A 112,665-nucleotide genomic window follows, 5' to 3' on the forward strand; every position below is an offset into this window, starting at 1 on the left:
CCTCCAGAAAAACGCGATTATGCGATCGCTTGATTTAATGCATAATCAGCCAAAGGCCGCATATTTATGCGGGGTCGCATTTTTTCAAACATGCCGCTCTTTTGCCGCATAATAGATAATCCCTAAATTTTTCAGTGACAGCCCACTTCAGGGCAAGGAACTCCAATTTCACTGAGTGAAGGTGATACTTCTTTTCTGCGACTGTCAGGGTTCGGGACCCATAAGCGATAACTCTAAGCTTTCCCCCTTGCTTTTGACATAGAACTGCTCCAAGACCCTGATTCGATGCATCAGTATGAAGTATGAACGGCTGTGAGAAGTCCGGGAATGCAAGTACTAGTGGTTCAACTAGACAATCAATCAGTCCCTCCATTATCTCTTGGTGCTTGTCCGTCCACACATATTGGCCTGTAAGATGGCACTCCCCTTTTCTTTCCTTTAACCTGTCGATAACGTATCTCCTTGGATTCTTCCTTCTCTTTCTCGGTTTCTTTCAACAGGTCGTACAGCGGACTCGCAATTCTAGAGAAATCTTTTTTATATTGCCGATAGTAGCAACAGACCCATGACTGCTCTCAACTGTCCAACAGTGCTTGGTCTTTTATCTTTCAGACTTCTCACGGCAACTGTATCAGCCGGGTCCATCTTACTCCCTTCCGCCGAGACAATCCTTCCAAGGTATTGCACCTCAGGTTTAAATAGTTCACATTTGCCAGGTTTAAGTTTGATTCCATACTGTCTCAATCTTCGCAGGACTTTCCTTACATCATCCACGTGGTCTTCAAAGGTTTTACTGAACACTAATGTGTCGTCCAGATAAGGAACACAGATGTTGTCTCTTAGCTCATCCAGACACTCCTCCATGCAGCGTTGAAAAGCTGAAGGAGCATTCATAAGGTCGAAAGGTATCCTAATCCACTCATACAAACCCCATGGTGTCACAAAGGCTGTTAAAGGTCTGCTCTCCTTGGCCATGAAGCCCTGGTGATATGCTTTACCTTGATCCAGCAGTGAAAATCAGGAGTTCCCCCCCAAACTGTCCATTATGTCTTGTACACGGGGTATGGGCTGTCTGTCCTGATGCGTTTTCCGGTTCAGCTCTCTGAAATCGATACACAGGCGTAAACTGCCATCTTTTTTTCGTACACATACGACAGGAGAGGCATATGATGAATTTGATTTCTGCACCCATCCTTGCGCAATGAGATCATGCAAGTAGTTTTTTATCTCTTTGTAGAGGGGTTTAAGCACTGAACGGTAAGTGCGAGCAACAGGATTAGTGTCTTTCAGTGAAATGGCAAGTTGCAGTTTCTCGATGCAACCTATGTCATTGTCAGATTGAGAAAATGAAGCTGCTTCCTCTTTTAACATTTGTTGAACTATTGGTTTTTCAGACTCACTGAGATGGCTCAAATTGACTGGCGGAACTCATGTGACATCGGAAGTATTGCTGGTTTCATTCCTGATTTGACTGACCATCACCGAAGTTAAACCAGGTTCCTCAAAAGCTGAAGTTGGATAAACGGCCTGCACGGGTTGCGCTGTGCCTATAACCATCTTGCCTGATAACAGCAAGTCATGATCTGTAGGGTTCTGAACGCTGACAACTATGTGTGTTGTATGTCGCCGCAAGGTTATGATTGTCTCACAGAACTCCAACCCCTCTGCCCACTGTGGGTTAACATCAGGCTCAAAAATGAGCACACTCTCTTCCTTTGGTCTGCATGTCTGCACTCTACATTCCACTTGTACCGATGTATGTTTGGGCACATGAACATTTTTCTTTGTTGTTGTGATGGTGTATTCACATGGCGTTTCAGCATGGATTTTTTTTATGAAAGCTTGAACCGTTCCGGCACTAGGACAGGCTGTTCTCTGGAATTCACTTGTGATTGGCTGCGTTATTCTCTCTGTGTTCACTATTTGCTTGATCACATTATATCCGACGATGGGATGACGAAGCTGACTACCCCTCATCACCAACACAGGTATTAGAAGTTCATCCGTTTCCACTTCATTTAATGCCAAACCAAAACTTACTTCCATCCACCCAATGTAAGGTATTTCCTGTCCGTTTGCCGCCACTAGACGAAGTTCCTCAGGTGCATCAATTACCTCATTTCTCAATCTGATGTTTGGTAAATGTTCACTTTTCCACTGTTCATCCACTATACAAACTTGAGATCCTGTATCCCACAATGCATCAACAAGAAGCCCTTGAAGGTAACACGGCACTAGACACTGTTTTCCTACAAAGGCTGCATGTGTAGACTTGTCAGCTTCACATTTCTTTCTGTGTATAGCAGAATTTGTGTGTACTCCTGCTGTCTGATTACATTGTTTTACATGGACTGTCCAGTGATTAACTTGACATGCTTTAGAGCAATAAAATGTTTGTGTATACCTTTCAACTAATAGTGATCCTGACTATTGCTGTAAAATCAACCACCAAGCATCTAAGTGCATAAGCACATTACATCATGTCCCATTTTCAAGCACTCATAAAAATCTTTGCTTTATAGGTTTGCTCGTTCTTTCAGATTATTTCTGTTTACAGTCAATCTGACCATTACTGTATTAAGTTTCAAATATTTCTACTATATAGTTTTGGAGAAAACTAAAACCAAATTCACCCCAAGCATCTGAGTACATAAACACTTATCAAGTTTTCAAGCACTAATAAAAATCTTTGCTTTATAGGTTTGCTCGTTTTTTTCAGTTTATTTCTGTTTACAGTCAATCTGACCATTACTGTATTATTTTTTTAATAATTCTACTGTATAGTTTTGGAGAAAACTAAAGCCAAATTCACCCCAAGAATCTAAATGCATAAGCACTTTTACATCATGTCCCATTTTCAAGCACTCATAAAAATCTTTTCTTTATAGGTTTGCTTGTTCTTTCAGTTTATTTCTGTTAACAGTCAATCTGACCATTACTGTATTAAGTTTCAAATATTTCTACTGTATAGTTATGGAGAAAACTAAAGACAAACTCAACCACCAAGCATCTAAGTGCATAAGCACTTTACATCATGTCTCATTTTCAAGCACTCATAAAAATCTTTGCTTTATAGGTTTGCTCGTTCTTTCAGTTTATTTCTGTTTACAGTCAATCTGACCATTACTGTATTAAGTTTCAAATATTTCTACTGTATAGTTTTGGAGAAAACTAATATAAACAACTACATCATTATGTTGATATGCTATATTTTTACAATAAAACTTATGACAAACATGTCTTCTAATATCCTCAGTTGTTACGTATACCGAGCTGCAACGAACACATTTGTACATTGTTTTCCTTGAAGCCATTGTGCGAGTTCACTTTAATTCCGCGTGCTTTATATACATGTTGCTGCTGATTGGACTGCAGTTCTGACACACCCACCAAACAAGAGAAAAAACTCATCTCAAACCCCGTTGCACACCGTTTCCAGGAAACATGACGTTCAACCCGGAAACCGTAGCAAAACGTTGCGCACCGTTTTGAACTTGAACATGCCCCTGGTCTAACCCCAATCAAACACACCTGCACAAGCTAATCAAGACATTTCAGATTACTAGAAAGCTACAGGCAGGTGAGTTTGATCAGGGTTGGAACTGAACTGTTTTCCTTGGATCTTTAAAACCCCATTTTACAGAGGTTGATTTTGCAGCAACACTTATTCGTTTTAGTTTTGTGCGCTTTGCTGTCTGTTTATCCTGACGCATCAATTCAGTGCATTTTCCAGCAGAGATCGCAGGCTGGGACGATGACGGCTCGAGTGTGTTTCTCGTTGACTGCTGTTTTTTTGTGTCTGTTCGGATACTTGAGCATAACTCATGCTATTCAAAGACGAACCACAGGTGAAAAGATGTTAATTTCATTACAGAACCTGAAAAAATGCAGAAATTAGTGACCCTCAGACTTTGAAAGTAATCAACGGTTTATGAATGAGTAGTAGGATTTAAAACCCTTTTGATTTGAAGCAGACAAATATGTATAATGTTTGTATTTTGGTTTGAGACCCATTGCGCAAACCCCAGATTTACAAATCCTGAAACCGCACTCCCTGGCCTCCCCTAATGATCCTTTTGAATTCTCTAGTGGACGGTTTCTGTCCGGCGAGGCTGACGGTCGTGCCGTCCCATCGAGGGTGTTCCTCTGATGAAGACTGCCCTGGAGGGCACAAATGCTGTCGATTTGACTGTGGGCCTGTTTGCGTGCTGCCCGTTTTCAGTGAGTTTCAGTTAATAATGCATGTTAAGGCTAAAAAAAACCCCACATACACGTAACGCACTGAATTCAATGTAAGTTCTAAGCAGAGACTTTGCCTTTTTGTTGTCGTCCCCTAAAGTCAGCTTGAATTCATCCCTTAGGATGGTTTTAAGGACAGGATGGCTTTACAAAATAAAGAATACTTCGAACAGTGGTTCCAGTCCTGGGGACCCCCTGTCCTGCACACTTTGCATGTCCAACCCCCCCTATTTAAAATGCCTGATTGTGATCATCAGCTTGTCAGGAGTGCGATCCATGAACTTGACTAACAAGTTGATGATCTCAATCAGGTGTGTTAAATAAGGGAGACATGCAAAATGTGCAGAGCAAAGGGCTAGAATTGAGAACCACTGTCTTGGAATATATTCATTCTGTAGGTAAAATTGCTATTCATGCTTTGAAGGTTTTGTTGTATGATTTGAGGATCCCTGGTCCATAAGCACAAACTAAAGCTGACTATCTGTGTTCACGCAGTGAAGCCGGGTCAGTGTCCCATACCGGAAATGATTCCACTGTGTGCTAAAAGCTGTTTCCATGATGGCCAGTGTCCTGACACACAGAAATGTTGCCCAACCACCGGTGGCTTTGCATGCAGTGAACCACGTGGTCAGGAAAGAGGTCAGGCAAGTTGTCAAGGAAGCGGCTCTGGTCAGGGCGCCGGACAGGGAAGCGGTTATGGCCAGGGCGCCGGAGCGGGACAGGGAAGCGGTTATGGCCAGGGCGCCGGAGCGGGACAGGGTAGCGGCATTGGTTCGGGACAGGGAAGCGGTTATGGCCAGGGAAGTGGCCAGGGAAGCGGTTATGGCCAGGGTGCAGGAGCGGGACAGGGAAGCGGTTATGGCCAGGGAAGCGGTTATAGCCAGGGCGCCGGAGCGGGACAGGGAAGCGGTTATGGCCAGGGCGCCGGAGCGGGACAGGGTAGCGGCATTGGTTTGGGACAGGGAAGCGGTTATGGCCAGGGAAGTGGCCAGGGAAGCGGTTATGGCCAGGGCGCCGGAGCGGGACAGGGAAGCGGCATTGGTTCGGGACAGGGAAGCGGTTATGGCCAGGGCGCCGGAGCGGGACAGGGAAGCGGTTATGGCCAGGGCGCCGGAGCGGGACAGGGAAGCGGTTATGGCCAGGGAAGTGGCCAGGGAAGCGGTTATGGCCAGGGTGCAGGAGCGGGACAGGGAAGCGGTTATGGCCAGGGCGCCGGAGCGGGACAGGGAAGCGGAGCTGGTCAGGGAAGTGGCCAGGGAAGCGGTTATGGCCAGGGCGCCGGAGCGGGACAGGGAAGCGGAGCTGGACAGGGAAGTGGACAGGGAAGCGGAGCTGGACAGGGAAGTGGCCAGGACGCTGGAGCTGGTCAGGGAAGCGGGGCTGGTCAGGGCGCTGGAGCTGGTCAGGGAAGCGGGGCTGGTCAGGGCGCTGGAGCTGGTCAGGGAAGCGGAGCTGGACAGGGTGCTGGAGCTGGTCATGGAGCTGGACAGGGAAGTGGAGCTGGACAGGGAAGCGGTCAGGGCGCTGGAGCTGGACAGGGAAGCGGTCAGGGCGCCGGAGCGGGACAGGGAAGCGGAGCTGGTCAGGGAAGTGGCCAGGGAAGCGGTTATGGCCAGGGCGCCGGAGCGGGACAGGGAAGCGGAGCTGGACAGGGAAGTGGACAGGGAAGCGGAGCTGGAAAGGGAAGTGGCCAGGACGCTGGAGCTGGTCAGGGAAGCGGGGCTGGTCAGGGCGCTGGAGCTGGTCAGGGAAGCGGGGCTGGTCAGGGCGCTGGAGCTGGTCAGGGAAGCGGAGCTGGACAGGGTGCTGGAGCTGGTCATGGAGCTGGACAGGGAAGTGGAGCTGGACAGGGAAGCGGTCAGGGCGCTGGAGCTGGACAGGGAAGCGGTCAGGGCGCTGGAGCTGGACAGGGAAGCGGTCAGGGCGCTGGAGCTGGACAGGGAAGCGGAGCTGGACAGGGAAGCGGAGCTGGACAGGGAAGTGGTCAGGGCGCTGGAGCTGGACAGGGAAGCGGAGCTGGACAGGGAAGTGGTCAGGGCGCTGGAGCTGGACAGGGAAGTGGTCAGGGCGCTGGAGCTGGACAGGGAAGCGGGGCTGGTCAGGGCGCTGGAGCTGGACAGGGAAGCGGGGCTGGTCAGGGCGCTGGAGCTGGTCAGGGAAGCGGAGCTGGACAGGGCGCTGGACAGGGAAGTGGAGCTGGTCATGGAGCTGGACAGGGAAGTGGAGCTGGACAGGGAAGCGGTCAGGGCGCTGGAGCTGGACAGGGAAGCGGTCAGGGCGCTGGAGCTGGACAGGGAAGCGGCCAGGCAAGCGGAGCTGGACAGGGAGCTGGACAGGGAAGCGGAGCTGGACAGGGAAGTGGCCAGGGCGCTGGAGCTGGTCAGGGAAGCGGGGCTAGTCAGGGCGCTGGAGCTGGTCAGGGCGCTGGAGCTGGTCAGGGAAGCGGGGCTGGACAGGGAAGCGGTCAGGGCGCTGGAGCTGGACAGGGAAGCGGAGCTGGACAGGGAAGCGGAGCTGGACAGGGAAGTGGTCAGGGCGCTGGAGCTGGACAGGGAAGCGGAGCTGGACAGGGAAGTGGTCAGGGCGCTGGAGCTGGACAGGGAAGTGGTCAGGGCGCTGGAGCTGGACAGGGAAGTGGTCAGGGCGCTGGAGCTGGACAGGGAAGCGGGGCTGGTCAGGGCGCTGGAGCTGGTCAGGGAAGCGGGGCTGGTCAGGGCGCTGGAGCTGGTCAGGGAAGCGGAGCTGGACAGGGCGCTGGAGCTGGTCATGGAGCTGGACAGGGAAGTGGAGCTGGACAGGGAAGCGGTCAGGGCGCTGGAGCTGGACAGGGAAGCGGTCAGGGCGCTGGAGCTGGACAGGAAAGCGGAGCTGGACAGGGAAGCGGAGCTGGACAGGGAAGTGGTCAGGGCGCTGGAGCTGGACAGGGAAGCGGAGCTGGACAGGGAAGTGGTCAGGGCGCTGGAGCTGGAAAGGGAAGTGGTCAGGGCGCTGGAGCTGGACAGGGAAGTGGTCAGGGCGCTGGAGCTGGACAGGGAAGCGGGGCTGGTCAGGGCGCTGGAGCTGGTCAGGGAAGCGGGGCTGGTCAGGGCGCTGGAGCTGGTCAGGGAAGCGGAGCTGGACAGGGCGCTGGAGCTGGTCATGGAGCTGGACAGGGAAGTGGAGCTGGACAGGGAAGCGGTCAGGGCGCTGGAGCTGGACAGGGAAGCGGTCAGGGCGCTGGAGCTGGACAGGGAAGCGGCCAGGCAAGCGGAGCTGGACAGGGAGCTGGACAGGGAAGCGGAGCTGGACAGGGAAGTGGCCAGGGCGCTGGAGCTGGTCAGGGAAGCGGGGCTGGTCAGGGCGCTGGAGCTGGTCAGGGAAGCGGGGCTGGTCAGGGCGCTGGAGCTGGTCAGGGAAGCGGGGCTGGACAGGGAAGCGGTCAGGGCGCTGGAGCTGGACAGGGAAGCGGAGCTGGACAGGGAAGCGGAGCTGGACAGGGAAGCGGCCAGGGCGCTGGAGCTGGACAGGGAAGCGGAGCAGGTCAGGGCGCTGGAGCTGGCCAGGGAAGCGGAGCTGGTCAGGGCGCTGGAGCTGGTCAGGGAAGTGGACAGGGAAGCGGAGCTGGACAGGGAAGTGGCCAGGGCGCTGGAGCTGGTCAGGGAAGCGGGGCTGGTCAGGGCGCTGGAGCTGGTCAGGGAAGCGGGGCTGGTCAGGGAAGCGGAGCTGGTCAGGGAAGCGGAGCTGGACAGGGCGCTGGAGCTGGTCATGGAGCTGGACAGGGAAGTGGAGCTGGACAGGGAAGTGGTCAGGGCGCTGGAGCTGGACAGGGAAGCGGTCGGGGCGCTGGAGCTGGACAGGGAAGCGGAGCTGGACAGGGAAGCGGTCAGGGCGCTGGAGCTGGACAGGGAAGCGGAGCTGGACAGGGAAGCGGCCATGGAAGCGGAGCTGGACAGGGAAGCGGCCATGGAAGCGGAGCTGGACAGGGAAGCGGCCATGGAAGAGGAGCTGGACAGGGAAGCGGCCATGGAAGAGGAGCTGGACAGGGAAGCGGCCATGGAAGAGGAGCTGGTCAAGGCGCAGGAGCTGGTGAGGGCGCTGCTCAGGGAAGCGGCCAGGGCGCAGGACATGGCAGCGGTGCTGGACAGGGATGCGGCCGAGGGAATTGTCATGGATGTGGCCAAGGTCAATGTTGTGGTCAGGGACATGTTAATGGTAATTTAGCATAATATTTTCTGGAGATCTTTTCCACTCCTTCATTCAAATGGCATGTTTTCCCTTTTTGCTCATGTGGTTTAGAATTTCTGTCTCTACCACCTCAAATTAAAAAAAAAATAAAATTGCTTGATTTGAAAAGTTTGTTTGGTGTCATTTGCCTGTTTTCTCATAACCGCTTTCTGGCATCAGTGCTGTAAGTTCCTCTCCCTGAGTACTGGACAATTAGGTTTCATTTTTTTGACTCCAATTTAAACTTTTTGTATTAAACTTTATTCTTGGCAAAGCTGAATAGTCTGTAGCCATTACTCCAGTCAGAATTCATTATATTATGCCGATATGGTGCTCTAGAAACATTTCATGAATGCTGAAAACTGTTTGGGTGCAAGCAATACTTCCATAAGCTCTTGTGATTCTTCTAAGGCAATATGTTAAAGACAGCATGTTTCTAAGGCTACGTCCACATGAAACCGGAAAGATGGCGTGTTCAGCTTTATCCACTCTGGGATCCGCTTTCAAAAAATTGTGGTTTCACCTTCCGAAAACACTGGATCTGTGTGGATGACATTCCTATCCGATAAAAAAAAAAAATTGTGCCTCTTCACAGAAACGTGTGGACGGGGCCTAAGAGACGTTGATTCTTAAACCATTGTTTTTGTATAGGAATAGCTTAACAGGTGTTACAGGTCAAAAACTTATTGTGGACCTGTGGATTTCAAATCGGAATAAAGCCTGGCGTATTTGTGAAAATATACTGTTTAAACAAAGTAAAAGAGGCTCTATTTAAAATGTTTCATGGTAGGGGTGTCGCGATATAACTGTGATATTCAAAGTAACGATTATTGATAGTGTTAATTTAGTGTGTGACAATATACCGGTATTGGCAAAAACCCCAATATTTAAAATGAACCGTTCTCTTATGATAACCCCACATGTAAATACTCCAGCGCCACAACCTGGTTGAGCTCCCAGGCGGCAGTATTGTGCCTTAACGCTGACACCTGTCACACAAGAAGACGACGCAGCCACTCTGAGGAGAGTCGAGTTCATCAGAGTAAATTGCCCTTATTTTGCTAGTCCTAGACTGGGAAATGTTATATTAACCTGTTAACAGCGGTTTTCTGTGTTCATACATTTAAGTAAAGGGTGATTATTTAATCAGTACCATATTTTCGTTACTCGTTTTTGTATTTGTAATCATGTGCGTAGTCACACTTTATTTCGTTGTTCAAAACTATTAACAGTTACTTGATTAAAACTGATCTTGAAAAACTGAGCAAACACATTACTACATTAAACTTGTAAAATGTTGAGTTGATCGCAGTGCCATGCACTTAATGCCTCATATGCAGTCATTCTTCAATAAGGTTCATTAGTTAACATTAGTTAATTACATTAGTTAACATATATAAATAACATAATATTGAACAATATTTCCACCGCATTTATTAATCTTAGTTCATGTTAATCTCAGCATTATGCATTATTAAAATCTCAAGTTGTGTTTGTAAACATTAAAGTACTGTGAACTAACATGAATGACTCTATATTTATTAACTTTAACAAAGATTAATAAATTGAGTAATGTATTGTTCACCGTTCATTCGTGTTAGTTAATACGTTAATGTTAACAAAACATCTTATTGTAAAGTGTTACCATTAATATTTATTCATCATACTGTTGAACTTGGCAGTATTTTCTCTCTTATTTCATAGGAGCTTCAAAGATGATGGAGAAAGTCAGTCTTGTGTCCTGCATTTATCCTTGTTCGTTGGGTGAAAAAGAAAAACTCAATAAACAAAGTAAAAAAAATGTGACTATCTTTTTCCCCCCACAAAGTTTCTATAGATATCACAGTATTGAGGCCACAATAATCGTGATATAAAAAAAAAAAAATATCTTGACAGCCCTATTTCATGGTACATGTGGCTAAAGTGTGTTAGAGATCTGGATCTTGATTATCCCTGCGATTCGTTTGCTCAATGGAAAAGGAGTATATATTACCCATGTATATTGTAATTTTTTTGTAATTGTATGCAATTTAATTTTTTTTTTTTTTTGGGGTGGATGTGCAAAATGTAATGAAAAAGAAAACGTATTACATTCAAGTTAAAGAATTTTGATACGAATGTGTTGAAATGAATGTGATAACTTTTCTTGTACATTTTTATTATTTTGGAAAAATTTTACATATAAGGTCAGGATCCAATCCAAATTTCATACATTTTCTTCAGGAGACTTTAGGACTAATGCACCAGTTTGGTGAACATTAATAAAAAAGCATACAAGGCTTGTAATGCATTTTTTTTTTTTTTTTTTGGAGTATACAGTTGTTGATTACTGAATAAATGGTCTGCATACTTTTGTGCATTACTGTTGTAAATTTTGTTCTGGACAATTTTAAGAAAAGAAGAAGAATTCTCGGTCTGCGCAGCGCTGCATGAAGTTGAGCACACCTATTCATTTTGCAGTTGATAGTGTCGCCATAGAAATGCACAATCCTCTCGTAATTAGGCTAGCTTAATTTATGACATGTCTAGAACGCAGCATTCAGCTGGGCTGCGTTCAGCCCCAACAAAACGTTGCACAAGGTTTTTTTTTTTAAAACAGAAACGGTGATGCGTTGAACACACTGTTCTGATGACGCAAGAGTTGCAACTATGGCAGCTGAGAAGGCCATTATTTGTGTTCTTTGTGAAGAATTTTCGGAGCCATCTATTTAGCCTCACATACTGACTTTATTTGTAGTTCATACGGTTTTAATACCCTGTATTTTCTTTCTCATTTTTAGGAAAAGCATAATTACCATTGTTTATTTCTATACCAAATGTCATTCACTTGCAATGAAGCTAAAAATATAAACAACTACATCATTATGTTGATATGCTATATTTTTACAATAAAACTTATGACAAACATGTCTTCTAATATCCTCATTTGTTACGTATACCGAGCTGCAACGAACACATTTGTACATTATTTTCCTTGAAGCCATTGTGCGAGTTCACTTTAATTCCGCGTGCTTTGTATACATGTTGCTGCTGATTGGACTGCAGTTCTGACACACCCACCAAACAAGAGAAAAAACTCATCTCAAACCCCGTTGCACACCGTTTCCAGGAAACATGACGTTCAACCCGGAAACCGTAGCAAAACGTTGCGCACCGTTTTGAACTTGAACATGCCCCTGGTCTAACCCCAATCAAACACACCTGCACAAGCTAATCAAGACATTTCAGATTACTAGAAAGCTACAGGCAGGTGAGTTTGATCAGGGTTGGAACTGAACTGTTTTCCTTGGATCTTTAAAACCCCATTTTACAGAGGTTGATTTTGCAGCAACACTTATTCGTTTTAGTTTTGTGCGCTTTGCTGTCTGTTTATCCTGACGCATCAATTCAGTGCATTTTCCAGCAGAGATCGCAGGCTGGGACGATGACGGCTCGAGTGTGTTTCTCGTTGACTGCTGTTTTTTTGTGTCTGTTCGGATACTTGAGCAGAACTCATGCTATTCAAAGACGAACCACAGGTGAAAAGATGTTAATTTCATTACAGAACCTGAAAAAATGCAGAAATTAGTGACCCTCAGACTTTGAAAGTAATCAACGGTTTATGAATGAGTAGTAGGATTTAAAACCCTTTTGATTTGAAGCAGACAAATATGTATAATGTTTGTATTTTGGTTTGAGACCCATTGCGCAAACCCCAGATTTACAAATCCTGAAACCGCACTCCCTGGCCTCCCCTAATGATCCTTTTGAATTCTCTAGTGGACGGTTTCTGTCCGGCGAGGCTGACGGTCGTGCCGTCCCATCGAGGGTGTTCCTCTGATGAAGACTGCCCTGGAGGGCACAAATGCTGTCGATTTGACTGTGGGCCTGTTTGCGTGCTGCCCGTTTTCAGTGAGTTTCAGTTAATAATGCATGTTAAGGCTAAAAAAACCCCCACATACACGTAACGCACTGAATTCAATGTAAGTTCTAAGCAGAGACTTTGCCTTTTTGTTGTCGTCCCCTAAAGTCAGCTTGAATTCATCCCTTAGGATGGTTTTAAGGACAGGATGGCTTTACAAAATAAAGAATACTTCGAACAGTGGTTCCAGTCCTGGGGACCCCCTGTCCTGCACACGTTGCATGTCCAACCCCCCCTATTTAAAATGCCTGATTGTGATCATCAGCTTGTCAGGAGTGCGATCCATGAACTTGACTAACAAGTTGATGATCTCGATCAGGTGTGTTAAATAAGGGAGACATGCAAAATGTGCAGAGCAAAGGGCTAGAATTGAGAACCACTGTCTTGGAATATATTCATTCTGTAGGTAAAATTGCTATTCATGCTTTGAAGGTTTTGTTGTATGATTTGAGGATCCCTGGTCCATAAGCACAAACTAAAGCTGACTATCTGTGTTCACGCAGTGAAGCCGGGTCAGTGTCCCATACCGGAAATGATTCCACTGTGTGCTAAAAGCTGTTTCCATGATGGCCAGTGTCCTGACACACAGAAATGTTGCCCAACCACCGGTGGCTTTGCATGCAGTGAACCACGTGGTCAGGAAAGAGGTCAGGCAAGTTGTCAAGGAAGCGGCTCTGGTCAGGGCGCCGGACAGGGAAGCGGTTATGGCCAGGGCGCCGGACAGGGAAGCGGTTATGGCCAGGGAAGTGGCCAGGGAAGCGGTTATGGCCAGGGAAGTGGCCAGGGAAGCGGTTATGGCCAGGGTGCAGGAGCGGGACAGGGAAGCGGCATTGGTTCGGGACAGGGAAGCGGTTATGGCCAGGGAAGTGGCCAGGGAAGCGGTTATGGCCAGGGTGCAGGAGCGGGACAGGGAAGCGGTTATGGCCAGGGAAGCGGTTATGGCCAGGGCGCCGGAGCGGGACAGGGTAGCGGCATTGGTTTGGGACAGGGAAGCGGTTATGGCCAGGGAAGTGGCCAGGGAAGCGGTTATGGCCAGTGCGCCGGAGCGGGACAGGGAAGCGGCATTGGTTTGGGACAGGGAAGCGGTTATGGCCAGGGCGCCGGAGCGGGACAGGGAAGCGGCATTGGTTTGGGACAGGGAAGCGGTTATGGCCAGGGAAGTGGCCAGGGAAGCGGTTATGGCCAGGGAAGTGGCCAGGGAAGCGGTTATGGCCAGGGTGCAGGAGCGGGACAGGGAAGCGGCATTGGTTCGGGACAGGGAAGCGGTTATGGCCAGGGAAGTGGCCAGGGAAGCGGTTATGGCCAGGGTGCAGGAGCGGGACAGGGAAGCGGTTATGGCCAGGGAAGCGGTTATGGCCAGGGCGCCGGAGCGGGACAGGGTAGCGGCATTGGTTTGGGACAGGGAAGCGGTTATGGCCAGGGAAGTGGCCAGGGAAGCGGTTATGGCCAGGGCGCCGGAGCGGGACAGGGAAGCGGCATTGGTTTGGGACAGGGAAGCGGTTATGGCCAGGGCGCCGGAGCGGGACAGGGAAGCGGTTATGGCCAGGGCGCCGGAGCGGGACAGGGAAGCGGTTATGGCCAGGGCGCCGGAGCGGGACAGGGAAGCGGTTATGGCCAGGGCGCCGGAGCGGGACAGGGAAGCGGTTATGGCCAGGGCGCCGGAGCGGGACAGGGAAGCGGTTATGGCCAGGGAAGTGGCCAGGGAAGCGGTTATGGCCAGGGTGCAGGAGCGGGACAGGGAAGCGGTTATGGCCAGGGCGCCGGAGCGGGACAGGGAAGCGGAGCTGGTCAGGGAAGTGGCCAGGGAAGCGGTTATGGCCAGGGCGCCGGAGCGGGACAGGGAAGCGGTTATGGCCAGGGAAGTGGCCAGGGAAGCGGTTATGGCCAGGGTGCAGGAGCGGGACAGGGAAGCGGTTATGGTCAGGCCGCCGGAGCGGGACAGGGAAGCGGTTATGGCCAGGGCGCCGGAGCGGGACAGGGAAGTGGAGCTGGTCAGGGAAGTGGCCAGGGAAGCGGTTATGGCCAGGGCGCCGGAGCGGGACAGGGAAGCGGTTATGGCCAGGGCGCCGGAGCGGGACAGGGAAGTGGCGCTGGACAGGGAAGTGGCGCTGGACAGGGAAGTGGCGCTGGACAGGGAAGTGGCGCTGGACAGGGAAGTGGCCAGGGCGCTGGAGCTGGTCAGGGAAGCGGGGCTGGTCAGGGCGCTGGAGCTGGTCAGGGAAGCGGGGCTGGTCAGGGCGCTGGAGCTGGTCAGGGAAGCGGGGCTGGACAGGGCGCTGGAGCTGGTCTTGGAGCTGGACAGGGAAGCGGAGCTGGACAGGGAAGCGGTCAGGGCGCTGGAGCTGGACAGGGAAGCGGTCAGGGCGCTGGAGCTGGACAGGGAAGCGGAGCTGGACAGGGAAGTGGTCAGGGCTCTGGAGCTGGACAGGGAAGCGGAGCTGGACAGGGAAGTGGTCAGGGCGCTGGAGCTGGACAGGGAAGCGGAGCTGGACAGGGAAGTGGTCAGGGCGCTGGAGCTGGTCAGGGAAGCGGAGCTGGACAGGGAAGTGGCCAGGCAAGCGGAGCTGGACAGGGAAGCGGAGCTGGTCAGGGAAGTGGCCAGGGCGCTGGAGCTGGTCAGGGAAGTGGCCAGGGCGCTGGAGCTGGTCAGGGAAGCGGGGCTGGTCAGGGCGCTGGAGCTGGTCAGGGAAGCGGGGCTGGTCAGGGCGCTGGAGCTGGTCAGGGCGCTGGAGCTGGTCAGGGAAGCGGGGCTGGTCAGGGCGCTGGAGCTGGTCAGGGAAGCGGGGCTGGACAGGGAAGCGGTCAGGGCGCTGGAGCTGGACAGGGAAGCGGAGCTGGACAGGGAAGTGGAGCTGGACAGGGAAGCGGCCAGGGCGCTGGAGCTGGACAGGGAAGCGGCCAGGGCGCTGGAGCTGGACAGGGAAGCGGCCAGGGCGCTGGAGCTGGACAGGGAAGCGGAGCTGGACAGGGCGCTGGAGCTGGTCAGGGCGCTGGAACTGGTCAGGGAAGTGGACAGGGAAGCGGAGCAGGTCAGGGCGCTGGAGCTGGCCAGGGAAGCGGAGCTGGTCAGGGCGCTGGAGCTGGTCAGGGAAGTGGACAGGGAAGCGGAGCTGGACAGGGAAGTGGCCAGGGCGCTGGAGCTGGTCAGGGAAGCGGGGCTGGTCAGGGCGCTGGAGCTGGTCAGGGCGCTGGGGCTGGTCAGGGAAGCGGAGCTGGACAGGGCGCTGGAGCTGGTCATGGAGCTGGACAGGGCGCTGGAGCTGGTCATGGAGCTGGACAGGGCGCTGGAGCTGGACAGGGAAGCGGTCAGGGCGCTGGAGCTGGACAGGGAAGCGGTCAGGGCGCTGGAGCTGGACAGGGAAGCGGTCAGGGCGCTGGAGCTGGACAGGGAAGCGGAGCTGGACAGGGAAGTGGTCAGGGCGCTGGAGTTGGACAGGGAAGCGGAGCTGGACAGGGAAGTGGTCAGGGTACTGGAGCTGGACAGGGAAGCGGTCAGGGTACTGGAGCTGGTCAGGGAAGCGGAGCTGGACAGGGAAGTGGCCACGGCGCTGGAGCTGGTCAGGGAAGCGGGGCTGGTCAGGGCGCTGGAGCTGGTCAGGGAAGCGGGGCTGGACAGGGAAGCGGTCAGGGCGCTGGAGCTGGACAGGGAAGCGGAGCTGGACAGGGAAGCGGCCAGGGCGCTGGAGCTGGACAGGGAAGCGGAGCTGGACAGGGAAGCGGCCAGGGCGCTGGAGCTGGACAGGGAAGCGGAGCTGGACAGGGAAGCGGTCAGGGTGCTGGAGCTGGACAGGGAAGCGGAGCTGGACAGGGAAGCGGTCAGGGCGCTGGAGCTGGACAGGGAAGCGGTCAGGGCGCTGGAGCTGGACAGGGAAGCGGTCAGGGCGCTGGAGCTGGACAGGGAAGCGGTCAGGGCGCTGGAGCTGGACAGGGAAGCGGAGCTGGACAGGGAAGCGGCCATGGAAGCGGAGCTGGACAGGGAAGCGGTCAGGGCGCTGGAGCTGGACAGGGAAGCGGTCAGGGCGCTGGAGCTGGACAGGGAAGCGGTCAGGGCGCTGGAGCTGGACAGGGAAGCGGTCAGGGCGCTGGAGCTGGACAGGGAAGCGGAGCTGGACAGGGAAGCGGCCATGGAAGCGGAGCTGGACAGGGAAGCGGCCATGGAAGCGGAGCTGGACAGGGAAGCGGCCATGGAAGAGGAGCTGGTCAAGGCGCAGGAGCTGGTGAGGGCGCTGCTCAGGGAAGCGGCCAGGGCGCAGGACATGGCAGCGGTGCTGGACAGGGATGCGGCCGAGGGAATTGTCATGGATGTGGCCAAGGTCAATGTTGTGGTCAGGGACATGTTAATGGTAATTTAGCATAATATTTTCTGGAGATCTTTTCCACTCCTTCATTCAAATGGCATGTTTTCCCTTTTTGCTCATGTGGTTTAGAATTTCTGTCTCTACCACCTCAAATTAAAAAAAAAATAAAATTGCTTGATTTGAAAAGTTTGTTTGGTGTCATTTGCCTGTTTTCTCATAACCGCTTTCTGGCATCAGTGCTGTAAGTTCCTCTCCCTGAGTACTGGACAATTAGGTTTTATTTTTTTGACTCCAATTTAAACTTTTTGTATTAAACTTTATTCTTGGCAAAGCTGAATAGTCTGTAGCCATTACTCCAGTCAGAATTCATTATATTATGCCGATTTGGTGCTCTAGAAACATTTCATGAATGCTGAAAACTGTTTGGGTGCAAGCAATACTTCCATAAGCTCTTGTGATTCTTCTAAGGCAATATGTTAAAGACAGCATGTTTCTAAGGCTACGTCCACATGAAACCGGAAAGATGGCGTGTTCAGCTTTATCCACTCTGGGATCCGCTTTCAAAAAATTGTGGTTTCACCTTCCGAAAACACTGGATCTGTGTGGATGACATTCCTATCCGATAAAAAAAAAAAAATTGTGCCTCTTCACAGAAACGTGTGGACGGGGCCTAAGAGACGTTGATTCTTAAACCATTGTTTTTGTATAGGAATAGCTTAACAGGTGTTACAGGTCAAAAACTTATTGTGGACCTGTGGATTTCAAATCGGAATAAAGCCTGGCGTATTTGTGAAAATATACTGTTTAAACAAAGTAAAAGAGGCTCTATTTAAAATGTTTCATGGTAGGGGTGTCGTGATATAACTGTGATATTCAAAGTAACGATTATTGATAGTGTTAATTTAGTGTGTGACAATATACCGGTATTGGCAACAACCCCAATATTTAAAATGAACCGTTCTCTTATGATAACCCCACATGTAAATACTCCAGCGCCACAACCTGGTTGAGCTCCCAGGCGGCAGTATTGTGCCTTAACGCTGACACCTGTCACACAAGAAGACGACGCAGCCACTCTGAGGAGAGTCGAGTTCATCAGAGTAAATTGCCCTTATTTTGCTAGTCCTAGACTGGGAAATGTTATATTAACCTGTTAACAGCGGTTTTCTGTGTTCATACATTTAAGTAAAGGGTGATTATTTAATCAGTACCACATTTTCGTTACTCGTTTTTGTATTTGTAATCATGTGCGTAGTCACACTTTATTTCGTTGTTCAAAACTATTAACAGTTACTTGATTAAAACTGATCTTGAAAAACTGAGCAAACACATTACTACATTAAACTTGTAAAATGTTAAGTTGATCGCAGTGCCATGCACTTAATGCCTCATATGCAGTCATTCTTCAATAAGGTTCATTAGTTAACATATATAAATAACATAATATTGAACAATATTTCCACCGCATTTATTAATCTTAGTTCATGTTCATCTCAGCATTATGCATTATTAAAATCTCAAGTTGTGTTTGTAAACATTAAAGTACTGTGAACTAACATGAATGACTCTATATTTATTAACTTTAACAAAGATTAATAAATTGAGTAATGTATTGTTCACCGTTCATTCGTGTTAGTTAATACGTTAATGTTAACAAAACATCTTATTGTAAAGTGTTACCATTAATATTTATTCATCATACTGTTGAACTTGGCAGTATTTTCTCTCTTATTTCATAGGAGCTTCAAAGATGATGGAGAAAGTCAGTCTTGTGTCCTGCATTTATCCTTGTTCGTTGGGTGAAAAAGAAAAACTCAATAAACAAAGTAAAAAAAATGTGACTATCTTTTTCCCCCCACAAGGTTTCTATAGATATCACAGTATCGAGGCCACAATAATCGTGATATAAAAAAAAAAAAAATATCTTGACAGCCCTATTTCATGGTACATGTGGCTAAAGTGTGTTAGAGATCTGGATCTTGATTATCCCTGCGATTCGTTTGCTCAATGGAAAAGGAGTATATATTACCCATGTATATTGTAATTTTTTTGTAATTGTATGCAATTTAATTTTTTTTTTTTTTTGGGTGGATGTGCAAAATGTAATGAAAAAGAAAACGTATTACATTCAAGTTAAAGAATTTTGATACGAATGTGTTGAAATGAATGTGATAACTTTTCTTGTACATTTTTATTATTTTGGAAAAATTTTACATATAAGGTCAGGATCCAATCCAAATTTCATACATTTTCTTCAGGAGACTTTAGGACTAATGCACCAGTTTGGTGAACATTAATAAAAAAGCATACAAGGCTTGTAATGCATTTTTTTTTTGTTTTTTTGGAGTATACAGTTGTTGATTACTGAATAAATGGTCTGCATACTTTTGTGCATTACTGTTGTAAATTTTGTTCTGGACAATTTTAAGAAAAGAAGAAGAATTCTCGGTCTGCGCAGCGCTGCATGAAGTTGAGCACACCTATTCATTTTGCAGTTGATAGTGTCGCCATAGAAATGCACAATCCTCTCGTAATTAGGCTAGCTTAATTTATGACATGTCTAGAACGCAGCATTCAGCTGGGCTGCGTTCAGCCCCAACAAAACGTTGCACAAGGTTTTTTAAACAGAAACGGTGATGCGTTGAACACACTGTTCTGATGACGCAAGAGTTGCAACTATGGCAGCTGAGAAGGCCATTATTTGTGTTCTTTGTGAAGAATTTTCGGAGCCATCTATTTAGCCTCACATACTGACTTTATTTGTAGTTCATACGGTTTTAATACCCTGTATTTTCTTTCTCATTTTTAGGAAAAGCATAATTACCATTGTTTATTTCTATACCAAATGTCATTCACTTGCAATGAAGCTAAAAATATAAACAACTACATCATTATGTTGATATGCTATATTTTTACAATAAAACTTATGACAAACATGTCTTCTAATATCCTCAGTTGTTACGTATACCGAGCTGCAACGAACACATTTGTACATTATTTTCCTTGAAGCCATTGTGCGAGTTCACTTTAATTCCGCGTGCTTTGTATACATGTTGCTGCTGATTGGACTGCAGTTCTGACACACCCACCAAACAAGAGAAAAAACTCATCTCAAACCCCGTTGCACACCGTTTCCAGGAAACATGACGTTCAACCCGGAAACCGTAGCAAAACGTTGCGCACCGTTTTGAACTTGAACATGCCCCTGGTCTAACCCCAATCAAACACACCTGCACAAGCTAATCAAGACATTTCAGATTACTAGAAAGCTACAGGCAGGTGAGTTTGATCAGGGTTGGAACTGAACTGTTTTCCTTGGATCTTTAAAACCCCATTTTACAGAGGTTGATTTTGCAGCAACACTTATTCGTTTTAGTTTTGTGCGCTTTGCTGTCTGTTTATCCTGACGCATCAATTCAGTGCATTTTCCAGCAGAGATCGCAGGCTGGGACGATGACGGCTCGAGTGTGTTTCTCGTTGACTGCTGTTTTTTTGTGTCTGTTCGGATACTTGAGCATAACTCATGCTATTCAAAGACGAACCACAGGTGAAAAGATGTTAATTTCATTACAGAACCTGAAAAAATGCAGAAATTAGTGACCCTCAGACTTTGAAAGTAATCAACGGTTTATGAATGAGTAGTAGGATTTAAAACCCTTTTGATTTGAAGCAGACAAATATGTATAATGTTTGTATTTTGGTTTGAGACCCATTGCGCAAACCCCAGATTTACAAATCCTGAAACCGCACTCCCTGGCCTCCCCTAATGATCCTTTTGAATTCTCTAGTGGACGGTTTCTGTCCGGCGAGGCTGACGGTCGTGCCGTCCCATCGAGGGTGTTCCTCTGATGAAGACTGCCCTGGAGGGCACAAATGCTGTCGATTTGACTGTGGGCCTGTTTGCGTGCTGCCCGTTTTCAGTGAGTTTCAGTTAATAATGCATGTTAAGGCTAAAAAAAAACCCACATACACGTAACGCACTGAATTCAATGTAAGTTCTAAGCAGAGACTTTGCCTTTTTGTTGTCGTCCCCTAAAGTCAGCTTGAATTCATCCCTTAGGATGGTTTTAAGGACAGGATGGCTTTACAAAATAAAGAATACTTCGAACAGTGGTTCCAGTCCTGGGGACCCCCTGTCCTGCACACTTTGCATGTCCAACCCCCCCTATTTAAAATGCTTGATTGTGATCATCAGCTTGTCAGGAGTGCGATCCATGAACTTGACTAACAAGTTGATGATCTCGATCAGGTGTGTTAAATAAGGGAGACATGCAAAATGTGCAGAGCAAAGGGCTAGAATTGAGAACCACTGTCTTGGAATATATTCATTCTGTAGGTAAAATTGCTATTCATGCTTTGAAGGTTTTGTTGTATGATTTGAGGATCCCTGGTCCATAAGCACAAACTAAAGCTGACTATCTGTGTTCACGCAGTGAAGCCGGGTCAGTGTCCCATACCGGAAATGATTCCACTGTGTGCTAAAAGCTGTTTCCATGATGGCCAGTGTCCTGACAAACAGAAATGTTGCCCAACCACCGGTGGCTTTGCATGCAGTGAACCACGTGGTCAGGAAAGAGGTCAGGCAAGTTGTCAAGGAAGCGGCTCTGGTCAGGGCGCCGGACAGGGAAGCGGTTATGGCCAGGGCGCCGGAGCGGGACAGGGAAGCGGTTATGGCCAGGGCGCCGGAGCGGGACAGGGTAGCGGCATTGGTTTGGGACAGGGAAGCGGTTATGGCCAGGGAAGTGGCCAGGGAAGCGGTTATGGCCAGGGTGCAGGAGCGGGACAGGGAAGCGGCATTGGTTCGGGACAGGGAAGCGGTTATGGCCAGGGAAGTGGCCAGGGAAGCGGTTATGGCCAGGGTGCAGGAGCGGGACAGGGAAGCGGTTATGGCCAGGGAAGCGGTTATGGCCAGGGAAGCGGTTATGGCCAGGGCGCCGGAGCGGGACAGGGTAGCGGCATTGGTTTGGGACAGGGAAGCGGTTATGGCCAGGGAAGTGGCCAGGGAAGCGGTTATGGCCAGGGCGCCGGAGCGGGACAGGGAAGCGGCATTGGTTCGGGACAGGGAAGCGGTTATGGCCAGGGCGCCGGAGCGGGACAGGGAAGCGGTTATGGCCAGGGCGCCGGAGCGGGACAGGGAAGCGGTTATGGCCAGGGCGCCGGAGCGGGACAGGGAAGCGGTTATGGCCAGGGAAGTGGCCAGGGAAGCGGTTATGGCCAGGGTGCAGGAGCGGGACAGGGAAGCGGTTATGGCCAGGGTGCAGGAGCGGGACAGGGAAGCGGTTATGGTCAGGGCGCCGGAGCGGGACAGGGAAGCGGTTATGGCCAGGGCGCCGGAGCGGGACAGGGAAGCGGCGCTGGACAGGGAAGTGGAGCTGGACAGGGAAGTGGCCAGGGCGCTGGAGCTGGTCAGGGAAGCGGGGCTGGTCAGGGCGCTGGAGCTGGTCAGGGCGCTGGAGCTGGACAGGGAAGCGGTCAGGGCGCTGGAGCTGGACAGGGAAGCGGTCAGGGCGCTGGAGCTGGACAGGGAAGCGGTCAGGGCGCTGGAGCTGGACAGGGAAGCGGAGCTGGACAGGGAAGTGGTTAGGGCGCTGGAGCTGGACAGGGAAGCGGAGCTGGACAGGGAAGTGGTCAGGGCGCTGGAGCTGGACAGGGAAGCGGAGCTGGACAGGGAAGTGGTCAGGGCGCTGGAGCTGGACAGGGAAGCGGAGCTGGACAGGGAAGTGGTCAGGGCGCTGGAGCTGGACAGGGAAGCGGTCAGGGCGCTGGAGCTGGACAGGGAAGCGGTCAGGGCGCTGGAGCTGGACAGGGAAGCGGTCAGGGCGCTGGAGCTGGACAGGGAAGCGGAGCTGGACAGGGAAGTGGTCAGGGCGCTGGAGCTGGACAGGGAAGCGGAGCTGGACAGGGAAGTGGTCAGGGCGCTGGAGCTGGACAGGGAAGCGGAGCTGGACAGGGAAGTGGTCAGGGCGCTGGAGCTGGACAGGGAAGCGGAGCTGGACAGGGAAGTGGTCAGGGCGCTGGAGCTGGTCAGGGAAGCGGAGCTGGACAGGGAAGTGGCCAGGCAAGCGGAGCTGGACAGGGAAGCGGAGCTGGACAGGGAAGTGGCCAGGGCGCTGGAGCTGGTCAGGGAAGCGGGGCTGGTCAGGGCGCTGGAGCTGGTCAGGGAAGCGGGGCTGGTCAGGGCGCTGGAGCTAGTCAGGGAAGCGGGGCTGGACAGGGAAGCAGTCAGGGCGCTGGAGCTGGACAGGGAAGCGGAGCTGGACAGGGAAGTGGAGCTGGACAGGGAAGCGGCCAGGGCGCTGGAGCTGGACAGGGAAGCGGAGCTGGACAGGGCGCTGGAGCTGGTCAGGGCGCTGGAACTGGTCAGGGAAGTGGACAGGGAAGCGGAGCAGGTCAGGGCGCTGGAGCTGGCCAGGGAAGCGGAGCTGGTCAGGGCGCTGGAGCTGGTCAGGGAAGTGGACAGGGAAGCGGCGCTGGACAGGGAAGTGGCCAGGGCGCTGGAGCTGGTCAGGGAAGCGGGGCTGGTCAGGGCGCTGGAGCTGGTCATGGAGCTGGACAGGGCGCTGGAGCTGGTCATGGAGCTGGACAGGGCGCTGGAGCTGGTCATGGAGCTGGACAGGGCGCTGGAGCTGGTCATGGAGCTGGACAGGGCGCTGGAGCTGGTCATGGAGCTGGACAGGGCGCTGGAGCTGGACAGGGAAGTGGTCAGGGTGCTGGAGCTGGACAGGGAAGCGGTCAGGGTGCTGGAGCTGGACAGGGAAGCGGTCAGGGCGCTGGAGCTGGACAGGGAAGCGGAGCTGGACAGGGAAGTGGTCAGGGCGCTGGAGCTGGACAGGGTACTGGAGCTGGACAGGGAAGTGGTCAGGGTACTGGAGCTGGACAGGGAAGTGGTCAGGGTACTGGAGCTGGTCAGGGAAGCGGAGCTGGACAGGGAAGTGGCCAGGCAAGCGGAGCTGGACAGGGAAGTGGCCACGGCGCTGGAGCTGGTCAGGGAAGCGGGGCTGGTCAGGGCGCTGGAGCTGGTCAGGGAAGCGGGGCTGGTCAGGGCGCTGGAGCTGGTCAGGGAAGCGGGGCTGGACAGGGAAGCGGGGCTGGACAGGGAAGCGGCCAGGGCGCTGGAGCTGGACAGGGAAGCGGAGCTGGACAGGGAAGCGGTCAGGGCGCTGGAGCTGGACAGGGAAGCGGAGCTGGACAGGGAAGCGGTCAGGGCGCTGGAGCTGGACAGGGAAGCGGAGCTGGACAGGGAAGCGGTCAGGGCGCTGGAGCTGGACAGGGAAGCGGAGCTGGACAGGGAAGCGGTCAGGGCGCTGGAGCTGGACAGGGAAGCGGAGCTGGACAGGGAAGTGGTCAGGGCGCTGGAGCTGGACAGGGAAGCGGAGCTGGACAGGGAAGTGGTCAGGGCGCTGGAGCTGGTCAGGGAAGCGGAGCTGGACAGGGAAGCGGTCAGGGCGCTGGAGCTGGACAGGGAAGCGGTCAGGGCGCTGGAGCTGGACAGGGAAGTGGTCAGGGCGCTGGAGCTGGACAGGGAAGCGGTCAGGGCGCTGGAGCTGGACAGGGAAGCGGAGCTGGACAGGGAAGCGGTCAGGGCGCTGGAGCTGGACAGGGAAGCGGAGCTGGACAGGGAAGCGGTCAGGGCGCTGGAGCTGGACAGGGAAGCGGAGCTGGACAGGGAAGTGGTCAGGGCGCTGGAGCTGGACAGGGAAGCGGAGCTGGACAGGGAAGTGGTCAGGGCGCTGGAGCTGGACAGGGAAGCGGTCAGGGCGCTGGAGCTGGACAGGGAAGCGGTCAGGGCGCTGGAGCTGGACAGGGAAGCGGTCAGGGCGCTGGAGCTGGACAGGGAAGCGGAGCTGGACAGGGAAGTGGTCAGGGCGCTGGAGCTGGACAGGGAAGCGGAGCTGGACAGGGAAGTGGTCAGGGCGCTGGAGCTGGACAGGGAAGCGGAGCTGGACAGGGAAGTGGTCAGGGCGCTGGAGCTGGACAGGGAAGCGGAGCTGGACAGGGAAGTGGTCAGGGCGCTGGAGCTGGACAGGGAAGCGGAGCTGGACAGGGAAGTGGTCAGGGCGCTGGAGCTGGTCAGGGAAGCGGAGCTGGACAGGGAAGTGGCCAGGCAAGCGGAGCTGGACAGGGAAGCGGAGCTGGACAGGGAAGTGGCCAGGGCGCTGGAGCTGGTCAGGGAAGCGGGGCTGGTCAGGGCGCTGGAGCTGGTCAGGGAAGCGGGGCTGGACAGGGAAGCAGTCAGGGCGCTGGAGCTGGACAGGGAAGCGGAGCTGGACAGGGAAGTGGAGCTGGACAGGGAAGCGGCCAGGGCGCTGGAGCTGGACAGGGAAGCGGAGCTGGACAGGGCGCTGGAGCTGGTCAGGGCGCTGGAACTGGTCAGGGAAGTGGACAGGGAAGCAGAGCAGGTCAGGGCGCTGGAGCTGGCCAGGGAAGCGGAGCTGGTCAGGGCGCTGGAGCTGGTCAGGGAAGTGGACAGGGAAGCGGAGCTGGACAGGGAAGTGGCCAGGGCGCTGGAGCTGGTCAGGGAAGCGGGGCTGGTCAGGGCGCTGGAGCTGGTCATGGAGCTGGACAGGGCGCTGGAGCTGGTCATGGAGCTGGACAGGGCGCTGGAGCTGGTCATGGAGCTGGACAGGGCGCTGGAGCTGGACAGGGAAGTGGTCAGGGTGCTGGAGCTGGACAGGGAAGCGGTCAGGGTGCTGGAGCTGGACAGGGAAGCGGTCAGGGCGCTGGAGCTGGACAGGGAAGCGGAGCTGGACAGGGAAGTGGTCAGGGCGCTGGAGCTGGACAGGGAAGCGGAGCTGGACAGGGAAGTGGTCAGGGTACTGGAGCTGGACAGGGAAGTGGTCAGGGTACTGGAGCTGGTCAGGGAAGCGGAGCTGGACAGGGAAGTGGCCAGGCAAGCGGAGCTGGACAGGGAAGTGGCCACGGCGCTGGAGCTGGTCAGGGAAGCGGGGCTGGTCAGGGCGCTGGAGCTGGTCAGGGAAGCGGGGCTGGTCAGGGCGCTGGAGCTGGTCAGGGAAGCGGGGCTGGACAGGGAAGCGGCCAGGGCGCTGGAGCTGGACAGGGAAGCGGGGCTGGTCAGGGCGCTGGAGCTGGTCAGGGAAGCGGGGCTGGTCAGGGCGCTGGAGCTGGTCAGGGAAGCGGGGCTGGACAGGGAAGTGGCCACGGCGCTGGAGCTGGTCAGGGAAGCGGGGCTGGTCAGGGCGCTGGAGCTGGTCAGGGAAGCGGGGCTGGTCAGGGCGCTGGAGCTGGTCAGGGAAGCGGGGCTGGACAGGGAAGCGGCCAGGGCGCTGGAGCTGGACAGGGAAGCGGGGCTGGACAGGGAAGCGGCCAGGACGCTGGAGCTGGACAGGGAAGCGGAGCTGGACAGGGAAGCGGTCAGGGCGCTGGAGCTGGACAGGGAAGCGGAGCTGGACAGGGAAGCGGTCAGGGCGCTGGAGCTGGACAGGGAAGCGGAGCTGGACAGGGAAGCGGTCAGGGCGCTGGAGCTGGACAGGGAAGCGGAGCTGGACAGGGAAGCGGTCAGGGCGCTGGAGCTGGACAGGGAAGCGGAGCTGGACAGGGAAGCGGTCAGGGCGCTGGAGCTGGACAGGGAAGCGGAGCTGGACAGGGAAGCGGTCAGGGCGCTGGAGCTGGTCAGGGAAGCGGAGCTGGACAGGGAAGCGGTCAGGGCGCTGGAGCTGGACAGGGAAGCGGTCAGGGCGCTGGAGCTGGACAGGGAAGCGGAGCTGGACAGGGAAGTGGTTAGGGCGCTGGAGCTGGACAGGGAAGCGGAGCTGGACAGGGAAGTGGTCAGGGCGCTGGAGCTGGACAGGGAAGCGGAGCTGGACAGGGAAGTGGTCAGGGCGCTGGAGCTGGACAGGGAAGCGGAGCTGGACAGGGAAGTGGTCAGGGCGCTGGAGCTGGACAGGGAAGCGGTCAGGGCGCTGGAGCTGGACAGGGAAGCGGAGCTGGACAGGGAAGTGGTCAGGGCGCTGGAGCTGGACAGGGAAGCGGAGCTGGACAGGGAAGTGGTCAGGGCGCTGGAGCTGGACAGGGAAGCGGAGCTGGACAGGGAAGTGGTCAGGGCGCTGGAGCTGGTCAGGGAAGCGGAGCTGGACAGGGAAGTGGCCAGGCAAGCGGAGCTGGACAGGGAAGCGGAGCTGGACAGGGAAGTGGCCAGGGCGCTGGAGCTGGTCAGGGAAGCGGGGCTGGTCAGGGCGCTGGAGCTGGTCAGGGAAGCGGGGCTGGTCAGGGCGCTGGAGCTAGTCAGGGAAGCGGGGCTGGACAGGGAAGCAGTCAGGGCGCTGGAGCTGGACAGGGAAGCGGAGCTGGACAGGGAAGTGGAGCTGGACAGGGAAGCGGCCAGGGCGCTGGAGCTGGACAGGGAAGCGGAGCTGGACAGGGCGCTGGAGCTGGTCAGGGCGCTGGAACTGGTCAGGGAAGTGGACAGGGAAGCGGAGCAGGTCAGGGCGCTGGAGCTGGCCAGGGAAGCGGAGCTGGTCAGGGCGCTGGAGCTGGTCAGGGAAGTGGACAGGGAAGCGGAGCTGGACAGGGAAGTGGCCAGGGCGCTGGAGCTGGTCAGGGAAGCGGGGCTGGTCAGGGCGCTGGAGCTGGTCATGGAGCTGGACAGGGCGCTGGAGCTGGTCATGGAGCTGGACAGGGCGCTGGAGCTGGACAGGGAAGTGGTCAGGGCGCTGGAGCTGGACAGGGAAGCGGTCAGGGCGCTGGAGCTGGACAGGGAAGCGGTCAGGGCGCTGGAGCTGGACAGGGAAGCGGAGCTGGACAGGGAAGTGGTCAGGGCGCTGGAGCTGGACAGGGAAGCGGAGCTGGACAGGGAAGTGGTCAGGGTACTGGAGCTGGACAGGGAAGTGGTCAGGGTACTGGAGCTGGTCAGGGAAGCGGAGCTGGACAGGGAAGTGGCCAGGCAAGCGGAGCTGGACAGGGAAGTGGCCACGGCGCTGGAGCTGGTCAGGGAAGCGGGGCTGGTCAGGGCGCTGGAGCTGGTCAGGGAAGCGGGGCTGGTCAGGGCGCTGGAGCTGGTCAGGGAAGCGGGGCTGGACAGGGAAGCGGCCAGGGCGCTGGAGCTGGACAGGGAAGCGGGGCTGGACAGGGAAGCGGCCAGGGCGCTGGAGCTGGACAGGGAAGCGGAGCTGGACAGGGAAGCGGTCAGGGCGCTGGAGCTGGACAGGGAAGCGGAGCTGGACAGGGAAGCGGTCAGGGCGCTGGAGCTGGACAGGGAAGCGGAGCTGGACAGGGAAGCGGTCAGGGCGCTGGAGCTGGACAGGGAAGCGGAGCTGGACAGGGAAGCGGTCAGGGCGCTGGAGCTGGACAGGGAAGCGGAGCTGGACAGGGAAGCGGTCAGGGCGCTGGAGCTGGACAGGGAAGCGGTCAGGGCGCTGGAGCTGGACAGGGAAGCGGAGCTGGACAGGGAAGCGGCCATGGAAGCGGAGCTGGACAGGGAAGCGGCCATGGAAGAGGAGCTGGTCAAGGCGCAGGAGCTGGTGAGGGCGCTGCTCAGGGAAGCGGCCAGGGCGCAGGACATGGCAGCGGTGCTGGACAGGGATGCGGCCGAGGGAATTGTCATGGATGTGGCCAAGGTCAATGTTGTGGTCAGGGACATGTTAATGGTAATTTAGCATAATATTTTCTGGAGATCTTTTCCACTCCTTCATTCAAATGGCATGTTTTCCCTTTTTGCTCATGTGGTTTAGAATTTCTGTCTCTACCACCTCAAATTAAAAAATAAATAAAATTGCTTGATTTGAAAAGTTTGTTTGGTGTCATTTGCCTGTTTTCTCATAACCGCTTTCTGGCATCAGTGCTGTAAGTTCCTCTCCCTGAGTACTGGACAATTAGGTTTTATTTTTTTGACTCCAATTTAAACTTTTTGTATTAAACTTTATTCTTGGCAAAGCTGAATAGTCTGTAGCCATTACTCCAGTCAGAATTCATTATATTATGCCGATTTGGTGCTCTAGAAACATTTCATGAATGCTGAAAACTGTTTGGGTGCAAGCAATACTTCCATAAGCTCTTGTGATTCTTCTAAGGCAATATGTTAAAGACAGCATGTTTCTAAGGCTACGTCCACATGAAACCGGAAAGATGGCGTGTTCAGCTTTATCCACTCTGGGATCCGCTTTCAAAAAATTGTGGTTTCACCTTCCGAAAACACTGGATCTGTGTGGATGACATTCCTATCCGATAAAAAAAAAAAAATTGTGCCTCTTCACAGAAACGTGTGGACGGGGCCTAAGAGACGTTGATTCTTAAACCATTGTTTTTGTATAGGAATAGCTTAACAGGTGTTACAGGTCAAAAACTTATTGTGGACCTGTGGATTTCAAATCGGAATAAAGCCTGGCGTATTTGTGAAAATATACTGTTTAAACAAAGTAAAAGAGGCTCTATTTAAAATGTTTCATGGTAGGGGTGTCGTGATATAACTGTGATATTCAAAGTAACGATTATTGATAGTGTTAATTTAGTGTGTGACAATATACCGGTATTGGCAACAACCCCAATATTTAAAATGAACCGTTCTCTTATGATAACCCCACATGTAAATACTCCAGCGCCACAACCTGGTTGAGCTCCCAGGCGGCAGTATTGTGCCTTAACGCTGACACCTGTCACACAAGAAGACGACGCAGCCACTCTGAGGAGAGTCGAGTTCATCAGAGTAAATTGCCCTTATTTTGCTAGTCCTAGACTGGGAAATGTTATATTAACCTGTTAACAGCGGTTTTCTGTGTTCATACATTTAAGTAAAGGGTGATTATTTAATCAGTACCACATTTTCGTTACTCGTTTTTGTATTTGTAATCATGTGCGTAGTCACACTTTATTTCGTTGTTCAAAACTATTAACAGTTACTTGATTAAAACTGATCTTGAAAAACTGAGCAAACACATTACTACATTAAACTTGTAAAATGTTAAGTTGATCGCAGTGCCATGCACTTAATGCCTCATATGCAGTCATTCTTCAATAAGGTTCATTAGTTAACATATATAAATAACATAATATTGAACAATATTTCCACCGCATTTATTAATCTTAGTTCATGTTCATCTCAGCATTATGCATTATTAAAATCTCAAGTTGTGTTTGTAAACATTAAAGTACTGTGAACTAACATGAATGACTCTATATTTATTAACTTTAACAAAGATTAATAAATTGAGTAATGTATTGTTCACCGTTCATTCGTGTTAGTTAATACGTTAATGTTAACAAAACATCTTATTGTAAAGTGTTACCATTAATATTTATTCATCATACTGTTGAACTTGGCAGTATTTTCTCTCTTATTTCATAGGAGCTTCAAAGATGATGGAGAAAGTCAGTCTTGTGTCCTGCATTTATCCTTGTTCGTTGGGTGAAAAAGAAAAACTCAATAAACAAAGTAAAAAAAATGTGACTATCTTTTTCCCCCCACAAGGTTTCTATAGATATCACAGTATCGAGGCCACAATAATCGTGATATAAAAAAAAAAAAAATATCTTGACAGCCCTATTTCATGGTACATGTGGCTAAAGTGTGTTAGAGATCTGGATCTTGATTATCCCTGCGATTCGTTTGCTCAATGGAAAAGGAGTATATATTACCCATGTATATTGTAATTTTTTTGTAATTGTATGCAATTTAATTTTTTTTTTTTTTTTGGGGTGGATGTGCAAAATGTAATGAAAAAGAAAACGTATTACATTCAAGTTAAAGAATTTTGATACGAATGTGTTGAAATGAATGTGATAACTTTTCTTGTACATTTTTATTATTTTGGAAAAATTTTACATATAAGGTCAGGATCCAATCCAAATTTCATACATTTTCTTCAGGAGACTTTAGGACTAATGCACCAGTTTGGTGAACATTAATAAAAAAGCATACAAGGCTTGTAATGCATTTTTTTTTTGTTTTTTTTGGAGTATACAGTTGTTGATTACTGAATAAATGGTCTGCATACTTTTGTGCATTACTGTTGTAAATTTTGTTCTGGACAATTTTAAGAAAAGAAGAAGAATTCTCGGTCTGCGCAGCGCTGCATGAAGTTGAGCACACCTATTCATTTTGCAGTTGATAGTGTCGCCATAGAAATGCACAATCCTCTCGTAATTAGGCTAGCTTAATTTATGACATGTCTAGAACGCAGCATTCAGCTGGGCTGCGTTCAGCCCCAACAAAACGTTGCACAAGGTTTTTTAAACAGAAACGGTGATGCGTTGAACACACTGTTCTGATGACGCAAGAGTTGCAACTATGGCAGCTGAGAAGGCCATTATTTGTGTTCTTTGTGAAGAATTTTCGGAGCCATCTATTTAGCCTCACATACTGACTTTATTTGTAGTTCATACGGTTTTAATACCCTGTATTTTCTTTCTCATTTTTAGGAAAAGCATAATTACCATTGTTTATTTCTATACCAAATGTCATTCACTTGCAATGAAGCTAAAAATATAAACAACTACATCATTATGTTGATATGCTATATTTTTACAATAAAACTTATGACAAACATGTCTTCTAATATCCTCAGTTGTTACGTATACCGAGCTGCAACGAACACATTTGTACATTATTTTCCTTGAAGCCATTGTGCGAGTTCACTTTAATTCCGCGTGCTTTGTATACATGTTGCTGCTGATTGGACTGCAGTTCTGACACACCCACCAAACAAGAGAAAAAACTCATCTCAAACCCCGTTGCACACCGTTTCCAGGAAACATGACGTTCAACCCGGAAACCGTAGCAAAACGTTGCGCACCGTTTTGAACTTGAACATGCCCCTGGTCTAACCCCAATCAAACACACCTGCACAAGCTAATCAAGACATTTCAGATTACTAGAAAGCTACAGGCAGGTGAGTTTGATCAGGGTTGGAACTGAACTGTTTTCCTTGGATCTTTAAAACCCCATTTTACAGAGGTTGATTTTGCAGCAACACTTATTCGTTTTAGTTTTGTGCGCTTTGCTGTCTGTTTATCCTGACGCATCAATTCAGTGCATTTTCCAGCAGAGATCGCAGGCTGGGACGATGACGGCTCGAGTGTGTTTCTCGTTGACTGCTGTTTTTTTGTGTCTGTTCGGATACTTGAGCATAACTCATGCTATTCAAAGACGAACCACAGGTGAAAAGATGTTAATTTCATTACAGAACCTGAAAAAATGCAGAAATTAGTGACCCTCAGACTTTGAAAGTAATCAACGGTTTATGAATGAGTAGTAGGATTTAAAACCCTTTTGATTTGAAGCAGACAAATATGTATAATGTTTGTATTTTGGTTTGAGACCCATTGCGCAAACCCCAGATTTACAAATCCTGAAACCGCACTCCCTGGCCTCCCCTAATGATCCTTTTGAATTCTCTAGTGGACGGTTTCTGTCCGGTGAGGCTGACGGTCGTGCCGTCCCATCGAGGGTGTTCCTCTGATGAAGACTGCCCTGGAGGGCACAAATGCTGTCGATTTGACTGTGGGCCTGTTTGCGTGCTGCCCGTTTTCAGTGAGTTTCAGTTAATAATGCATGTTAAGGCTAAAAAAAACCCCACATACACGTAACGCACTGAATTCAATGTAAGTTCTAAGCAGAGACTTTGCCTTTTTGTTGTCGTCCCCTAAAGTCAGCTTGAATTCATCCCTTAGGATGGTTTTAAGGACAGGATGGCTTTACAAAATAAAGAATACTTCGAACAGTGGTTCCAGTCCTGGGGACCCCCTGTCCTGCACACTTTGCATGTCCAACCCCCCCTATTTAAAATGCCTGATTGTGATCATCAGCTTGTCAGGAGTGCGATCCATGAACTTGACTAACAAGTTGATGATCTCGATCAGGTGTGTTAAATAAGGGAGACATGCAAAATGTGCAGAGCAAAGGGCTAGAATTGAGAACCACTGTCTTGGAATATATTCATTCTGTAGGTAAAATTGCTATTCATGCTTTGACGGTTTTGTTGTATGATTTGAGGATCCCTGGTCCATAAGCACAAACTAAAGCTGACTATCTGTGTTCACGCAGTGAAGCCGGGTCAGTGTCCCATACCGGAAATGATTCCACTGTGTGCTAAAAGCTGTTTCCATGATGGCCAGTGTCCTGACACACAGAAATGTTGCCCAACCACCGGTGGCTTTGCATGCAGTGAACCACGTGGTCAGGAAAGAGGTCAGGCAAGTTGTCAAGGAAGCGGCTCTGGTCAGGGCGCCGGACAGGGAAGCGGTTATGGCCAGGGCGCCGGACAGGGAAGCGGTTATGGCCAGGGCGCCGGAGCGGGACAGGGTAGCGGCATTGGTTTGGGACAGGGAAGCGGTTATGGCCAGGGAAGTGGCCAGGGAAGCGGTTATGGCCAGGGAAGTGGCCAGGGAAGCGGTTATGGCCAGGGTGCAGGAGCGGGACAGGGAAGCGGCATTGGTTCGGGACAGGGAAGCGGTTATGGCCAGGGAAGTGGCCAGGGAAGCGGTTATGGCCAGGGTGCAGGAGCGGGACAGGGAAGCGGTTATGGCCAGGGAAGCGGTTATGGCCAGGGCGCCGGAGCGGGACAGGGTAGCGGCATTGGTTTGGGACAGGGAAGCGGTTATGGCCAGGGAAGTGGCCAGGGAAGCGGTTATGGCCAGGGCGCCGGAGCGGGACAGGGAAGCGGCATTGGTTTGGGACAGGGAAGCAGTTATGGCCAGGGCGCCGGAGCGGGACAGGGAAGCGGTTATGGCCAGGGCGCCGGAGCGGGACAGGGAAGCGGTTATGGCCAGGGCGCCGGAGCGGGACAGGGAAGCGGTTATGGCCAGGGCGCCGGAGCGGGACAGGGAAGCGGTTATGGCCAGGGCGCCGGAGCGGGACAGGGAAGCGGTTCTGGCCAGGGCGCCGGAGCGGGACAGGGAAGCGGTTATGGCCAGGGCGCCGGAGCAGGACAGGGAAGCGGTTATGGCCAGGGAAGTGGCCAGGGAAGCGGTTATGGCCAGGGTGCAGGAGCGGGACAGGGAAGCGGTTATGGCCAGGGCGCCGGAGCGGGACAGGGAAGCGGAGCTGGTCAGGGAAGTGGCCAGGGAAGCGGTTATGGCCAGGGCGCCGGAGCGGGACAGGGAAGCGGTTATGGCCAGGGAAGTGGCCAGGGAAGCGGTTATGGCCAGGGTGCAGGAGCGGGACAGGGAAGCGGTTATGGTCAGGCCGCCGGAGCGGGACAGGGAAGCGGTTATGGCCAGGGAAGTGGCGCTGGACAGGGAAGTGGCGCTGGACAGGGAAGTGGCCAGGGCGCTGGAGCTGGTCAGGGAAGCGGGGCTGGTCAGGGCGCTGGAGCTGGTCAGGGAAGCGGGGCTGGTCAGGGCGCTGGAGCTGGTCAGGGAAGCGGGGCTGGACAGGGCGCTGGAGCTGGTCTTGGAGCTGGACAGGGAAGCGGAGCTGGACAGGGAAGCGGTCAGGGCGCTGGAGCTGGACAGGGAAGCGGTCAGGGCGCTGGAGCTGGACAGGGAAGCGGTCAGGGCGCTGGAGCTGGACAGGGAAGCGGAGCTGGACAGGGAAGCGGTCAGGGCTCTGGAGCTGGACAGGGAAGCGGAGCTGGACAGGGAAGCGGTCAGGGCGCTGGAGCTGGACAGGGAAGCGGAGCTGGACAGGGAAGCGGTCAGGGCGCTGGAGCTGGTCAGGGAAGCGGAGCTGGACAGGGAAGTGGCCAGGCAAGCGGAGCTGGACAGGGAAGCGGAGCTGGTCAGGGAAGTGGCCAGGGCGCTGGAGCTGGTCAGGGAAGTGGCCAGGGCGCTGGAGCTGGTCAGGGAAGTGGCCAGGGCGCTGGAGCTGGTCAGGGAAGCGGGGCTGGTCAGGGCGCTGGAGCTGGTCAGGGAAGCGGGGCTGGTCAGGGCGCTGGAGCTGGTCAGGGCGCTGGAGCTGGTCAGGGAAGCGGGGCTGGTCAGGGCGCTGGAGCTGGTCAGGGAAGCGGGGCTGGACAGGGAAGCGGTCAGGGCGCTGGAGCTGGACAGGGAAGCGGAGCTGGACAGGGAAGTGGAGCTGGACAGGGAAGCGGCCAGGGCGCTGGAGCTGGACAGGAAAGCGGCCAGGGCGCTGGAGCTGGACAGGGAAGCGGAGCTGGACAGGGCGCTGGAGCTGGTCAGGGCGCTGGAACTGGTCAGGGAAGTGGACAGGGAAGCGGAGCAGGTCAGGGCGCTGGAGCTGGCCAGGGAAGCGGAGCTGGTCAGGGCGCTGGAGCTGGTCAGGGAAGCGGGGCTGGTCAGGGCGCTGGAGCTGGTCAGGGCGCTGGGGCTGGTCAGGGAAGCGGAGCTGGACAGGGCGCTGGAGCTGGTCATGGAGCTGGACAGGGCGCTGGAGCTGGACAGGGAAGTGGTCAGGGCGCTGGAGCTGGACAGGGAAGCGGTCAGGGCGCTGGAGCTGGACAGGGAAGCGGTCAGGGCGCTGGAGCTGGACAGGGAAGCGGTCAGGGCGCTGGAGCTGGACAGGGAAGCGGAGCTGGACAGGGAAGCGGTCAGGGCGCTGGAGCTGGACAGGGAAGCGGAGCTGGACAGGGAAGCGGAGCTGGACAGGGAAGTGGTCAGGGTACTGGAGCTGGACAGGGAAGTGGTCAGGGTACTGGAGCTGGTCAGGGAAGCGGAGCTGGACAGGGAAGTGGCCACGGCGCTGGAGCTGGTCAGGGAAGCGGGGCTGGTCAGGGCGCTGGAGCTGGTCAGGGAAGCGGGGCTGGACAGGGAAGCGGTCAGGGCGCTGGAGCTGGACAGGGAAGCGGAGCTGGACAGGGAAGCGGCCAGGGCGCTGGAGCTGGACAGGGAAGCGGAGCTGGACAGGGAAGCGGCCAGGGCGCTGGAGCTGGACAGGGAAGCGGAGCTGGACAGGGAAGCGGTCAGGGTGCTGGAGCTGGACAGGGAAGCGGAGCTGGACAGGGAAGCGGTCAGGGCGCTGGAGCGGGACAGGGAAGCGGTTATGGCCAGGGCGCCGGAGCGGGACAGGGAAGCGGTTATGGCCAGGGCGCCGGAGCGGGACAGGGAAGCGGTTATGGCCAGGGCGCCGGAGCGGGACAGGGAAGCGGTTATGGCCAGGGCGCCGGAGCAGGACAGGGAAGCGGTTATGGCCAGGGAAGTGGCCAGGGAAGCGGTTATGGCCAGGGTGCAGGAGCGGGACAGGGAAGCGGTTATGGCCAGGGCGCCGGAGCGGGACAGGGAAGCGGAGCTGGTCAGGGAAGTGGCCAGGGAAGCGGTTATGGCCAGGGCGCCGGAGCGGGACAGGGAAGCGGTTATGGCCAGGGAAGTGGCCAGGGAAGCGGTTATGGCCAGGGTGCAGGAGCGGGACAGGGAAGCGGTTATGGTCAGGCCGCCGGAGCGGGACAGGGAAGCGGTTATGGCCAGGGCGCCGGAGCGGGACAGGGAAGTGGCGCTGGACAGGGAAGTGGCGCTGGACAGGGAAGTGGCGCTGGACAGGGAAGTGGCCAGGGCGCTGGAGCTGGTCAGGGAAGCGGGGCTGGTCAGGGCGCTGGAGCTGGTCAGGGAAGCGGGGCTGGTCAGGGCGCTGGAGCTGGTCAGGGAAGCGGGGCTGGACAGGGCGCTGGAGCTGGTCTTGGAGCTGGACAGGGAAGCGGAGCTGGACAGGGAAGCGGTCAGGGCGCTGGAGCTGGACAGGGAAGCGGTCAGGGCGCTGGAGCTGGACAGGGAAGCGGTCAGGGCGCTGGAGCTGGACAGGGAAGCGGAGCTGGACAGGGAAGTGGTCAGGGCTCTGGAGCTGGACAGGGAAGCGGAGCTGGACAGGGAAGTGGTCAGGGCGCTGGAGCTGGACAGGGAAGCGGAGCTGGACAGGGAAGTGGTCAGGGCGCTGGAGCTGGTCAGGGAAGCGGAGCTGGACAGGGAAGTGGCCAGGCAAGCGGAGCTGGACAGGGAAGCGGAGCTGGTCAGGGAAGTGGCCAGGGCGCTGGAGCTGGTCAGGGAAGTGGCCAGGGCGCTGGAGCTGGTCAGGGAAGCGGGGCTGGTCAGGGCGCTGGAGCTGGTCAGGGAAGCGGGGCTGGTCAGGGCGCTGGAGCTGGTCAGGGCGCTGGAGCTGGTCAGGGAAGCGGGGCTGGACAGGGAAGCGGTCAGGGCGCTGGAGCTGGACAGGGAAGCGGAGCTGGACAGGGAAGTGGAGCTGGACAGGGAAGCGGCCAGGGCGCTGGAGCTGGACAGGGAAGCGGCCAGGGCGCTGGAGCTGGACAGGGAAGCGGAGCTGGACAGGGCGCTGGAGCTGGTCAGGGCGCTGGAACTGGTCAGGGAAGTGGACAGGGAAGCGGAGCAGGTCAGGGCGCTGGAGCTGGCCAGGGAAGCGGAGCTGGTCAGGGCGCTGGAGCTGGTCAGGGAAGCGGGGCTGGTCAGGGCGCTGGAGCTGGTCAGGGCGCTGGGGCTGGTCAGGGAAGCGGAGCTGGACAGGGCGCTGGAGCTGGTCATGGAGCTGGACAGGGCGCTGGAGCTGGACAGGGAAGTGGTCAGGGCGCTGGAGCTGGACAGGGAAGCGGTCAGGGCGCTGGAGCTGGACAGGGAAGCGGTCAGGGCGCTGGAGCTGGACAGGGAAGCGGTCAGGGCGCTGGAGCTGGACAGGGAAGCGGAGCTGGACAGGGAAGTGGTCAGGGCGCTGGAGCTGGACAGGGAAGCGGAGCTGGACAGGGAAGTGGTCAGGGTACTGGAGCTGGACAGGGAAGTGGTCAGGGTACTGGAGCTGGTCAGGGAAGCGGAGCTGGACAGGGAAGTGGCCACGGCGCTGGAGCTGGTCAGGGAAGCGGGGCTGGTCAGGGCGCTGGAGCTGGTCAGGGAAGCGGGGCTGGACAGGGAAGCGGTCAGGGCGCTGGAGCTGGACAGGGAAGCGGAGCTGGACAGGGAAGCGGCCAGGGCGCTGGAGCTGGACAGGGAAGCGGAGCTGGACAGGGAAGCGGCCAGGGCGCTGGAGCTGGACAGGGAAGCGGAGCTGGACAGGGAAGCGGTCAGGGTGCTGGAGCTGGACAGGGAAGCGGAGCTGGACAGGGAAGCGGTCAGGGCGCTGGAGCTGGACAGGGAAGCGGTCAGGGCGCTGGAGCTGGACAGGGAAGCGGTCAGGGCGCTGGAGCTGGACAGGGAAGCGGTCAGGGCGCTGGAGCTGGACAGGGAAGCGGAGCTGGACAGGGAAGCGGCCATGGAAGCGGAGCTGGACAGGGAAGCGGCCATGGAAGCGGAGCTGGACAGGGAAGCGGCCATGGAAGAGGAGCTGGTCAAGGCGCAGGAGCTGGTGAGGGCGCTGCTCAGGGAAGCGGCCAGGGCGCAGGACATGGCAGCGGTGCTGGACAGGGATGCGGCCGAGGGAATTGTCATGGATGTGGCCAAGGTCAATGTTGTGGTCAGGGACATGTTAATGGTAATTTAGCATAATATTTTCTGGAGATCTTTTCCACTCCTTCATTCAAATGGCATGTTTTCCCTTTTTGCTCATGTGGTTTAGAATTTCTGTCTCTACCACCTCAAATTAAAAAAAAAAAAATAAAATTGCTTGATTTGAAAAGTTTGTTTGGTGTCATTTGCCTGTTTTCTCATAACCGCTTTCTGGCACCAGTGCTGTAAGTTCCTCTCCCTGAGTACTGGACAATTAGGTTTTATTTTTTTGACTCCAATTTAAACTTTTTGTATTAAACTTTATTCTTGGCAAAGCTGAATAGTCTGTAGCCATTACTCCAGTCAGAATTCATTATATTATGCCGATTTGGTGCTCTAGAAACATTTCATGAATGCTGAAAACTGTTTGGGTGCAAGCAATACTTCCATAAGCTCTTGTGATTCTTCTAAGGCAATATGTTAAAGACAGCATGTTTCTAAGGCTACGTCCACATGAAACCGGAAAGATGGCGTGTTCAGCTTTATCCACTCTGGGATCCGCTTTCAAAAAATTGTGGTTTCACCTTCCGAAAACACTGGATCTGTGTGGATGACATTCCTATCCGATAAAAAAAAAAAAAAATTGTGCCTCTTCACAGAAACGTGTGGACGGGGCCTAAGAGACGTTGATTCTTAAACCATTGTTTTTGTATAGGAATAGCTTAACAGGTGTTACAGGTCAAAAACTTATTGTGGACCTGTGGATTTCAAATCGGAATAAAGCCTGGCGTATTTGTGAAAATATACTGTTTAAACAAAGTAAAAGAGGCTCTATTTAAAATGTTTCATGGTAGGGGTGTCGCGATATAACTGTGATATTCAAAGTAACGATTATTGATAGTGTTAATTTAGTGTGTGACAATATACCGGTATTGGCAACAACCCCAATATTTAAAATGAACCGTTCTCTTATGATAACCCCACATGTAAATACTCCAGCGCCACAACCTGGTTGAGCTCCCAGGCGGCAGTATTGTGCCTTAACGCTGACACCTGTCACACAAGAAGACGACGCAGCCACTCTGAGGAGAGTCGAGTTCATCAGAGTAAATTGCCCTTATTTTGCTAGTCCTAGACTGGGAAATGTTATATTAACCTGTTAACAGCGGTTTTCTGTGTTCATACATTTAAGTAAAGGGTGATTATTTAATCAGTACCACATTTTCGTTACTCGTTTTTGTATTTGTAATCATGTGCGTAGTCACACTTTATTTCGTTGTTCAAAACTATTAACAGTTACTTGATTAAAACTGATCTTGAAAAACTGAGCAAACACATTACTACATTAAACTTGTAAAATGTTAAGTTGATCGCAGTGCCATGCACTTAATGCCTCATATGCAGTCATTCTTCAATAAGGTTCATTAGTTAACATATATAAATAACATAATATTGAACAATATTTCCACCGCATTTATTAATCTTAGTTCATGTTCATCTCAGCATTATGCATTATTAAAATCTCAAGTTGTGTTTGTAAACATTAAAGTACTGTGAACTAACATGAATGACTCTATATTTATTAACTTTAACAAAGATTAATAAATTGAGTAATGTATTGTTCACCGTTCATTCGTGTTAGTTAATACGTTAATGTTAACAAAACATCTTATTGTAAAGTGTTACCATTAATATTTATTCATCATACTGTTGAACTTGGCAGTATTTTCTCTCTTATTTCATAGGAGCTTCAAAGATGATGGAGAAAGTCAGTCTTGTGTCCTGCATTTATCCTTGTTCGTTGGGTGAAAAAGAAAAACTCAATAAACAAAGTAAAAAAAATGTGACTATCTTTTTCCCCCCACAAGGTTTCTATAGATATCACAGTATCGAGGCCACAATAATCGTGATATAAAAAAAAATAAAATATCTTGACAGCCCTATTTCATGGTACATGTGGCTAAAGTGTGTTAGAGATCTGGATCTTGATTATCCCTGCGATTCGTTTGCTCAATGGAAAAGGAGTATATATTACCCATGTATATTGTAATTTTTTTGTAATTGTATGCAATTTAATTTTTTTTTTTTTTTTGGGTGGATGTGCAAAATGTAATGAAAAAGAAAACGTATTACATTCAAGTTAAAGAATTTTGATACGAATGTGTTGAAATGAATGTGATAACTTTTCTTGTACATTTTTATTATTTTGGAAAAATTTTACATATAAGGTCAGGATCCAATCCAAATTTCATACATTTTCTTCAGGAGACTTTAGGACTAATGCACCAGTTTGGTGAACATTAATAAAAAAGCATACAAGGCTTGTAATGCATTTTTTTTTTTTTTTTTTTTGGAGTATACAGTTGTTGATTACTGAATAAATGGTCTGCATACTTTTGTGCATTACTGTTGTAAATTTTGTTCTGGACAATTTTAAGAAAAGAAGAAGAATTCTCGGTCTGCGCAGCGCTGCATGAAGTTGAGCACACCTATTCATTTTGCAGTTGATAGTGTCGCCATAGAAATGCACAATCCTCTCGTAATTAGGCTAGCTTAATTTATGACATGTCTAGAACGCAGCATTCAGCTGGGCTGCGTTCAGCCCCAACAAAACGTTGCACAAGGTTTTTTAAACAGAAACGGTGATGCGTTGAACACACTGTTCTGATGACGCAAGAGTTGCAACTATGGCAGCTGAGAAGGCCATTATTTGTGTTCTTTGTGAAGAATTTTCGGAGCCATCTATTTAGCCTCACATACTGACTTTATTTGTAGTTCATACGGTTTTAATACCCAGTATTTTCTTTCTCATTTTTAGGAAAAGCATAATTACCATTGTTTATTTCTATACCAAATGTCATTCACTTGCAATGAAGCTAAAAATATAAACAACTACATCATTATGTTGATATGCTATATTTTTACAATAAAACTTATGACAAACATGTCTTCTAATATCCTCAGTTGTTACGTATACTGAGCTGCAACGAACACATTTGTACATTATTTTCCTTGAAGCCATTGTGCGAGTTCACTTTAATTCCGCGTGCTTTGTATACATGTTGCTGCTGATTGGACTGCAGTTCTGACACACCCACCAAACAAGAGAAAAAACTCATCTCAAACCCCGTTGCACACCGTTTCCAGGAAACATGACGTTCAACCCGGAAACCGTAGCAAAACGTTGCGCACCGTTTTGAACTTGAACATGCCCCTGGTCTAACCCCAATCAAACACACCTGCACAAGCTAATCAAGACATTTCAGATTACTAGAAAGCTACAGGCAGGTGAGTTTGATCAGGGTTGGAACTGAACTGTTTTCCTTGGATCTTTAAAACCCCATTTTACAGAGGTTGATTTTGCAGCAACACTTATTCGTTTTAGTTTTGTGCGCTTTGCTGTCTGTTTATCCTGACGCATCAATTCAGTGCATTTTCCAGCAGAGATCGCAGGCTGGGACGATGACGGCTCGAGTGTGTTTCTCGTTGACTGCTGTTTTTTTGTGTCTGTTCGGATACTTGAGCATAACTCATGCTATTCAAAGACGAACCACAGGTGAAAAGATGTTAATTTCATTACAGAACCTGAAAAAATGCAGAAATTAGTGACCCTCAGACTTTGAAAGTAATCAACGGTTTATGAATGAGTAGTAGGATTTAAAACCCTTTTGATTTGAAGCAGACAAATATGTATAATGTTTGTATTTTGGTTTGAGACCCATTGCGCAAACCCCAGATTTACAAATCCTGAAACCGCACTCCCTGGCCTCCCCTAATGATCCTTTTGAATTCTCTAGTGGACGGTTTCTGTCCGGCGAGGCTGACGGTCGTGCCGTCCCATCGAGGGTGTTCCTCTGATGAAGACTGCCCTGGAGGGCACAAATGCTGTCGATTTGACTGTGGGCCTGTTTGCGTGCTGCCCGTTTTCAGTGAGTTTCAGTTAATAATGCATGTTAAGGCTAAAAAAAACCCCACATACACGTAACGCACTGAATTCAATGTAAGTTCTAAGCAGAGACTTTGCCTTTTTGTTGTCGTCCCCTAAAGTCAGCTTGAATTCATCCCTTAGGATGGTTTTAAGGACAGGATGGCTTTACAAAATAAAGAATACTTCGAACAGTGGTTCCAGTCCTGGGGACCCCCTGTCCTGCACACTTTGCATGTCCAACCCCCCCTATTTAAAATGCCTGATTGTGATCATCAGCTTGTCAGGAGTGCGATCCATGAACTTGACTAACAAGTTGATGATCTCGATCAGGTGTGTTAAATAAGGGAGACATGCAAAATGTGCAGAGCAAAGGGCTAGAATTGAGAACCACTGTCTTGGAATATATTCATTCTGTAGGTAAAATTGCTATTCATGCTTTGAAGGTTTTGTTGTATGATTTGAGGATCCCTGGTCCATAAGCACAAACTAAAGCTGACTATCTGTGTTCACGCAGTGAAGCCGGGTCAGTGTCCCATACCGGAAATGATTCCACTGTGTGCTAAAAGCTGTTTCCATGATGGCCAGTGTCCTGACACACAGAAATGTTGCCCAACCACCGGTGGCTTTGCATGCAGTGAACCACGTGGTCAGGAAAGAGGTCAGGCAAGTTGTCAAGGAAGCGGCTCTGGACAGGGAAGCGGTTATGGCCAGGGCGCCGGAGCGGGACAGGGTAGCGGCATTGGTTTGGGACAGGGAAGCGGTTATGGCCAGGGAAGCGGTTATGGCCAGGGTGCAGGAGCGGGACAGGGAAGCGGCATTGGTTCAGGACAGGGAAGCGGTTATGGCCAGGGAAGTGGCCAGGGAAGCGGTTATGGCCAGGGTGCAGGAGCGGGACAGGGAAGCGGTTATGGCCAGGGAAGCGGTTATGGCCAGGGCGCCGGAGCGGGACAGGGTAGCGGCATTGGTTTGGGACAGGGAAGCGGTTATGGCCAGGGAAGTGGCCAGGGAAGCGGTTATGGCCAGGGCGCCGGAGCGGGACAGGGAAGCGGCATTGGTTCGGGACAGGGAAGCGGTTATGGCCAGGGCGCCGGAGCGGGACAGGGAAGCGGTTATGGCCAGGGCGCCGGAGCGGGACAGGGAAGCGGTTATGGCCAGGGCGCCGGAGCGGGACAGGGAAGCGGTTATGGCCAGGGAAGTGGCCAGGGAAGCGGTTATGGCCAGGGTGCAGGAGCGGGACAGGGAAGCGGTTATGGCCAGGGCGCCGGAGCGGGACAGGGAAGCGGAGCTGGTCAGGGAAGTGGCCAGGGAAGCGGTTATGGCCAGGGCGCCGGAGCGGGACAGGGAAGCGGTTATGGCCAGGGAAGTGGCCAGGGAAGCGGTTATGGTCAGGGCGCCGGAGCGGGACAGGGAAGCGGTTATGGCCAGGGCGCCGGAGCGGGACAGGGAAGCGGAGCTGGTCAGGGAAGTGGCCAGGGAAGCGGTTATGGCCAGGGCGCCGGAGCGGGACAGGGAAGCGGTTATGGCCAGGGCGCCGGAGCGGGACAGGGAAGCGGTTATGGCCAGGGCGCCGGAGCGGGACAGGGAAGCGGCGCTGGACAGGGAAGTGGCCAGGGCGCTGGAGCTGGTCAGGGAAGCGGGGCTGGTCAGGGCGCTGGAGCTGGTCAGGGAAGCGGGGCTGGTCAGGGCGCTGGAGCTGGTCAGGGAAGCGGGGCTGGACAGGGTGCTGGAGCTGGTCTTGGAGCTGGACAGGGAAGCGGAGCTGGACAGGGAAGCGGTCAGGGCGCTGGAGCTGGACAGGGAAGCGGTCAGGGCGCTGGAGCTGGACAGGGAAGCGGTCAGGGCGCTGGAGCTGGACAGGGAAGCGGTCAGGGCGCTGGAGCTGGACAGGGAAGCGGAGCTGGACAGGGAAGTGGAGCTGGACAGGGAAGTGGTCAGGGCGCTGGAGCTGGACAGGGAAGCGGAGCTGGACAGGGAAGTGGTCAGGGCGCTGGAGCTGGACAGGGAAGCGGAGCTGGACAGGGAAGTGGTCAGGGCGCTGGAGCTGGACAGGGAAGCGGAGCTGGACAGGGAAGTGGTCAGGGCGCTGGAGCTGGTCAGGGAAGCGGAGCTGGACAGGGAAGTGGCCAGGCAAGCGGAGCTGGACAGGGAAGCGGAGCTGGACAGGGAAGTGGCCAGGGCGCTGGAGCTGGTCAGGGAAGCGGGGCTGGTCAGGGCGCTGGAGCTGGTCAGGGAAGCGGGGCTGGTCAGGGCGCTGGAGCTGGTCAGGGAAGCGGGGCTGGACAGGGAAGCGGTCAGGGCGCTGGAGCTGGACAGGGAAGCGGAGCTGGACAGGGAAGCGGAGCTGGACAGGGAAGCGGAGCTGGACAGGGAAGCGGCCAGGGCGCTGGAGCTGGACAGGGAAGCGGAGCTGGACAGGGAAGCGGCCAGGGCGCTGGAGCTGGACAGGGAAGCGGAGCTGGACAGGGAAGCGGCCAGGGCGCTGGAGCTGGACAGGGAAGCGGAGCTGGACAGGGCGCTGGAGCTGGTCAGGGCGCTGGAACTGGTCACGGAAGTGGACAGGGAAGCGGAGCAGGTCAGGGCGCTGGAGCTGGCCAGGGAAGCGGAGCTGGTCAGGGCGCTGGAGCTGTTCAGGGAAGTGGACAGGGAAGCGGAGCTGGACAGGGAAGTGGACAGGGAAGCGGGGCTGGTCAGGGCGCTGGAGCTGGTCAGGGCGCTGGGGCTGGTCAGGGAAGCGGAGCTGGTCAGGGAAGCGGAGCTGGACAGGGAAGTGGTCAGGGTAGTGGAGCTGGACAGGGAAGTGGTCAGGGTACTGGAGCTGGTCAGGGAAGCGGAGCTGGTCATGGAGCTGGACAGGGCACTGGAGCTGGACAGGGAAGCGGAGCTGGACAGGGAAGTGGTCAGGGTAGTGGAGCTGGACAGGGAAGTGGTCAGGGTACTGGAGCTGGTCAGGGAAGCGGAGCTGGTCATGGAGCTGGACAGGGCACTGGAGCTGGACAGGGAAGCGGAGCTGGACAGGGAAGCGGCCAGGGCGCTGGAGCTGGACAGGGAAGCGGCCAGGGCGCTGGAGCTGGACAGGGAAGCGGAGCTGGACAGGGAAGCGGTCAGGGCGCTGGAGCTGGACAGGGAAGCGGAGCTGGACAGGGAAGCGGCCATGGAAGCGGAGCTGGACAGGGAAGCGGCCATGGAAGTGGAGCTGGACAGGGAAGCGGCCATGGAAGAGGAGCTGGTCAATGCGCAGGAGCTGGTGAGGGCGCTGCTCAGGGAAGCGGCCAGGGCGCAGGACATGGCAGCGGTGCTGGACAGGGATGCGGCCGAGGGAATTGTCATGGATGTGGCCAAGGTCAATGTTGTGGTCAGGGACATGTTAATGGTAATTTAGCATAATATTTTCTGGAGATCTTTTCCACTCCTTCATTCAAATGGCATGTTTTCCCTTTTTGCTCATGTGGTTTAGAATTTCTGTCTCTACCACCTCAAATTAAAAAAAAAATAAAATTGCTTGATTTGAAAAGTTTGTTTGGTGTCATTTGCCTGTTTTCTCATAACCGCTTTCTGGCATCAGTGCTGTAAGTTCCTCTCCCTGAGTACTGGACAATTAGGTTTTATTTTTTTGACTCCAATTTAAACTTTTTGTATTAAACTTTATTCTTGGCAAAGCTGAATAGTCTGTAGCCATTACTCCAGTCAGAATTCATTATATTATGCCGATTTGGTGCTCTAGAAACATTTCATGAATGCTGAAAACTGTTTGGGTGCAAGCAATACTTCCATAAGCTCTTGTGATTCTTCTAAGGCAATATGTTAAAGACAGCATGTTTCTAAGGCTACGTCCACATGAAACCGGAAAGATGGCGTGTTCAGCTTTATCCACTCTGGGATCCGCTTTCAAAAAATTGTGGTTTCACCTTCCGAAAACACTGGATCTGTGTGGATGACATTCCTATCCGATAAAAAAAAAAAAATTGTGCCTCTTCACAGAAACGTGTGGACGGGGCCTAAGAGACGTTGATTCTTAAACCATTGTTTTTGTATAGGAATAGCTTAACAGGTGTTACAGGTCAAAAACTTATTGTGGACCTGTGGATTTCAAATCGGAATAAAGCCTGGCGTATTTGTGAAAATATACTGTTTAAACAAAGTAAAAGAGGCTCTATTTAAAATGTTTCATGGTAGGGGTGTCGCGATATAACTGTGATATTCAAAGTAACGATTATTGATAGTGTTAATTTAGTGTGTGACAATATACCGGTATTGGCAACAACCCCAATATTTAAAATGAACCGTTCTCTTATGATAACCCCACATGTAAATACTCCAGCGCCACAACCTGGTTGAGCTCCCAGGCGGCAGTATTGTGCCTTAACGCTGACACCTGTCACACAAGAAGACGACGCAGCCACTCTGAGGAGAGTCGAGTTCATCAGAGTAAATTGCCCTTATTTTGCTAGTCCTAGACTGGGAAATGTTATATTAACCTGTTAACAGCGGTTTTCTGTGTTCATACATTTAAGTAAAGGGTGATTATTTAATCAGTACCACATTTTCGTTACTCGTTTTTGTATTTGTAATCATGTGCGTAGTCACACTTTATTTCGTTGTTCAAAACTATTAACAGTTACTTGATTAAAACTGATCTTGAAAAACTGAGCAAACACATTACTACATTAAACTTGTAAAATGTTAAGTTGATCGCAGTGCCATGCACTTAATGCCTCATATGCAGTCATTCTTCAATAAGGTTCATTAGTTAACATATATAAATAACATAATATTGAACAATATTTCCACCGCATTTATTAATCTTAGTTCATGTTAATCTCAGCATTATGCATTATTAAAATCTCAAGTTGTGTTTGTAAACATTAAAGTACTGTGAACTAACATGAATGACTCTATATTTATTAACTTTAACAAAGATTAATAAATTGAGTAATGTATTGTTCACCGTTCATTCGTGTTAGTTAATACGTTAATGTTAACAAAACATCTTATTGTAAAGTGTTACCATTAATATTTATTCATCATACTGTTGAACTTGGCAGTATTTTCTCTCTTATTTCATAGGAGCTTCAAAGATGATGGAGAAAGTCAGTCTTGTGTCCTGCATTTATCCTTGTTCGTTGGGTGAAAAAGAAAAACTCAATAAACAAAGTAAAAAAAATGTGACTATCTTTTTCCCCCCACAAGGTTTCTATAGATATCACAGTATCGAGGCCACAATAATCGTGATATAAAAAAAAATAAAATATCTTGACAGCCCTATTTCATGGTACATGTGGCTAAAGTGTGTTAGAGATCTGGATCTTGATTATCCCTGCGATTCGTTTGCTCAATGGAAAAGGAGTATATATTACCCATGTATATTGTAATTTTTTTGTAATTGTATGCAATTTAATTTTTTTTTTTTTTTGGGGTGGATGTGCAAAATGTAATGAAAAAGAAAACGTATTACATTCAAGTTAAAGAATTTTGATACGAATGTGTTGAAATGAATGTGATAACTTTTCTTGTACATTTTTATTATTTTGGAAAAATTTTACATATAAGGTCAGGATCCAATCCAAATTTCATACATTTTCTTCAGGAGACTTTAGGACTAATGCACCAGTTTGGTGAACATTAATAAAAAAGCATACAAGGCTTGTAATGCATTTTTTTTTGTTTTTTTGGAGTATACAGTTGTTGATTACTGAATAAATGGTCTGCATACTTTTGTGCATTACTGTTGTAAATTTTGTTCTGAACAATTTTAAGAAAAGAAGAAGAATTCTCGGTCTGCGCAGCGCTGCATGAAGTTGAGCACACCTATTCATTTTGCAGTTGATAGTGTCGCCATAGAAATGCACAATCCTCTCGTAATTAGGCTAGCTTAATTTATGACATGTCTAGAACGCAGCATTCAGCTGGGCTGCGTTCAGCCCCAACAAAACGTTGCACAAGGTTTTTTAAACAGAAACGGTGATGCGTTGAACACACTGTTCTGATGACGCAAGAGTTGCAACTATGGCAGCTGAGAAGGCCATTATTTGTGTTCTTTGTGAAGAATTTTCGGAGCCATCTATTTAGCCTCACATACTGACTTTATTTGTAGTTCATACGGTTTTAATACCCTGTATTTTCTTTCTCATTTTTAGGAAAAGCATAATTACCATTGTTTATTTCTATACCAAATGTCATTCACTTGCAATGAAGCTAAAAATATAAACAACTACATCATTATGTTGATATGCTATATTTTTACAATAAAACTTATGACAAACATGTCTTCTAATATCCTCAGTTGTTACGTATACCGAGCTGCAACGAACACATTTGTACATTATTTTCCTTGAAGCCATTGTGCGAGTTCACTTTAATTCCGCGTGCTTTGTATACATGTTGCTGCTGATTGGACTGCAGTTCTGACACACCCACCAAACAAGAGAAAAAACTCATCTCAAACCCCGTTGCACACCGTTTCCAGGAAACATGACGTTCAACCCGGAAACCGTAGCAAAACGTTGCGCACCGTTTTGAACTTGAACATGCCCCTGGTCTAACCCCAATCAAACACACCTGCACAAGCTAATCAAGACATTTCAGATTACTAGAAAGCTACAGGCAGGTGAGTTTGATCAGGGTTGGAACTGAACTGTTTTCCTTGGATCTTTAAAACCCCATTTTACAGAGGTTGATTTTGCAGCAACACTTATTCGTTTTAGTTTTGTGCGCTTTGCTGTCTGTTTATCCTGACGCATCAATTCAGTGCATTTTCCAGCAGAGATCGCAGGCTGGGACGATGACGGCTCGAGTGTGTTTCTCGTTGACTGCTGTTTTTTTGTGTCTGTTCGGATACTTGAGCATAACTCATGCTATTCAAAGACGAACCACAGGTGAAAAGATGTTAATTTCATTACAGAACCTGAAAAAATGCAGAAATTAGTGACCCTCAGACTTTGAAAGTAATCAACGGTTTATGAATGAGTAGTAGGATTTAAAACCCTTTTGATTTGAAGCAGACAAATATGTATAATGTTTGTATTTTGGTTTGAGACCCATTGCGCAAACCCCAGATTTACAAATCCTGAAACCGCACTCCCTGGCCTCCCCTAATGATCCTTTTGAATTCTCTAGTGGACGGTTTCTGTCCGGCGAGGCTGACGGTCGTGCCGTCCCATCGAGGGTGTTCCTCTGATGAAGACTGCCCTGGAGGGCACAAATGCTGTCGATTTGACTGTGGGCCTGTTTGCGTGCTGCCCGTTTTCAGTGAGTTTCAGTTAATAATGCATGTTAAGGCTAAAAAAAACCCCACATACACGTAACGCACTGAATTCAATGTAAGTTCTAAGCAGAGACTTTGCCTTTTTGTTGTCGTCCCCTAAAGTCAGCTTGAATTCATCCCTTAGGATGGTTTTAAGGACAGGATGGCTTTACAAAATAAAGAATACTTCGAACAGTGGTTCCAGTCCTGGGGACCCCCTGTCCTGCACACTTTGCATGTCCAACCCCCCCTATTTAAAATGCCTGATTGTGATCATCAGCTTGTCAGGAGTGCGATCCATGAACTTGACTAACAAGTTGATGATCTCGATCAGGTGTGTTAAATAAGGGAGACATGCAAAATGTGCAGAGCAAAGGGCTAGAATTGAGAACCACTGTCTTGGAATATATTCATTCTGTAGGTAAAATTGCTATTCATGCTTTGAAGGTTTTGTTGTATGATTTGAGGATCCCTGGTCCATAAGCACAAACTAAAGCTGACTATCTGTGTTCACGCAGTGAAGCCGGGTCAGTGTCCCATACCGGAAATGATTCCACTGTGTGCTAAAAGCTGTTTCCATGATGGCCAGTGTCCTGACACACAGAAATGTTGCCCAACCACCGGTGGCTTTGCATGCAGTGAACCACGTGGTCAGGAAAGAGGTCAGGCAAGTTGTCAAGGAAGCGGCTCTGGTCAGGGCGCCGGACAGGGAAGCGGTTATGGCCAGGGCGCCGGAGCGGGACAGGGTAGCGGCATTGGTTTGGGACAGGGAAGCGGTTATGGCCAGGGAAGCGGTTATGGCCAGGGTGCCGGAGCGGGACAGGGAAGCGGCATTGGTTCAGGACAGGGAAGCGGTTATGGCCAGGGAAGTGGCCAGGGAAGCGGTTATGGCCAGGGTGCAGGAGCGGGACAGGGAAGCGGTTATGGCCAGGGAAGCGGTTATGGCCAGGGCGCCGGAGCGGGACAGGGTAGCGGCATTGGTTTGGGACAGGGAAGCGGTTATGGCCAGGGAAGTGGCCAGGGAAGCGGTTATGGCCAGGGCGCCGGAGCGGGACAGGGAAGCGGCATTGGTTCGGGACAGGGAAGCGGTTATGGCCAGGGCGCCGGAGCGGGACAGGGAAGCGGTTATGGCCAGGGCGCCGGAGCGGGACAGGGAAGCGGTTATGGCCAGGGCGCCGGAGCGGGACAGGGAAGCGGTTATGGCCAGGGAAGTGGCCAGGGAAGCGGTTATGGCCAGGGTGCAGGAGCGGGACAGGGAAGCGGTTATGGCCAGGGCGCCGGAGCGGGACAGGGAAGCGGAGCTGGTCAGGGAAGTGGTCAGGGAAGTGGCCAGGGAAGCGGTTATGGCCAGGGCGCCGGAGCGGGACAGGGAAGCGGTTATGGCCAGGGAAGTGGCCAGGGAAGCGGTTATGGCCAGGGTGCAGGAGCGGGACAGGGAAGCGGTTATGGTCAGGGCGCCGGAGCGGGACAGGGAAGCGGTTATGGCCAGGGCGCCGGAGCGGGACAGGGAAGCGGAGCTGGTCAGGGAAGTGGCCAGGGAAGCGGTTATGGCCAGGGCGCCGGAGCGGGACAGGGAAGCGGTTATGGCCAGGGCGCCGGAGCGGGACAGGGAAGCGGCGCTGGACAGGGAAGTGGAGCTGGACAGGGAAGTGGCCAGGGCGCTGGAGCTGGTCAGGGAAGCGGGGCTGGTCAGGGCGCTGGAGCTGGTCAGGGAAGCGGGGCTGGTCAGGGCGCTGGAGCTGGTCAGGGAAGCGGGGCTGGACAGGGTGCTGGAGCTGGTCTTGGAGCTGGACAGGGAAGCGGAGCTGGACAGGGAAGCGGTCAGGGCGCTGGAGCTGGACAGGGAAGCGGTCAGGGCGCTGGAGCTGGACAGGGAAGCGGTCAGGGCGCTGGAGCTGGACAGGGAAGCGGAGCTGGACAGGGAAGTGGAGCTGGACAGGGAAGTGGTCAGGGCGCTGGAGCTGGACAGGGAAGCGGAGCTGGACAGGGAAGTGGAGCTGGACAGGGAAGTGGTCAGGGCGCTGGAGCTGGACAGGGAAGCGGAGCTGGACAGGGAAGTGGTCAGGGCGCTGGAGCTGGACAGGGAAGCGGAGCTGGACAGGGAAGTGGTCAGGGCGCTGGAGCTGGACAGGGAAGCGGAGCTGGACAGGGAAGTGGTCAGGGCGCTGGAGCTGGTCAGGGAAGCGGAGCTGGACAGGGAAGTGGCCAGGCAAGCGGAGCTGGACAGGGAAGCGGAGCTGGACAGGGAAGTGGCCAGGGCGCTGGAGCTGGTCAGGGAAGCGGGGCTGGTCAGGGCGCTGGAGCTGGTCAGGGAAGCGGGGCTGGTCAGGGCGCTGGAGCTGGTCAGGGAAGCGGGGCTGGACAGGGAAGCGGTCAGGGCGCTGGAGCTGGACAGGGAAGCGGAGCTGGACAGGGAAGCGGAGCTGGACAGGGAAGCGGAGCTGGACAGGGAAGCGGCCAGGGCGCTGGAGCTGGACAGGGAAGCGGAGCTGGACAGGGAAGCGGCCAGGGCGCTGGAGCTGGACAGGGAAGCGGAGCTGGACAGGGAAGCGGCCAGGGCGCTGGAGCTGGACAGGGAAGCGGAGCTGGACAGGGCGCTGGAGCTGGTCAGGGCGCTGGAACTGGTCACGGAAGTGGACAGGGAAGCGGAGCAGGTCAGGGCGCTGGAGCTGGCCAGGGAAGCGGAGCTGGTCAGGGCGCTGGAGCTGTTCAGGGAAGTGGACAGGGAAGCGGAGCTGGACAGGGAAGTGGTCAGGGAAGCGGGGCTGGTCAGGGCGCTGGGGCTGGTCAGGGAAGCGGAGCTGGTCAGGGAAGCGGAGCTGGACAGGGCGCTGGAGCTGGTCATGGAGCTGGACAGGGCACTGGAGCTGGTCATGGAGCTGGACAGGGCACTGGAGCTGGACAGGGAAGCGGAGCTGGACAGGGAAGTGGTCAGGGTACTGGAGCTGGACAGGGAAGTGGTCAGGGTACTGGAGCTGGTCAGGGAAGCGGAGCTGGACAGGGAAGTGGCCAGGCAAGCGGAGCTGGACAGGGAAGTGGCCACGGCGCTGGAGCTGGTCAGGGAAGCGGGGCTGGTCAGGGCGCTGGAGCTGGTCAGGGAAGCGGGGCTGGTCAGGGCGCTGGAGCTGGTCAGGGAAGCGGGGCTGGACAGGGAAGTGGCCACGGCGCTGGAGCTGGTCAGGGAAGTGGGGCTGGTCAGGGCGCTGGAGCTGGTCAGGGAAGCGGGGCTGGTCAGGGCGCTGGAGCTGGTCAGGGAAGCGGGGCTGGACAGGGAAGCGGTCAGGGCGCTGGAGCTGGACAGGGAAGCGGAGCTGGACAGGGAAGCGGCCAGGGCGCTGGAGCTGGACAGGGAAGCAGCCAGGGCGCTGGAGCTGGACAGGGAAGCGGAGCTGGACAGGGAAGCGGTCAGGGCGCTGGAGCTGGACAGGGAAGCGGAGCTGGACAGGGAAGCGGCCATGGAAGCGGAGCTGGACAGGGAAGCGGCCATGGAAGCGGAGCTGGACAGGGAAGCGGCCATGGAAGAGGAGCTGGTCAATGCGCAGGAGCTGGTGAGGGCGCTGCTCAGGGAAGCGGCCAGGGCGCAGGACATGGCAGCGGTGCTGGACAGGGATGCGGCCGAGGGAATTGTCATGGATGTGGCCAAGGTCAATGTTGTGGTCAGGGACATGTTAATGGTAATTTAGCATAATATTTTCTGGAGATCTTTTCCACTCCTTCATTCAAATGGCATGTTTTCCCTTTTTGCTCATGTGGTTTAGAATTTCTGTCTCTACCACCTCAAATTAAAAAAAAAATAAAATTGCTTGATTTGAAAAGTTTGTTTGGTGTCATTTGCCTGTTTTCTCATAACCGCTTTCTGGCATCAGTGCTGTAAGTTCCTCTCCCTGAGTACTGGACAATTAGGTTTTATTTTTTTGACTCCAATTTAAACTTTTTGTATTAAACTTTATTCTTGGCAAAGCTGAATAGTCTGTAGCCATTACTCCAGTCAGAATTCATTATATTATGCCGATTTGGTGCTCTAGAAACATTTCATGAATGCTGAAAACTGTTTGGGTGCAAGCAATACTTCCATAAGCTCTTGTGATTCTTCTAAGGCAATATGTTAAAGACAGCATGTTTCTAAGGCTACGTCCACATGAAACCGGAAAGATGGCGTGTTCAGCTTTATCCACTCTGGGATCCGCTTTCAAAAAATTGTGGTTTCACCTTCCGAAAACACTGGATCTGTGTGGATGACATTCCTATCCGATAAAAAAAAAAAAATTGTGCCTCTTCACAGAAACGTGTGGACGGGGCCTAAGAGACGTTGATTCTTAAACCATTGTTTTTGTATAGGAATAGCTTAACAGGTGTTACAGGTCAAAAACTTATTGTGGACCTGTGGATTTCAAATCGGAATAAAGCCTGGCGTATTTGTGAAAATATACTGTTTAAACAAAGTAAAAGAGGCTCTATTTAAAATGTTTCATGGTAGGGGTGTCGCGATATAACTGTGATATTCAAAGTAACGATTATTGATAGTGTTAATTTAGTGTGTGACAATATACCGGTATTGGCAACAACCCCAATATTTAAAATGAACCGTTCTCTTATGATAACCCCACATGTAAATACTCCAGCGCCACAACCTGGTTGAGCTCCCAGGCGGCAGTATTGTGCCTTAACGCTGACACCTGTCACACAAGAAGACGACGCAGCCACTCTGAGGAGAGTCGAGTTCATCAGAGTAAATTGCCCTTATTTTGCTAGTCCTAGACTGGGAAATCTTATATTAACCTGTTAACAGCGGTTTTCTGTGTTCATACATTTAAGTAAAGGGTGATTATTTAATCAGTACCACATTTTCGTTACTCGTTTTTGTATTTGTAATCATGTGCGTAGTCACACTTTATTTCGTTGTTCAAAACTATTAACAGTTACTTGATTAAAACTGATCTTGAAAAACTGAGCAAACACATTACTACATTAAACTTGTAAAATGTTAAGTTGATCGCAGTGCCATGCACTTAATGCCTCATATGCAGTCATTCTTCAATAAGGTTCATTAGTTAACATATATAAATAACATAATATTGAACAATATTTCCACCGCATTTATTAATCTTAGTTCATGTTAATCTCAGCATTATGCATTATTAAAATCTCAAGTTGTGTTTGTAAACATTAAAGTACTGTGAACTAACATGAATGACTCTATATTTATTAACTTTAACAAAGATTAATAAATTGAGTAATGTATTGTTCACCGTTCATTCGTGTTAGTTAATACGTTAATGTTAACAAAACATCTTATTGTAAAGTGTTACCATTAATATTTATTCATCATACTGTTGAACTTGGCAGTATTTTCTCTCTTATTTCATAGGAGCTTCAAAGATGATGGAGAAAGTCAGTCTTGTGTCCTGCATTTATCCTTGTTCGTTGGGTGAAAAAGAAAAACTCAATAAACAAAGTAAAAAAAATGTGACTATCTTTTTCCCCCCACAAGGTTTCTATAGATATCACAGTATCGAGGCCACAATAATCGTGATATAAAAAAAAATAAAATATCTTGACAGCCCTATTTCATGGTACATGTGGCTAAAGTGTGTTAGAGATCTGGATCTTGATTATCCCTGCGATTCGTTTGCTCAATGGAAAAGGAGTATATATTACCCATGTATATTGTAATTTTTTTGTAATTGTATGCAATTTAATTTTTTTTTTTTTTTGGGGTGGATGTGCAAAATGTAATGAAAAAGAAAACGTATTACATTCAAGTTAAAGAATTTTGATACGAATGTGTTGAAATGAATGTGATAACTTTTCTTGTACATTTTTATTATTTTGGAAAAATTTTACATATAAGGTCAGGATCCAATCCAAATTTCATACATTTTCTTCAGGAGACTTTAGGACTAATGCACCAGTTTGGTGAACATTAATAAAAAAGCATACAAGGCTTGTAATGCATTTTTTTTTTGTTTTTTTTGGAGTATACAGTTGTTGATTACTGAATAAATGGTCTGCATACTTTTGTGCATTACTGTTGTAAATTTTGTTCTGAACAATTTTAAGAAAAGAAGAAGAATTCTCGGTCTGCGCAGCGCTGCATGAAGTTGAGCACACCTATTCATTTTGCAGTTGATAGTGTCGCCATAGAAATGCACAATCCTCTCGTAATTAGGCTAGCTTAATTTATGACATGTCTAGAACGCAGCATTCAGCTGGGCTGCGTTCAGCCCCAACAAAACGTTGCACAAGGTTTTTTAAACAGAAACGGTGATGCGTTGAACACACTGTTCTGATGACGCAAGAGTTGCAACTATGGCAGCTGAGAAGGCCATTATTTGTGTTCTTTGTGAAGAATTTTCGGAGCCATCTATTTAGCCTCACATACTGACTTTATTTGTAGTTCATACGGTTTTAATACCCTGTATTTTCTTTCTCATTTTTAGGAAAAGCATAATTACCATTGTTTATTTCTATACCAAATGTCATTCACTTGCAATGAAGCTAAAAATATAAACAACTACATCATTATGTTGATATGCTATATTTTTACAATAAAACTTATGACAAACATGTCTTCTAATATCCTCAGTTGTTACGTATACCGAGCTGCAACGAACACATTTGTACATTATTTTCCTTGAAGCCATTGTGCGAGTTCACTTTAATTCCGCGTGCTTTGTATACATGTTGCTGCTGATTGGACTGCAGTTCTGACACACCCACCAAACAAGAGAAAAAACTCATCTCAAACCCCGTTGCACACCGTTTCCAGGAAACATGACGTTCAACCCGGAAACCGTAGCAAAACGTTGCGCACCGTTTTGAACTTGAACATGCCCCTGGTCTAACCCCAATCAAACACACCTGCACAAGCTAATCAAGACATTTCAGATTACTAGAAAGCTACAGGCAGGTGAGTTTGATCAGGGTTGGAACTGAACTGTTTTCCTTGGATCTTTAAAACCCCATTTTACAGAGGTTGATTTTGCAGCAACACTTATTCGTTTTAGTTTTGTGCGCTTTGCTGTCTGTTTATCCTGACGCATCAATTCAGTGCATTTTCCAGCAGAGATCGCAGGCTGGGACGATGACGGCTCGAGTGTGTTTCTCGTTGACTGCTGTTTTTTTGTGTCTGTTCGGATACTTGAGCATAACTCATGCTATTCAAAGACGAACCACAGGTGAAAAGATGTTAATTTCATTACAGAACCTGAAAAAATGCAGAAATTAGTGACCCTCAGACTTTGAAAGTAATCAACGGTTTATGAATGAGTAGTAGGATTTAAAACCCTTTTGATTTGAAGCAGACAAATATGTATAATGTTTGTATTTTGGTTTGAGACCCATTGCGCAAACCCCAGATTTACAAATCCTGAAACCGCACTCCCTGGCCTCCCCTAATGATCCTTTTGAATTCTCTAGTGGACGGTTTCTGTCCGGCGAGGCTGACGGTCGTGCCGTCCCATCGAGGGTGTTCCTCTGATGAAGACTGCCCTGGAGGGCACAAATGCTGTCGATTTGACTGTGGGCCTGTTTGCGTGCTGCCCGTTTTCAGTGAGTTTCAGTTAATAATGCATGTTAAGGCTAAAAAAAACCCCACATACACGTAACGCACTGAATTCAATGTAAGTTCTAAGCAGAGACTTTGCCTTTTTGTTGTCGTCCCCTAAAGTCAGCTTGAATTCATCCCTTAGGATGGTTTTAAGGACAGGATGGCTTTACAAAATAAAGAATACTTCGAACAGTGGTTCCAGTCCTGGGGACCCCCTGTCCTGCACACTTTGCATGTCCAACCCCCCCTATTTAAAATGCCTGATTGTGATCATCAGCTTGTCAGGAGTGCGATCCATGAACTTGACTAACAAGTTGATGATCTCGATCAGGTGTGTTAAATAAGGGAGACATGCAAAATGTGCAGAGCAAAGGGCTAGAATTGAGAACCACTGTCTTGGAATATATTCATTCTGTAGGTAAAATTGCTATTCATGCTTTGAAGGTTTTGTTGTATGATTTGAGGATCCCTGGTCCATAAGCACAAACTAAAGCTGACTATCTGTGTTCACGCAGTGAAGCCGGGTCAGTGTCCCATACCGGAAATGATTCCACTGTGTGCTAAAAGCTGTTTCCATGATGGCCAGTGTCCTGACACACAGAAATGTTGCCCAACCACCGGTGGCTTTGCATGCAGTGAACCACGTGGTCAGGAAAGAGGTCAGGCAAGTTGTCAAGGAAGCGGCTCTGGTCAGGGCGCCGGACAGGGAAGCGGTTATGGCCAGGGCGCCGGAGCGGGACAGGGTAGCGGCATTGGTTTGGGACAGGGAAGCGGTTATGGCCAGGGAAGCGGTTATGGCCAGGGTGCCGGAGCGGGACAGGGAAGCGGCATTGGTTCAGGACAGGGAAGCGGTTATGGCCAGGGAAGTGGCCAGGGAAGCGGTTATGGCCAGGGTGCAGGAGCGGGACAGGGAAGCGGTTATGGCCAGGGAAGCGGTTATGGCCAGGGCGCCGGAGCGGGACAGGGTAGCGGCATTGGTTTGGGACAGGGAAGCGGTTATGGCCAGGGAAGTGGCCAGGGAAGCGGTTATGGCCAGGGCGCCGGAGCGGGACAGGGAAGCGGCATTGGTTCGGGACAGGGAAGCGGTTATGGCCAGGGCGCCGGAGCGGGACAGGGAAGCGGTTATGGCCAGGGCGCCGGAGCGGGACAGGGAAGCGGTTATGGCCAGGGCGCCGGAGCGGGACAGGGAAGCGGTTATGGCCAGGGAAGTGGCCAGGGAAGCGGTTATGGCCAGGGTGCAGGAGCGGGACAGGGAAGCGGTTATGGCCAGGGCGCCGGAGCGGGACAGGGAAGCGGAGCTGGTCAGGGAAGTGGTCAGGGAAGTGGCCAGGGAAGCGGTTATGGCCAGGGCGCCGGAGCGGGACAGGGAAGCGGTTATGGCCAGGGAAGTGGCCAGGGAAGCGGTTATGGCCAGGGTGCAGGAGCGGGACAGGGAAGCGGTTATGGTCAGGGCGCCGGAGCGGGACAGGGAAGCGGTTATGGCCAGGGCGCCGGAGCGGGACAGGGAAGCGGAGCTGGTCAGGGAAGTGGCCAGGGAAGCGGTTATGGCCAGGGCGCCGGAGCGGGACAGGGAAGCGGTTATGGCCAGGGCGCCGGAGCGGGACAGGGAAGCGGTTATGGCCAGGGCGCCGGAGCGGGACAGGGAAGCGGCGCTGGACAGGGAAGTGGAGCTGGACAGGGAAGTGGCCAGGGCGCTGGAGCTGGTCAGGGAAGCGGGGCTGGTCAGGGCGCTGGAGCTGGTCAGGGAAGCGGGGCTGGTCAGGGCGCTGGAGCTGGTCAGGGAAGCGGGGCTGGACAGGGTGCTGGAGCTGGTCTTGGAGCTGGACAGGGAAGCGGAGCTGGACAGGGAAGCGGTCAGGGCGCTGGAGCTGGACAGGGAAGCGGTCAGGGCGCTGGAGCTGGACAGGGAAGCGGTCAGGGCGCTGGAGCTGGACAGGGAAGCGGAGCTGGACAGGGAAGTGGAGCTGGACAGGGAAGTGGTCAGGGCGCTGGAGCTGGACAGGGAAGCGGAGCTGGACAGGGAAGTGGTCAGGGCGCTGGAGCTGGACAGGGAAGCGGAGCTGGACAGGGAAGTGGTCAGGGCGCTGGAGCTGGACAGGGAAGCGGAGCTGGACAGGGAAGTGGTCAGGGCGCTGGAGCTGGTCAGGGAAGCGGAGCTGGACAGGGAAGTGGCCAGGCAAGCGGAGCTGGACAGGGAAGCGGAGCTGGACAGGGAAGTGGCCAGGGCGCTGGAGCTGGTCAGGGAAGCGGGGCTGGTCAGGGCGCTGGAGCTGGTCAGGGAAGCGGGGCTGGTCAGGGCGCTGGAGCTGGTCAGGGAAGCGGGGCTGGACAGGGAAGCGGTCAGGGCGCTGGAGCTGGACAGGGAAGCGGAGCTGGACAGGGAAGCGGAGCTGGACAGGGAAGCGGAGCTGGACAGGGAAGCGGCCAGGGCGCTGGAGCTGGACAGGGAAGCGGAGCTGGACAGGGAAGCGGCCAGGGCGCTGGAGCTGGACAGGGAAGCGGAGCTGGACAGGGAAGCGGCCAGGGCGCTGGAGCTGGACAGGGAAGCGGAGCTGGACAGGGCGCTGGAGCTGGTCAGGGCGCTGGAACTGGTCACGGAAGTGGACAGGGAAGCGGAGCAGGTCAGGGCGCTGGAGCTGGCCAGGGAAGCGGAGCTGGTCAGGGCGCTGGAGCTGTTCAGGGAAGTGGACAGGGAAGCGGAGCTGGACAGGGAAGTGGTCAGGGCGCTGGGGCTGGTCAGGGCGCTGGGGCTGGTCAGGGCGCTGGGGCTGGTCAGGGAAGCGGAGCTGGTCAGGGAAGCGGAGCTGGACAGGGCGCTGGAGCTGGTCATGGAGCTGGACAGGGCACTGGAGCTGGTCATGGAGCTGGACAGGGCACTGGAGCTGGACAGGGAAGCGGAGCTGGACAGGGAAGTGGTCAGGGTACTGGAGCTGGACAGGGAAGTGGTCAGGGTACTGGAGCTGGTCAGGGAAGCGGAGCTGGACAGGGAAGTGGCCAGGCAAGCGGAGCTGGACAGGGAAGTGGCCACGGCGCTGGAGCTGGTCAGGGAAGCGGGGCTGGTCAGGGCGCTGGAGCTGGTCAGGGAAGCGGGGCTGGTCAGGGCGCTGGAGCTGGTCAGGGAAGCGGGGCTGGACAGGGAAGTGGCCACGGCGCTGGAGCTGGTCAGGGAAGTGGGGCTGGTCAGGGCGCTGGAGCTGGTCAGGGAAGCGGGGCTGGTCAGGGCGCTGGAGCTGGTCAGGGAAGCGGGGCTGGACAGGGAAGCGGTCAGGGCGCTGGAGCTGGACAGGGAAGCGGAGCTGGACAGGGAAGCGGCCAGGGCGCTGGAGCTGGACAGGGAAGCAGCCAGGGCGCTGGAGCTGGACAGGGAAGCGGAGCTGGACAGGGAAGCAGTCAGGGCGCTGGAGCTGGACAGGGAAGCGGAGCTGGACAGGGAAGCGGCCATGGAAGCGGAGCTGGACAGGGAAGCGGCCATGGAAGCGGAGCTGGACAGGGAAGCGGCCATGGAAGAGGAGCTGGTCAATGCGCAGGAGCTGGTGAGGGCGCTGCTCAGGGAAGCGGCCAGGGCGCAGGACATGGCAGCGGTGCTGGACAGGGATGCGGCCGAGGGAATTGTCATGGATGTGGCCAAGGTCAATGTTGTGGTCAGGGACATGTTAATGGTAATTTAGCATAATATTTTCTGGAGATCTTTTCCACTCCTTCATTCAAATGGCATGTTTTCCCTTTTTGCTCATGTGGTTTAGAATTTCTGTCTCTACCACCTCAAATTAAAAAAAAAATAAAATTGCTTGATTTGAAAAGTTTGTTTGGTGTCATTTGCCTGTTTTCTCATAACCGCTTTCTGGCATCAGTGCTGTAAGTTCCTCTCCCTGAGTACTGGACAATTAGGTTTTATTTTTTTGACTCCAATTTAAACTTTTTGTATTAAACTTTATTCTTGGCAAAGCTGAATAGTCTGTAGCCATTACTCCAGTCAGAATTCATTATATTATGCCGATTTGGTGCTCTAGAAACATTTCATGAATGCTGAAAACTGTTTGGGTGCAAGCAATACTTCCATAAGCTCTTGTGATTCTTCTAAGGCAATATGTTAAAGACAGCATGTTTCTAAGGCTACGTCCACATGAAACCGGAAAGATGGCGTGTTCAGCTTTATCCACTCTGGGATCCGCTTTCAAAAAATTGTGGTTTCACCTTCCGAAAACACTGGATCTGTGTGGATGACATTCCTATCCGATAAAAAAAAAAAAATTGTGCCTCTTCACAGAAACGTGTGGACGGGGCCTAAGAGACGTTGATTCTTAAACCATTGTTTTTGTATAGGAATAGCTTAACAGGTGTTACAGGTCAAAAACTTATTGTGGACCTGTGGATTTCAAATCGGAATAAAGCCTGGCGTATTTGTGAAAATATACTGTTTAAACAAAGTAAAAGAGGCTCTATTTAAAATGTTTCATGGTAGGGGTGTCGCGATATAACTGTGATATTCAAAGTAACGATTATTGATAGTGTTAATTTAGTGTGTGACAATATACCGGTATTGGCAACAACCCCAATATTTAAAATGAACCGTTCTCTTATGATAACCCCACATGTAAATACTCCAGCGCCACAACCTGGTTGAGCTCCCAGGCGGCAGTATTGTGCCTTAACGCTGACACCTGTCACACAAGAAGACGACGCAGCCACTCTGAGGAGAGTCGAGTTCATCAGAGTAAATTGCCCTTATTTTGCTAGTCCTAGACTGGGAAATCTTATATTAACCTGTTAACAGCGGTTTTCTGTGTTCATACATTTAAGTAAAGGGTGATTATTTAATCAGTACCACATTTTCGTTACTCGTTTTTGTATTTGTAATCATGTGCGTAGTCACACTTTATTTCGTTGTTCAAAACTATTAACAGTTACTTGATTAAAACTGATCTTGAAAAACTGAGCAAACACATTACTACATTAAACTTGTAAAATGTTAAGTTGATCGCAGTGCCATGCACTTAATGCCTCATATGCAGTCATTCTTCAATAAGGTTCATTAGTTAACATATATAAATAACATAATATTGAACAATATTTCCACCGCATTTATTAATCTTAGTTCATGTTAATCTCAGCATTATGCATTATTAAAATCTCAAGTTGTGTTTGTAAACATTAAAGTACTGTGAACTAACATGAATGACTCTATATTTATTAACTTTAACAAAGATTAATAAATTGAGTAATGTATTGTTCACCGTTCATTCGTGTTAGTTAATACGTTAATGTTAACAAAACATCTTATTGTAAAGTGTTACCATTAATATTTATTCATCATACTGTTGAACTTGGCAGTATTTTCTCTCTTATTTCATAGGAGCTTCAAAGATGATGGAGAAAGTCAGTCTTGTGTCCTGCATTTATCCTTGTTCGTTGGGTGAAAAAGAAAAACTCAATAAACAAAGTAAAAAAAATGTGACTATCTTTTTCCCCCCACAAGGTTTCTATAGATATCACAGTATCGAGGCCACAATAATCGTGATATAAAAAAAAATAAAATATCTTGACAGCCCTATTTCATGGTACATGTGGCTAAAGTGTGTTAGAGATCTGGATCTTGATTATCCCTGCGATTCGTTTGCTCAATGGAAAAGGAGTATATATTACCCATGTATATTGTAATTTTTTTGTAATTGTATGCAATTTAATTTTTTTTTTTTTTTGGGGTGGATGTGCAAAATGTAATGAAAAAGAAAACGTATTACATTCAAGTTAAAGAATTTTGATACGAATGTGTTGAAATGAATGTGATAACTTTTCTTGTACATTTTTATTATTTTGGAAAAATTTTACATATAAGGTCAGGATCCAATCCAAATTTCATACATTTTCTTCAGGAGACTTTAGGACTAATGCACCAGTTTGGTGAACATTAATAAAAAAGCATACAAGGCTTGTAATGCATTTTTTTTTTTGTTTTTTTGGAGTATACAGTTGTTGATTACTGAATAAATGGTCTGCATACTTTTGTGCATTACTGTTGTAAATTTTGTTCTGAACAATTTTAAGAAAAGAAGAAGAATTCTCGGTCTGCGCAGCGCTGCATGAAGTTGAGCACACCTATTCATTTTGCAGTTGATAGTGTCGCCATAGAAATGCACAATCCTCTCGTAATTAGGCTAGCTTAATTTATGACATGTCTAGAACGCAGCATTCAGCTGGGCTGCGTTCAGCCCCAACAAAACGTTGCACAAGGTTTTTTAAACAGAAACGGTGATGCGTTGAACACACTGTTCTGATGACGCAAGAGTTGCAACTATGGCAGCTGAGAAGGCCATTATTTGTGTTCTTTGTGAAGAATTTTCGGAGCCATCTATTTAGCCTCACATACTGACTTTATTTGTAGTTCATACGGTTTTAATACCCTGTATTTTCTTTCTCATTTTTAGGAAAAGCATAATTACCATTGTTTATTTCTATACCAAATGTCATTCACTTGCAATGAAGCTAAAAATATAAACAACTACATCATTATGTTGATATGCTATATTTTTACAATAAAACTTATGACAAACATGTCTTCTAATATCCTCAGTTGTTACGTATACCGAGCTGCAACGAACACATTTGTACATTATTTTCCTTGAAGCCATTGTGCGAGTTCACTTTAATTCCGCGTGCTTTGTATACATGTTGCTGCTGATTGGACTGCAGTTCTGACACACCCACCAAACAAGAGAAAAAACTCATCTCAAACCCCGTTGCACACCGTTTCCAGGAAACATGACGTTCAACCCGGAAACCGTAGCAAAACGTTGCGCACCGTTTTGAACTTGAACATGCCCCTGGTCTAACCCCAATCAAACACACCTGCACAAGCTAATCAAGACATTTCAGATTACTAGAAAGCTACAGGCAGGTGAGTTTGATCAGGGTTGGAACTGAACTGTTTTTCTTGGATCTTTAAAACCCCATTTTACAGAGGTTGATTTTGCAGCAACACTTATTCGTTTTAGTTTTGTGCGCTTTGCTGTCTGTTTATCCTGACGCATCAATTCAGTGCATTTTCCAGCAGAGATCGCAGGCTGGGACGATGACGGCTCGAGTGTGTTTCTCGTTGACTGCTGTTTTTTTGTGTCTGTTCGGATACTTGAGCATAACTCATGCTATTCAAAGACGAACCACAGGTGAAAAGATGTTAATTTCATTACAGAACCTGAAAAAATGCAGAAATTAGTGACCCTCAGACTTTGAAAGTAATCAACGGTTTATGAATGAGTAGTAGGATTTAAAACCCTTTTGATTTGAAGCAGACAAATATGTATAATGTTTGTATTTTGGTTTGAGACCCATTGCGCAAACCCCAGATTTACAAATCCTGAAACCGCACTCCCTGGCCTCCCCTAATGATCCTTTTGAATTCTCTAGTGGACGGTTTCTGTCCGGCGAGGCTGACGGTCATGCCGTCCCATCGAGGGTGTTCCTCTGATGAAGACTGCCCTGGAGGGCACAAATGCTGTCGATTTGACTGTGGGCCTGTTTGCGTGCTGCCCGTTTTCAGTGAGTTTCAGTTAATAATGCATGTTAAGGCTAAAAAAAACCCCACATACACGTAACGCACTGAATTCAATGTAAGTTCTAAGCAGAGACTTTGCCTTTTTGTTGTCGTCCCCTAAAGTCAGCTTGAATTCATCCCTTAGGATGGTTTTAAGGACAGGATGGCTTTACAAAATAAAGAATACTTCGAACAGTGGTTCCAGTCCTGGGGACCCCCTGTCCTGCACACTTTGCATGTCCAACCCCCCCTATTTAAAATGCTTGATTGTGATCATCAGCTTGTCAGGAGTGCGATCCATGAACTTGACTAACATGTTGATGATCTCGATCAGGTGTGTTAAATAAGGGAGACATGCAAAATGTGCAGAGCAAAGGGCTAGAATTGAGAACCACTGTCTTGGAATATATTCATTCTGTAGGTAAAATTGCTATTCATGCTTTGAAGGTTTTGTTGTATGATTTGAGGATCCCTGGTCCATAAGCACAAACTAAAGCTGACTATCTGTGTTCACGCAGTGAAGCCGGGTCAGTGTCCCATACCGGAAATGATTCCACTGTGTGCTAAAAGCTGTTTCCATGATGGCCAGTGTCCTGACACACAGAAATGTTGCCCAACCACCGGTGGCTTTGCATGCAGTGAACCACGTGGTCAGGAAAGAGGTCAGGCAAGTTGTCAAGGAAGCGGCTCTGGTCAGGGCGCCGGACAGGGAAGCGGTTATGGCCAGGGCGCCGGAGCGGGACAGGGTAGCGGCATTGGTTTGGGACAGGGAAGCGGTTATGGCCAGGGAAGTGGCCAGGGAAGCGGTTATGGCCAGGGTGCAGGAGCGGGACAGGGAAGCGGCATTGGTTCGGGACAGGGAAGCGGTTATGGCCAGGGAAGTGGCCAGGGAAGCGGTTATGGCCAGGGTGCAGGAGCGGGACAGGGAAGCGGTTATGGCCAGGGAAGCGGTTATGGCCAGGGCGCCGGAGCGGGACAGGGTAGCGGCATTGGTTTGGGACAGGGAAGCGGTTATGGCCAGGGAAGTGGCCAGGGAAGCGGTTATGGCCAGGGCGCCGGAGCGGGACAGGGAAGCGGCATTGGTTCGGGACAGGGAAGCGGTTATGGCCAGGGCGCCGGAGTGGGACAGGGAAGCGGTTATGGCCAGGGCGCCGGAGCGGGACAGGGAAGCGGTTATGGCCAGGGAAGTGGCCAGGGAAGCGGTTATGGCCAGGGCGCCGGAGCGGGACAGGGTAGCGGCATTGGTTTGGGACAGGGAAGCGGTTATGGCCAGGGAAGTGGCCAGGGAAGCGGTTATGGCCAGGGCGCCGGAGCGGGACAGGGAAGCGGTTATGGCCAGGGCGCCGGAGCGGGACAGGGAAGCGGAGCTGGACAGGGAAGCGGCCAGGGCGCTGGAGCTGGACAGGGAAGCGGAGCTGGACAGGGCGCTGGAGCTGGTCAGGGCGCTGGAACTGGTCAGGGAAGTGGACAGGGAAGCGGAGCAGGTCAGGGCGCTGGAGCTGGCCAGGGAAGCGGAGCTGGTCAGGGCGCTGGAGCTGGTCAGGGAAGTGGACAGGGAAGCGGAGCTGGACAGGGAAGTGGCCAGGGCGCTGGAGCTGGTCAGGGAAGCGGGGCTGGTCAGGGCGCTGGGGCTGGTCAGGGCGCTGGGGCTGGTCAGGGAAGCGGAGCTGGTCATGGAGCTGGACAGGGCGCTGGAGCTGGTCATGGAGCTGGACAGGGCGCTGGAGCTGGTCATGGAGCTGGACAGGGCGCTGGAGCTGGACAGGGAAGCGGTCAGGGCGCTGGAGCTGGACAGGGAAGCGGAGCTGGACAGGGAAGCGGTCAGGGCGCTGGAGCTGGACAGGGAAGCGGAGCTGGACAGGGAAGTGGTCAGGGCGCTGGAGCTGGACAGGGAAGTGGAGCTGGACAGGGAAGTGGTCAGGGTACTGGAGCTGGACAGGGAAGTGGTCAGGGTACTGGAGCTGGTCAGGGAAGCGGAGCTGGACAGGGAAGTGGCCAGGCAAGCGGAGCTGGACAGGGAAGTGGCCACGGCGCTGGAGCTGGTCAGGGAAGCGGGGCTGGTCAGGGCGCTGGAGCTGGTCAGGGAAGCGGGGCTGGTCAGGGCGCTGGAGCTGGTCAGGGAAGCGGGGCTGGACAGGGAAGTGGCCACGGCGCTGGAGCTGGTCAGGGAAGCGGGGCTGGTCAGGGCGCTGGAGCTGGTCAGGGAAGCGGGGCTGGTCAGGGCGCTGAAGCTGGTCAGGGAAGCGGAGCTGGACAGGGAAGCGGTCAGGGCGCTGGAGCTGGACAGGGAAGCGGTCAGGGCGCTGGAGCTGGACAGGGAAGCGGTCAGGGCCCTGGAGCTGGACAGGGAAGCGGTCAGGGCCCTGGAGCTGGACAGGGAAGCGGAGCTGGACAGGGAAGTGGTCAGGGTGCTGGAGCTGGACAGGGAAGCGGAGCTGGACAGGGAAGTGGTCAGGGCGCTGGAGCTGGACAGGGAAGCGGAGCTGGACAGGGAAGTGGTCAGGGCGCTGGAGCTGGACAGGGAAGCGGAGCTGGACAGGGAAGTGGTCAGGGCGCTGGAGCTGGTCAGGGAAGCGGAGCTGGACAGGGAAGTGGCCAGGCAAGCGGAGCTGGAAAGGGAAGCGGAGCTGGACAGGGAAGTGGCCAGGGCGCTGGAGCTGGTCAGGGAAGCGGGGCTGGTCAGGGCGCTGGAGCTGGTCAGGGAAGCGGGGCTGGTCAGGGCGCTGGAGCTGGTCAGGGAAGCGGGGCTGGACAGGGAAGCAGTCAGGGCGCTGGAGCTGGACAGGGAAGCGGAGCTGGACAGGGAAGCGGAGCTGGACAGGGAAGCGGCCAGGGCGCTGGAGCTGGACAGGGAAGCGGAGCTGGACAGGGCGCTGGAGCTGGTCAGGGCGCTGGAACTGGTCAGGGAAGTGGACAGGGAAGCGGAGCAGATCAGGGCGCTGGAGCTGGCCAGGGAAGCGGAGCTGGTCAGGGCGCTGGAGCTGGTCAGGGAAGTGGACAGGGAAGCGGAGCTGGACAGGGAAGTGGCCAGGGCGCTGGAGCTGGTCAGGGAAGCGGGGCTGGTCAGGGCGCTGGGGCTGGTCAGGGCGCTGGGGCTGGTCAGGGAAGCGGAGCTGGTCAGGGAAGCGGAGCTGGACAGGGCGCTGGAGCTGGTCATGGAGCTGGACAGGGCGCTGGAGCTGGTCATGGAGCTGGACAGGGCGCTGGAGCTGGTCATGGAGCTGGACAGGGCGCTGGAGCTGGACAGGGAAGCGGTCAGGGCGCTGGAGCTGGACAGGGAAGCGGAGCTGGACAGGGAAGCGGTCAGGGCGCTGGAGCTGGACAGGGAAGCGGAGCTGGACAGGGAAGTGGTCAGGGCGCTGGAGCTGGACAGGGAAGCGGAGCTGGACAGGGAAGTGGTCAGGGTACTGGAGCTGGACAGGGAAGTGGTCAGGGTACTGGAGCTGGTCAGGGAAGCGGAGCTGGACAGGGAAGTGGCCAGGCAAGCGGAGCTGGACAGGGAAGTGGCCACGGCGCTGGAGCTGGTCAGGGAAGCGGGGCTGGTCAGGGCGCTGGAGCTGGTCAGGGAAGCGGGGCTGGTCAGGGCGCTGGAGCTGGTCAGGGAAGCGGGGCTGGACAGGGAAGTGGCCACGGCGCTGGAGCTGGTCAGGGAAGCGGGGCTGGTCAGGGCGCTGGAGCTGGTCAGGGAAGCGGGGCTGGTCAGGGCGCTGAAGCTGGTCAGGGAAGCGGAGCTGGACAGGGAAGCGGTCAGGGCGCTGGAGCTGGACAGGGAAGCGGTCAGGGCGCTGGAGCTGGACAGGGAAGCGGTCAGGGCCCTGGAGCTGGACAGGGAAGCGGTCAGGGCCCTGGAGCTGGACAGGGAAGCGGAGCTGGACAGGGAAGTGGTCAGGGTGCTGGAGCTGGACAGGGAAGCGGAGCTGGACAGGGAAGTGGTCAGGGCGCTGGAGCTGGACAGGGAAGCGGAGCTGGACAGGGAAGTGGTCAGGGCGCTGGAGCTGGACAGGGAAGCGGAGCTGGACAGGGAAGTGGTCAGGGCGCTGGAGCTGGTCAGGGAAGCGGAGCTGGACAGGGAAGTGGCCAGGCAAGCGGAGCTGGAAAGGGAAGCGGAGCTGGACAGGGAAGTGGCCAGGGCGCTGGAGCTGGTCAGGGAAGCGGGGCTGGTCAGGGCGCTGGAGCTGGTCAGGGAAGCGGGGCTGGTCAGGGCGCTGGAGCTGGTCAGGGAAGCGGGGCTGGACAGGGAAGCAGTCAGGGCGCTGGAGCTGGACAGGGAAGCGGAGCTGGACAGGGAAGCGGAGCTGGACAGGGAAGCGGCCAGGGCGCTGGAGCTGGACAGGGAAGCGGAGCTGGACAGGGCGCTGGAGCTGGTCAGGGCGCTGGAACTGGTCAGGGAAGTGGACAGGGAAGCGGAGCTGGACAGGGAAGTGGCCAGGGCGCTGGAGCTGGTCAGGGAAGCGGGGCTGGTCAGGGCGCTGGGGCTGGTCAGGGCGCTGGGGCTGGTCAGGGAAGCGGAGCTGGTCAGGGAAGCGGAGCTGGACAGGGCGCTGGAGCTGGTCATGGAGCTGGACAGGGCGCTGGAGCTGGTCATGGAGCTGGACAGGGCGCTGGAGCTGGTCATGGAGCTGGACAGGGCGCTGGAGCTGGACAGGGAAGCGGTCAGGGCGCTGGAGCTGGACAGGGAAGCGGTCAGGGCGCTGGAGCTGGACAGGGAAGCGGTCAGGGCGCTGGAGCTGGACAGGGAAGCGGTCAGGGCGCTGGAGCTGGACAGGGAAGCGGAGCTGGACAGGGAAGTGGTCAGGGCGCTGGAGCTGGACAGGGAAGCGGAGCTGGACAGGGAAGTGGTCAGGGTACTGGAGCTGGACAGGGAAGTGGTCAGGGTACTGGAGCTGGTCAGGGAAGCGGAGCTGGACAGGGAAGTGGCCAGGCAAGCGGAGCTGGACAGGGAAGTGGCCACGGCGCTGGAGCTGGTCAGGGAAGCGGGGCTGGTCAGGGCGCTGGAGCTGGTCAGGGAAGCGGGGCTGGACAGGGAAGCGGTCAGGGCGCTGGAGCTGGACAGGGAAGCGGAGCTGGACAGGGAAGCGGCCAGGGCGCTGGAGCTGGACAGGGAAGCGGAGCTGGACAGGGAAGCGGCCAGGGCGCTGGAGCTGGACAGGGAAGCGGAGCTGGACAGGGAAGCGGCCAGGGCGCTGGAGCTGGACAGGGAAGCGGAGCTGGACAGGGAAGCGGTCAGGGCGCTGGAGCTGGACAGGGAAGCGGAGCTGGACAGGGAAGCGGTCAGGGCGCTGGAGCTGGACAGGGAAGCGGAGCTGGACAGGGAAGCGGTCAGGGCGCTGGAGCTGGACAGGGAAGCGGAGCTGGACAGGGAAGCGGTCAGGGCGCTGGAGCTGGACAGGGAAGCGGAGCTGGACAGGGAAGCGGTCAGGGCGCTGGAGCTGGACAGGGAAGCGGAGCTGGACAGGGAAGCGGTCAGGGCGCTGGAGCTGGACAGGGAAGCGGAGCTGGACAGGGAAGCGGTCAGGGCACTGGAGCTGGACAGGGAAGCGGTCAGGGCGCTGGAGCTGGACAGGGAAGCGGTCAGGGCGCTGGAGCTGGACAGGGAAGCGGTCAGGGCGCTGGAGCTGGACAGGGAAGCGGTCAGGGCGCTGGAGCTGGACAGGGAAGCGGTCAGGGCGCTGGAGCTGGACAGGGAAGCGGAGCTGGACAGGGAAGCGGCCATGGAAGCGGAGCTGGACAGGGAAGCGGCCATGGAAGCGGAGCTGGACAGGGAAGCGGCCATGGAAGAGGAGCTAGTCAAGGCGCAGGAGCTGGTGAGGGCGCTGCTCAGGGAAGCGGCCAGGGCGCAGGACATGGCAGCGGTGCTGGACAGGGATGCGGCCGAGGGAATTGTCATGGATGTGGCCAAGGTCAATGTTGTGGTCAGGGACATGTTAATGGTAATTTAGCATAATATTTTCTGGAGATCTTTTCCACTCCTTCATTCAAATGGCATGTTTTCCCTTTTTGCTCATGTGGTTTAGAATTTCTGTCTCTACCACCTCAAATTAAAAAAATAAATAAAATTGCTTGATTTGAAAAGTTTGTTTGGTGTCATTTGCCTGTTTTCTCATAACCGCTTTCTGGCATCAGTGCTGTAAGTTCCTCTCCCTGAGTACTGGACAATTAGGTTTTATTTTTTTGACTCCAATTTAAACTTTTTGTATTAAACTTTATTCTTGGCAAAGCTGAATAGTCTGTAGCCATTACTCCAGTCAGAATTCATTATATTATGCCGATTTGGTGCTCTAGAAACATTTCATGAATGCTGAAAACTGCTTGGGTGCAAGCAATACTTCCATAAGCTCTTGTGATTCTTCTAAGGCAATATGTTAAAGACAGCATGTTTCTAAGGCTACGTCCACATGAAACCGGAAAGATGGCGTGTTCAGCTTTATCCACTCTGGGATCCGCTTTCAAAAAATTGTGGTTTCACCTTCCGAAAACACTGGATCTGTGTGGATGACATTCCTATCCGATAAAAAAAAAAAAATTGTGCCTCTTCACAGAAACGTGTGGACGGGGCCTAAGAGACGTTGATTCTTAAACCATTGTTTTTGTATAGGAATAGCTTAACAGGTGTTACAGGTCAAAAACTTATTGTGGACCTGTGGATTTCAAATCGGAATAAAGCCTGGCGTATTTGTGAAAATATACTGTTTAAACAAAGTAAAAGAGGCTCTATTTAAAATGTTTCATGGTAGGGGTGTCGCGATATAACTGTGATATTCAAAGTAACGATTATTGATAGTGTTAATTTAGTGTGTGACAATATACCGGTATTGGCAACAACCCCAATATTTAAAATGAACCGTTCTCTTATGATAACCCCACATGTAAATACTCCAGCGCCACAACCTGGTTGAGCTCCCAGGCGGCAGTATTGTGCCTTAACGCTGACACCTGTCACACAAGAAGACGACGCAGCCACTCTGAGGAGAGTCGAGTTCATCAGAGTAAATTGCCCTTATTTTGCTAGTCCTAGACTGGGAAATGTTATATTAACCTGTTAACAGCGGTTTTCTGTGTTCATACATTTAAGTAAAGGGTGATTATTTAATCAGTACCACATTTTCGTTACTCGTTTTTGTATTTGTAATCATGTGCGTAGTCACACTTTATTTCGTTGTTCAAAACTATTAACAGTTACTTGATTAAAACTGATCTTGAAAAACTGAGCAAACACATTACTACATTAAACTTGTAAAATGTTAAGTTGATCGCAGTGCCATGCACTTAATGCCTCATATGCAGTCATTCTTCAATAAGGTTCATTAGTTAACATATATAAATAACATAATATTGAACAATATTTCCACCGCATTTATTAATCTTAGTTCATGTTCATCTCAGCATTATGCATTATTAAAATCTCAAGTTGTGTTTGTAAACATTAAAGTACTGTGAACTAACATGAATGACTCTATATTTATTAACTTTAACAAAGATTAATAAATTGAGTAATGTATTGTTCACCGTTCATTCGTGTTAGTTAATACGTTAATGTTAACAAAACATCTTATTGTAAAGTGTTACCATTAATATTTATTCATCATACTGTTGAACTTGGCAGTATTTTCTCTCTTATTTCATAGGAGCTTCAAAGATGATGGAGAAAGTCAGTCTTGTGTCCTGCATTTATCCTTGTTCGTTGGGTGAAAAAGAAAAACTCAATAAACAAAGTAAAAAAAATGTGACTATCTTTTTCCCCCCACAAGGTTTCTATAGATATCACAGTATCGAGGCCACAATAATCGTGATATAAAAAAAAATAAAATATCTTGACAGCCCTATTTCATGGTACATGTGGCTAAAGTGTGTTAGAGATCTGGATCTTGATTATCCCTGCGATTCGTTTGCTCAATGGAAAAGGAGTATATATTACCCATGTATATTGTAATTTTTTTGTAATTGTATGCAATTTAATTTTTTTTTTTTTTTTGGGGTGGATGTGCAAAATGTAATGAAAAAGAAAACGTATTACATTCAAGTTAAAGAATTTTGATACGAATGTGTTGAAATGAATGTGATAACTTTTCTTGTACATTTTTATTATTTTGGAAAAATTTTACATATAAGGTCAGGATCCAATCCAAATTTCATACATTTTCTTCAGGAGACTTTAGGACTAATGCACCAGTTTGGTGAACATTAATAAAAAAGCATACAAGGCTTGTAATGCATTTTTTTTTTTTTTTTGGAGTATACAGTTGTTGATTACTGAATAAATGGTCTGCATACTTTTGTGCATTACTGTTGTAAATTTTGTTCTGGACAATTTTAAGAAAAGAAGAAGAATTCTCGGTCTGCGCAGCGCTGCATGAAGTTGAGCACACCTATTCATTTTGCAGTTGATAGTGTCGCCATAGAAATGCACAATCCTCTCGTAATTAGGCTAGCTTAATTTATGACATGTCTAGAACGCAGCATTCAGCTGGGCTGCGTTCAGCCCCAACAAAACGTTGCACAAGGTTTTTTAAACAGAAACGGTGATGCGTTGAACACACTGTTCTGATGACGCAAGAGTTGCAACTATGGCAGCTGAGAAGGCCATTATTTGTGTTCTTTGTGAAGAATTTTCGGAGCCATCTATTTAGCCTCACATACTGACTTTATTTGTAGTTCATACGGTTTTAATACCCTGTATTTTCTTTCTCATTTTTAGGAAAAGCATAATTACCATTGTTTATTTCTATACCAAATGTCATTCACTTGCAATGAAGCTAAAAATATAAACAACTACATCATTATGTTGATATGCTATATTTTTACAATAAAACTTATGACAAACATGTCTTCTAATATCCTCAGTTGTTACGTATACCGAGCTGCAACGAACACATTTGTACATTATTTTCCTTGAAGCCATTGTGCGAGTTCACTTTAATTCCGCGTGCTTTGTATACATGTTGCTGCTGATTGGACTGCAGTTCTGACACACCCACCAAACAAGAGAAAAAACTCATCTCAAACCCCGTTGCACACCGTTTCCAGGAAACATGACGTTCAACCCGGAAACCGTAGCAAAACGTTGCGCACCGTTTTGAACTTGAACATGCCCCTGGTCTAACCCCAATCAAACACACCTGCACAAGCTAATCAAGACATTTCAGATTACTAGAAAGCTACAGGCAGGTGAGTTTGATCAGGGTTGGAACTGAACTGTTTTCCTTGGATCTTTAAAACCCCATTTTACAGAGGTTGATTTTGCAGCAACACTTATTCGTTTTAGTTTTGTGCGCTTTGCTGTCTGTTTATCCTGACGCATCAATTCAGTGCATTTTCCAGCAGAGATCGCAGGCTGGGACGATGACGGCTCGAGTGTGTTTCTCGTTGACTGCTGTTTTTTTGTGTCTGTTCGGATACTTGAGCATAACTCATGCTATTCAAAGACGAACCACAGGTGAAAAGATGTTAATTTCATTACAGAACCTGAAAAAATGCAGAAATTAGTGACCCTCAGACTTTGAAAGTAATCAACGGTTTATGAATGAGTAGTAGGATTTAAAACCCTTTTGATTTGAAGCAGACAAATATGTATAATGTTTGTATTTTGGTTTGAGACCCATTGCGCAAACCCCAGATTTACAAATCCTGAAACCGCACTCCCTGGCCTCCCCTAATGATCCTTTTGAATTCTCTAGTGGACGGTTTCTGTCCGGCGAGGCTGACGGTCGTGCCGTCCCATCGAGGGTGTTCCTCTGATGAAGACTGCCCTGGAGGGCACAAATGCTGTCGATTTGACTGTGGGCCTGTTTGCGTGCTGCCCGTTTTCAGTGAGTTTCAGTTAATAATGCATGTTAAGGCTAAAAAAAACCCCACATACACGTAACGCACTGAATTCAATGTAAGTTCTAAGCAGAGACTTTGCCTTTTTGTTGTCGTCCCCTAAAGTCAGCTTGAATTCATCCCTTAGGATGGTTTTAAGGACAGGATGGCTTTACAAAATAAAGAATACTTCGAACAGTGGTTCCAGTCCTGGGGACCCCCTGTCCTGCACACTTTGCATGTCCAACCCCCCCTATTTAAAATGCCTGATTGTGATCATCAGCTTGTCAGGAGTGCGATCCATGAACTTGACTAACAAGTTGATGATCTCGATCAGGTGTGTTAAATAAGGGAGACATGCAAAATGTGCAGAGCAAAGGGCTAGAATTGAGAACCACTGTCTTGGAATATATTCATTCTGTAGGTAAAATTGCTATTCATGCTTTGAAGGTTTTGTTGTATGATTTGAGGATCCCTGGTCCATAAGCACAAACTAAAGCTGACTATCTGTGTTCACGCAGTGAAGCCGGGTCAGTGTCCCATACCGGAAATGATTCCACTGTGTGCTAAAAGCTGTTTCCATGATGGCCAGTGTCCTGACACACAGAAATGTTGCCCAACCACCGGTGGCTTTGCATGCAGTGAACCACGTGGTCAGGAAAGAGGTCAGGCAAGTTGTCAAGGAAGCGGCTCTGGTCAGGGCGCCGGACAGGGAAGCGGTTATGGCCAGGGCGCCGGAGCGGGACAGGGAAGCGGTTATGGCCAGGGCGCCGGAGCGGGACAGGGTAGCGGCATTGGTTTGGGCCAGGGAAGCGGTTATGGCCAGGGAAGTGGCCAGGGAAGCGGTTATGGCCAGGGTGCAGGAGCGGGACAGGGAAGCGGCATTGGTTCGGGACAGGGAAGCGGTTATGGCCAGGGAAGTGGCCAGGGAAGCGGTTATGGCCAGGGTGCAGGAGCGGGACAGGGAAGCGGTTATGGCCAGGGAAGCGGTTATGGCCAGGGCGCCGGAGCGGGACAGGGAAGCGGCATTGGTTCGGGACAGGGAAGCGGTTATGGCCAGGGCGCCGGAGCGGGACAGGGAAGCGGTTATGGCCAGGGCGCCGGAGCGGGACAGGGAAGCGGTTATGGCCAGGGCGCCGGAGCGGGACAGGGAAGCGGTTATGGCCAGGGAAGTGGCCAGGGAAGCGGTTATGGCCAGGGAAGTGGCCAGGGAAGCGGTTATGGCCAGGGTGCAGGAGCGGGACAGGGAAGCGGTTATGGCCAGGGCGCCGGAGCGGGACAGGGAAGCGGAGCTGGTCAGGGAAGTGGCCAGGGAAGCGGTTATGGCCAGGGCGCCGGAGCGGGACAGGGAAGCGGTTATGGCCAGGGAAGTGGCCAGGGAAGCGGTTATGGCCAGGGTGCAGGAGCGGGACAGGGAAGCGGTTATGGTCAGGGCGCCGGAGCGGGACAGGGAAGCGGTTATGGCCAGGGCGCCGGAGCGGGACAGGGAAGCGGAGCTGGTCAGGGAAGTGGCCAGGGAAGCGGTTATGGCCAGGGCGCCGGAGCAGGACAGGGAAGCGGTTATGGCCAGGGCGCCGGAGCGGGACAGGGAAGCGGTTATGGCCAGGGCGCCGGAGCGGGACAGGGAAGCGGCGCTGGACAGGGAAGCGGAGCTGGACAGGGAAGTGGAGCTGGACAGGGAAGTGGCCAGGGCGCTGGAGCTGGTCAGGGAAGCGGGGCTGGTCAGGGCGCTGGAGCTGGTCAGGGAAGCGGAGCTGGACAGGGAAGCGGTCAGGGCGCTGGAGCTGGACAGGGAAGCGGTCAGGGCGCTGGAGCTGGACAGGGAAGCGGTCAGGGCGCTGGAGCTGGACAGGGAAGCGGAGCTGGACAGGGAAGTGGTCAGGGTGCTGGAGCTGGACAGGGAAGCGGAGCTGGACAGGGAAGTGGTCAGGGCGCTGGAGCTGGACAGGGAAGCGGAGCTGGACAGGGAAGTGGTCAGGGCGCTGGAGCTGGACAGGGAAGCGGAGCTGGACAGGGAAGTGGTCAGGGCGCTGGAGCTGGACAGGGAAGCGGAGCTGGACAGGGAAGTGGTCAGGGCGCTGGAGCTGGTCAGGGAAGCGGAGCTGGACAGGGAAGTGGCCAGGCAAGCGGAGCTGGACAGGGAAGCGGAGCTGGACAGGGAAGTGGCCAGGGCGCTGGAGCTGGTCAGGGAAGCGGGGCTGGTCAGGGCGCTGGAGCTGGTCAGGGAAGCGGGGCTGGTCAGGGCGCTGGAGCTGGTCAGGGAAGCGGGGCTGGTCAGGGCGCTGGAGCTGGTCAGGGAAGCGGGGCTGGACAGGGAAGCAGTCAGGGCGCTGGAGCTGGACAGGGAAGCGGAGCTGGACAGGGAAGCGGAGCTGGACAGGGAAGCGGCCAGGGCGCTGGAGCTGGACAGGGACAGGGAAGCGGAGCTGGACAGGGAAGCGGCCAGGGCGCTGGAGCTGGACAGGGAAGCGGAGCTGGACAGGGCGCTGGAGCTGGTCAGGGCGCTGGAACTGGTCAGGGAAGTGGACAGGGAAGCGGAGCAGGTCAGGCCGCTGGAGCTGGCCAGGGAAGCGGAGCTGGTCAGGGCGCTGGAGCTGGTCAGGGAAGTGGACAGGGAAGCGGAGCTGGACAGTGAAGTGGCCAGGGCGCTGGAGCTGGTCAGGGAAGCGGGGCTGGTCAGGGCGCTGGGGCTGGTCAGGGCGCTGGGGCTGGTCAGGGAAGCGGAGCTGGTCAGGGAAGCGGAGCTGGACAGGGCGCTGGAGCTGGTCATGGAGCTGGACAGGGCGCTGGAGCTGGACAGGGAAGCGGTCAGGGCGCTGGAGCTGGACAGGGAAGCGGTCAGGGCGCTGGAGCTGGACAGGGAAGCGGTCAGGGCGCTGGAGCTGGACAGGGAAGCGGAGCTGGACAGGGAAGCGGTCAGGGCGCTGGAGCTGGACAGGGAAGCGGAGCTGGACAGGGAAGCGGTCAGGGCGCTGGAGCTGGACAGGGAAGCGGAGCTGGACAGGGAAGCGGTCAGGGCGCTGGAGCTGGACAGGGAAGCGGTCAGGGCGCTGGAGCTGGACAGGGAAGCGGAGCTGGACAGGGAAGCGGAGCTGGACAGGGAAGCGGCCATGGAAGCGGAGCTGGACAGGGAAGCGGCCATGGAAGCGGAGCTGGACAGGGAAGCGGCCATGGAAGAGGAGCTGGTCAAGGCGCAGGAGCTGGTGAGGGCGCTGCTCAGGGAAGCGGCCAGGGCGCAGGACATGGCAGCGGTGCTGGACAGGGATGCGGCCGAGGGAATTGTCATGGATGTGGCCAAGGTCAATGTTGTGGTCAGGGACATGTTAATGGTAATTTAGCATAATATTTTCTGGAGATCTTTTCCACTCCTTCATTCAAATGGCATGTTTTCCCTTTTTGCTCATGTGGTTTAGAATTTCTGTCTCTACCACCTCAAATTAAAAAAAAATAAAACTGCTTGATTTGAAAAGTTTGTTTGGTGTCATTTGCCTGTTTTCTCATAACCGCTTTCGGGCATCAGTGCTGTAAGTTCCTCTCCCTGAGTACTGGACAATTAGGTTTTATTTTTTTGACTCCAATTTAAACTTTTTGTATTAAACTTTATTCTTGGCAGAGCTGAATAGTCTGTAGCCATTACTCCAGTCAGAATTCATTATATTATGCCGATTTGGTGCTCTAGAAACATTTAATGAATGCTGAAAACTGTTTGGGTGCAAGCAATACTTCCATAAGCTCTTGTGATTCTTCTAAGGCAATATGTTAAAGACAGCATGTTTCTAAGGCTACGTCCACATGAAACCGGAAAGATGGCGTGTTCAGCTTTATCCACTCTGGGATCCGCTTTCAAAAAATTGTGGTTTCACCTTCCGAAAACACTGGATCTGTGTGGATGACATTCCTATCCGATAAAAAAAAAAAATTGTGCCTCTTCACAGAAACGTGTGGACGGGGCCTAAGAGACGTTGATTCTTAAACCATTGTTTTTGTATAGGAATAGCTTAACAGGTGTTACAGGTCAAAAACTTATTGTGGACCTGTGGATTTCAAATCGGAATAAAGCCTGGCGTATTTGTGAAAATATACTGTTTAAACAAAGTAAAAGAGGCTCTATTTAAAATGTTTCATGGTAGGGGTGTCGCGATATAACTGTGATATTCAAAGTAACGATTATTGATAGTGTTAATTTAGTGTGTGACAATATACCGGTATTGGCAACAACCCCAATATTTAAAATGAACCGTTCTCTTATGATAACCCCACATGTAAATACTCCAGCGCCACAACCTGGTTGAGCTCCCAGGCGGCAGTATTGTGCCTTAACGCTGACACCTGTCACACAAGAAGACGACGCAGCCACTCTGAGGAGAGTCGAGTTCATCAGAGTAAATTGCCCTTATTTTGCTAGTCCTAGACTGGGAAATGTTATATTAACCTGTTAACAGCGGTTTTCTGTGTTCATACATTTAAGTAAAGGGTGATTATTTAATCAGTACCACATTTTCGTTACTCGTTTTTGTATTTGTAATCATGTGCGTAGTCACACTTTATTTCGTTGTTCAAAACTATTAACAGTTACTTGATTAAAACTGATCTTGAAAAACTGAGCAAACACATTACTACATTAAACTTGTAAAATGTTAAGTTGATCGCAGTGCCATGCACTTAATGCCTCATATGCAGTCATTCTTCAATAAGGTTCATTAGTTAACATATATAAATAACATAATATTGAACAATATTTCCACCGCATTTATTAATCTTAGTTCATGTTCATCTCAGCATTATGCATTATTAAAATCTCAAGTTGTGTTTGTAAACATTAAAGTACTGTGAACTAACATGAATGACTCTATATTTATTAACTTTAACAAAGATTAATAAATTGAGTAATGTATTGTTCACCGTTCATTCGTGTTAGTTAATACGTTAATGTTAACAAAACATCTTATTGTAAAGTGTTACCATTAATATTTATTCATCATACTGTTGAACTTGGCAGTATTTTCTCTCTTATTTCATAGGAGCTTCAAAGATGATGGAGAAAGTCAGTCTTGTGTCCTGCATTTATCCTTGTTCGTTGGGTGAAAAAGAAAAACTCAATAAACAAAGTAAAAAAAATGTGACTATCTTTTTCCCCCCACAAGGTTTCTATAGATATCACAGTATCGAGGCCACAATAATCGTGATATAAAAAAAAATAAAATATCTTGACAGCCCTATTTCATGGTACATGTGGCTAAAGTGTGTTAGAGATCTGGATCTTGATTATCCCTGCGATTCGTTTGCTCAATGGAAAAGGAGTATATATTACCCATGTATATTGTAATTGTTTTGTAATTGTATGCAATTTAATTTTTTTTTTTTTTGTTGGGGTGGATGTGCAAAATGTAATGAAAAAGAAAACGTATTACATTCAAGTTAAAGAATTTTGATACGAATGTGTTGAAATGAATGTGATAACTTTTCTTGTACATTTTTATTATTTTGGAAAAATTTTACATATAAGGTCAGGATCCAATCCAAATTTCATACATTTTCTTCAGGAGACTTTAGGACTAATGCACCAGTTTGGTGAACATTAATAAAAAAGCATACAAGGCTTGTAATGCATTTTTTTTTGTTTTTTTGGAGTATACAGTTGTTGATTACTGAATAAATGGTCTGCATACTTTTGTGCATTACTGTTGTAAATTTTGTTCTGGACAATTTTAAGAAAAGAAGAAGAATTCTCGGTCTGCGCAGCGCTGCATGAAGTTGAGCACACCTATTCATTTTGCAGTTGATAGTGTCGCCATAGAAATGCACAATCCTCTCGTAATTAGGCTAGCTTAATTTATGACATGTCTAGAACGCAGCATTCAGCTGGGCTGCGTTCAGCCCCAACAAAACGTTGCACAAGGTTTTTTAAACAGAAACGGTGATGCGTTGAACACACTGTTCTGATGACGCAAGAGTTGCAACTATGGCAGCTGAGAAGGCCATTATTTGTGTTCTTTGTGAAGAATTTTCGGAGCCATCTATTTAGCCTCACATACTGACTTTATTTGTAGTTCATACGGTTTTAATACCCTGTATTTTCTTTCTCATTTTTAGGAAAAGCATAATTACCATTGTTTATTTCTATACCAAATGTCATTCACTTGCAATGAAGCTAAAAATATAAACAACTACATCATTATGTTGATATGCTATATTTTTACAATAAAACTTATGACAAACATGTCTTCTAATATCCTCAGTTGTTACGTATACCGAGCTGCAACGAACACATTTGTACATTATTTTCCTTGAAGCCATTGTGCGAGTTCACTTTAATTCCGCGTGCTTTGTATACATGTTGCTGCTGATTGGACTGCAGTTCTGACACACCCACCAAACAAGAGAAAAAACTCATCTCAAACCCCGTTGCACACCGTTTCCAGGAAACATGACGTTCAACCCGGAAACCGTAGCAAAACGTTGCGCACCGTTTTGAACTTGAACATGCCCCTGGTCTAACCCCAATCAAACACACCTGCACAAGCTAATCAAGACATTTCAGATTACTAGAAAGCTACAGGCAGGTGAGTTTGATCAGGGTTGGAACTGAACTGTTTTCCTTGGATCTTTAAAACCCCATTTTACAGAGGTTGATTTTGCAGCAACACTTATTCGTTTTAGTTTTGTGCGCTTTGCTGTCTGTTTATCCTGACGCATCAATTCAGTGCATTTTCCAGCAGAGATCGCAGGCTGGGACGATGACCGCTCGAGTGTGTTTCTCGTTGACTGCTGTTTTTTTGTGTCTGTTCGGATACTTGAGCATAACTCATGCTATTCAAAGACGAACCACAGGTGAAAAGATGTTAATTTCATTACAGAACCTGAAAAAATGCAGAAATTAGTGACCCTCAGACTTTGAAAGTAATCAACGGTTTATGAATGAGTAGTAGGATTTAAAACCCTTTTGATTTGAAGCAGACAAATATGTATAATGTTTGTATTTTGGTTTGAGACCCATTGCGCAAACCCCAGATTTACAAATCCTGAAACCGCACTCCCTGGCCTCCCCTAATGATCCTTTTGAATTCTCTAGTGGACGGTTTCTGTCCGGCGAGGCTGACGGTCGTGCCGTCCCATCGAGGGTGTTCCTCTGATGAAGACTGCCCTGGAGGGCACAAATGCTGTCGATTTGACTGTGGGCCTGTTTGCGTGCTGCCCGTTTTCAGTGAGTTTCAGTTAATAATGCATGTTAAGGCTAAAAAAAAAACCACATACACGTAACGCACTGAATTCAATGTAAGTTCTAAGCAGAGACTTTGCCTTTTTGTTGTCGTCCCCTAAAGTCAGCTTGAATTCATCCCTTAGGATGGTTTTAAGGACAGGATGGCTTTACAAAATAAAGAATACTTCGAACAGTGGTTCCAGTCCTGGGGACCCCCTGTCCTGCACACTTTGCATGTCCAACCCCCCCTATTTAAAATGCCTGATTGTGATCATCAGCTTGTCAGGAGTGCGATCCATGAACTTGACTAACAAGTTGATGATCTCGATCAGGTGTGTTAAATAAGGGAGACATGCAAAATGTGCAGAGCAAAGGGCTAGAATTGAGAACCACTGTCTTGGAATATATTCATTCTGTAGGTAAAATTGCTATTCATGCTTTGACGGTTTTGTTGTATGATTTGAGGATCCCTGGTCCATAAGCACAAACTAAAGCTGACTATCTGTGTTCACGCAGTGAAGCCGGGTCAGTGTCCCATACCGGAAATGATTCCACTGTGTGCTAAAAGCTGTTTCCATGATGGCCAGTGTCCTGACACACAGAAATGTTGCCCAACCACCGGTGGCTTTGCATGCAGTGAACCACGTGGTCAGGAAAGAGGTCAGGCAAGTTGTCAAGGAAGCGGCTCTGGTCAGGGCGCCGGACAGGGAAGCGGTTATGGCCAGGGCGCCGGAGCGGGACAGGGAAGCGGTTATGGCCAGGGCGCCGGAGCGGGACAGGGTAGCGGCATTGGTTTGGGCCAGGGAAGCGGTTATGGCCAGGGAAGCGGTTATGGCCAGGGTGCAGGAGCGGGACAGGGAAGCGGCATTGGTTCGGGACAGGGAAGCGGTTATGGCCAGGGAAGTGGCCAGGGAAGCGGTTATGGCCAGGGTGCAGGAGCGGGACAGGGAAGCGGTTATGGCCAGGGCGCCGGAGCGGGACAGGGTAGCGGCATTGGTTTGGGACAGGGAAGCGGTTATGGCCAGGGAAGTGGCCAGGGAAGCGGTTATGGCCAGGGCGCCGGAGCGGGACAGGGAAGCGGCATTGGTTCGGGACAGGGAAGCGGTTATGGCCAGGGCGCCGGAGCGGGACAGGGAAGCGGTTATGGCCAGGGCGCCGGAGCGGGACAGGGAAGCGGTTATGGCCAGGGCGCCGGAGCGGGACAGGGAAGCGGTTATGGCCAGGGAAGTGGCCAGGGAAGCGGTTATGGCCAGGGCGCCGGAGCGGGACAGGGAAGCGGAGCTGGTCAGGGAAGTGGCCAGGGAAGCGGTTATGGCCAGGGCGCCGGAGCGGGACAGGGAAGCGGTTATGGCCAGGGAAGTGGCCAGGGAAGCGGTTATGGCCAGGGTGCAGGAGCGGGACAGGGAAGCGGTTATGACCAGGGTGCAGGAGCGGGACAGGGAAGCGGTTATGGTCAGGGCGCCGGAGCGGGACAGGGAAGCGGTTATGGCCAGGGCGCCGGAGCGGGACAGGGAAGCGGAGCTGGTCAGGGAAGTGGCCAGGGAAGCGGTTATGGCCAGGGCGCCGGAGCGGGACAGGGAAGCGGTTATGGCCAGGGCGCCGGAGCGGGACAGGGAAGCGGTTATGGCCAGGGCGCCGGAGCGGGACAGGGAAGCGGCGCTGGACAGGGAAGCGGCGCTGGACAGGGAAGCGGCGCTGGACAGGGAAGCGGCGCTGGACAGGGAAGCGGCGCTGGACAGGGAAGCGGCGCTGGACAGGGAAGCGGCGCTGGACAGGGAAGTGGCCAGGGCGCTGGAGCTGGACAGGGAAGCGGGGCTGGTCAGGGCGCTGGAGCTGGTCAGGGAAGCGGAGCTGGACAGGGAAGCGGTCAGGGCGCTGGAGCTGGACAGGGAAGCGGTCAGGGCACTGGAGCTGGACAGGGAAGCGGTCAGGGCGCTGGAGCTGGACAGGGAAGCGGAGCTGGACAGGGAAGTGGTCAGGGTGCTGGAGCTGGACAGGGAAGTGGTCAGGGCGCTGGAGCTGGACAGGGAAGCGGAGCTGGACAGGGAAGTGGTCAGGGCGCTGGAGCTGGACAGGGAAGCGGAGCTGGACAGGGAAGTGGTCAGGGCGCTGGAGCTGGTCAGGGAAGCGGAGCTGGACAGGGAAGTGGCCAGGCAAGCGGAGCTGGACAGGGAAGCGGGGCTGGTCAGGGCGCTGGAGCTGGTCAGGGAAGCGGGGCTGGTCAGGGCGCTGGAGCTGGTCAGGGAAGCGGGGCTGGACAGGGAAGCAGTCAGGGCGCTGGAGCTGGACAGGGAAGCGGAGCTGGACAGGGAAGCGGCCAGGGCGCTGGAGCTGGACAGGGAAGCGGAGCTGGACAGGGAAGCGGAGCTGGACAGGGAAGCGGCCAGGGCGCTGGAGCTGGACAGGGAAGCGGAGCTGGACAGGGCGCTGGAGCTGGTCAGGGCGCTGGAACTGGTCAGGGAAGTGGACAGGGAAGCGGAGCAGGTCAGGGCGCTGGAGCTGGCCAGGGAAACGGAGCTGGTCAGGGCGCTGGAGCTGGTCAGGGAAGTGGACAGGGAAGCGGAGCTGGACAGGGAAGTGGCCAGGGCGCTGGAGCTGGTCAGGGAAGCGGGGCTGGTCAGGGCGCTGGAGCTGGTCAGGGCGCTGGGGCTGGTCAGGGAAGCGGAGCTGGTCAGGGAAGCGGAGCTGGTCAGGGAAGCGGAGCTGGACAGGGCGCTGGAGCTGGTCATGGAGCTGGACAGGGCGCTGGAGCTGGTCATGGAGCTGGACAGGGCGCTGGAGCTGGACAGGGAAGCGGTCAGGGCGCTGGAGCTGGACAGGGAAGCGGTCAGGGCGCTGGAGCTGGACAGGGAAGCGGTCAGGGCGCTGGAGCGGGACAGGGAAGCGGAGCTGGACAGGGAAGTGGTCAGGGCGCTGGAGCTGGACAGGGTACTGGAGCTGGACAGGGAAGTGGTCAGGGTACTGGAGCTGGACAGGGAAGTGGTCAGGGTACTGGAGCTGGTCAGGGAAGCGGAGCTGGACAGGGAAGTGGCCAGGCAAGCGGAGCTGGACAGGGAAGTGGCCACGGCGCTGGAGCTGGTCAGGGAAGCGGGGCTGGTCAGGGCGCTGGAGCTGGTCAGGGAAGCGGGGCTGGTCAGGGCGCTGGAGCTGGTCAGGGAAGCGGGGCTGGACAGGGAAGCGGTCAGGGCGCTGGAGCTGGACAGGGAAGCGGGGCTGGACAGGGAAGCGGTCAGGGCGCTGGAGCTGGACAGGGAAGCGGAGCTGGACAGGGAAGCGGCCAGGGCGCTGGAGCTGGACAGGGAAGCGGAGCTGGACAGGGAAGCGGCCAGGGCGCTGGAGCTGGACAGGGAAGCGGAGCTGGACAGGGAAGCGGTCAGGGCGCTGGAGCTGGACAGGGAAGCGGAGCTGGACAGGGAAGCGGTCAGGGCGCTGGAGCTGGACAGGGAAGCGGAGCTGGACAGGGAAGCGGTCAGGGCGCTGGAGCTGGACAGGGAAGCGGAGCTGGACAGGGAAGCGGTCAGGGCGCTGGAGCTGGACAGGGAAGCGGAGCTGGACAGGGAAGCGGTCAGGGCGCTGGAGCTGGACAGGGAAGCGGTCAGGGCGCTGGAGCTGGACAGGGAAGCGGTCAGGGCGCTGGAGCTGGACAGGGAAGCGGTCAGGGCGCTGGAGCTGGACAGGGAAGCGGTCAGGGCGCTGGAGCTGGACAGGGAAGCGGAGCTGGACAGGGAAGCGGCCATGGAAGCGGAGCTGGACAGGGAAGCGGCCATGGAAGCGGAGCTGGACAGGGAAGCGGCCATGGAAGCGGAGCTGGACAGGGAAGCGGCCATGGAAGCGGAGCTGGACAGGGAAGCGGCCATGGAAGAGGAGCTGGTCAAGGCGCAGGAGCTGGTGAGGGCGCTGCTCAGGGAAGCGGCCAGGGCGCAGGACATGGCAGCGGTGCTGGACAGGGATGCGGCCGAGGGAATTGTCATGGATGTGGCCAAGGTCAATGTTGTGGTCAGGGACATGTTAATGGTAATTTAGCATAATATTTTCTGGAGATCTTTTCCACTCCTTCATTCAAATGGCATGTTTTCCCTTTTTGCTCATGTGGTTTAGAATTTCTGTCTCTACCACCTCAAATTAAAAAAAAATAAAACTGCTTGATTTGAAAAGTTTGTTTGGTGTCATTTGCCTGTTTTCTCATAACCGCTTTCGGGCATCAGTGCTGTAAGTTCCTCTCCCTGAGTACTGGACAATTAGGTTTTATTTTTTTGACTCCAATTTAAACTTTTTGTATTAAACTTTATTCTTGGCAGAGCTGAATAGTCTGTAGCCATTACTCCAGTCAGAATTCATTATATTATGCCGATTTGGTGCTCTAGAAACATTTCATGAATGCTGAAAACTGTTTGGGTGCAAGCAATACTTCCATAAGCTCTTGTGATTCTTCTAAGGCAATATGTTAAAGACAGCATGTTTCTAAGGCTACGTCCACATGAAACCGGAAAGATGGCGTGTTCAGCTTTATCCACTCTGGGATCCGCTTTCAAAAAATTGTGGTTTCACCTTCCGAAAACACTGGATCTGTGTGGATGACATTCCTATCCGATAAAAAAAAAAAAATTGTGCCTCTTCACAGAAACGTGTGGACGGGGCCTAAGAGACGTTGATTCTTAAACCATTGTTTTTGTATAGGAATAGCTTAACAGGTGTTACAGGTCAAAAACTTATTGTGGACCTGTGGATTTCAAATCGGAATAAAGCCTGGCGTATTTGTGAAAATATACTGTTTAAACAAAGTAAAAGAGGCTCTATTTAAAATGTTTCATGGTAGGGGTGTCGCGATATAACTGTGATATTCAAAGTAACGATTATTGATAGTGTTAATTTAGTGTGTGACAATATACCGGTATTGGCAACAACCCCAATATTTAAAATGAACCGTTCTCTTATGATAACCCCACATGTAAATACTCCAGCGCCACAACCTGGTTGAGCTCCCAGGCGGCAGTATTGTGCCTTAACGCTGACACCTGTCACACAAGAAGACGACGCAGCCACTCTGAGGAGAGTCGAGTTCATCAGAGTAAATTGCCCTTATTTTGCTAGTCCTAGACTGGGAAATGTTATATTAACCTGTTAACAGCGGTTTTCTGTGTTCATACATTTAAGTAAAGGGTGATTATTTAATCAGTACCACATTTTCGTTACTCGTTTTTGTATTTGTAATCATGTGCGTAGTCACACTTTATTTCGTTGTTCAAAACTATTAACAGTTACTTGATTAAAACTGATCTTGAAAAACTGAGCAAACACATTACTACATTAAACTTGTAAAATGTTAAGTTGATCGCAGTGCCATGCACTTAATGCCTCATATGCAGTCATTCTTCAATAAGGTTCATTAGTTAACATATATAAATAACATAATATTGAACAATATTTCCACCGCATTTATTAATCTTAGTTCATGTTAATCTCAGCATTATGCATTATTAAAATCTCAAGTTGTGTTTGTAAACATTAAAGTACTGTGAACTAACATGAATGACTCTATATTTATTAACTTTAACAAAGATTAATAAATTGAGTAATGTATTGTTCACCGTTCATTCGTGTTAGTTAATACGTTAATGTTAACAAAACATCTTATTGTAAAGTGTTACCATTAATATTTATTCATCATACTGTTGAACTTGGCAGTATTTTCTCTCTTATTTCATAGGAGCTTCAAAGATGATGGAGAAAGTCAGTCTTGTGTCCTGCATTTATCCTTGTTCGTTGGGTGAAAAAGAAAAACTCAATAAACAAAGTAAAAAAAATGTGACTATCTTTTTCCCCCCACAAGGTTTCTATAGATATCACAGTATCGAGGCCACAATAATCGTGATATAAAAAAAAATAAAATATCTTGACAGCCCTATTTCATGGTACATGTGGCTAAAGTGTGTTAGAGATCTGGATCTTGATTATCCCTGCGATTCGTTTGCTCAATGGAAAAGGAGTATATATTACCCATGTATATTGTAATTTTTTTGTAATTGTATGCAATTGAATTTTTTTGGGGTGGATGTGCAAAATGTAATGAAAAAGAAAACGTATTACATTCAAGTTAAAGAATTTTGATACGAATGTGTTGAAATGAATGTGATAACTTTTCTTGTACATTTTTATTATTTTGGAAAAATTTTACATATAAGGTCAGGATCCAATCCAAATTTCATACATTTTCTTCAGGAGACTTTAGGACTAATGCACCAGTTTGGTGAACATTAATAAAAAAGCATACAAGGCTTGTAATGCATTTTTTTTTGTTTTTTTGGAGTATACAGTTGTTGATTACTGAATAAATGGTCTGCATACTTTTGTGCATTACTGTTGTAAATTTTGTTCTGGACAATTTTAAGAAAAGAAGAAGAATTCTCGGTCTGCGCAGCGCTGCATGAAGTTGAGCACACCTATTCATTTTGCAGTTGATAGTGTCGCCATAGAAATGCACAATCCTCTCGTAATTAGGCTAGCTTAATTTATGACATGTCTAGAACGCAGCATTCAGCTGGGCTGCGTTCAGCCCCAACAAAACGTTGCACAAGGTTTTTTAAACAGAAACGGTGATGCGTTGAACACACTGTTCTGATGACGCAAGAGTTGCAACTATGGCAGCTGAGAAGGCCATTATTTGTGTTCTTTGTGAAGAATTTTCGGAGCCATCTATTTAGCCTCACATACTGACTTTATTTGTAGTTCATACGGTTTTAATACCCTGTATTTTCTTTCTCATTTTTAGGAAAAGCATAATTACCATTGTTTATTTCTATACCAAATGTCATTCACTTGCAATGAAGCTAAAAATATAAACAACTACATCATTATGTTGATATGCTATATTTTTACAATAAAACTTATGACAAACATGTCTTCTAATATCCTCAGTTGTTACGTATACCGAGCTGCAACGAACACATTTGTACATTATTTTCCTTGAAGCCATTGTGCGAGTTCACTTTAATTCCGCGTGCTTTGTATACATGTTGCTGCTGATTGGACTGCAGTTCTGACACACCCACCAAACAAGAGAAAAAACTCATCTCAAACCCCGTTGCACACCGTTTCCAGGAAACATGACGTTCAACCCGGAAACCGTAGCAAAACGTTGCGCACCGTTTTGAACTTGAACATGCCCCTGGTCTAACCCCAATCAAACACACCTGCACAAGCTAATCAAGACATTTCAGATTACTAGAAAGCTACAGGCAGGTGAGTTTGATCAGGGTTGGAACTGAACTGTTTTCCTTGGATCTTTAAAACCCCATTTTACAGAGGTTGATTTTGCAGCAACACTTATTCGTTTTAGTTTTGTGCGCTTTGCTGTCTGTTTATCCTGACGCATCAATTCAGTGCATTTTCCAGCAGAGATCGCAGGCTGGGACGATGACGGCTCGAGTGTGTTTCTCGTTGACTGCTGTTTTTTTGTGTCTGTTCGGATACTTGAGCATAACTCATGCTATTCAAAGACGAACCACAGGTGAAAAGATGTTAATTTCATTACAGAACCTGAAAAAATGCAGAAATTAGTGACCCTCAGACTTTGAAAGTAATCAACGGTTTATGAATGAGTAGTAGGATTTAAAACCCTTTTGATTTGAAGCAGACAAATATGTATAATGTTTGTATTTTGGTTTGAGACCCATTGCGCAAACCCCAGATTTACAAATCCTGAAACCGCACTCCCTGGCCTCCCCTAATGATCCTTTTGAATTCTCTAGTGGACGGTTTCTGTCCGGCGAGGCTGACGGTCGTGCCGTCCCATCGAGGGTGTTCCTCTGATGAAGACTGCCCTGGAGGGCACAAATGCTGTCGATTTGACTGTGGGCCTGTTTGCGTGCTGCCCGTTTTCAGTGAGTTTCAGTTAATAATGCATGTTAAGGCTAAAAAAAAACCCACATACACGTAACGCACTGAATTCAATGTAAGTTCTAAGCAGAGACTTTGCCTTTTTGTTGTCGTCCCCTAAAGTCAGCTTGAATTCATCCCTTAGGATGGTTTTAAGGACAGGATGGCTTTACAAAATAAAGAATACTTCGAACAGTGGTTCCAGTCCTGGGGACCCCCTGTCCTGCACACTTTGCATGTCCAACCCCCCCTATTTAAAATGCCTGATTGTGATCATCAGCTTGTCAGGAGTGCGATCCATGAACTTGACTAACAAGTTGATGATCTCGATCAGGTGTGTTAAATAAGGGAGACATGCAAAATGTGCAGAGCAAAGGGCTAGAATTGAGAACCACTGTCTTGGAATATATTCATTCTGTAGGTAAAATTGCTATTCATGCTTTGACGGTTTTGTTGTATGATTTGAGGATCCCTGGTCCATAAGCACAAACTAAAGCTGACTATCTGTGTTCACGCAGTGAAGCCGGGTCAGTGTCCCATACCGGAAATGATTCCACTGTGTGCTAAAAGCTGTTTCCATGATGGCCAGTGTCCTGACACACAGAAATGTTGCCCAACCACCGGTGGCTTTGCATGCAGTGAACCACGTGGTCAGGAAAGAGGTCAGGCAAGTTGTCAAGGAAGCGGCTCTGGTCAGGGCGCCGGACAGGGAAGCGGTTATGGCCAGGGCGCCGGAGCGGGACAGGGAAGCGGTTATGGCCAGGGCGCCGGAGCGGGACAGGGTAGCGGCATTGGTTTGGGCCAGGGAAGCGGTTATGGCCAGGGAAGCGGTTATGGCCAGGGTGCAGGAGCGGGACAGGGAAGCGGCATTGGTTCGGGACAGGGAAGCGGTTATGGCCAGGGAAGTGGCCAGGGAAGCGGTTATGGCCAGGGTGCAGGAGCGGGACAGGGAAGCGGTTATGGCCAGGGCGCCGGAGCGGGACAGGGTAGCGGCATTGGTTTGGGACAGGGAAGCGGTTATGGCCAGGGAAGTGGCCAGGGAAGCGGTTATGGCCAGGGCGCCGGAGCGGGACAGGGAAGCGGCATTGGTTCGGGACAGGGAAGCGGTTATGGCCAGGGCGCCGGAGCGGGACAGGGAAGCGGTTATGGCCAGGGCGCCGGAGCGGGACAGGGAAGCGGTTATGGCCAGGGAAGTGGCCAGGGAAGCGGTTATGGCCAGGGAAGTGGCCAGGGAAGCGGTTATGGCCAGGGTGCAGGAGCGGGACAGGGAAGCGGTTATGGCCAGGGCGCCGGAGCGGGACAGGGAAGCGGAGCTGGTCAGGGAAGTGGCCAGGGAAGCGGTTATGGCCAGGGCGCCGGAGCGGGACAGGGAAGCGGTTATGGCCAGGGAAGTGGCCAGGGAAGCGGTTATGGCCAGGGTGCAGGAGCGGGACAGGGAAGCGGTTATGGCCAGGGTGCAGGAGCGGGACAGGGAAGCGGTTATGGTCAGGGCGCCGGAGCGGGACAGGGAAGCGGTTATGGCCAGGGCGCCGGAGCGGGACAGGGAAGCGGAGCTGGTCAGGGAAGTGGCCAGGGAAGCGGTTATGGCCAGGGCGCCGGAGCGGGACAGGGAAGCGGTTATGGCCAGGGCGCCGGAGCGGGACAGGGAAGCGGTTATGGCCAGGGCGCCGGAGCGGGACAGGGAAGCGGCGCTGGACAGGGAAGCGGAGCTGGACAGGGAAGCGGAGCTGGACAGGGAAGTGGCCAGGGCGCTGGAGCTGGTCAGGGAAGCGGGGCTGGTCAGGGCGCTGGAGCTGGTCAGGGAAGCGGAGCTGGACAGGGAAGCGGTCAGGGCGCTGGAGCTGGACAGGGAAGCGGTCAGGGCGCTGGAGCTGGACAGGGAAGCGGTCAGGGCGCTGAAGCTGGACAGGGAAGCGGAGCTGGACAGGGAAGTGGTCAGGGTGCTGGAGCTGGACAGGGAAGTGGTCAGGGCGCTGGAGCTGGACAGGGAAGCGGAGCTGGACAGGGAAGTGGTCAGGGCGCTGGAGCTGGACAGGGAAGCGGAGCTGGACAGGGAAGTGGTCAGGGCGCTGGAGCTGGACAGGGAAGCGGAGCTGGACAGGGAAGTGGTCAGGGCGCTGGAGCTGGTCAGGGAAGCGGAGCTGGACAGGGAAGTGGCCAGGCAAGCGGAGCTGGACAGGGAAGCGGAGCTGGACAGGGAAGTGGCCAGGGCGCTGGAGCTGGTCAGGGAAGCGGGGCTGGTCAGGGCGCTGGAGCTGGTCAGGGAAGCGGGGCTGGTCAGGGCGCTGGAGCTGGTCAGGGAAGCGGGGCTGGACAGGGAAGCAGTCAGGGCGCTGGAGCTGGACAGGGAAGCGGAGCTGGACAGGGAAGCGGCCAGGGCGCTGGAGCTGGACAGGGAAGCGGAGCTGGACAGGGAAGCGGCCAGGGCGCTGGAGCTGGACAGGGAAGCGGAGCTGGACAGGGAAGCGGCCAGGGCGCTGGAGCTGGTCAGGGCGCTGGAACTGGTCAGGGAAGTGGACAGGGAAGCGGAGCAGGTCAGGGCGCTGGAGCTGGCCAGGGAAACGGAGCTGGTCAGGGCGCTGGAGCTGGTCAGGGAAGTGGACAGGGAAGCGGAGCTGGACAGGGAAGTGGCCAGGGCGCTGGAGCTGGTCAGGGAAGCGGGGCTGGTCAGGGCGCTGGGGCTGGTCAGGGAAGCGGAGCTGGTCAGGGAAGCGGAGCTGGACAGGGCGCTGGAGCTGGTCATGGAGCTGGACAGGGCGCTGGAGCTGGTCATGGAGCTGGACAGGGCGCTGGAGCTGGACAGGGAAGCGGTCAGGGCGCTGGAGCTGGACAGGGAAGCGGTCAGGGCGCTGGAGCTGGACAGGGAAGCGGAGCTGGACAGGGAAGTGGTCAGGGCGCTGGAGCTGGACAGGGAAGCGGAGCTGGACAGGGAAGTGGTCAGGGTACTGGAGCTGGACAGGGAAGTGGTCAGGGTACTGGAGCTGGTCAGGGAAGCGGAACTGGACAGGGAAGTGGCCAGGCAAGCGGAGCTGGACAGGGAAGTGGCCACGGCGCTGGAGCTAGTCAGGGAAGTGGGGCTGGTCAGGGCGCTGGAGCTGGTCAGGGAAGCGGGGCTGGTCAGGGCGCTGGAGCTGGTCAGGGAAGCGGGGCTGGACAGGGAAGCGGTCAGGGCGCTGGAGCTGGACAGGGAAGCGGAGCTGGACAGGGAAGCGGCCAGGGCGCTGGAGCTGGACAGGGAAGCGGAGCTGGACAGGGAAGCGGCCAGGGCGCTGGAGCTGGACAGGGAAGCGGAGCTGGACAGGGAAGCGGCCAGGGCGCTGGAGCTGGACAGGGAAGCGGAGCTGGACAGGGAAGCGGCCAGGGCGCTGGAGCTGGACAGGGAAGCGGAGCTGGACAGGGAAGCGGCCAGGGCGCTGGAGCTGGACAGGGAAGCGGAGCTGGACAGGGAAGCGGTCAGGGCGCTGGAGCTGGACAGGGAAGCGGAGCTGGACAGGGAAGCGGTCAGGGCGCTGGAGCTGGACAGGGAAGCGGAGCTGGACAGGGAAGCGGTCAGGGCGCTGGAGCTGGACAGGGAAGCGGAGCTGGACAGGGAAGCGGTCAGGGCGCTGGAGCTGGACAGGGAAGCGGAGCTGGACAGGGAAGCGGTCAGGGCGCTGGAGCTGGACAGGGAAGCGGAGCTGGACAGGGAAGCGGTCAGGGCGCTGGAGCTGGACAGGGAAGCGGTCAGGGCGCTGGAGCTGGACAGGGAAGCGGTCAGGGCGCTGGAGCTGGACAGGGAAGCGGAGCTGGACAGGGAAGCGGCCATGGAAGCGGAGCTGGACAGGGAAGCGGCCATGGAAGCGGAGCTGGACAGGGAAGCGGCCATGGAAGCGGAGCTGGACAGGGAAGCGGCCATGGAAGAGGAGCTGGTCAAGGCGCAGGAGCTGGTGAGGGCGCTGCTCAGGGAAGCGGCCAGGGCGCAGGACATGGCAGCGGTGCTGGACAGGGATGCGGCCGAGGGAATTGTCATGGATGTGGCCAAGGTCAATGTTGTGGTCAGGGACATGTTAATGGTAATTTAGCATAATATTTTCTGGAGATCTTTTCCACTCCTTCATTCAAATGGCATGTTTTCCCTTTTTGCTCATGTGGTTTAGAATTTCTGTCTCTACCACCTCAAATTAAAAAAAAATAAAACTGCTTGATTTGAAAAGTTTGTTTGGTGTCATTTGCCTGTTTTCTCATAACCGCTTTCGGGCATCAGTGCTGTAAGTTCCTCTCCCTGAGTACTGGACAATTAGGTTTTATTTTTTTGACTCCAATTTAAACTTTTTGTATTAAACTTTATTCTTGGCAGAGCTGAATAGTCTGTAGCCATTACTCCAGTCAGAATTCATTATATTATGCCGATTTGGTGCTCTAGAAACATTTCATGAATGCTGAAAACTGTTTGGGTGCAAGCAATACTTCCATAAGCTCTTGTGATTCTTCTAAGGCAATATGTTAAAGACAGCATGTTTCTAAGGCTACGTCCACATGAAACCGGAAAGATGGCGTGTTCAGCTTTATCCACTCTGGGATCCGCTTTCAAAAAATTGTGGTTTCACCTTCCGAAAACACTGGATCTGTGTGGATGACATTCCTATCCGATAAAAAAAAAAAAAATTGTGCCTCTTCACAGAAACGTGTGGACGGGGCCTAAGAGACGTTGATTCTTAAACCATTGTTTTTGTATAGGAATAGCTTAACAGGTGTTACAGGTCAAAAACTTATTGTGGACCTGTGGATTTCAAATCGGAATAAAGCCTGGCGTATTTGTGAAAATATACTGTTTAAACAAAGTAAAAGAGGCTCTATTTAAAATGTTTCATGGTAGGGGTGTCGCGATATAACTGTGATATTCAAAGTAACGATTATTGATAGTGTTAATTTAGTGTGTGACAATATACCGGTATTGGCAACAACCCCAATATTTAAAATGAACCGTTCTCTTATGATAACCCTACATGTAAATACTCCAGCGCCACAACCTGGTTGAGCTCCCAGGCGGCAGTATTGTGCCTTAACGCTGACACCTGTCACACAAGAAGACGACGCAGCCACTCTGAGGAGAGTCGAGTTCATCAGAGTAAATTGCCCTTATTTTGCTAGTCCTAGACTGGGAAATGTTATATTAACCTGTTAACAGCGGTTTTCTGTGTTCATACATTTAAGTAAAGGGTGATTATTTAATCAGTACCACATTTTCGTTACTCGTTTTTGTATTTGTAATCATGTGCGTAGTCACACTTTATTTCGTTGTTCAAAACTATTAACAGTTACTTGATTAAAACTGATCTTGAAAAACTGAGCAAACACATTACTACATTAAACTTGTAAAATGTTAAGTTGATCGCAGTGCCATGCACTTAATGCCTCATATGCAGTCATTCTTCAATAAGGTTCATTAGTTAACATATATAAATAACATAATATTGAACAATATTTCCACCGCATTTATTAATCTTAGTTCATGTTCATCTCAGCATTATGCATTATTAAAATCTCAAGTTGTGTTTGTAAACATTAAAGTACTGTGAACTAACATGAATGACTCTATATTTATTAACTTTAACAAAGATTAATAAATTGAGTAATGTATTGTTCACCGTTCATTCGTGTTAGTTAATACGTTAATGTTAACAAAACATCTTATTGTAAAGTGTTACCATTAATATTTATTCATCATACTGTTGAACTTGGCAGTATTTTCTCTCTTATTTCATAGGAGCTTCAAAGATGATGGAGAAAGTCAGTCTTGTGTCCTGCATTTATCCTTGTTCGTTGGGTGAAAAAGAAAAACTCAATAAACAAAGTAAAAAAAATGTGACTATCTTTTTCCCCCCACAAGGTTTCTATAGATATCACAGTATCGAGGCCACAATAATCGTGATATAAAAAAAAATAAAATATCTTGACAGCCCTATTTCATGGTACATGTGGCTAAAGTGTGTTAGAGATCTGGATCTTGATTATCCCTGCGATTCGTTTGCTCAATGGAAAAGGAGTATATATTACCCATGTATATTGTAATTTTTTTGTAATTGTATGCAATTTAATTTTTTTGGGGTGGATGTGCAAAATGTAATGAAAAAGAAAACGTATTACATTCAAGTTAAAGAATTTTGATACGAATGTGTTGAAATGAATGTGATAACTTTTCTTGTACATTTTTATTATTTTGGAAAAATTTTACATATAAGGTCAGGATCCAATCCAAATTTCATACATTTTCTTCAGGAGACTTTAGGACTAATGCACCAGTTTGGTGAACATTAATAAAAAAGCATACAAGGCTTGTAATGCATTTTTTTTTGTTTTTTTGGAGTATACAGTTGTTGATTACTGAATAAATGGTCTGCATACTTTTGTGCATTACTGTTGTAAATTTTGTTCTGGACAATTTTAAGAAAAGAAGAAGAATTCTCGGTCTGCGCAGCGCTGCATGAAGTTGAGCACACCTATTCATTTTGCAGTTGATAGTGTCGCCATAGAAATGCACAATCCTCTCGTAATTAGGCTAGCTTAATTTATGACATGTCTAGAACGCAGCATTCAGCTGGGCTGCGTTCAGCCCCAACAAAACGTTGCACAAGGTTTTTTAAACAGAAACGGTGATGCGTTGAACACACTGTTCTGATGACGCAAGAGTTGCAACTATGGCAGCTGAGAAGGCCATTATTTGTGTTCTTTGTGAAGAATTTTCGGAGCCATCTATTTAGCCTCACATACTGACTTTATTTGTAGTTCATACGGTTTTAATACCCTGTATTTTCTTTCTCATTTTTAGGAAAAGCATAATTACCATTGTTTATTTCTATACCAAATGTCATTCACTTGCAATGAAGCTAAAAATATAAACAACTACATCATTATGTTGATATGCTATATTTTTACAATAAAACTTATGACAAACATGTCTTCTAATATCCTCAGTTGTTACGTATACCGAGCTGCAACGAACACATTTGTACATTATTTTCCTTGAAGCCATTGTGCGAGTTCACTTTAATTCCGCGTGCTTTGTATACATGTTGCTGCTGATTGGACTGCAGTTCTGACACACCCACCAAACAAGAGAAAAAACTCATCTCAAACCCCGTTGCACACCGTTTCCAGGAAACATGACGTTCAACCCGGAAACCGTAGCAAAACGTTGCGCACCGTTTTGAACTTGAACATGCCCCTGGTCTAACCCCAATCAAACACACCTGCACAAGCTAATCAAGACATTTCAGATTACTAGAAAGCTACAGGCAGGTGAGTTTGATCAGGGTTGGAACTGAACTGTTTTCCTTGGATCTTTAAAACCCCATTTTACAGAGGTTGATTTTGCAGCAACACTTATTCGTTTTAGTTTTGTGCGCTTTGCTGTCTGTTTATCCTGACGCATCAATTCAGTGCATTTTCCAGCAGAGATCGCAGGCTGGGACGATGACGGCTCGAGTGTGTTTCTCGTTGACTGCTGTTTTTTTGTGTCTGTTCGGATACTTGAGTATAACTCATGCTATTCAAAGACGAACCACAGGTGAAAAGATGTTAATTTCATTACAGAACCTGAAAAAATGCAGAAATTAGTGACCCTCAGACTTTGAAAGTAATCAACGGTTTATGAATGAGTAGTAGGATTTAAAACCCTTTTGATTTGAAGCAGACAAATATGTATAATGTTTGTATTTTGGTTTGAGACCCATTGCGCAAACCCCAGATTTACAAATCCTGAAACCGCACTCCCTGGCCTCCCCTAATGATCCTTTTGAATTCTCTAGTGGACGGTTTCTGTCCGGCGAGGCTGACGGTCGTGCCGTCCCATCGAGGGTGTTCCTCTGATGAAGACTGCCCTGGAGGGCACAAATGCTGTCGATTTGACTGTGGGCCTGTTTGCGTGCTGCCCGTTTTCAGTGAGTTTCAGTTAATAATGCATGTTAAGGCTAAAAAAAACCCCACATACACGTAATGCACTGAATTCAATGTAAGTTCTAAGCAGAGACTTTGCCTTTTTGTTGTCGTCCCCTAAAGTCAGCTTGAATTCATCCCTTAGGATGGTTTTAAGGACAGGATGGCTTTACAAAATAAAGAATACTTCGAACAGTGGTTCCAGTCCTGGGGACCCCCTGTCCTGCACACTTTGCATGTCCAACCCCCCCTATTTAAAATGCCTGATTGTGATCATCAGCTTGTCAGGAGTGCGATCCATGAACTTGACTAACAAGTTGATGATCTCAATCAGGTGTGTTAAATAAGGGAGACATGCAAAATGTGCAGAGCAAAGGGCTAGAATTGAGAACCACTGTCTTGGAATATATTCATTCTGTAGGTAAAATTGCTATTCATGCTTTGACGGTTTTGTTGTATGATTTGAGGATCCCTGGTCCATAAGCACAAACTAAAGCTGACTATCTGTGTTCACGCAGTGAAGCCGGGTCAGTGTCCCATACCGGAAATGATTCCACTGTGTGCTAAAAGCTGTTTCCATGATGGCCAGTGTCCTGACACACAGAAATGTTGCCCAACCACCGGTGGCTTTGCATGCAGTGAACCACGTGGTCAGGAAAGAGGTCAGGCAAGTTGTCAAGGAAGCGGCTCTGGTCAGGGCGCCGGACAGGGAAGCGGTTATGGCCAGGGCGCCGGAGCGGGACAGGGAAGCGGTTATGGCCAGGGCGCCGGAGCGGGACAGGGTAGCGGCATTGGTTTGGGCCAGGGAAGCGGTTATGGCCAGGGAAGCGGTTATGGCCAGGGTGCAGGAGCGGGACAGGGAAGCGGCATTGGTTCGGGACAGGGAAGCGGTTATGGCCAGGGAAGTGGCCAGGGAAGCGGTTATGGCCAGGGTGCAGGAGCGGGACAGGGAAGCGGTTATGGCCAGGGCGCCGGAGCGGGACAGGGTAGCGGCATTGGTTTGGGACAGGGAAGCGGTTATGGCCAGGGAAGTGGCCAGGGAAGCGGTTATGGCCAGGGCGCCGGAGCGGGACAGGGAAGCGGCATTGGTTCGGGACAGGGAAGCGGTTATGGCCAGGGCGCCGGAGCGGGACAGGGAAGCGGTTATGGCCAGGGCGCCGGAGCGGGACAGGGAAGCGGTTATGGCCAGGGCGCCGGAGCGGGACAGGGAAGCGGTTATGGCCAGGGAAGTGGCCAGGGAAGCGGTTATGGCCAGGGAAGTGGCCAGGGAAGCGGTTATGGCCAGGGTGCAGGAGCGGGACAGGGAAGCGGTTATGGCCAGGGCGCCGGAGCGGGACAGGGAAGCGGAGCTGGTCAGGGAAGTGGCCAGGGAAGCGGTTATGGCCAGGGCGCCGGAGCGGGACAGGGAAGCGGTTATGGCCAGGGAAGTGGCCAGGGAAGCGGTTATGGCCAGGGTGCAGGAGCGGGACAGGGAAGCGGTTATGGCCAGGGTGCAGGAGCGGGACAGGGAAGCGGTTATGGTCAGGGCGCCGGAGCGGGACAGGGAAGCGGTTATGGCCAGGGCGCCGGAGCGGGACAGGGAAGCGGAGCTGGTCAGGGAAGTGGCCAGGGAAGCGGTTATGGCCAGGGCGCCGGAGCGGGACAGGGAAGCGGTTATGGCCAGGGCGCCGGAGCGGGACAGGGAAGCGGTTATGGCCAGGGCGCCGGCGCGGGACAGGGAAGCGGCGCTGGACAGGGAAGCGGCGCTGGACAGGGAAGCGGCGCTGGACAGGGAAGCGGCGCTGGACAGGGAAGCGGAGCTGGACAGGGAAGTGGCCAGGGCGCTGGAGCTGGTCAGGGAAGCGGGGCTGGTCAGGGCGCTGGAGCTGGTCAGGGAAGCGGAGCTGGACAGGGAAGCGGTCAGGGCGCTGGAGCTGGACAGGGAAGCGGTCAGGGCGCTGGAGCTGGACAGGGAAGCGGTCAGGGCGCTGAAGCTGGACAGGGAAGCGGAGCTGGACAGGGAAGTGGTCAGGGTGCTGGAGCTGGACAGGGAAGTGGTCAGGGCGCTGGAGCTGGACAGGGAAGCGGAGCTGGACAGGGAAGTGGTCAGGGCGCTGGAGCTGGACAGGGAAGCGGAGCTGGACAGGGAAGTGGTCAGGGCGCTGGAGCTGGACAGGGAAGCGGAGCTGGACAGGGAAGTGGTCAGGGCGCTGGAGCTGGTCAGGGAAGCGGAGCTGGACAGGGAAGTGGCCAGGCAAGCGGAGCTGGACAGGGAAGCGGAGCTGGACAGGGAAGTGGCCAGGGCGCTGGAGCTGGTCAGGGAAGCGGGGCTGGTCAGGGCGCTGGAGCTGGTCAGGGAAGCGGGGCTGGACAGGGAAGCAGTCAGGGCGCTGGAGCTGGACAGGGAAGCGGAGCTGGACAGGGAAGCGGCCAGGGCGCTGGAGCTGGACAGGGAAGCGGAGCTGGACAGGGAAGCGGCCAGGGCGCTGGAGCTGGACAGGGAAGCGGAGCTGGACAGGGAAGCGGCCAGGGCGCTGGAGCTGGTCAGGGCGCTGGAACTGGTCAGGGAAGTGGACAGGGAAGCGGAGCAGGTCAGGGCGCTGGAGCTGGCCAGGGAAACGGAGCTGGTCAGGGCGCTGGAGCTGGTCAGGGAAGTGGACAGGGAAGCGGAGCTGGACAGGGAAGTGGCCAGGGCGCTGGAGCTGGTCAGGGAAGCGGGGCTGGTCAGGGCGCTGGGGCTGGTCAGGGAAGCGGAGCTGGTCAGGGAAGCGGAGCTGGACAGGGCGCTGGAGCTGGTCATGGAGCTGGACAGGGCGCTGGAGCTGGTCATGGAGCTGGACAGGGCGCTGGAGCTGGACAGGGAAGCGGTCAGGGCGCTGGAGCTGGACAGGGAAGCGGTCAGGGCGCTGGAGCTGGACAGGGAAGCGGAGCTGGACAGGGAAGTGGTCAGGGCGCTGGAGCTGGACAGGGAAGCGGAGCTGGACAGGGAAGTGGTCAGGGTACTGGAGCTGGACAGGGAAGTGGTCAGGGTACTGGAGCTGGTCAGGGAAGCGGAACTGGACAGGGAAGTGGCCAGGCAAGCGGAGCTGGACAGGGAAGTGGCCACGGCGCTGGAGCTAGTCAGGGAAGTGGGGCTGGTCAGGGCGCTGGAGCTGGTCAGGGAAGCTGGGCTGGTCAGGGCGCTGGAGCTGGTCAGGGAAGCGGGGCTGGACAGGGAAGCGGTCAGGGCGCTGGAGCTGGACAGGGAAGCGGGGCTGGACAGGGAAGCGGTCAGGGCGCTGGAGCTGGACAGGGAAGCGGAGCTGGACAGGGAAGCGGCCAGGGCGCTGGAGCTGGACAGGGAAGCGGAGCTGGACAGGGAAGCGGCCAGGGCGCTGGAGCTGGACAGGGAAGCGGAGCTGGACAGGGAAGCGGCCAGGGCGCTGGAGCTGGACAGGGAAGCGGAGCTGGACAGGGAAGCGGCCAGGGCGCTGGAGCTGGACAGGGAAGCGGAGCTGGACAGGGAAGCGGTCAGGGCGCTGGAGCTGGACAGGGAAGCGGAGCTGGACAGGGAAGCGGTCAGGGCGCTGGAGCTGGACAGGGAAGCGGAGCTGGACAGGGAAGCGGTCAGGGCGCTGGAGCTGGACAGGGAAGCGGAGCTGGACAGGGAAGCGGTCAGGGCGCTGGAGCTGGACAGGGAAGCGGAGCTGGACAGGGAAGCGGTCAGGGCGCTGGAGCTGGACAGGGAAGCGGAGCTGGACAGGGAAGCGGTCAGGGCGCTGGAGCTGGACAGGGAAGCGGTCAGGGCGCTGGAGCTGGACAGGGAAGCGGTCAGGGCGCTGGAGCTGGACAGGGAAGCGGAGCTGGACAGGGAAGCGGAGCTGGACAGGGAAGCGGCCATGGAAGCGGAGCTGGACAGGGAAGCGGCCATGGAAGCGGAGCTGGACAGGGAAGCGGCCATGGAAGCGGAGCTGGACAGGGAAGCGGCCATGGAAGCGGAGCTGGACAGGGAAGCGGCCATGGAAGCGGAGCTGGACAGGGAAGCGGCCATGGAAGAGGAGCTGGTCAAGGCGCAGGAGCTGGTGAGGGCGCTGCTCAGGGAAGCGGCCAGGGCGCAGGACATGGCAGCGGTGCTGGACAGGGATGCGGCCGAGGGAATTGTCATGGATGTGGCCAAGGTCAATGTTGTGGTCAGGGACATGTTAATGGTAATTTAGCATAATATTTTCTGGAGATCTTTTCCACTCCTTCATTCAAATGGCATGTTTTCCCTTTTTGCTCATGTGGTTTAGAATTTCTGTCTCTACCACCTCAAATTAAAAAAAAATAAAACTGCTTGATTTGAAAAGTTTGTTTGGTGTCATTTGCCTGTTTTCTCATAACCGCTTTCGGGCATCAGTGCTGTAAGTTCCTCTCCCTGAGTACTGGACAATTAGGTTTTATTTTTTTGACTCCAATTTAAACTTTTTGTATTAAACTTTATTCTTGGCAGAGCTGAATAGTCTGTAGCCATTACTCCAGTCAGAATTCATTATATTATGCCGATTTGGTGCTCTAGAAACATTTCATGAATGCTGAAAACTGTTTGGGTGCAAGCAATACTTCCATAAGCTCTTGTGATTCTTCTAAGGCAATATGTTAAAGACAGCATGTTTCTAAGGCTACGTCCACATGAAACCGGAAAGATGGCGTGTTCAGCTTTATCCACTCTGGGATCCGCTTTCAAAAAATTGTGGTTTCACCTTCCGAAAACACTGGATCTGTGTGGATGACATTCCTATCCGATAAAAAAAAAAAAAATTGTGCCTCTTCACAGAAACGTGTGGACGGGGCCTAAGAGACGTTGATTCTTAAACCATTGTTTTTGTATAGGAATAGCTTAACAGGTGTTACAGGTCAAAAACTTATTGTGGACCTGTGGATTTCAAATCGGAATAAAGCCTGGCGTATTTGTGAAAATATACTGTTTAAACAAAGTAAAAGAGGCTCTATTTAAAATGTTTCATGGTAGGGGTGTCGCGATATAACTGTGATATTCAAAGTAACGATTATTGATAGTGTTAATTTAGTGTGTGACAATATACCGGTATTGGCAACAACCCCAATATTTAAAATGAACCGTTCTCTTATGATAACCCCACATGTAAATACTCCAGCGCGACAACCTGGTTGAGCTCCCAGGCGGCAGTATTGTGCCTTAACGCTGACACCTGTCACACAAGAAGACGACGCAGCCACTCTGAGGAGAGTCGAGTTCATCAGAGTAAATTGCCCTTATTTTGCTAGTCCTAGACTGGGAAATGTTATATTAACCTGTTAACAGCGGTTTTCTGTGTTCATACATTTAAGTAAAGGGTGATTATTTAATCAGTACCACATTTTCGTTACTCGTTTTTGTATTTGTAATCATGTGCGTAGTCACACTTTATTTCGTTGTTCAAAACTATTAACAGTTACTTGATTAAAACTGATCTTGAAAAACTGAGCAAACACATTACTACATTAAACTTGTAAAATGTTAAGTTGATCGCAGTGCCATGCACTTAATGCCTCATATGCAGTCATTCTTCAATAAGGTTCATTAGTTAACATATATAAATAACATAATATTGAACAATATTTCCACCGCATTTATTAATCTTAGTTCATGTTAATCTCAGCATTATGCATTATTAAAATCTCAAGTTGTGTTTGTAAACATTAAAGTACTGTGAACTAACATGAATGACTCTATATTTATTAACTTTAACAAAGATTAATAAATTGAGTAATGTATTGTTCACCGTTCATTCGTGTTAGTTAATACGTTAATGTTAACAAAACATCTTATTGTAAAGTGTTACCATTAATATTTATTCATCATACTGTTGAACTTGGCAGTATTTTCTCTCTTATTTCATAGGAGCTTCAAAGATGATGGAGAAAGTCAGTCTTGTGTCCTGCATTTATCCTTGTTCGTTGGGTGAAAAAGAAAAACTCAATAAACAAAGTAAAAAAAATGTGACTATCTTTTTCCCCCCACAAGGTTTCTATAGATATCACAGTATCGAGGCCACAATAATCGTGATATAAAAAAAAATAAAATATCTTGACAGCCCTATTTCATGGTACATGTGGCTAAAGTGTGTTAGAGATCTGGATCTTGATTATCCCTGCGATTCGTTTGCTCAATGGAAAAGGAGTATATATTACCCATGTATATTGTAATTTTTTTGTAATTGTATGCAATTTAATTTTTTTTTTTTTTTTGGGGTGGATGTGCAAAATGTAATGAAAAAGAAAACGTATTACATTCAAGTTAAAGAATTTTGATACGAATGTGTTGAAATGAATGTGATAACTTTTCTTGTACATTTTTATTATTTTGGAAAAATTTTACATATAAGGTCAGGATCCAATCCAAATTTCATACATTTTCTTCAGGAGACTTTAGGACTAATGCACCAGTTTGGTGAACATTAATAAAAAAGCATACAAGGCTTGTAATGCATTTTTTTTTTTTTTTTGGAGTATACAGTTGTTGATTACTGAATAAATGGTCTGCATACTTTTGTGCATTACTGTTGTAAATTTTGTTCTGGACAATTTTAAGAAAAGAAGAAGAATTCTCGGTCTGCGCAGCGCTGCATGAAGTTGAGCACACCTATTCATTTTGCAGTTGATAGTGTCGCCATAGAAATGCACAATCCTCTCGTAATTAGGCTAGCTTAATTTATGACATGTCTAGAACGCAGCATTCAGCTGGGCTGCGTTCAGCCCCAACAAAACGTTGCACAAGGTTTTTTAAACAGAAACGGTGATGCGTTGAACACACTGTTCTGATGACGCAAGAGTTGCAACTATGGCAGCTGAGAAGGCCATTATTTGTGTTCTTTGTGAAGAATTTTCGGAGCCATCTATTTAGCCTCACATACTGACTTTATTTGTAGTTCATACGGTTTTAATACCCTGTATTTTCTTTCTCATTTTTAGGAAAAGCATAATTACCATTGTTTATTTCTATACCAAATGTCATTCACTTGCAATGAAGCTAAAAATATAAACAACTACATCATTATGTTGATATGCTATATTTTTACAATAAAACTTATGACAAACATGTCTTCTAATATCCTCAGTTGTTACGTATACCGAGCTGCAACGAACACATTTGTACATTATTTTCCTTGAAGCCATTGTGCGAGTTCACTTTAATTCCGCGTGCTTTGTATACATGTTGCTGCTGATTGGACTGCAGTTCTGACACACCCACCAAACAAGAGAAAAAACTCATCTCAAACCCCGTTGCACACCGTTTCCAGGAAACATGACGTTCAACCCGGAAACCGTAGCAAAACGTTGCGCACCGTTTTGAACTTGAACATGCCCCTGGTCTAACCCCAATCAAACACACCTGCACAAGCTAATCAAGACATTTCAGATTACTAGAAAGCTACAGGCAGGTGAGTTTGATCAGGGTTGGAACTGAACTGTTTTCCTTGGATCTTTAAAACCCCATTTTACAGAGGTTGATTTTGCAGCAACACTTATTCGTTTTAGTTTTGTGCGCTTTACTGTCTGTTTATCCTGACGCATCAATTCAGTGCATTTTCCAGCAGAGATCGCAGGCTGGGACGATGACGGCTCGAGTGTGTTTCTCGTTGACTGCTGTTTTTTTGTGTCTGTTCGGATACTTGAGCATAACTCATGCTATTCAAAGACGAACCACAGGTGAAAAGATGTTAATTTCATTACAGAACCTGAAAAAATGCAGAAATTAGTGACCCTCAGACTTTGAAAGTAATCAACGGTTTATGAATGAGTAGTAGGATTTAAAACCCTTTTGATTTGAAGCAGACAAATATGTATAATGTTTGTATTTTGGTTTGAGACCTATTGCGCAAACCCCAGATTTACAAATCCTGAAACCGCACTCCCTGGCCTCCCCTAATGATCCTTTTGAATTCTCTAGTGGACGGTTTCTGTCCGGCGAGGCTGACGGTCGTGCCGTCCCATCGAGGGTGTTCCTCTGATGAAGACTGCCCTGGAGGGCACAAATGCTGTCGATTTGACTGTGGGCCTGTTTGCGTGCTGCCCGTTTTCAGTGAGTTTCAGTTAATAATGCATGTTAAGGCTAAAAAAAACCCCACATACACGTAACGCACTGAATTCAATGTAAGTTCTAAGCAGAGACTTTGCCTTTTTGTTGTCGTCCCCTAAAGTCAGCTTGAATTCATCCCTTAGGATGGTTTTAAGGACAGGATGGCTTTACAAAATAAAGAATACTCCGAACAGTGGTTCCAGTCCTGGGGACCCCCTGTCCTGCACACTTTGCATGTCCAACCCCCCCTATTTAAAATGCCTGATTGTGATCATCAGCTTGTCAGGAGTGCGATCCATGAACTTGACTAACAAGTTGATGATCTCAATCAGGTGTGTTAAATAAGGGAGACATGCAAAATGTGCAGAGCAAAGGGCTAGAATTGAGAACCACTGTCTTGGAATATATTCATTCTGTAGGTAAAATTGCTATTCATGCTTTGACGGTTTTGTTGTATGATTTGAGGATCCCTGGTCCATAAGCACAAACTAAAGCTGACTATCTGTGTTCACGCAGTGAAGCCGGGTCAGTGTCCCATACCGGAAATGATTCCACTGTGTGCTAAAAGCTGTTTCCATGATGGCCAGTGTCCTGACACACAGAAATGTTGCCCAACCACCGGTGGCTTTGCATGCAGTGAACCACGTGGTCAGGAAAGAGGTCAGGCAAGTTGTCAAGGAAGCGGCTCTGGTCAGGGCGCCGGACAGGGAAGCGGTTATGGCCAGGGCGCCGGAGCGGGACAGGGAAGCGGTTATGGCCAGGGCGCCGGAGCGGGACAGGGTAGCGGCATTGGTTTGGGCCAGGGAAGCGGTTATGGCCAGGGAAGTGGCCAGGGAAGCGGTTATGGCCAGGGTGCAGGAGCGGGACAGGGAAGCGGCATTGGTTCGGGACAGGGAAGCGGTTATGGCCAGGGAAGTGGCCAGGGAAGCGGTTATGGCCAGGGTGCAGGAGCGGGACAGGGAAGCGGTTATGGCCAGGGCGCCGGAGCGGGACAGGGTAGCGGCATTGGTTTGGGACAGGGAAGCGGTTATGGCCAGGGAAGTGGCCAGGGAAGCGGTTATGGCCAGGGCGCCGGAGCGGGACAGGGAAGCGGCATTGGTTCGGGACAGGGAAGCGGTTATGGCCAGGGCGCCGGAGCGGGACAGGGAAGCGGTTATGGCCAGGGCGCCGGAGCGGGACAGGGAAGCGGTTATGGCCAGGGCGCCGGAGCGGGACAGGGAAGCGGTTATGGCCAGGGAAGTGGCCAGGGAAGCGGTTATGGCCAGGGTGCAGGAGCGGGACAGGGAAGCGGTTATGGCCAGGGCGCCGGAGCGGGACAGGGAAGCGGAGCTGGTCAGGGAAGTGGCCAGGGAAGCGGTTATGGCCAGGGCGCCGGAGCGGGACAGGGAAGCGGTTATGGCCAGGGAAGTGGCCAGGGAAGCGGTTATGGCCAGGGTGCAGGAGCGGGACAGGGAAGCGGTTATGGCCAGGGTGCAGGAGCGGGACAGGGAAGCGGTTATGGTCAGGGCGCCGGAGCGGGACAGGGAAGCGGTTATGGCCAGGGCGCCGGAGCGGGACAGGGAAGCGGAGCTGGTCAGGGAAGTGGCCAGGGAAGCGGTTATGGCCAGGGCGCCGGAGCGGGACAGGGAAGCGGTTATGGCCAGGGCGCCGGAGCGGGACAGGGAAGCGGCGCTGGACAGGGAAGCGGCGCTGGACAGGGAAGCGGAGCTGGACAGGGAAGCGGAGCTGGACAGGGAAGTGGCCAGGGCGCTGGAGCTGGTCAGGGAAGCGGGGCTGGTCAGGGCGCTGGAGCTGGTCAGGGAAGCGGAGCTGGACAGGGAAGCGGTCAGGGCGCTGGAGCTGGACAGGGAAGCGGTCAGGGCGCTGGAGCTGGACAGGGAAGCGGTCAGGGCGCTGGAGCTGGACAGGGAAGCGGAGCTGGACAGGGAAGTGGTCAGGGTGCTGGAGCTGGACAGGGAAGTGGTCAGGGCGCTGGAGCTGGACAGGGAAGCGGAGCTGGACAGGGAAGTGGTCAGGGCGCTGGAGCTGGACAGGGAAGCGGAGCTGGACAGGGAAGTGGTCAGGGCGCTGGAGCTGGACAGGGAAGCGGAGCTGGACAGGGAAGTGGTCAGGGCGCTGGAGCTGGTCAGGGAAGCGGAGCTGGACAGGGAAGTGGCCAGGCAAGCGGAGCTGGACAGGGAAGCGGAGCTGGACAGGGAAGTGGCCAGGGCGCTGGAGCTGGTCAGGGAAGCGGGGCTGGTCAGGGCGCTGGAGCTGGTCAGGGAAGCGGGGCTGGTCAGGGCGCTGGAGCTGGTCAGGGAAGCGGGGCTGGACAGGGAAGCAGTCAGGGCGCTGGAGCTGGACAGGGAAGCGGAGCTGGACAGGGAAGCGGCCAGGGCGCTGGAGCTGGACAGGGAAGCGGAGCTGGACAGGGAAGCGGCCAGGGCGCTGGAGCTGGACAGGGAAGCGGAGCTGGACAGGGAAGCGGCCAGGGCGCTGGAGCTGGTCAGGGCGCTGGAACTGGTCAGGGAAGTGGACAGGGAAGCGGAGCAGGTCAGGGCGCTGGAGCTGGCCAGGGAAACGGAGCTGGTCAGGGCGCTGGAGCTGGTCAGGGAAGTGGACAGGGAAGCGGAGCTGGACAGGGAAGTGGCCAGGGCGCTGGAGCTGGTCAGGGAAGCGGGGCTGGTCAGGGCGCTGGGGCTGGTCAGGGAAGCGGAGCTGGTCAGGGAAGCGGAGCTGGACAGGGCGCTGGAGCTGGTCATGGAGCTGGACAGGGCGCTGGAGCTGGTCATGGAGCTGGACAGGGCGCTGGAGCTGGACAGGGAAGCGGTCAGGGCGCTGGAGCTGGACAGGGAAGCGGTCAGGGCGCTGGAGCTGGACAGGGAAGCGGAGCTGGACAGGGAAGTGGTCAGGGCGCTGGAGCTGGACAGGGAAGCGGAGCTGGACAGGGAAGTGGTCAGGGTACTGGAGCTGGACAGGGAAGTGGTCAGGGTACTGGAGCTGGTCAGGGAAGCGGAACTGGACAGGGAAGTGGCCAGGCAAGCGGAGCTGGACAGGGAAGTGGCCACGGCGCTGGAGCTAGTCAGGGAAGTGGGGCTGGTCAGGGCGCTGGAGCTGGTCAGGGAAGCGGGGCTGGTCAGGGCGCTGGAGCTGGTCAGGGAAGCGGGGCTGGACAGGGAAGCGGTCAGGGCGCTGGAGCTGGACAGGGAAGCGGGGCTGGACAGGGAAGCGGCCAGGGCGCTGGAGCTGGACAGGGAAGCGGAGCTGGACAGGGAAGCGGCCAGGGCGCTGGAGCTGGACAGGGAAGCGGAGCTGGACAGGGAAGCGGCCAGGGCGCTGGAGCTGGACAGGGAAGCGGAGCTGGACAGGGAAGCGGCCAGGGCGCTGGAGCTGGACAGGGAAGCGGAGCTGGACAGGGAAGCGGCCAGGGCGCTGGAGCTGGACAGGGAAGCGGAGCTGGACAGGGAAGCGGCCAGGGCGCTGGAGCTGGACAGGGAAGCGGAGCTGGACAGGGAAGCGGCCAGGGCGCTGGAGCTGGACAGGGAAGCGGAGCTGGACAGGGAAGCGGTCAGGGCGCTGGAGCTGGACAGGGAAGCGGAGCTGGACAGGGAAGCGGTCAGGGCGCTGGAGCTGGACAGGGAAGCGGAGCTGGACAGGGAAGCGGTCAGGGCGCTGGAGCTGGACAGGGAAGCGGAGCTGGACAGGGAAGCGGTCAGGGCGCTGGAGCTGGACAGGGAAGCGGAGCTGGACAGGGAAGCGGTCAGGGCGCTGGAGCTGGACAGGGAAGCGGAGCTGGACAGGGAAGCGGTCAGGGCGCTGGAGCTGGACAGGGAAGCGGTCAGGGCGCTGGAGCTGGACAGGGAAGCGGTCAGGGCGCTGGAGCTGGACAGGGAAGCGGAGCTGGACAGGGAAGCGGAGCTGGACAGGGAAGCGGCCATGGAAGCGGAGCTGGACAGGGAAGCGGCCATGGAAGCGGAGCTGGACAGGGAAGCGGCCATGGAAGCGGAGCTGGACAGGGAAGCGGCCATGGAAGCGGAGCTGGACAGGGAAGCGGCCATGGAAGAGGAGCTGGTCAAGGCGCAGGAGCTGGTGAGGGCGCTGCTCAGGGAAGCGGCCAGGGCGCAGGACATGGCAGCGGTGCTGGACAGGGATGCGGCCGAGGGAATTGTCATGGATGTGGCCAAGGTCAATGTTGTGGTCAGGGACATGTTAATGGTAATTTAGCATAATATTTTCTGGAGATCTTTTCCACTCCTTCATTCAAATGGCATGTTTTCCCTTTTTGCTCATGTGGTTTAGAATTTCTGTCTCTACCACCTCAAATTAAAAAAAAATAAAACTGCTTGATTTGAAAAGTTTGTTTGGTGTCATTTGCCTGTTTTCTCATAACCGCTTTCGGGCATCAGTGCTGTAAGTTCCTCTCCCTGAGTACTGGACAATTAGGTTTTATTTTTTTGACTCCAATTTAAACTTTTTGTATTAAACTTTATTCTTGGCAGAGCTGAATAGTCTGTAGCCATTACTCCAGTCAGAATTCATTATATTATGCCGATTTGGTGCTCTAGAAACATTTCATGAATGCTGAAAACTGTTTGGGTGCAAGCAATACTTCCATAAGCTCTTGTGATTCTTCTAAGGCAATATGTTAAAGACAGCATGTTTCTAAGGCTACGTCCACATGAAACCGGAAAGATGGCGTGTTCAGCTTTATCCACTCTGGGATCCGCTTTCAAAAAATTGTGGTTTCACCTTCCGAAAACACTGGATCTGTGTGGATGACATTCCTATCCGATAAAAAAAAAAAAAATTGTGCCTCTTCACAGAAACGTGTGGACGGGGCCTAAGAGACGTTGATTCTTAAACCATTGTTTTTGTATAGGAATAGCTTAACAGGTGTTACAGGTCAAAAACTTATTGTGGACCTGTGGATTTCAAATCGGAATAAAGCCTGGCGTATTTGTGAAAATATACTGTTTAAACAAAGTAAAAGAGGCTCTATTTAAAATGTTTCATGGTAGGGGTGTCGCGATATAACTGTGATATTCAAAGTAACGATTATTGATAGTGTTAATTTAGTGTGTGACAATATACCGGTATTGGCAACAACCCCAATATTTAAAATGAACCGTTCTCTTATGATAACCCCACATGTAAATACTCCAGCGCGACAACCTGGTTGAGCTCCCAGGCGGCAGTATTGTGCCTTAACGCTGACACCTGTCACACAAGAAGACGACGCAGCCACTCTGAGGAGAGTCGAGTTCATCAGAGTAAATTGCCCTTATTTTGCTAGTCCTAGACTGGGAAATGTTATATTAACCTGTTAACAGCGGTTTTCTGTGTTCATACATTTAAGTAAAGGGTGATTATTTAATCAGTACCACATTTTCGTTACTCGTTTTTGTATTTGTAATCATGTGCGTAGTCACACTTTATTTCGTTGTTCAAAACTATTAACAGTTACTTGATTAAAACTGATCTTGAAAAACTGAGCAAACACATTACTACATTAAACTTGTAAAATGTTAAGTTGATCGCAGTGCCATGCACTTAATGCCTCATATGCAGTCATTCTTCAATAAGGTTCATTAGTTAACATATATAAATAACATAATATTGAACAATATTTCCACCGCATTTATTAATCTTAGTTCATGTTAATCTCAGCATTATGCATTATTAAAATCTCAAGTTGTGTTTGTAAACATTAAAGTACTGTGAACTAACATGAATGACTCTATATTTATTAACTTTAACAAAGATTAATAAATTGAGTAATGTATTGTTCACCGTTCATTCGTGTTAGTTAATACGTTAATGTTAACAAAACATCTTATTGTAAAGTGTTACCATTAATATTTATTCATCATACTGTTGAACTTGGCAGTATTTTCTCTCTTATTTCATAGGAGCTTCAAAGATGATGGAGAAAGTCAGTCTTGTGTCCTGCATTTATCCTTGTTCGTTGGGTGAAAAAGAAAAACTCAATAAACAAAGTAAAAAAAATGTGACTATCTTTTTCCCCCCACAAGGTTTCTATAGATATCACAGTATCGAGGCCACAATAATCGTGATATAAAAAAAAATAAAATATCTTGACAGCCCTATTTCATGGTACATGTGGCTAAAGTGTGTTAGAGATCTGGATCTTGATTATCCCTGCGATTCGTTTGCTCAATGGAAAAGGAGTATATATTACCCATGTATATTGTAATTTTTTTGTAATTGTATGCAATTTAATTTTTTTTTTTTTTTTGGGGTGGATGTGCAAAATGTAATGAAAAAGAAAACGTATTACATTCAAGTTAAAGAATTTTGATACGAATGTGTTGAAATGAATGTGATAACTTTTCTTGTACATTTTTATTATTTTGGAAAAATTTTACATATAAGGTCAGGATCCAATCCAAATTTCATACATTTTCTTCAGGAGACTTTAGGACTAATGCACCAGTTTGGTGAACATTAATAAAAAAGCATACAAGGCTTGTAATGCATTTTTTTTTTTTTTTTGGAGTATACAGTTGTTGATTACTGAATAAATGGTCTGCATACTTTTGTGCATTACTGTTGTAAATTTTGTTCTGGACAATTTTAAGAAAAGAAGAAGAATTCTCGGTCTGCGCAGCGCTGCATGAAGTTGAGCACACCTATTCATTTTGCAGTTGATAGTGTCGCCATAGAAATGCACAATCCTCTCGTAATTAGGCTAGCTTAATTTATGACATGTCTAGAACGCAGCATTCAGCTGGGCTGCGTTCAGCCCCAACAAAACGTTGCACAAGGTTTTTTAAACAGAAACGGTGATGCGTTGAACACACTGTTCTGATGACGCAAGAGTTGCAACTATGGCAGCTGAGAAGGCCATTATTTGTGTTCTTTGTGAAGAATTTTCGGAGCCATCTATTTAGCCTCACATACTGACTTTATTTGTAGTTCATACGGTTTTAATACCCTGTATTTTCTTTCTCATTTTTAGGAAAAGCATAATTACCATTGTTTATTTCTATACCAAATGTCATTCACTTGCAATGAAGCTAAAAATATAAACAACTACATCATTATGTTGATATGCTATATTTTTACAATAAAACTTATGACAAACATGTCTTCTAATATCCTCAGTTGTTACGTATACCGAGCTGCAACGAACACATTTGTACATTATTTTCCTTGAAGCCATTGTGCGAGTTCACTTTAATTCCGCGTGCTTTGTATACATGTTGCTGCTGATTGGACTGCAGTTCTGACACACCCACCAAACAAGAGAAAAAACTCATCTCAAACCCCGTTGCACACCGTTTCCAGGAAACATGACGTTCAACCCGGAAACCGTAGCAAAACGTTGCGCACCGTTTTGAACTTGAACATGCCCCTGGTCTAACCCCAATCAAACACACCTGCACAAGCTAATCAAGACATTTCAGATTACTAGAAAGCTACAGGCAGGTGAGTTTGATCAGGGTTGGAACTGAACTGTTTTCCTTGGATCTTTAAAACCCCATTTTACAGAGGTTGATTTTGCAGCAACACTTATTCGTTTTAGTTTTGTGCGCTTTACTGTCTGTTTATCCTGACGCATCAATTCAGTGCATTTTCCAGCAGAGATCGCAGGCTGGGACGATGACGGCTCGAGTGTGTTTCTCGTTGACTGCTGTTTTTTTGTGTCTGTTCGGATACTTGAGCATAACTCATGCTATTCAAAGA

General features: G+C 51.2%; 4 protein-coding genes across 6 annotated transcripts; all 4 read left to right on the forward strand.

The window, feature by feature from the left end:
- The first annotated feature begins 6,875 nt into the window (after positions 1-6,875).
- Positions 6,876-85,309, forward strand: LOC127952699 (myosin-7B-like). The gene is made up of 7 exons (XM_052551368.1): positions 6,876-7,851; positions 15,022-15,465; positions 22,044-23,030; positions 25,041-27,173; positions 34,433-34,753; positions 51,728-51,820; positions 83,748-85,309. Exons 1-7 carry the CDS (start codon positions 7,006-7,008, stop codon positions 85,173-85,175), a joined length of 6,252 nt encoding a protein of 2,083 aa, XP_052407328.1. The 5' UTR covers positions 6,876-7,005; the 3' UTR covers positions 85,176-85,309.
- Positions 41,198-45,347, forward strand: LOC127952704 (fibroin heavy chain-like). Its single transcript, XM_052551396.1, has 3 exons — positions 41,198-41,461; positions 41,703-41,834; positions 42,348-45,347. The coding sequence occupies exons 1-3, from the start codon at positions 41,368-41,370 to the stop codon at positions 45,215-45,217; spliced, it is 3,096 nt and encodes a 1,031-aa protein (XP_052407356.1). The 5' UTR covers positions 41,198-41,367; the 3' UTR covers positions 45,218-45,347.
- LOC127952701 (fibroin heavy chain-like) lies at positions 55,990-70,228 on the forward strand. Its single transcript, XM_052551390.1, has 5 exons — positions 55,990-56,251; positions 56,493-56,624; positions 57,138-59,243; positions 65,638-65,730; positions 68,593-70,228. The coding sequence occupies exons 1-5, from the start codon at positions 56,158-56,160 to the stop codon at positions 70,095-70,097; spliced, it is 3,930 nt and encodes a 1,309-aa protein (XP_052407350.1). The 5' UTR covers positions 55,990-56,157; the 3' UTR covers positions 70,098-70,228.
- A 3,088-nt stretch (positions 85,310-88,397) lies between the features above and the next one.
- On the forward strand, positions 88,398-101,250 carry LOC127952702 (fibroin heavy chain-like). Of its 3 annotated transcripts, none has more exons than XM_052551391.1 (3): positions 88,398-88,659; positions 96,815-96,946; positions 97,460-101,250. In XM_052551391.1, the coding sequence occupies exons 1-3, from the start codon at positions 88,566-88,568 to the stop codon at positions 101,119-101,121; spliced, it is 3,888 nt and encodes a 1,295-aa protein (XP_052407351.1). In that variant the 5' UTR covers positions 88,398-88,565; the 3' UTR covers positions 101,122-101,250. The 3 variants fall into 3 exon arrangements, with proteins under 3 accessions (XP_052407351.1, XP_052407353.1, XP_052407354.1); XM_052551393.1 differs by lacking the exons at positions 96,815-96,946; positions 97,460-101,250 and adding exons at positions 88,901-89,032; positions 89,546-93,222 and having other exon boundaries at positions 88,399-88,659; XM_052551394.1 differs by lacking the exons at positions 88,398-88,659; positions 96,815-96,946 and adding an exon at positions 88,901-89,032.
- The last annotated feature ends 11,415 nt before the right edge of the window (positions 101,251-112,665 follow it).

The sequence above is a fragment of the Carassius gibelio genome, chromosome B3 (genome assembly GCF_023724105.1).
Source record: "Carassius gibelio isolate Cgi1373 ecotype wild population from Czech Republic chromosome B3, carGib1.2-hapl.c, whole genome shotgun sequence".
NCBI lineage: Eukaryota > Metazoa > Chordata > Actinopteri > Cypriniformes > Cyprinidae > Carassius > Carassius gibelio.

Coding starts and splice junctions, on each gene's coding strand:
- LOC127952699 (XM_052551368.1), top strand. CDS start 7,006: ATGGAGCTGGACAGGGAAGTGGAGCTGGACAGGGAAGCGGTCAGGGCG. Junction 23,031..25,040: donor TGGACAGGGAAGCGGAGCAG/GTCAGGGCGCTG, acceptor GAAGCAGAGCAG/GTCAGGGCGCTGGAGCTGGC. Junction 27,174..34,432: donor AAGCGGAGCTGGACAGGGAA/GTGGCCAGGGCG, acceptor AGGGCGCTGGAG/CTGGTCAGGGAAGCGGGGCT.
- LOC127952704 (XM_052551396.1), top strand. CDS start 41,368: ATGACGGCTCGAGTGTGTTTCTCGTTGACTGCTGTTTTTTTGTGTCTG. Junction 41,462..41,702: donor TATTCAAAGACGAACCACAG/GTGAAAAGATGT, acceptor TGAATTCTCTAG/TGGACGGTTTCTGTCCGGCG. Junction 41,835..42,347: donor TTGCGTGCTGCCCGTTTTCA/GTGAGTTTCAGT, acceptor GTGTTCACGCAG/TGAAGCCGGGTCAGTGTCCC.
- LOC127952701 (XM_052551390.1), top strand. CDS start 56,158: ATGACGGCTCGAGTGTGTTTCTCGTTGACTGCTGTTTTTTTGTGTCTG. Junction 56,625..57,137: donor TTGCGTGCTGCCCGTTTTCA/GTGAGTTTCAGT, acceptor GTGTTCACGCAG/TGAAGCCGGGTCAGTGTCCC. Junction 59,244..65,637: donor TGGACAGGGAAGCGGAGCAG/GTCAGGGCGCTG, acceptor GAAGCGGAGCAG/GTCAGGGCGCTGGAGCTGGC.
- LOC127952702 (XM_052551391.1), top strand. CDS start 88,566: ATGACGGCTCGAGTGTGTTTCTCGTTGACTGCTGTTTTTTTGTGTCTG. Junction 88,660..96,814: donor TATTCAAAGACGAACCACAG/GTGAAAAGATGT, acceptor TGAATTCTCTAG/TGGACGGTTTCTGTCCGGCG. Junction 96,947..97,459: donor TTGCGTGCTGCCCGTTTTCA/GTGAGTTTCAGT, acceptor GTGTTCACGCAG/TGAAGCCGGGTCAGTGTCCC.